General features: G+C 45.2%; 4 protein-coding genes across 8 annotated transcripts; 2 read left to right on the forward strand and 2 right to left on the reverse strand.

Moving 5' to 3' along the window:
• Nucleotides 1–2216: 2216 nt before the first annotated feature.
• On the reverse strand, nucleotides 2217–51511 carry IL1RAP (interleukin 1 receptor accessory protein). 4 transcript variants are annotated; one of them, XM_071566159.1, is made up of 11 exons: nucleotides 51302–51511; nucleotides 35078–35145; nucleotides 22507–22792; nucleotides 21579–21771; nucleotides 19698–19863; nucleotides 18689–18760; nucleotides 17420–17549; nucleotides 16331–16479; nucleotides 13901–14050; nucleotides 12796–12939; nucleotides 2217–3228 (listed from the first exon to the last, which is right to left on the reverse strand). In XM_071566159.1, the coding sequence occupies exons 2-11, from the start codon at nucleotides 35142–35144 to the stop codon at nucleotides 2504–2506; spliced, it is 2082 nt and encodes a 693-aa protein (XP_071422260.1). In that variant the 5' UTR covers nucleotide 35145; nucleotides 51302–51511; the 3' UTR covers nucleotides 2217–2503. The 4 variants fall into 4 exon arrangements, with proteins under 4 accessions (XP_071422260.1, XP_071422259.1, XP_071422258.1 ...); XM_071566158.1 differs by lacking the exon at nucleotides 51302–51511 and adding an exon at nucleotides 50994–51200; XM_071566157.1 differs by lacking the exon at nucleotides 51302–51511 and adding an exon at nucleotides 48459–48544.
• A 19790-nt stretch (nucleotides 51512–71301) lies between these two features.
• Nucleotides 71302–95112, reverse strand: CLDN16 (claudin 16). 2 transcript variants are annotated; one of them, XM_071566682.1, is made up of 6 exons: nucleotides 94843–95112; nucleotides 90088–90190; nucleotides 89696–89860; nucleotides 88407–88598; nucleotides 87917–88063; nucleotides 71302–71365 (listed from the first exon to the last, which is right to left on the reverse strand). In XM_071566682.1, exons 1-5 carry the CDS (start codon nucleotides 94954–94956, stop codon nucleotides 87924–87926), a joined length of 714 nt encoding a protein of 237 aa, XP_071422783.1. In that variant the 5' UTR covers nucleotides 94957–95112; the 3' UTR covers nucleotides 71302–71365; nucleotides 87917–87923. The 2 variants fall into 2 exon arrangements, with proteins under 2 accessions (XP_071422783.1, XP_071422782.1); XM_071566681.1 differs by lacking the exon at nucleotides 71302–71365 and adding an exon at nucleotides 83712–87838.
• On the forward strand, nucleotides 76103–82781 carry TMEM207 (transmembrane protein 207). The gene is made up of 5 exons (XM_071566683.1): nucleotides 76103–76332; nucleotides 78135–78172; nucleotides 78588–78632; nucleotides 79078–79220; nucleotides 80157–82781. Exons 1-5 carry the CDS (start codon nucleotides 76258–76260, stop codon nucleotides 80303–80305), a joined length of 450 nt encoding a protein of 149 aa, XP_071422784.1. The 5' UTR covers nucleotides 76103–76257; the 3' UTR covers nucleotides 80306–82781.
• Nucleotides 95113–109107: 13995 nt separating the features above from the next.
• Nucleotides 109108–120185, forward strand: CLDN1 (claudin 1). Its single transcript, XM_071566058.1, has 4 exons — nucleotides 109108–109427; nucleotides 117040–117204; nucleotides 117633–117717; nucleotides 118224–120185. The coding sequence occupies exons 1-4, from the start codon at nucleotides 109205–109207 to the stop codon at nucleotides 118384–118386; spliced, it is 636 nt and encodes a 211-aa protein (XP_071422159.1). The 5' UTR covers nucleotides 109108–109204; the 3' UTR covers nucleotides 118387–120185.
• The last annotated feature ends 23009 nt before the right edge of the window (nucleotides 120186–143194 follow it).

A 143194-nucleotide genomic window follows, 5' to 3' on the forward strand; every position in this document is an offset into this window, starting at 1 on the left:
GCGAGGTGAACAGGGTTATAATACTGTGCTGTTAGCTTTGGAGATGATTTCATTTTTGTATACAACTGGCAAATGCACGTGTAGTAGAAAAGAGAGCAGTGACTACAATCCATCTGCAGCAGTCAGTGTCAGATGGGACATGAATAGACTTTGACAGATTTTCAGAGAGCAGAATCCAATTCTGCAGTTTGTTCTAGTCCTAAAGCAGGACATCAAGTGAGTACTTGAGAGTATTTTTAAGCAACTTGCTTAGGATGAAAGACAAACACAATGGAAATTGAATCTAGGGGTTGGTCCCTGTGTCCCTGCTCAGACATCCCTTCCAAAAGGGTGTGCTTTTGGGCTCCAGGACCTCAGTCCTGGGGGCAAAGCCTGCACACACTGAAATCCACCATGTCTCAGTATTTGTTACAAGCGCAATGAAGATCCTGGGTCCTTTTGGTGGCTAGGAAAAGAAGTGGTAAAATTGCACTAGCTCTGTTCAAGCAACAGTCATACCAGTGTGCTTTTTTTCTTTCATGAAGAGATGACAGTTTGCCCTAAAAGGCTGCATTTGGGCATTCTCTACATCTGTGAGGAGCTCCAACTGCTGTTTCCTATATCTTTGCACTGTTGTAGTTGATCAAGACACTACCACACTCAGGTAAGGGCAAAGTCAGCAAATAAAAGCTGTTTAAATGCCAACAAATAACAAATATGTTGACTCCAGAGGCTGATTGATTACAAATTATTCATATTTTGTAGCTGCATTTCTCAGTGCTACCAGAGTCATTGATAGTACCATCCCACATCTAGTTGTAAAAAAATGGAACAATTTAACCATTTAATGGTACTTTGTTTACTTCTCATAAAGCATCCTCCAATTATCAGCTCGCTTTCCAAATATCTCATTCCTGCTTCTCTTTGATCACTGGGAGTGGCCACATATGGACAAAACTTTCCCAAGCAATTTACAATGTGTCTGCTTGAAATTAGAGAGAAATCCACACCTGGAGAGTTCTCTAGAGACTGAATTTCTAACTCCTATGAACTGGTAGGGGTTTATTGCCCTTTCTTTATTTAGACTGACTCAGCACCAGGTTTTTTGGTTTCTATTTCTCAGTCTGTTGTGGGCTGTTAGGATTCAGCTCACAGAAAATTGTACCAGGAGAGCTGTCAGCTGTGCTTGATCTCAGAAGGAAAGGATCAAAGAGGTCAGGGCAATACTGAGGAAGATGGCTGGGTGAGGGAAGGAAAGGGATGTGTGAACTATAACTGGACTTCAGCACTACTAAAATGACACATGGCCCCTTCCTTCCATTACTTGCCAACCTGATAGACAATAACTAGACAGAAGGAGACCTTTTTTGTCTCAGGGAAAATAAACAAATCCAGATATTACCTGATCTGTCATGACAGAGCATCAGCTGAAGGGAAGCAGCTGACTCCCAGGATTAACAGCTTTCCTCTATGGGGACAGAAGTAATTATACAAAATGAAATGAGGGAAATGAAGTTTTCATTGCAGAAGAAGAGTGGGAAACACTGCTGACAGCCAGCTCAACAGACTGATGAAACTGTAGACCCAGGGAGACTGTTCGAATCTCTTTTGGTTATTTAATGAAGTGTAGTTGAGTTTTGACCCCTTAGATTCAGCACCATAGGTTTTCTGTGAGCATTTGAGGTCTTGCTCCTATCTCTGAGCTCACTGACTACTCAGAGAATTTTTTTAAATCATATTTCCCTAGATTTTTAATGGTTTTCTTCCCTGCTGTGTGAAAGGCCATTCAACTGACAGAACAAATTCATCATGCGGTGAAGCCAGGAGAGGGACCAAGCCCAGGAGTCCACTGAAGGTCTGGAACAGGAGGGAACCTTAGCCAGCTTGGACAAACCGTTTCCCCAGCAAGCACCTGATGAACAAGGCTCCAGCATTTACCAGTTCCTATGGTACTTTTAACAACTGCAGGTTAAAGAAATCATTTTTATTTGGAGAGAAAGGGTTTGCCTTAAAACTTTTGACCAAATTCTTTTAAACCACAGTGAATAATTGCATTGGCAGGGGTTCCTGGTACCATCATTAGCAGTTTTATCCATTGCAAAATGCAGTCTTGCTCCCCCCTTCTCCAGACGTTACTGCCGGGAGGATGGCTTCTCCCCCCTCTCTCCCTTCCCAGTCCCCAGCTGAGGACCTGCCCTCCCATGCCCTACCCCAGCAGCAGCCCAGCTGCAAACATGACCACGGCTGGGAAAAAGCAATGCCAGAGAAACACATTTTCAGGTCCACTTTGCAATTTAAATTCAGTAAAAGGACCTGGGCAGGAAGCCCCCAGCCACTTCTCTGTGCATGGCTGCAGGTCCCTGGCTCAGGTCACCAGCAGTGATATTGCTGCAGTCCTCCATGCTAGCATGGGACTGACAGTGAATGGCACAATGCCAGCCTGTGATATGATAAAAATTTCCTTTCCGAGGCTGCAGTGAGTGTTTTTGCAGGCCCAGCACCAGTGGTACCATCAGCCTGTGGATTAGAGTACATAGAAGTCATTGTTATTTGACAGGTCGCTGTAATGGCAGAGGGCAAGAGCAGGAGCCTGTGCCGGTGGGAGCTCAGCTTGACCCCTGCCTTGAAGCCCCTGTGCTGCAGGCCTGCCCAAGCCTGGCTTGCAGGGATGAGCGTCCCACCTGGGCTCAGCCACAGCCTGATGCTTGTGCTTGAGTCTGTTGCTGCCACTGCAATAGGTCCCACAACACTGGCATGTCAGGAAGCGCTTAGCTCGGTGTTTGGCCTTTGACTCGGACACCAGGGTCATCCCTCCATGAGTGAGAGTCACTGCTGTGGGACCCCGTGGGTCAGACTGCCCTTTCAACCGGCTCCTCCTCCTCTGGATGGGATCCAGGCTGATATCTGACTGGGAGGAACAGCTCTCATTCCAGCCAGCACTGGCGCTCAGGCTACGCAGGGGCAGGGCGAGTCGCAACGCCTTCCAGAACTGGGAGCCAGAGCGCTTGGACTTCTCCCCTTTCCAGGTGACGAAGGAGACAGACTCCTTCAGCTGGAGGATGCTGGGGTGGGTGCACTGCAGTGGCCTGTACTCCACCACAATGAGTTTGGTCGCTATGGCATTCTGGCACATGATGCCCAGCTTGAACTCCAGGAGGCTGATGCTCTTCTCCGTCAGGTAATCAGGACTCAGGACCACGATCATCCTGCGGCTCCTCTGGATGAAGTCAAACACGGCTTCGGTAGTATCTAAGAGTAGAAGGACAGAGGAATTGGGGTACACAAAGAGGAGGAAGCAGGGAGAGAAAAGCTGAAGGAAGGTGTTTGGTGGCATTCCTGCACAGATCCCCCTCCCTGCAGAGGGGAACCTGGCACAAGCCCTGTGACTTTCAACTTGTCCACGCTGCTGCTGGCAGCATTTTTGCTGTGCAATGGGTTTTTGAGAAGGTTTAAGTGGTAAACAAGAAGCCAGAATATGCCATGACTCTACTCTGACTTCTGTTCTGCACAGCATCACTCCTGCCCAAGGAAGTGCAGGTGTTTGATAAAGGGCAGGTCTTGTTTGGGAACTACCTGCCCACAGCTTGAGCAGCCCTTTACATCAGGGGAACAAAGAAAAGCAATGTCATCCTGCCACAGCTCGCACTGCTGAGGCCAAGACCCATCTCCCTCCCTATCACATTCTCTCATCTAGAAATGGAATCCTCCAAATCTGGAAAGCAAAAGTGTCAGCCTTACACCTCTCCATCAGTTCTCCTGGCCATCATGGGAGGTGGAAATACTGTCCTTCAAAACACTTCTTGCAAGTTGTAAAGCTCAGCAAGATGCTTAGATGGAATGGTGCCAGGCAAGGGCAGCATCTCTCATTACAAATATTGAAAAGCAGCAAGCCTGAAGGATGTCCTTGGACTTCATCTGTGGCTTGGGATACAGTAAGAATATTGAAGGTGTCACAGCTAATGGGTGAGCATAGGAAAGGATGGGAATTATAGGGCTGGGGCACTCAGCAAATGAACCCAAGCTGATGAATAGAACTGTAAAAACTTTAAAGCCCCACACACTTACTGAGTGTTGGTGTCTGAGATGAAGGGGAACCCAATGACAGGTTGGTGTTCAAGCAGGACAGGGATCATTTGAGTAAGAGCTCTTGCACATTCAGAAAGAAAAACCTGCCTGTAGGAATGTCTTGCAAAGAGGTGTTCTGGGAAGAATAGCTACTTACTGCTTCTCTTCCCTTTCACATTGCTAAAGCCTTCATTCCTCAGTCTGGAGACTCCCTTCTCTCCCTGCCAGTGAACACTGGTCTTTTATATAAATAAAAATACTGTTCCTTCCCTGCAATGGCAATGCTTCTTATTCTTCCAGCACTTGGCTGTCTCTTATCTCACAGCAGAAAGTCCATTGTTGCATCCGGATGCACCTTATTTTAATATTGTACAGAACAATACTTTTCCAATATGTATGGCTACCTGTAAAACTCATTGTCACTAGATCACTGAGACCAAGAACTTGGGATAGAAAAATGATCACACAGTAATATCCTCAGGGAGCAAATAAGGCCCTGTTTGGTCCTTTAACATAATACTGGAATTAAAATCGAGTATTTTTTTTTCTTATACACAAAGTTTAGAGGTGATTTCCCCTCAACACACTCAGGAAAATGCTGATTCATTGAAACCAAAAGTAGATGATAAAGTCAGTTCTGTCAGAATTGTCACTCAACGCTGTGACAGGTTCTTAACACTGTATGTCAAAGGCACAAAGAATTGGCAGCAATCTCCAACTTATTGAGTCCAGACCTCATTCAAATCTTTCTACAACTGATTGAGATCTATTTGAAAACAGGCAGGCTTCAAATTTTGTGAAATAAAAATATCTTTTGCTAGTTTGAAAGGCCTGTCTTTTTGCAACTGGAATCACAGAACCATGGCCAAATGTAGGCAGGAGCAGCCCCTGGGAGGTCACCTATTCTACCCACCTGCTCAAAAATCCAGGCTCAATTAATGTGAATAACTCTGATGCTGCTGAAATGAAATGTTCTGATCGACAGTGCTGGTTTTCTTTTATCAGTTTTGAATTTGCAACACTTTTTGAGACTTTTTTTTGACAGGGAAAATGCTCAGATTCCCAAAGATAGATTTTATTTCTAAGAATGGAATGCATTTAGACTTGTCTGATCAGGATACCTAGGGATATTCAGTTTGCAGTGTTTACCCAGCTCATGAAAAATCCTGAATGGCCACTTCACAGTGTGCAGGTCTCAGTGACACCAACAGCATGGGATAGGACAGGCAGCAATAACACTCTGGGGCTTGCGGATTCAATACTCTTGGTTATCTGCTTTATAATAAAAACACTTCCATCTTTACTAAATGTTTACAGAAGACACTGTACACTTTTGTTGGTTTTCTTGTGTCTTCCATAATACAGCCCAGAGATGTAACAGGCTTTTAAGTATTATGGTCATAGATCCCATACCCGTAGACGCCAAAGCCACAGATTAACACAAGTATTCATTTTGCTAATGGCCTGGAAGTGCTAGGCCCTCTGTCAACTTACCTGCTAACACGCAAACAGACAAGAAAGTGGCTTGTATGAGAAAACATGAAACTGACTGAAACTTTTCTACCCAACTGCCTGGAAGGTGATTGGCAAAGCAGTTTAAGAGCGAGTTTGATTTTTGTGGTTTGGGCAGGTTTTCAGGATTTCTGTACAACATTCTGACTTGATCTCTAAAGCAGAGATGATGTTTCCTTCCCATCTTTCTGTCTTGTGATTGACAAGGACTCTTCAGATCAGGGACTTTCTGCGTGTTTCTGTGTCCACTGCTGTGAGACATCTGAATGCTCTGTGTCATTGTGTTTCTGCTTGCACAGCCCTGCTAGCTCAGGTGCCTCTGCCAGCATAACATGAAGCAGCTAGGAAAATGTCCCCCTCCAAAGAGGTGCCCCAAGTGATCTTGATGCTTGGACTACACACAATTATCTTTCTTTAACAGCGTATCACAGATGTAATGGGGAGGAATATGGTACTTATGAGAAATGCACAAGGACTGAAATGCAAAAGTGAAAATGTTTTATTGAAAAGCAAAATAAAATAATACTGACAATTCATAGACCAAATCACACAAAGGCAAAAACATACAGAAAATAGAAGGGAAAACTCTGAAACAGCTGTACAACATCAAACAGCATGGGGAGGGAAGATATTTTTTCCAATTTGTGCCACGATGTTTTCCCATGAAAAAAAAATGAGGAACTTTGCATGAGCTGCATATTAATAGATATAAGGTTAGAGCACAGAAACTCAAATGAATCAACTGACTCAGACAGATGCTGTGACAGAATCCCACAATGGAAACAGTATGTGGCATAGAATGAAATGGCAGGTGGACCTGGGGTGCTTGCAGTGCTTGCAGATCTGCATTACAGCTGGGACTGGGCTTTACCCAGGGCCTGACAGACCCCAGCAAAGCCAGTGGTAAAGCTCATGGGTGAGTGGAGCCTACTCCAGCACTATTCCTTCCACACTGTTCCCTCTGGACCTCTGGCCCCTTCCAGACCCACCACACCTTTCACCTTCTCGGTGCTCTGCTGATGTGTCTCAGTAATCCTATTCTGGTGTTGCAACGGCACCAAAGGCCACTGCAATGGTGCCAGAGATGTATACAAATGCCAGTGCCAGAGAAAGTTCAGGTCTATTAATTATCTGGAAAACTCTTTGAATAAAATCAGCAAAATCCATGAGGTAAATTTAACTTCCTAAAATAATCAGACTTACTAAAACATCAGCAGAAGTTCTCTTGGTAACTCAGCCAAAAGAGAGATGCGATGTGGTGAGCTCTGGCATGTCAATTCAATTTATGCATATTTTGAAGTCAATTTTTTAAAAATATAGGAATCTAACACAGCTCTGTTTTGGCCTCAAGGCATTCCCTCTGCCTACAGATCTGGCAGCTGGTTACAGAGATACTTAAAACACATACAAAAAGGAGAAGCTGGGCAAAATGACATGGTTGCAATGGGTTCACAAAGCTGAGCATGGTTTTGGGTGCTATCTCTATAAATGAAGCTTTCTGGAATGCAGGGAGCAGCTCTGTCTCTCTTCAGACAACCACAGTAGAGAAGCTTGTAACAAGGCTTTTAAGTACCTCTGAGCAGATGAGAAGTTCCATTGCCTCCAGTGAAGCTAACTGCGATATTATCTGCTTAAAACAAAGCTTACTTGGGGAGGATGAAGAGGAAGACAAGAAAGGAGTTCTATTTCTTCCACATTTGTAGAATCCTGGCTCCAGCCAGGACAGAATTAATTTCTACAGTAGACCGCATGCGGCATGGCCAGGATCTGGAGGTTGTTCTATACCACCTCACATCAATGCCAGGAAGACTCTTTCAGGGAGAAGGGGTCCCCTCTGGACTGGTGGAGGGAGCAGTCAGGTCTTGTCTATTGCCGGGGTGGGGGTTCTGGGGGGAAGGGGGGGTGTCCATGTGTTTGTTTCTTGTACCCGCTGTCATTAGTATTGTTGCTGTTTGTTCTCTTATCTCACTACTGTTTCCAGTAAATTATTCTTAGCCCATGATACCTTTTGTGCCTCCTGTTGTCTCCAGCCTGCTGCAGGAGGAAGAGGAGGGGAAGGGAGTGAGTGGCACATGGTTTCAGTGGGAGCATTAAGTTGGGAAGTACCATTCCTAAATCATGACATACAGTACCTGACCAAGGGCAGAGCTCCCTGCAGCCTTGGAATAACATAAGATACTAAGGGCAAGGAGTTTCCCTGACAGCAGGATTGAGTCCCACATCTTCAAGGCTGGGCTTTTTACTGGGATGTCCCAAACCTCCTCAGCTGGGTGAGTAGTGCATTGACTCCAAATTGTAGTGCTTTTTTTAATGCCATTATAAATGCATATGCTTCACTCACTGAATACCAACAGGGAAAACACAAGCCAAAGGGGACCCAGCAATAACCACTACCAATAAAAAAGAAGAATGCACTTGGTGTGCCTAATACTGCACTCCTCAATTAAGTGGGTAGACCCTTGCACTGGGAGCTATAGGAGCATGGAGACACCCTCTGAGTATGCAGTTTTATTTGAAAACATTGTGAACCATAGCATCACTCAATGCCAGGGTCCCACTGTGATCTGATCTGTCCTACAGCAGAAGAGACACTCCCCTCCTCCATCTGAAAACCCTGAGTGCTGGGGATTAGCTCAACACATCCTGTCCTATGTCTCCCGCTAAAGCAAGGACAGGTGTACAGTGTATTTTTGTGTTTCCATTTTGTGCAAAGGTTACAGAAGCAGATACATCCTCTGTTCTGCAGCCTTGGGTTGGTAACAAGATAGGGTGAGACTTGCTTTGTAAAGCCAAGGCTAGTTTAAACCTGAGCCCCAAATAACCAGGCAGAGAAGACAGATTCTTCACAGAATCACAGAAAGAGTGTGGGTTGGAAAGGACCTTTAAAGACCATCTAGTCCAACTCCCCTGCAATAAGCAGGGATATCTTCAACTTTATCAAGTTGCTCATAGCCCTGTTTAACCTGACCTTGATTGTTTTCAGGAACAGGGCATCCACCGCCTCTCTGGGCAACGTGTGCCACTGTTTGACCATCCTCATCTTAAAAAATGTCTTCTTCAAATATGGTCTGAATCTACCTTATTTTAGTTTAAAACCATTAGCCCTTGTCCTGTTGCAACAGGCCTACTAAAAAGTCTGTCCCTATTTTTTTCATAACCCCCTTTAAGTAGTAAAAGGCCACAATAAGGTCTCCCTGAAGCCCTCTTTTCTCCAGGATGAATAACCTCCGCTTTCTGAGACTGTTCTTATAGCTAGACAGGCCTAGTAGTTTTAGTAAGTTCAGTAAGTTTGCAGGGTCTCCTGGTGCCTTGGACATATATCCAGTGTCATCCCCAAGGCCTTGGCAGTACCCTGCATGCTGCTGTCCCCCAGCCAGTGGCAGAAACAGCAGGCAGGTTCAGTAGTACACTGGCATTCCTTGTAGCATTTGTGAAGTCACTGAGTTTAGTCTACAAAGAAACATCTCTCAGACATGGTCCATGGCCTGTACTGAGAGATTTCCCCTGGATTATAAGCATCTCTGAAGGATCTGGTGTACTTATGAGACGGGAGAGACCCAGAGACTGACCACTCATTACCAGAAGTGCTACAATACAAATATCACCTAGCAGAGTTGTACAGGTTTTTTTTAAAACTTTTGTAAAAGCCATTTCCCATTCCCAAACTATCTGAATGCAGCTGCTTCAATAGAAACGTAGGGAGCAAAGATGAGGAGCCTCAGGAGTCTACGCTCCCTCCACTGAAGCAGAAGTCTGTGACCCCACAGTGACTGAGACTACAAAATTGGGACATGTATGAAAGGCTCTACAGTGGAGCCACCCTTCCTCAGCCTCTGTACCAGGGACCAAAAAGGAGTGAAGTCACCTGGGAGAGGAAAGGAGCTCTGTCCTGGCTGCTAATGAAGGTCTCATTGGAACTGGATCTAAGAGTACTGGCCTATACAAATATCACACTATCACAAGGTGCTGGATGCACCCACACCTGGACAGTCCAAACTTACACCTTAAGCCCAGGGCTTGTGTGGTTGATAAGAAGAACATACATTTTCAGAGAGGAGGTATTTGCATCTTTCATCTCTCTACTGCCAGAGCAGTACAAAAGATGCAGGGAAAACATGACAATCATCTGAAAAGCTTGGGACATGGTCCTTCATAGAAAAAACCCTGATTTCCTTCCCACTCTCTGGTATAACTTGAGGATTTGGATCATTTGTTTTGTTTTCTGATGGTGTCAAACATTTTTCAGGGAAATGCATCAACCCATCAAGGCTCAAACTCCTGCTAATTTTTTTCACTGGCATTTCCACCTGCAGCTGCTTCCAGAACCTGCCCTTTGGGTATTGGGATTTCTCGCCTTTCCATTTAATGACATTCAAGGCCGCCTTCGCCTGCTTCAGCTCCTTCACTTTGCTCTTCTTGATGGCTTTGTACTGCACTAGAATGACTTTGATGTTGCCCGTGGAGGCCATATTCTCTAGACCAGCTTTGAGCTCCAGCAGGGCCTGTGTCCCCTGCAAAACGTAGTTGGGGCTGAGGACAACAAGCAGACGTCGGCTTTTCTGGATGAAGCTCAGGGTTTCATCTGTGACAACTGGGAGAAAGAAACATTGAAGTGGTTAGTGATGCCCAAGAACATGCTGCTGAGCTGCTAGTGTGACACCAGGTATCTCTTGAAGGGAATGGTAAAATCCCTTGGAGGCCCTCTCTAGAGACTACACTGGTGCTTCCCAACCCTGCAAGAAACTCGAGGTAAGACCTCCTATACTATTGCTGGTACCCACTGCCCCATATAGTGACATCTTCTACTCTCAGCTTCAGACTGCCTAGAGATGCATTTCCTCCTCCCTGTGCTATGTGGAGATGCCCAAGATACCTACATCTAAAAGGCACTACATGTCAGTGACACCACTCAATGCTATGAGGTTGCCAAGAGGGCTACTGATCTCATAGGCTCACATTTCACTTTCATGTAGTTAGAAGGGGAAAAGGAGACTTTCTGGAGTTAGGCAGAGAAATTGCCAGCTGAACAACAGATGACCTCAAGGGAAAAATTCAGCCTGAAGAGTTGTCAGGAAGCTTGAATACCTATGCTTATATCCTCCTCTGGCAGATGTCCAGAATGACTCTGGACATCTGGACTCCCTTCACTCCTCTTGCCTCAGTTTCCCCACATCAAACACACACAATAAGAATCTACACCCTCCCTGAGTGTCCTCTTGGATTAATTTGCTCCCATCCTAACTCCTGTTACTCATCCATCTGTTCCTGTTACCATCATCTATGAAAGCAGACTAGAACATTTTTAGAACTAAAAAGTAAACTGTTCTGATGACAGACTTTGAGCTGGAGACATGTCATAGTAACTGTGGATGTTCTTAAATTTTATCACATCTGCAGGTATACTGTCCTTTGGCACTTCCCTGTAATTAATGTGAAAATCCCTTGTAAGTGTGAATCCCAGTGCTTCTACTCTCTGCTGCAGGATCTCCCACTCTTCATTTACAAGGGAAAACTCTTGACTGGTCAGAAATTACAATGGAGAATAAAATAACGCTGACAAGCAACTTCATTTAGCTGTCACAAACATTTGATTATAGTTGCTGTCAGCTAACTTGAGGGATAATTCACCTCCCACTGTTTCTTCATCAAGGACAACATAACTCTACCCATGACACAGATGCACACTCTGGAGGCATGACACCAGCTGCCAAAAGCTATTTCCTGGCCTGCTGTGCTTTCCCAAGAAGATTAGTCAAATTCTGGCTAAGAAGTGATGGGGAAGCCCCAGCAGCATTGCAAACAGCAGTGCATTGACAGGCCACTCCAGCAGTGCCCAAGAGGGCTGGTGCTGGCCTGAGGCTGGCAGTGATTGACACAAGGGGCAGAGATGGGAGCGTTCAGGGGCAAGGGTAAAGGACAGAGAGCCCAGAAGAACTATGCTGGGAGGAAAATTACACCCTCCAAAGTGAAACGGGAAGGATAGCAAGGAGTGGCAGAGGGAACAGGAGGGACATGGACATCTGGTGAGAACAGCTCAGAGCAAACCTAATCTGATCCTGACACTGGCATCAAGCAAATTGAGCCTGCTCTGCCATGTCATCCAGGCTCCCTCTAGAAGGAACAGGATCAGGATTGCACCCGTCTCCATGTCCTCTGAGGCAAACTTACTTATTTATCCTCAGACTTGAAGGTGCTTCTAGATCCTGGCAAGGAGATAAAGATAACAGATCCCAGACTGATCCTGCTTCCTTTGTCACATAGCTGGGCTGAGACTCCAGCAGTCCCTCCTGTCCTACCCAAACAGGACCTCAGCACAGGTTCTGTCATCTATGGGGTTCTGACCCAAAGGCCACGAATTCAAAGTGGGGCAGTCTGCACTGGCGGGAGTTCGAGTTCAGACTTTGAACTTTTAGTAGGCATCAGGGATCATACAGCCCCACCTGAGCTCCCAGGACTCTGGAAATAAAGTGTTCAGTAGATTTGTGCCCCTGCTTGTTGCATTTGTGTGAAGCTGTGCTTATCTGGAGTTTCATAAACTTCCATTCTTGTTGATTCTCTGCATTCCTGCAGCAGACACTATGTCCAAAACCTTGTATGATTTAGCTTGAAAACAGTGAAAAAAGACTACATATTACTGAAGAGATGGTTCACTTCCTGCAACAAAGTACTTTAATTGTAGTAGCTTAATTGTATGCCATATTAGACACAAACTCCCTAATTAATGAGGGTAGTGGAAGGAACATTATCTTCTCACTGATTTTGGTACGGTGCTGTTCACACCTCCTTGAAGCAGACACTCCTGGTTTTTACAGGCATTCACCATACTCTCTGTGAGCTACCAGTCTGGTAGTATAACACTTCCCCTGCTTCTTTTCTTGTAGCCTTGACTTTATCCTCTTTTTTTAAGGCAGCTCAGAGGGCTTGCATGAAGGTCAATTGTCTAGTTCCCCACGTTGATCAATTAATCACTCCTGTACATCACTTCTGTAGAAAGCAACTAAAACAACCAACCACCATCACTTGCCCACCACAGCCTTTCTGGAAGCATGGAACATCTGCAACACTGTCATGTGAATCAAAAACATTAGAAGATATCAAAATATTAGAAGATATCATTAACAGAGGGGGAAAAAAACCCAAAAGTTAATCTGGATAGACCTGTTCCAAACAACTATCAATACCTCCAAGAACAATAAACAGAGGAGGTGCATGGAGCACAGACCCCTGTGAAATACTCACTTCCCCCAGGGAGGCTGTCTCTGTCGAAGATACACAGCTTGTAACCAAATTCATTCTCCAAGACTCCCCGCAGTGTCAGCAGCACAAATTCTTCCTCCTCCGCATTGCGTGCATAGGACACATACACATCGTATTCCTTCCCATCTGAGCATTGGGGGTACAGAAAGATACAAATGGCAGAAGAGACACCTGTGAAACTGCACATGCTGGGCCTTTGACTTGCTTTGTGGGAAAATCAGATACGAATGCTCACTTTGAGCCCAGGCACTGAAGGTTGAGACACTTCAATTTCCATGGTTACAAGACAGCAGCGCTACCTCTTTGACTACCCAGCCTGAACGTGCAGGTACTCAGACACTGTTGGGTTGCCGAAGTTACAAAACGAAAGCAAGATGATCAACCTGTTCTGTCCAGGCTCCTTTGGTCTTTTGACACCTTTGACATAGCTCCATCTTGTTGCTGTCTATCCACATGAGCAGTCCCACCAGACAGAGACTTGCACCCTGCCTACACCCTATGAGAGCTGCTGCAACCCTGTGGCAGGTTCACACCCCAAGCTGCAAGGGCTCGAACACCCTCCTCCTCCTCCAGAGGAAGAAATCTCACCTCAGAGTCCCTAGCAATGAACTCCCAGCAACACAGGGAAGCTGTGGAAGAACTGAGGAGAGAAGGGTGATTTCCAGATACATCCTTTTGAGTGCCTTCCCACATTCTAAAGCAGATCACTTTGGACCAGATCATGAATCCTTGCACAGAGTCACCAGAGAAACCACTGACTTACTGAAACCTGGTGACGTTTCTTGACCATCTAGATTGGGTGAAATAACTAGCCATCAGCAGGGAAGTGCCCCAGGAAGCCTGACATGTCCATGCTTCACCTCTGCAGAGAATACAGAGGACTTCTTTCTCCTTTTCCCTGCCCCAAGACTGACTCCTCTTGCTCCAAAATGACCCACACAACTGAACATAGCCATAGAAAAAGAAGGTCAAAATGTCATTATGCTCTGAAGAGAATTAAAAATAGCTTATAGGAAAATTAATTCATGAGAACGAAGGGCCTGGTCTGCAGCAGGATAAAATGAATGCAAACTCTCTATCACCTTACCTAGAATGGTTTCATCTGTTCCAAAATGAGCTCGATAGAAGAGGACCATTTCAAGCCAATACACATGATAGATGACTATCAGCACCACAACAAGCAGGATGGTTGCCCCCAGTCCACAGGCCAGCTCCACGGTGTACTTCGGTGCTACAACTAGGTCCAAAAAGAAAGAGGGGGTTGTGTTTAAAGAACAGGCTGGGCTTTCAGCTAGGCAGGAACAAGCTTGTGTCACATGCAACCAAATATCACAGAGGAACAGCCAGGAGCCAAGGCCCTTCAGAGTAAGGTGACCAAGGCAGGGCTTTCTAGCAGGACACATGATAGCTGGCCACCCTGGAGTGCCCATGCTCAGTTATTAGGTCTCGTTGAGCTTGCAGAATAAGTCATTGCACAGGCTGGACTTCTGTCCCTGAATGAGGCTCTGGGAGCAGCCAGATGGTAGAATTACTTGTTAGTGGAAAAAACCTCCATAGTACAAGCCAGCTCACGAATATGATCTGCCCAACAGAATACACACTCTTGGGGCAACACACCTTCAGTTAATTCTAAGAGAGACAGATAAAGCTCATCTGTAGCAAAATTAAGGCAATGGCTACTATTTTCCCTCCTTATCAAACAGACACAGGTCTTGTGGCTTGCCCCAGACTGACAGCAAGGATAAAACTAACCATGGCCTGACTGTTTTCTACTAGAAAGAAGAATCAGAGTTTATTACAGAAAAACTGAAATGTTTGCAAACAGGACAACCTGGGGACATCACAGGCCCCCATTCAACTCATACACTGTCACACCACTGCTGCTTTTTTTTTTGTACTAAGTACAGAAAATAACTCTTCTCACTGTATCCCTGGGCAACTCTTCTGGTGGCAGTTGACATGCACACTGGCAAACTGCACAATAAAACAACAGCAGGGAGTAGAGACACCACCAAATTCCAATATTTAATAAGTTTCTAATAAAAGTGAATTACAAAAAAGAAAATGGAAGGAATTTATCAACTTTCATTAAGTGATGAGCTGAATTACATAAGAAGGAGAGGGAATCATCCAGGAAAAGCAAGAAATGTATGTTACCTAATGTAATGAAAGAGTTGGAGCCAACATATATAGCCACTTGCTAAAAACTGGAAGATAAGTGCTGAGGGGTCAGGTTCTGGTATGCTTGATATTCCTGTGCACAGTGGGATGGGCTGCAGTGAGCTTAGTTTAAGGTTGCTCTGCCAGCAGCAGCTAGAGATGGTTCCTGGATTTTTCTGTGGAACAGGGCAGAAGAAGGGGTGGTGGGTAACCACATCTGCTCTGAGAAAACCCACTCAGCTATCCAGGAGCAGACGAGGGAGGAAGAAAGAAGATAATACAGATAAATCCACTAGAGAACTGCATTTAGGCATTGTTATATAGAGAAAGAAAATGAGTAATCTAGATCCATTTCTCCTACATGTACAAACATTGGATTTGATGATCTCGGAGGTCTTTTCCAACCCAATCGATTCTATGATTCTATGATTATCACCCCAGAAGAATTATGAATGGCGTATGAACACACTGGCAGATGGTTTTGGCCTTTCTCACCTAAGTGTTTGGTCTGCTGTTCCTTCCTAATGATCCAGAAAAGGTTTGTCTCAAATGAATAGGACTAAAAAAGAAAGCAACAAGTGCCAAGAAGAAAGAGATGTTCCAGTAACGACCTTTGTGAGCCTTTCCCTGCTCATAGGGCAGAGTAGGGGGAAGAAGGTGTCTACCATGAGCTATGCAAGGCAGGGCAGCATTCCTTATGGGAGAGAGGAGCTCTGACTTACAAAAAAATCAGGTGTTGAAGCTCTAGATGAGGTTAATAAGGAGGCAGAAAGATCTACCTTAACCAGGAAACCTCACATAGCTTTTATTACTGAAAGGCAAGGCTGGGAAACAGGCTGAACAGAGCTGAATCAGTCCATGCCATCCATGCTGAGATGGCTGCATCTAGACTGAAGCATCATCACAGCAAGGAGTAAAACCACAGAGCATCATGCTTTCACCATCTCACTCCCTGCGCCATGCCAACAAGTGCAGTCCACCTTCTGGAAGATGCCAGCTGGTAGCTGTTGTGTCATGCAAAACCCTCATCCAATTCCAACAGTCTGACCCCTCAGGTCTGCTTCACATGTGGTACATGGATGAGATGAAGACAACAGAGCTATCCATCCCTCTCTCCTCCAAGGCACTTGACCACATTAGTGCACATGTAATATTTGCCCTTTGTTCCGGGTCTTCAAGAAGTGGTGCATTATGACAGCAAAGATGCAGCAGTGCGTACACAACAGACTGTGTTTGGCAAAAAAGCCTAATGGAATTCTTTGTTCCCTTACTGTTTTGTAGGGCAAGGCTCAAGACAGGACCAACAGCCCTCAATAAGAACACCTCACGTCACACACATGCTCTGCAAGTATTTTACCTTTCATGCGCACTATGGCCTGGCTCTGGTCCTCGCCTTTGATGTTCCTGGCATAGCAAGTGTAATTCCGTTTCAAGTCCTCTGCTGTGGCTTTTGCAACTGTTAGAGTCCTTATGACAGTTTTGTCTTCAAAATCTGTAGTAATTTCACTGTAAAAGAAAAACTAGAGCATTACATATGTGGAACTGCAACAAGTTCTTAGGGACACACATTCCTTTCCTGATATAACCTCTTTATTTAAAAAGACCAAAACACATAAATTTGTATTTATAAATAAATACACATTTCAGATTTTAATACAGGTGCAGCTATTCTTTTATCTGATTTTCCTTAATATTTATTTTTCCACCGATAAGTTTCTCATTGCAGCTGTGTCATATTGCCTTTTAGAGAAAATGGAAGTTCTTGTCTACAAAACAAAATCTCAGGAACTCAAGATTCAGAGGTCACATCACATTCCCCATGCAATCCTGGATGAGTCACTTTGTCTCTTGCTGCCTGAACTGACCATCTGCAAAACAGGGATACAGTATTTCCTTTTGCTTTCCTTTTCTAGGTTGGTTTGCAGATCAGCTGGGGCAGTGACTGACTTCCACTTGGAATTCAGCATCCAGCAAACAGTTAATCCTCATTTGGGTCCTTCATGTAACTACATCTCTATTCCTCCTAACCAATGCTATGTATAATATTACATTTTTGTTTTCAGCCTCTGTTTTTTTTGAAACATTTTTATCACTTATGCTATTTTGGAACATTCATCTCTAAATATAATTGTCTGCCCCTGTTTCAAAAGTCCCACAAAGGCACTCACACCAGCATCACTAACAGGACCTGAACAAGTGATGATGTGAACTGGTTAACAGAGCTCTCTCAAATCCTTCTGTAAGATATGAGACTGTCCAGGTCTGGATGGCTCCTCCTTAGAACTCCTGGTGCTCATCACTGCATGGTGCAAAAACAGGGGTTTCTGATGAACAGGGAAGCAGGGTACTCCACACTCCCTTAGCACTCTCAAGTACCTATATCCACACCCCTCTGCAGGACCCAAGAGAGGATTAGATTCAAATAAAGCTTCACATTACGTGTTACCTTTGAGTGACTTTTATGTTGGGGTCTGTGATGTCATCCATTTTTTTCCCATCTATGGTCCACCACACCTCAGTCCGGGAGTCCTTCAAGAAGGTGAAGAAAACCTCACAGGGCAGGATAAGGTCATCTCCTGGAAAAAAAGGACGACCAAGAGGCATTGCAAAGCAGGAACAGCAACACCTTTATTTTGTGCTACCCAGGGATCCTTCCAGCATGAGATCTGTCTCTCTTCAGGAGGGAATGAGGCAACCACTTTCTGACATCTAATAACAGTCTAACATCTTGGACATGATGATTTGTGATAGATACATAAATTGAAAAAAATATACTGCCTTCTCAATTGTGTTACAAATTCCCTGACTTCACAAAGTGACCCACTCAAAGGGAGATGCTTCATGCCAACGACTTCCTTGAGAAGCTGAGCAGTGTTAATCATCCCCTCTGCACAGGGCACAGATGGCATAAAGCAAAGGATCAAGCTCCACAGAAGCATTTTGGTGTGGGAACACTTCTTCAGGAATTTGACCTCTGCTCAAGATCAGACTTGGGAGTGTGAATATCTTTCTAATCAGCCCATAAGTAATTTTTTCTTATAGAGAAATTATTGATGAAGTCTGACCTTCTGAGCCTAAAAACCTGTACTTTCAAGTGAAGACTCTGGGCTAATTATCATCATTGGCACCACGTTTATTACAGCAACATAATGGAACAAAATCCATTCAATATAGGGAATTCCTCCAAAGGCCTATGAGTTGAAACTGATGGGGTGGGCGAAGGGTTGGAGGAAGGGGTGTGATACCCCATTACCCAATGTTGCAAGGCTGAAAGGAGAGCTGTCATTAATTAGGAAGTAATCACCCCAAAAAGGAGAGATGAGTAAGAAGTGGATAGAAGGCTGAAGCCACTATGGAGGTGAATGAAGGAAGGTGGGAGCAAACCAAAGCCAGGGCCAACCCAAGGTCTTACAGGAATTTTCCTAAGAAGCACAGTGTCCCCATTTCATCTCCTCCTGCAGCTGCCGTCCTGCATCTCCACATCGGAACATGTGTCTTTATTTATGCTTGCAAAAACCCAACTTTTAAAGCTGTGCTTTCCTATTCTGGCATAAAGAACTGGCATCCCACACTGTCTACCAGGCAATTTGTGGTAGCTCATGTGCTCTCTGAGGGAAAGCACTGAGGATACAGTGGAAGGGGAGAGACTGGGTCTTCCTGACCTGCAGGAAGGGTATCAGGGCAGCAACAGCAGATAGAGAGTGTTGGAATTTACCTGCTTCCAGTTCATACACAACTTTCTCGTTTGGAGAGATGAACTGTGGTGGCAAGGCCTTGTTTGGAGATCCTGCAGGAAACAACAGAGAGCCCCTCACAGGGACCCAAACTTTATGAGAATCTGGAATCTTTGGAGTCTCGTTCATAATGCCATTGTGCATTCCCAATCTAATTTGTGATACAGTCCCACTGCAGAGTTCCATGCACAGAGAAATCAAATTTTAGTTGCCAGACTCAGGGGCAGACCCAGATTTTGAGGCTCCTCCAAAGTTTAGGTAAGCTAGTTTGGGCTTCTTACATCAGAAGAGCTCCAGACCCCTCTCTTCTCCCACAAGGCATAACCTGTACTACTTTCATTATACTGCTGCTTCTAAAAAATAAAATACAAACGTCATTTCCTGTCACAAATATTTAACGTGGCTCTTAAGACAGCTGTTGCCATAGGACTAACAATGTACCCTACAGCTCACTAGGTTTTTAAGCTCTGTCTACAATTCTCTGGCAGGTAGGCTGAGCCCTGGTGCCTGGGACATACCTGCTCAAGCAGTGGGTACGTGGAGCTCAGCCTGGCTGACTAACAGTCCCAACCTCTGCACACAAGGCTTTAAGATTCCAAGAAGATTGAGACAAGTTGGCTATAAACGCACAATCCTACAAAAAATGACATGCAAAGGGCACTGGGGACAACAATGAGCAGGACTGCCAGGGTTATGCATTCACATGCCAGCAGAGGGTACCCCTGGCCATCTCATGGGCTAAATCCCACCAATCTAAGCATGACCCCTCTCAGGGTTTGGGGCATTCGACATGGTGGTTGGTAAGACCTCTAGTGCACTATGTTCTGGGAAGTCATACAAAGCTGATGCCAGCAAGAAAAAATATACCAGGTCAGTTGAGTAAAGGAGATTGAACACAACCACAAGTGGATCCTGCGATAGACCCTTTAACTGTTTTTACCACTTTTGCTGTTATCCACATGCATTTACATATTTTAAAGTCATTCTTACCCACCACCTTCATTTTTATGGTTCTGGTGAGATTATATGTTCTTCCATGGTCCTTGAATGTCACAATACAAGTGTAATTGCCTTTATATGCACTGCGGACAATGCCGATGACAAGCTTGGGCCCTTGGGGATGTCGTTCATGGAAGCCATCCACCAAGTTGCAGTTCTGGAGTCAGGCAGAAAAATACTTGAGTTTGGAATTCAAAAGTAAAGGTATTGGTTTAAATGCTACTACAAAGATTTGATCTTTAACTATAAATATGATACTTGGGACCATGATGTTGATCAGACATAAATACCATGACTTTTGAGCATGTTGGAGTATGGACTGCTATGTTCACCTTGAAAATTAAGTGATGAAGCAGATGACCCTAATAGTTTTATCCCACCTTAAACACAGGCAATTTTGTAGAAGAGAGATCTCTAATCCAACAGTACCTTTGCAATCAAGGTGAGCACCTCAGCAGAGCGAAGAGTAAAAGTTAAAAGTGAGAGGAAGAAAATTATGATGTGTTTACAAATGGATACTAAGACTAAAGGACATGTCCCCATTGATGTCCATCTTTTGGGACTAATCAAGCTACTGTGATGGACCTCAGCTGAGGATGAGGCCCCAAAATTGGCAAGCGGCAAATGAGAATCTGCAGTACAGAAACGTCAATAATTCCTCTCTTTCTGTCAGGCGAGGCAGGAAAACTCTGCCAAATTCCAAGCTAGAGATTCTTTTTCAGAAAGGGGTTAGGCAGATAACATCTTAATTGTCATAAAGCCCAAAGCTGTGCACATTTTCTGAGAGATTATTTCTGAGTGGTACATTTCCAAATCAAATGCATCCTAATGGGGCAGTTTAAGACAGGGGTCATATACCATTTTTAATGATTTTTACTGGGCATGAGACGACTTGCTGACTGAAAATTACTTCCAAGGGACTTTTTGTTTCATTCTGCTAATTGATTGCCGAGATGTGAATTTCAATGAATGATACAAGTAAAGCATTTAAACTACTGGAGTGAAAGTGCTCCTCTTGGATACAAAAGTAAGTTTTTCCTAAAGGGGTTTAGAGTTGGGGGTTGTCTTTAGGGTCTTTTCTCAAATTATTTTTTAAATGAGCAGATATATTTGTTGACAACTTCCTTTATTATTAAATTCACTTACACAGAACCTTTTATCTAGAAATCCAAAAGCACTTTATAAGCAGTTATTAAAGAATTCACACCCATAACCCTCTGGCTGTACAACCCCTGAGAATTCTTACTCTCTATTGACTAAAGGCATCCATCTAGAGAAAAACAGTAAGGTCAAATTTAATAAAATTGAGCAGTAATTCTATAGGCGAGAGCCTGAGGATGGCTGGAGACAGTCTACTCATCAGAGCAGTATGGAGGGTGGGGTAGGGATGTCTCAATCTTCACAAAAGAGGTTTGCTAAATTGTGTCAAACAGGGCACCCATGGTCCTTGTAGAGGCCTGATTTTCTGACCTCTGAGGATTTTGGAAAGGATGCTATTTTCATTAACAAGTATGGTTTTTTTAAAGAGTGAATATGAATGATAGTTTCGTTTACAGGGATAGTGAGTCGCTCACACAGCAGGTCAAACATACTTCCCATAACTGAACTGAGGCTACTAAATCCCTGCTAGAGTATTCTCGACTTGTGCACTCTGGTGAAAAAATGCTTCAGTGTTAGCTCTTAATACCCTTCCAAGAGCAGTTTTACCCTTTAACTCAATGGAAACAAAGCTCTTAAAATTAGTAAAGCTTCATTAACAGCATCATCACCACTGGGAAGACTCTGAAATGCAGCTCTATGATTCTCATGTCAACCCCTGCTTTTTCACATACACCACTGCATTCCCCCACTGCCCACGTAAGTCCTTCTCACCAAGTACCACTTGACAGTTGGTGTTACACTGGCAGGGTAAAACCCTTCAATATCCGGACATATGATCTTCTGATTGGCGTGCTCCAAGTAGAACATCTCCTCAGTGGGTTTTATTGAATGGCTCACACAAGAGTGCTGGTCTTTCGGAACAACCTCCAAGGGAAATGCAACTTTGCTGCAGTATGTTGTATTTCTGAGGACAGATGAGAATAGGGCTGATTAGTTGAAACCTGTTTACTCCTACAGCAGTGGAATTAAATAAAAATTATATCTGCAATAACGAGCATCACAGCACTGATGACGGAGGTAACAACCTTAGCTGACTCATTTATAAATGAGAAAGAAAACATGATCAAAGGTGGCCACAAAAGCTCAGAAAATACTATAAAGATGACTAACAAGCAACATCCACTCCCCTGCGGGTACAGCAGATCATACGGTCAAAGACACAGACGAGACAATGTGAGTAAGATCAAAAAGAGCTCTTGTGTGAAGCAGATGCTATGTTCATTTTGTACCATACTTAGAGACACTTTTAATTTCCTAGAAGTCTGAATCTCATGAATCTTTGCCAAATTAGCGTGCAGTCAAAACATTACCCCTGCATCTGAAGCTATTTTTACTCTAGACATACAGATCACTTCTTAATGGTGAGTGCCTGTGGATTTTGCCATGGGCTCAGCAATAGCATTTTCATGGACACTTGCAGTAAGCAAGGAGATGTACACTCATTAATGTCTGCAAGGCTCCAAGCTTTATTGCGATGTAAATTGGTTCAGCACTTTTAATTGCAACATTCTTCTCCCATTAATGCTTATGCAAATGTTCGTCTCCCTACAGAAAGATCTGGTGCTAACAGCATAATTTCCCCACCTCCACAAACATCATTTGATTGTGCTGAAGACGGAAGCTGCACTACACAACCTACCTGAGCATGCAGGTATAATTCCCAGTGTCATTGAGAAGAGTAGGCCAGAACCAAAGGGTGTCTTTATCCTTACTGATGTGATTGTCTGGGAGGCGATAATTAATGGGCTCCTCCAGATCCCGGTCCTGTGCAATCCTGTACCAGATCAGGGTTAAGCCAGCAGAATGCGCTGTGCTATAGTTGTACTTCAAGAAGGTCTCAAAAAGTGGGCACTTGATCTTGGCAGGTTCCCCATCATAAATCTGGATCTTCTTCATGGTATCCACACCCCAGTCATCACAGCGTTCTGCAGCCAGGAAGAACAAGGTCCTTTAGCTTGCAAGTCTGCAGGAGTAAAACAGCTCTGCCCATGCTCCCCACAGCCCTTGGTCCTGTTCCCATTAAAATCAGACATAAAAACGAAGTGTTTTCAATGAAAGGAAACTGGGCTTTTATAAAGCAGAGCAAGAACACTTTATTCATTTCTGGAGAATCTGAAAACCTCTGCTTTCATTTGCACACTTCCTACATTTCTTCCAAGCTATTTATCTCTCATCAGGACAACAGAACAGGATATTCCTGCATAAAACCAGGCTTCCTGGAGCGCTGCAGGAAAATTTAATACAAAATTCTTATTTTTTGGATGATAACAATGCCAGAGATGTGTGTGCATCCATGCACAATGATATAGAAGATATAAATAGATGTGTTGAAATAAGAGAAATTAAAACAACACAAACATCAACCCTCTACTAGAACTATGGGTCACTGCACCTGCCAAAAGAAGCTGGACTGTGGGTTCCAGGAGGAAGGACTGCCTTTCCTGTAGTGGATTCATGTGACACCTGTGCAGACCATGGTAACACAAAGAGTACAAGCACTAATAAGTGACACAGAACAACTGTCCACAGTGAAGTTTAGAAAGGGAGGCTGAGGGACAGAAGAGACAGAATGGAGGATGCGGCAGCAGGTTCTCTTGGGAATTCCCAAGAGGTGCAATCCACAAGCACAGTTGAACAGGCTCAGTGCGGCTCACAGCAGACTTGGACTGACATAGAAACTGGTCAACATGAGAAAAAGCTGCACATAGTGTCTTTTTTAATTACTTCTTTAAAAACTTTATTCTTCTCTTTAGCAAATAGTTTCAGGACAAAAAGCATGGTTCAAACCCAATTTGCTTCTGAGTAGTCCTTTCCACTCCGTTCCTCCTAACCCATCAGAATATCCAGTCAGGAAGGGAGTTGGTGCAAGCAAAGCACAGTACCAGGGTGTCAACAAACCTGAGAGTAACCTGCACTGTCGGTGCCAACTGACACACACAGAGAAGCTGCTGTCACTGTATCTCCTGCCTCCCCACGCTGACGAGGCAGAGTACAGCACAGCATGCTTCCCAGTGCATCTCTTGTAGCTGCTGGGAGGCATTTGTTAGGGCAGCCTGACATCTGAGAACCCAAAATGAGTCAAACAGGAGAGGGGTGTGCTGCCTGCAGTGGTCACTGGGAGTAGTGTCTCAGCACGTCATAGGCTTACCAGAAACGACACTGCAAAGCCACTCCTGTTCGCAGATATTAGAAGAACTCAGACCAAAAGGAAAACCAGAATACAATTTGCTCTTTGAGCCACTGACTTCACAGGCCCAAAGCAGGATTTCTGGTATTCTTTCTTAAACACACAGTGGGATGTAGCTTGGCCCCAAATTCATACTTAATTTAAAAAAGCAAAGTGATAAACCTTTGCAAAGATAGGCCCACAGCACTTAAAGGCAATGATGCTAACTCCTCAATGATGGCTCAGCAATAGTTAGTCATAGGGAGGAGGAATCTGGGCCAGTAAGAATAGAAATGTTTTCTGGCGGGTTTGCACATAAATGTAAATGCAAGCTGCACTGCTCCTCCTGTGGTATGCTGAACATCCATATGACAGAGTGCTATTTCTGGAGGAAGAGAATGAATTGGGCTAACAAGAGGCAGTGAAGCTACCCAGAACATAAATATTTGCTTGTAGGAACCCCAAACCCAAGTCATTGGAGAGTGCCATTGCTTATCATCTAAAAACATCGATCTTTCACAACTGCACAGCATCTGTTGCCGTTTTAGCTAAATGGGAGAGTGTTTTAGTAAATTTTTTCATACCACCACACAATTCAGAGCATGGCAGACTGCCCTCCCCCTGTCTGAGATGAATCCGGGCAAGACTGTCCCCAGCATCTCAGGACCTACCAGAAAGGGAGTCCCTGAAGTGAAGCATTCCAGGAACTCAGGAGATGGGAGATAAAAACAAGCATGCACTCAGACTCCCTCTCTCTCGGTACCTCAGGTTTTGCTTGCTAGGGCACTGCTGAGCTGTGGAACCTCTTCCCAGGAGACAGATCTGCCTCAGCAGCAGCTGTTTCCCACCTCAGCCACGGCCACCCTTCACATTGCATCGGGACCGACCCGGGTCCCAGCTGAGCCATCCTGGCAGGACCAGCCATCATGGACAGCCTGGGATTTCCCCTCTTGGGAGGTGATGGAGTGCCACCAGCGCATGGCCCAAGACCACCAGACTCTGCAGCACTGCACTGGTGTCAGCCCACCCCCTTCACTGTCTCTCCACATGGTTTGCCATGTGGGAACCCACATCACTGCCCTGGCAGCACAGGGCTTCTCTTTGAATGAAATATCCTTCCAGGTTTTATTTTAACCTAGAGGGGAAGGGGTAGCTACATAATATTTTCTGCTATTGTGGAGGGTTTTTTTGTTTTGTTTCTTTCCATTTTATGTAAAAGTGCTATTTTTCCTTCTTGATTCAGACTCCTTGAAATTTCTACCTTGTCAACACTAGGGGGAGAGAAATAAAAGAAACAAAAGGCTCATTCTGAAAGACCAAACCCCTGGTGGAAACCTTATACCACGGTGTATAGTCACCAGTCACCACCACAATCAAAGCCAACTGGAACCAGTATGCTGCTTTAAGCTGGTGGGGTCAAGCTACTGGATTAGGTATGGTCAAGTGTCCATGGGGTGGTAATGAGAAATGAGCCTGCAGAGATTGCCACTTAACTGCATGATAAAGCATGGATTGCTGCCCATAGAGAGAGGGCTTTTTTTTTTTTTTTTTTAAATAAAGACCTTCCCTCTCAAATGAACAGGCCTGGGTCTGTAAATCAGAACACCCAGGTACTCTTCCCAGCACCTGGCTTTGCTGTCTCCTCTTGTGCTGCATAAAGGCAAACCATTCTTATTGCTTCAAATGGCAGGACTGGGGAGGGAGAAAACTATATAAAACAACACAGTACTGAAATTCTTAGAGTCAAGATCAATGAAATTTGCAATCATGAGCAGCTCTTGCATTTTGCAACAGACCATAAATCAGCACTGTAAAACTACTTACCCGTTCCACCTGAATGAGTTATTGAAAATAAATACAACTATTTATTTTTTTTCTTCCTACATTTTTCAAAAGCAATGCACAGACTTTGTCTTCTTGGCTCAGGAAGAGGTGACTGTTGTTTTAGTATAAGAGCTGTACCTGGAGATTTTGTCTCAGAGCTGGGTGATTCACCTGGCTTCAGGAATATTGTCGTAGCAAACAGCTACAGCTAAGGCTCTCCACGAGCTGAACCCCAAACACAGCATGTAACTGTGCTACACCCAGACCACAGGAGTAGCTATGCAGTGTGAGATCACAGGCTGTGCTTGCCACCTGGCTGGCAAGGACTCCTCCTGGCTGCCAGGGCAAACGAGCCAGCATGGCCCCAAGGGCTCAGGGAGCAATGCCACAATCCATCACTCACAGCAGACATGGAAGAAACACCACAGGCTGCAAAAACACCTCTTTCAGACATAAAACACCAAGGATAGAAGCTGTGGCGCTTTGCACAACTTCTCCTTGTGCCATGCTGACAATAGTACTGTTATTTCTACTTTTTGGAGTGCTCTGTGCAGAAGATAGCTGGGCTCTGCCTGACATGAGGACTGCAGAGTACCCCTCACACATACCTTTGTGAGCCTCTTCTTCTCTAGTTGTGAGGGTGCTTTTCTCCCTGTGCCAACAGCAACCTCTGCTGTGGTGACACACAACATACCCCAGCAGAGGGGTCAGACCCAGACAGCTGGCTGCACTTCATGCACATGCATAGAGAGGATGCTCACATTATTATTGCTATAATTTTTTTTGTATCCAAGAGCTCCCCGCAACATTTTGTGCCCCTTCCACTACTTTAAGCTCTACTGGATATTCAGAGTCTATTTGCTGCTAACATCAGCATGCAGCTACTTGGATGTCAGTCTAAACTGGAGATACCCTGAAAAAAAATGACCCTTCATTGGCATAAAGCAGCTCCCACTATGAAAAATAAATATATACATATACACACATTGATATATTGTGACTCCAGCAACAATATTTGAGGGAACATTGCAGAAAGAAGATGCAAGGCTCCAGTTCTAATTCTGACAAACAGCACTAACTTCTATGGTGCTGTGCCCAGTTGCAGCAACCCACACTTGTTTTCACTGCCTAAGCCTAGAAAGTGAGTTTCTTCTCTCTTGAAACCTCTTGAAACATTTCCTGCACATAACAGCTGCTGGTGTTAAGAGTAGTTCCTGATTAAATCAAGTGGGATCAGCATTCATGTTGTGACTTCAGAGATTTTCTAACAAATGGAAACTAGGGAGGAGATGGAGCTACAGGTAACTCCATGGCCCCTTCCACACTGCAGCAAATGGAGCACTACATATATACCTGAGGGACACAATAAAATTCTCTAAAAATACACCATCCCACAAATGCATCCTCTAGAAACACCGCTGCAAAACACTTTTGAAAGAAGCCACCTTATTCTCATTACCAATGAGGTGCACTGCAGATGCCTCAGTTGACTCCTCTTAATCACCAAAACTCTATCAGCTCCATACCACCTCCATCCCTTCCCTTCCATGGCGCTACAAGCAAAGGCTTCTGCTAGTTAACATTTCTATGAAGAAATAGTAAAGAGCCATCCTGAGGAAAGGCCATCTATTATGCTGGCACAAATTATCCTGTCATTTGCCAAATTGATGTGCCCTTCATAACCATCTCTAGTTTTGGGAGGGGGCCTGCCTTGCATGCAGACTGGGACTGTGCAGTGGCAGCAGGACATGAAGCCATCAGTGCTGCCAACTGAATGACTCAGTGAATGAACCCCGTTCCCCACACAACTTCAGCTGCATCAGATGGGGCTGCACTATCACAGAATGGTTTGGGTTTGAAGAGACCTGAAAATCATGCAGTTCCAAACCCTCTGCCACTGGCAGGGACACCTCCCACTCAACTAGGTTGCTCAAAGCCCCATCCTACCTGGCCTTGAACATTTCCAAGGATGGGGCATCCACAGCTTTTCTGGGCATCCTGTTCCAGTGCCTCACCACCCTTACAGCAAAGAACTTCTTCGTACTATCTAATCTAAACCTACCCTCCTTCAGCTAATGGCCACTCTCCGTTATCCTATCACTACAAGGCCCTGTGAAAAGTCCCTCTCCAGCTTTCTTGTAGCCCCTTTATGTACTGGAAGGGACTCTATGGTCTCCTCAGAGCCTTTTCTTCTCCAGGCTGAACAGCGTCAACTCTCTCAGCCTGTCTTCATAGGAGGGGTGCTCCAGCTCTCTGGTCATCTTCATGCCTTCCTCTGGATTTGCTCCAACAGGTTCATGTCCTTCTTAGGCTGGGGACCCTAGAGCTGGACACAGCACTGCAGGTGGGGTCCCCCAAAAGCAGAGTAGAGGGGCAGAACTACCTCCCTTGACCTTCTGGCCATGCTGCTTCTGATGTAACCCAGGGCCCAGTTGGCTTTTTGGGCTGCAAGCCCACACTGCCAGGCCATATCTCAACAGCTTCCAACTTTTTCCATCTGCCACTGCTGCATTATCTTAAAGCAAAGATGGTATGAGTCAGCCTCCACCCAGGGAGCACAGCAAGGCCAGTGGTTGCTTGATGCACAAATCAGCGTCAGTAAGGCAAAAGCAGCTGATCACGCAAAGCAATTAAGCAAGAATTAATCATTATTGTCTTAAAAAAAAGTTTTCTCACCACCATCTTTCAAGCTCAGCCAGTGAGAAGGAAGGAAAGAAAGCCAGATTGAATGGAGGAGCTGTGCTGTGAGCACAGGAGGTAGCAGCTGGGGCCAGCACCACGCGTGGGTGCACCTTCCATTTATGCCAGTGCCAGAAGCACCTCCGCTTCCACTGCAGTTATTGTTTCATACATCCACCCTGCACAAGACCATGCCATGCTCCCTGGCTGTGTTCTCTGCTCAGCAGCTGAGCAGGGCAGCATTCCCCATGCAGTCTGTATCCCACCTGACAATCAAATACAGTGGAGGGAGAGAAGCATGGAACAAAACAAATGAGATCTGCCCTTAACAGGAAGAAGAGGCACAGACCCAAACACACTGAAATTGGTGTGAATGACACAAAACTAGGTTACACCTAGCCAAGATGAGCTAGCTCTCACCACTTTCTCCCACTATTTCTGCAGTAGTGACAGTGGTTAGAAAATGCCTAAAATCTGGTCATAGCTCAAGTGCCTTGAGGTTGTAGCTGCCTTGGAAGCTCAGCCCAGAAGCTGCACAAACTCTGCAGAAATTTAAAATCTGACTTCCAATGGAAACACATCAAAAAGGGCTTGTCATAACCTCACTGCCTTTCTCCCACTGCTTCTCCAGCAGAGCAAGTGGAAGTGGTCCTGTCACAAACCTCCTACCATAGCCCAGCCCCATCCATGCAGTTCTGCTGTGATGGCACTGGCGACATGGTTTTGCACTTCTCCCAAGTCTCACCATATTCACCCTGTGTTGCCACTGAGCTGTGATGACCCCATGAAAGCAGCTCCTCTGGATGCTGCACAAAAGAATGGAGTCTCTCTCTCCCTACCCAAGTGCTTCTATCATTTGAATAGGCAGGACAGCTGAGAAAGGGAGAAGGAAAAGTACTTTCTGTTGCAGAATGGCTCAACGTTTTGAAAAGCACTTGTACATTGTGGCTGATTAACTTCAGATCCTGAAAGTCTAGTTTAAACAGGTGTGCCAGACTGTCTCTCTACCAAATTCATGAAAAACAAACTGACTGCATAAACTTCTGTTGACTTCAGAGGAAGAAGCCAAGGCATGACAACCAAAAAGCTGTAATTGAGCCTAGAGCTTCTGATTCTGAATTGCCTTATCTCAGCTCAGCCTGTAACATGGGGTAGTTATTTGTGTCTTTTAAAACTCCTCCACAGTAAGCTTTATGCCTTCACTCTCTATCTGTTCATAAAGCTGTTTACTGTATGTGGCACAGAGTATTTTGGTTACCTTCAGTAACTGGGCCAAAAAAAAAAATTCAGATTTCTCTAGCAAGCTTGATATATTTTCCTGGAGGTTTTCTTTAAATTTGAGATCAAAACGATAAAGGTAGGGGTATGAACTATTTCCCTGAAGGATAACAGGAGCAAATAGCTACTTTCCATCTCCCTTCATTGAGAAAATTGTTGCATGAAGCAAAGAAGAGCTGCATGGGAGGAGGAGAAATACAGGAAACAGAACACCCCATTGCAAAAACATCTGTAGGAGAGGCAGCATGAAAAGGTGGTTTACCTGATTAGCATCACCACTGAGCTGTGCTCAGGCTGGCAGGGGCTCTTCTGTGTGCCAGGGACACTGAGCTGGGACCTGACAAGGTCCAGGCTAAACTCCTGCCTTTGCCAACAGGCTTGCTTAGCTAAACCCATGCAGCCTGGTTATTGCATTTAGTCAGGTGCTCTGTTGCCTGCTTTAAAATACAGTCAACGATTCTCCACTGTTCATCCACAGGGATGTCTGCATTACAAAGGTGCTGCAGCAGTTGTCCTCAGACAAGAATGGAAACTCGAAAACCGCAGCAGGCAATAGAATGCACTGTAAGGGTCTCCAAGCCCAGCAGTCACTTGTGTGCAATAAAATGCATGAAACTGAGCATGCAACTGTACGTATGCAGCTGCAGGAGGGGGTAGGGGCTGTCCACTGATGCCCTATTTGATACACACAGAGAAGCAAAAGTGGCTGTTCAATACCACATCAGCAACACATCCAGAAAGGGCTGCCTTCCCCCACACATTTTTGCACTTCAATGCAGATAGGTCACATCATGTTGACGTCTGCAAAAAAACTCACCCCTCACAACCTATTTCCTCAGCTGACAAGAAGCAGACAGGAGGTCTTATCTCCTCTGTGGGAAGGACTCTGGCTGGTGCAGAGGGAGGCTGGCGGCTACACTTACACGTCTGCACCCAGGTCAGCTCTGCTCTGCAGGTTTTATCTTCTTCCACTTCAGGGCTATGCACCTTTCAACACCCTCAGCGTTGAATAACTTCATGCCCCCAAGTCTCTTAAACTTCTACAACCACAGTAACTCACAGATGGGTATGGACGGTTATAAAATCACGTCCTAAATTAGGACATCAAGAAGCTGAGATTGGAAGAGTAGGAAGAAGTCAGGAAATCCCAAGAGAAGATGATGGGGGAGGGATTTAGTCTCTTTAGAAAACAATAATGCAGTTTAATCTATTTTTCTTTTGACTTTACACACCAAAATAAGCTTCTCAGCTTCTGAGGCTGTCACAAATCATAAGGAAAATAAGGCCACTGGAACTCCATCAGTAGAATAAGAGCTATATAGTAATAATCCTGAGGAGCTGCATAGGGTTTTCCATCTTCAAAGTGTTTTACAGACAGTAATTTATTAATCTGCAAATTTCCCCTGGCTATCAGCAACTGCTCTGCCTCTCTGCTAAGTGTGACAGAGACATGCAGCACAGATCGGCCCTTGGGACAGACGTCTCTGACCTCTGGAGCCAGACCTCTCTTTCTTTCTTGCTGCATTCAGAACTTCCCTGCTCCAGCCACCACCTGAATCCAGAAGCACTGGTGACATCTGGCACCTTGGTGCCAGCTTCAGAGTGGACAAGACCAGTGCCCAAAAGCTTCTGATGTGGGGGTGTATAAAAGACATGCTCACAATCCAGCAAATAACAGCAAAGCCTGAAATAAAGCTCCCAGGACAGAAGCTCCTGGCTGCCTTACAGTCACTGCCTGCCATGCTGGCGTATCATTCTGGGTAGAAGCTGGGCCCAGTCTTGGACTCATCCTGCCACATAGCCTGTTTGAATAGCTCCCCAAGGGAACTATCAGAGGCATTCCTATGCAAACATGAATTCTCCCACCAAAGGACTATTCATGCACAGCAGGTAGATGCTCATACTACATACACGTCCTTCGGATAATCAGCATGAGGCTGCTTCTTCTCTCATGGCAGCAATATTCTTTTGCTTTTGCAATTCCTTAAGACAATATTCCTAACCACTATCCTCTCCTCAGCCCTCAACCTGAAAACGCTGAGACTTCATGGAAAAAAGCAAGATAGCAGACTGCTTCAAAGAGAGAGAAAAATGGAACAAAGAGCACAACTACAGCTACATCTTCTAAATAAGCTGTTATCTAACATTGGCCAGCTTTTTTCAGAAACAAACAGATAACATTGTTCTGTATTCATACTGGTTGTTATGTTCTTTGTCCGACTTTTTTTCATCTCTTTTAAGCCATTGTATATTTGTATGACTTCAGTAGTGCCAAAGATACCACTTTAAGATCAAAACTGGGTCCATTGGGTTTCACTATTCTTCTCTGGATATGAGAACATCAGGTTCATTAAGCATCCTACAACACAAATGCAGAGCCTTATTTCCTTCTTAAGGATGGCTCCACTAGGCAATGAAAGCAGAAGACCCAAAATACCATTGCAAACACTGTCCCAAAGGTCATGAGTAAGGAATTCAAACCCATGCACTGCAGATAATGTATACTCTCGAGACTAGAAAATATTTACCTTTGTGTAAAGTATGAGTGAATAGAAGACTCAGGCATCAATTCAGTTTCAGACTCCACATCTTTTACTCTACACTACTCAGATCACATTTCTTTCCTTGGACATTTTTCACTTTCCTTCCAGCAAGAGATTTTGTTTCAGCACCAGTCTCTATATGCAGCAGAAACAGCAGAGCCTAAAGAACAGATGTTTAGAGCCACAGTGCTGTAGGCAAAATCTGGAGAGGGGGGATGGGGGGGTGTGTGGAAATAAAGTTTGTGGATTTGTCTCTCCAGTAAGAAGCAGAGTAAAGCAAAACACTGAAGCTCTCTGACACATTGCCAGGCAGACTGTCAGCCGTGCTGGCTGAACTGGATGGAAAGGCCATTTGCATCATAGCTGGAGCAGTGCTGGTATTTTATAGCTGAAATTTAGCAAATGTTGGCTCCTCATCTCCTCCATAAGCTCACAGAGCTTGGGACTCAGTAGAACCCATACCCCTGTCTTGGGCAGTCCCTGGTCAGTGTTGCTGACCACACTGCTCTACCAGGAAGGATGGCAGAAGCAGGAAAAGTGGCAGCAAACCATGGCAGGATTCCTGTCCTTGCCTCCAGCCTCCCTCAGTCCAGCCTGAGTTGGGGAGAGAGCTGGTCCCAATAGTACAGCATTATATGACTTAATAGTCAAAGCACAGAAAAAGACTCGGATGAAATGACAAACCCTTACCAAGTTACACATGCTAAGTATCCCAGGAGCCAGATTCCTCATTGAGAGCTACTCATCTTCATGGGTTTGCTTGGCATTAGGCAACTACCAGGGCAGCTGTACACTGTGCACAGCCCTTCTGCATTCACCCCAGATAACCTCAGCCCTGCTCCCTGCACCTACACTTCTTGCTCCTGGAAGAAAAAGCAAACCCAGATGCTATAACATTATCAGAGCAAGTCTGGTCTCCCATACTGCTCTATATTTATGATTTTGCAAGGGTGAAGCAAGCTCCAGTCACCTTTTGGTGCGAGCCCCAGGAAATCCCACAGTGTAACAGAGGGCTGCACAGATGGCTGCCCCTCCATCCAAGTACAAACAGCCATCTAAGCCCATCATAAATAACAAAAGACATTTTGACAGCCCAAACTGGTTTATGATGTCCATGGCACAAAAAGGACACTCTGAACTGAAGAGTGTGTCTGACACCCACAGATCTCCAGAAAATTAAATGCATACCCTGCAGTGGATTTGCAGGAGAAATGTATTTTAACTGATCACATGTCTCATGAAGCACCCTTTGACACTCATGTTCTTGCAGCACTCTACAAGGGCACTGACCACCCTGTACAGAAAACCTCTGCTGAAGGAGGAATATTTAAAAAAATATTAAGTACACTGCAGAAATGCACGGAGGGTTCCGGTTCTGCCAGATAAACTGGCATGAGCCTCTGTGACCCAAATGCCAGGATGGTCATTTCACAGCTCACAGTTGACTGTATCAGCTTTTAGAGTAGCTCTAACATTTCATGGGCAATCCTAATTCAATTGCACGTACTTCCTATTTCTGAAAAAGTCTAGGATGACTGCACATGAGGTGTCGTAATGCTGCCTCAGCAGGAGGAGGATATTGCGTTGGTGGAGAGCAGAACAGCATGTCCAGAATCACATACAAAGCACGGATTTTCCCAGTGAGCAGCAAAGATCCATGTCACTGCATCCCTCCTTCCCCTGGCAGTCGTGCTATCTGGGACTTAGCAGAGGAGACCCAGGGCACATGTTCTTCTTTGCTGTTTCCCCATTGCTCACCCCTTCCACTCAGCCCTTGTCAGCCAGGGTGGGATCTACTGAAGACCAAAGCCTACTTTGGATGCCTGCAGCCCTTGGGCAGCCCAAAGAGGGAGAAAAACCTCCCAGCCTCTGCAATGAACACTGCACTGAGATGAACCTTGCTGAGGCCTTGATAATTCAGTGTTGTCCAAGAGGGAGTGACACAAAAGCTGTTCATCTGCTTAGGGTATTATAACACTTGTTTGCCAGCGCTGCTGAGGGACAAAAGTTCATGGGGGGACTTGTCAATCCCCTGCACAGCCCTTATTTCTGAACATTTCCCCCCATAAAACCACTGCCTGTTCTTCCCTCTCTCCCCCTTTCCACTCATCTCCTGTAAATCATGCTGTCTCCTTCCACCCCCAAAGAGGAAGTCCAGAGACGAGACATGCACAATCTGCCTCTTCACAAGAGCTGGGCTGAACATGTGCCAGAGGAGCTGTGAGCATGACAACATACTTCCTGTCAGGAAAGTGACTCAGAGAGATGGGTATCAGAGCTCCTCTTACTCTAGTAGTTCCCCTCTCTCCTTGCATTGCTGAGGAATGAGTCAGAATTGGAGAGCCAAATCTCAAGCCCCTCCGGATCTAACCAGGAATAGCAGAGTTCAGGTTCAATCCCAGGTCCTGCCTGCACTCAGCAACAAGTTACCACCACATGCCAAACCCTGGTTCTCCAGAGAAGAGGTTGAGGTGGTGCTTACTGCTATCTTTTAATGAACCCATTTACACAATGCTCGTAGCCTCTATACCTGAGCATTGTACAATACCCCCACATAAATAACACTGCGTTCAATACTCTGCTGAAGTATTTTACACACAGCCATTTAATCCAGAAATACTGTAAACGCTTAAAACTCGCTGCAGACAGTTTTCTTCTCTGGCCTCAGACCAGATCTTCCCACAATAAGCGTGCAGACCCACTGCATGCCGTGTCCTTACCCGAGCCTCTGCCAAGGGTGACCATGGACAGCCAGAGTGTAACCAGCAGGACACTGACCATCTTCATCCTGTGAGATAAAACACACAGAGTTTCTGGTTATTTGACACTGTTTCATCACTGCAGGCAATTTTTTAACTCTGAGTGTATGTGTTAATCCCTCCATCCACCCAGTGATCCTTTAATTCTGGTATATTTTTTTTTATTTCATTAAGATTCCTTAAGAATATTATCTGCGTGGCAGCATTGCTCTGCCTGCAGGCAGCTTTCCAAGCCTAGGAAGTGATGGCTCTGAAGCGGACAGCCCAGCTCACTGACTTAAGACACTGAAACAGTCTATATCCGGGAGCACAAGGAACAAAATAGATGCTTGCAGGCTAGAAATCCCAACCTTTGACTCCCAAAACAACGAGATCCTTTGCCAAGACCTCATTCTGCTCATTTCCAAGAACAAGTGTAGAAAGCATTTGCAGCAGTGAGCAGCAGCTGCAGCACAATTGCACTGAATATGGGTTTGACAGTTCAACAGGACAATCACATCGGTGCAGTCCAAATTGGCAAGGGCTGCTGCTGGTGACCTGCAAAGAGGCCAGTTGCCAGAGTCCCGACTGCTTCACTCTGTTCCTACAGGCAGTGGGAGGAAGACAAAGCCTTGCCAGCTCTTTCCAGTCAGACCCTCCTTGGAACAGCCACCTCGCAGGAGTAAACAAGCATCAGTTTTGTAAGCTTTTCAGAAATTATCTGAACAAAGGCTTATACTTTCTAAGCAGCTCAGATAAGCAAAAAACAATCCCAGACTTTTCCATTCCTGCTACAGAGCACAATTTCCTGTAATTTGAGATAAATGTACATTGCCAGAGTTGCACTGGCTGACCGCCCCAGTATCTGGCATTCAGCTCTCAGAGCTGCTCACTCACTGGAATTAAATTTCCCTCTGTTTCTAGTTTTTTTCAAGATGCAACTTACAAGTTGGTAGTCATGAAAACTGACATCTACTAGATGCTCGTATTAATGGGGTGAAGGTCACATTTGATATTCCTGGGTGCTCTCAGATCACGGAGGGAGAAGAGATGGTTAAAAGGCTGAACTTCATCAAAGCATCTCAGCTCCGCTGGGCAGATGCAGTAATGAGAGTGGTGATACTGTCAGGAGTGTGCTCTGGAGATAACAGGGAAACCTGCTCCATCAAGGTAGGTTAAAAGTGTGGGGAAAGCTACAGAGATCCCTTAAACATGTCCCTCATAAACCTGTCCACCTGTACACAGAAGGGCTTTAAGCATAAGCAGAGAGCACCTAAGATTGCACAGATTTCAGAGATTAACAAGAATGGGACACGTGAACTGTACTTCTGAAAACCCAGCAGCGGATATTGAATCCTTCCTTTTCAATGCTTACATCTGAAACACCTTTGTGCGATGCTTTCTCTCTGCTGGGCTCATCTCAAAGAGACAAAGGAAATCCGGAGCAAGCTTGCTGTTCCCTGCACAGTCCATGCAAAGGGCTGCAGATTGCCTCCAAAGCTATCAGGCTTTCAAATGGGCAAAAACCAGGGAAGGAAGTGAATTTTCTTCCCCGGAGTCCCATTGAGAGGGCTGGTCATCCACAACTGCCTTCCTCCAAACTGATATGCCAGGTGCTAATCAAACCCTTCTCTACTGCAACCTACAACCAGCTCCCAATGTTACTTAAGAAGACCCCATAGGGAAGAAACAACATTAAGTACTCCCACCTCCCAGAAATGTTGAAGAAAGATAAAACATCTTTCTGCCATCAGATTGGACAGAGAGAACCAACATGCTGCACTTCTAGTAGGAATTTAGGAACTTTTGGTAATTTAGATGCTTGAAGAGAGGGGGTATAAAGAGCAGCAGGGTATCATTCCTAAAATAAACATCCCTCATGGTTCCCTCTCCATTTGTCATTAGCTAAATGCACGGTGTGTCCTAACTCACCCTTATTTTCCAGTGATTCACTCCTGCATTTTGCACAAATTAGACTGAATTCAGCTTTGAAGCAAGCAGGAACAACTACGGACTTTGGATGAGTTTATCTTGTATAGAGCAAGGCCATTTATGTGGCCCGAGGCCAAAATAAACTACTACATTTCACTCAGTGATACATGAACTCTGCAGCAAGCTAGTATTTACATCCATTAGCTATGCTCACAGGAACATGCTCCTTTCAACAGTCTCAAAGAGCCACCAAGTCTCTGTTCCCATGAGCAAGGTATCCAAGATTTCCATGGTCTGCCTGCTAGCAGGAAAATCCTTGTTTCTTGCTCTACCCAGCTATAAAATCAGAAGCCTCACACAGAGTGATTTACTTCTGGCTCATTCCAGGCTTTCCAGAGATCTTATAAGTGGAGACAGATGGACACAGAGCCTGTCAGATTACAGCAATTTCTCCATTATGAAAAAGGGATGCAGTTGACCACAGCCATGGCTGCTCTCACACTGTACAAAACGCAAGGGGTTGTGGCAGGTTCGTGCACAGAGTCAAGGGCTGGTCAACTGGAGCCATCACAACCTCCTGAATGCCCTGACCAGGCCAGCACTTGCCAGCTGAGATAAAAGAAGAGGACTCTCTTCCTTAGGTAAATAAATGGAGAGCTCACACACTCAATGAAGAAGATAAAGGAGACAGTAGGACAGGAGAGCTTCTGCAGTCCAGCCCCATTCCTGCGGCATATGACTACTCAAAAAAACAAAAACACCCCACAAAACCAAAAACACCACCAAAAAAATAAAAAAAAAATTCCCCAAAACCAAAGCTACAGGATCTAATGGTTTGTACTAACACAATGTAGGGACAGGTTCCGTGTACTTGTGCTGCTAGCTCCGGAAAGTTTTGCTTTAAATAGCCCCAAATCTGTGATCTACCCCAAATAGAAAAGTCTCCCCACAGCAGTCCTGTGGTCACACAGTAGAAGAGCACTGCAACACAGAGAGAGGGGGTGAGTTTTGCAGTGCCCTTAAGAACCTGACACCACAAGATTACAAACCATCCTGGTCTTGCCAGGAATGGAAGAGTTTTCTCAACCTATTCCAGCAACCCACTTCTTTTTTTCATGACATCAGAAAGCATGTTGTCATTTTGCCTGTATATGATGCAATTCTAGTGGCGGCTGATGAACTTCTTGTGCAATTTGGCAGCTCTGAGTTGAAACACCAGCATTTCTCATTGCAGCTGAAGGAGTCAGAGGCCAGGGACTGCAAACCCCGGCAGCAGCAGAGGGATTCACCCAACTGCAACCACCCAAAGCAAATAAAAATAAAAGCAAACACTAAAGGGAGCCAGGAATAAAATCAGTGAGCAGAAGAGCTTACCAGCTCAGAAATCACACCACAGCCAGAAAGCAGGCAATCAGAGCAGACAGAAGACAGCTGGAGAGCTCTGATACATTCTCAGCACTTCAGGAACTCCTCATGAGACCAATATACTCTGAGGTGTTCTTAATAGCTTCATAAATTAACATTTCAATAATAATAATTCATAGAGTGGTTGGGGAAAATGATCCATCACAGCCACTGCTAGCATTTTTTTAAGAAATTTACTTGAAATGTTCACTTTGTTTCAAATCAGAAATTGTTCCCTTTCTGCTCTTGAGCACTTTCTTCTTCAAACTTTCACCTTTTGTCTGCTGAGAAGCAAAGAAAAGTGGGGTTGGGGGAAACACAGTCATGGAATTGTCTCCCATTCTTAACAACAAAGAGGGTGGAAAGGTTTGGTTTTTTTCATTTAATACTGGTCACAAGTGGCATTTAAGTTGGAAAAAAACAGGAATATTGTCATATACAACAGCTTTTAATAAAACATCTTTACCAAATAGACCTCAGCAAGGAATCATTCATTCCTGCCTTTAGCAGCATGGACCCCATAAATCCTACACACTTTCCAAACAATTATAAAACCCAAGACAGATGTCAAATAATTAACAAAGAGAACTGTACGCTAAGTAACTACTTCATACCTACTCTCAAAAACACAGAACCAATCCTACAGAACAATGCTGCATTTTCCAAGAAAAATGCCTTTGTCCCACCTAACCACAGGCATCTAGGGAGAGCTGATAGGGTAGGGAGAGCTGACAGGTTAGGGAGAGCTGACAGGATTTTTGCTTTTCACTGAGAAGTCACACTATAGCCCACAGAACAAAAGCACCCTTCAAAACCTTGCCACTAAGTGCTCCAGCTGAAAGGTTATTTCAAACAAAGCACTTTCAGAAAGAGGGAAAAAATAACTTCATCCAAAACAGGTTTTGCATACTGTTTTCTTTCTGTAATTCTGTCTGAAGTCAAAAGCAATTTAAAGCACAGGATTGGCCAAAAAAAATAGGATGCAGACACAAGAAGGCTAGCAAAATCCAGAGTGGGCTAGCTTAGGGAATGCTTTGCTTCTATGCCATGTGGTCTTGAGGATGAAGGTTGACTGATGGGCTGTAGAGCCAGGCTGGTGCTCACAAGAGAGACACAGCTCCTCTGCTCCCACATTACCACATGCTCACAAGCCCTGGGTCCCTGCATCATCACGCAAGAGCTTTGGAGGCTGCTTGATGAGTTTGCAGGGTTTTCTTATGGGGAAAAATAGATGTACAGTTCAAGTAAATTCAAAGAATCCAAGAGGCAGACAAAGGGCAGCCTGCAGAGGCAGTTGCAGAAAAGTAACAGCAAAAACACTAATGGGAAAAGGCCCTTTGGCCCTCCAGGAAACACTTTTGCTTTTCAGTATATGCAGAAGTAAGTCAGACAAAAGGGCGAATTACTGTAGCATAAACCATCTTGGTGCCGCTTAGCCGGGATTTGTGCAGTTCCTCTGACTCTGCCTCTCCTTCGGAGGCCATTTGAGCACTGCATGGCACTGCCTTTTGCTACGGTGTCAGTGGTTCTACTCTGCCCAAAGGGGAGCCACTCCTGCAGGAAGCTGGACAGTCCCATGGACAGTCCTCCAGAGGAACGGAATGTTACACTGAAATCTCTGGGCATGTGGGTAGAAAGACACGAAGTCCAGCCTTTACTTCGCAGGAAGAATAAACACATTCATTACAATTTTGAGTCCCAGACAGCTTCCAGGAACAGAACAGGGAGGAATCAAGAAGCAGTTTGATGATGAACACCATAAGCAGGTCGGAGCACTTTTCCTGCTCTAGTGCATGCTACGCCACACTCATCACTTCAAACACAGGCACACTGACCAGACCAAAGGGCCCCCAGTGCTGTCCTCAGAAAAACATTCACAGCTCCCCTAAGGGCAGGGAGCCCAATTTATCTTGGTAGCAGCTCCTTAGCAGCCAGGCACATTTCAGCAGAAATCAACTAGGGCTGAGGCCTGCCTGGCAATCAGGGATCTCACAGGAGTCATAGTGTGACCCAATCAGCACATCTAATGGTGACACATCCAAGGGATGTGCAGGGACCTGCAAGATCAACACGAGAGTCCCACTTCTGCCAGGGTAGCTGCACTCACCAGGCTACCATATGCCTGACAGCAGAATGGGCTGGAAGGAATTAATTTTGAAATGTTTCTATTCTAAAAGTAATTTATGTCATCAGAACCAAAGCAAACATTCAAATTCGAGCAGCCTGAAAGTTTTTCACCAGTTAGAATCACAGCAGATATTACACACCTGGTTTTGGAGGGGAGGGAAGGGAGGAAAATTAAACTAGTGGGAGTCAGATGGAAAGTTGCCCTGGTGTGAGGTGCCCCCTGTCACTAGCATAAAGCATCTCCCATCTTGCTTAGCCAGAGCTGGCCACTGGCACATAGAACCCGGAAGAACTGGCTCCCAGCACTGGGACGTTACAGTGCTTACACACAGCTTTACACTCAGGTCTACTGAGTACCCTGAAGAGAGGGGCGCAAAAAAACACCCAAGACTAAACCATACACATCAAAAAAAACCTGGAAACAGGCTTCTCAGTCACTGGCTCAGCCAGCTCGTTGCCAGGCAAGGACATGGGACAAGGCATCCAAGGTGGCTCCATTTGCCTGTCACCCACCACAGCCCCTCCCTAGCCTCCTGCCTGCACGCCCAGGCCAAGGGCTGCCATCTGATGGGTTTTTAATAATTAATGTTCACTAAATCCCCAACATGCAGAGGAACGAACTCAGCAGTGTGCCACTCGAGTCACCATGGGAGGTGGTCCCAAGCTATTTCTCCTTCAACAGCAGCACAAACTGTAGAAAAAAGGCTTCCCTTCCCAAAGCACCAAGAGCTCCCTAGGGTAGAGCAGGCAGCAGCCTCACCTCAAGCTCAGAGACTCAGGGAAAACTGCAGAGATTTTCATTCAGTGAGTCATTTCTGGGAGCGTCCTTAGTAGTGCAAGATTTGCCTCTGCCAGTGCCAATGTTTTGGGACATGGAGGCGATTACCAGGCAGGGAATTTGTGATTTGCTACTGGCATTTAGATACCTTCTCCTGACATCCTTTTGGCTCAACAGCTTTAATACTAATAATCAGAATTCAGACAAAGAAGCTATTTTTCTTCCTCTCTAAAAGAAAAAGTGCAATCTAGGCATGTGGAAAGAAGGTGGGGGGGCTTGAAAATATGTCTGAAGAAACTCAGTATCCCTTGTTTCCCTTTGCAGTTCTCCTGGGGTCCTCTCAGGACTTGGCAAAGCAGAAATGCTACAGATCTTGCACACTGCTCTGCTGGAACCCAGGGTGCCGCAGATTGTACTCTGACAGCTATTCAGCAGGCAGAGCACACTGCATTTCATACATCAAAAATAAACTAGCTCAATAATCTGTCATCTCTACAAAATTTGCACACCTGGACAGGACAAATAAACAGCTGGGACTACCACCTAGAGATCTGTGGAGTGGGCTGAGAAGGGGCAGGTAGAGCCACAGCTATAAAATCAAACAGCACAGATTACAAATGCATCTATGCTGGCCACCAAGCAGTTCAAACACTAAGCTACAAGAGCACTTCTGTGCTCAAGCAAAAGATATCCAGCCAAGATAGTCTATTTTTCAAGTCTGAATAGCCAGGGAATGAAAAGTTTCCAACAGAGCTTCAAAGAGAGCTGAGATCTTCCATGAAGCCAGACACAATGCTTCTATTTTGGACAGCAATGTAATATTTGGAGTTCTGAGAAATACCCACATATTGCATTACCACAAAATAAACTGACAAACTAATCTTCGCACAGAAAAAAAGAAATCTGCAATCAACATGGCTCAAAGACTTGAGAAGACTTAAGGAATCTAGTGTGAGATTCCTCCCTTGCTTGAAAAATTCCAATTAGCTCTCATGGAGCACCTGGAGATATCTGACAATGAGCATTTAATTTACATATGCTGCCTCCTGACCTTTATCATTTTTCAATGAAAGAAGCTCCATTACCCTCCCTAGGAGGTTGTTCTACTGCCCTGGTGAACATAGCAGCACCGCCACATTGTGCAACAGATTGAACAACAGCAACCCCAAGTCTCTAAATTCAGACCCTATAATGCAGATTCAAGCAGATCTATTGGCTGGGCTGCCTGCCTTTCACAGGACTAGTCTGTGACTCTCAAACCGCAGAGCAGCTTTCCCTGGAGAGATGTCTCCGAAGCCCAGCCTGGCCCAGCCAGTGCTCTGCCCACCATCACACGAGGGGCTGCATCCAGCCCTGCTCAGCACTAGCAGTAGGGTCTCAGTCTCAAAAAAATGCTCAAAGTTTCTTTACCCTAAGTTCAAGCCCTTGCTGCCAGACACATACCTGCTCCATCACTTCATCTCCTCCCTCCCCTTACAGCCCTCATTGCTTGCAGACCAGATTCTCACAATGGCTGCTCTATATTCAGTCAGCATCTTCCCCTTCTTGTTCCTCCAGAGAGGGAACCTGCAAGCAAAAATCCTCCAAGCACCACCATGCTCCAGAGCACATCATCACTGTCTCTCACTTCAAGAGTGCCACAAATTCCTCAGGCAGCCTGCAATGTCTCCAGCACTGAAGCAGGTTTGCCCATGCTGCTACCAGTGGGGAAGACCCAACTCTCCCTGTGGCATGAGAAGGATTTCAAGTTACTCTTGGTATCCTGAGGTGAGCAACATATTCAAGGGTAAAAGCAAGTCACATGAATTTTTCAAGTTTGGGCCACACAGCATTTCCACACCTGGTACTTATATTAATTGTGTTAATTTAATCCCATTTAGCCTTATAAGTAAAAGCAAACAGTAATAAGACATCAAGATACTTCTATCCCTGTCCTGAAGCTCAGATGGGCTGTTCTAAGTGTACTTTACACATCAATCAATGGCAAAATTAAAAGCAATATAAAAACAGAAAGTCCAGGAGCTACCGGCCTCCCCCAGGACAGCACTGCACTTACAAGCAGTTCTCCAGAGGTCCTTCCAGCCCTCCACATTCTTAACCCACTCACTTGGTCCTCCTGGTGACTATCAGAGCAGCTTGCTTTTGCATACTGCCCCTTCCTGGTCGACACTCCACAGCTGCATTCTGCAAAGGGGACTAGAAAAAGCTGAGAACATACAGAAAAAAAGGAGGAAAAGAGAGATAGAATGAGACAATCCTTCCCCTGTGATGTGTACTGCATTTGCTTCCCATGTCTCTAACATTTTATTCTGCAAATATTCAGGTGCACCATCACAGGAAACTTGCTTAGGCTCTGCCTGTGCTGACCCCATCAGCGCAGCTCAAAATTCAGACTTCAAACAACAGCACCCTTCATTTTTAAGTCCTGGAGCCTCCTTTGAGAAAGTCTGCTCTGTGACCCACAGCACCTACACAGTGGGAAGCCTGAGATGAAGCTTCAGGCAGCAGTATGTAGTGATTGTCATCAATATTAATTATTTGGGGAGAATATGATTGATCTCATGAGGGCAATGAATTCATTTCTTCAGCTGAATGACAAACAAAAGGCAATACATTCACTGCTGACATTTCCAAAGGCTACAAGGAGCAGAAACACAAGGAAATACTGCTGTGGATTAAAACCCTGCTGCAAAGGGCCAAAAATCTGAAAAGCCTCCAAAATTTTCATTTCTGAGCACTTTCAATGCCAGGAAGTGGATTGTTTCACACTCTATAATCTGCACTGATCCCAGACCTGGGCTGGTTCACTTCTTTGCATCAAGAGGAAGTCATCACTGAGCATCTTTGGAAAGCTGGGTTGAGTTTCCCTCTTGCTCTCTGACACTTCATGTCAACAGCTACAGAGTCATTGCACCTGTCAGACAAGGCAAGGAAAAAGTAGCTTACAAAGAGGAAAACATTACCTTCCTGGGCAGACACAACCCAGGGCTATTCAGCAGCACTGAAATGCAAGATGCTGCTTCCCTCTGCAACTGGAGAACAGGAAAACACAATAAGCCTGGGGAAAAGCATTTGCAGCTCTCCATGACCTCAGGTCAGGATGCCTATGTGTATGCAACCTCCCAAGAACAGAGAATTAAACAGCCTCCCTAAATTCCACATAGCAACATGGGAGAGAACAAGAAAGGCAGAGAAAGGTAAAATGCAGTGAGACTGCAGTTATTTTTTAAGGAGAATGGATATGGGGGAAACCTAGTCCATGGAGATGTTATTCCAGTGGAGTCTGAGTTTTGTCATGTCCTTCAGTCACCCTAACACATCATCCCTGTCTGGCTCAAATGCAACCAGCACAACTTACTAGAGCAACACTTTTTGGGATCTTGCAGCACATCTGTGCACTTTCAAAGACGTTGGGTGGCCTTAAGACCCTCACAGACTGCCAGCTGGGCAGCAACACATACACTCTCATCCCATTACTGAGATCCCTTCTTAAAAACAAGGGCTGGGAAGTGCCTGTGCTTGAAGGAAGAGGGGGAGGTAGCTATTTCTAAACAGAACAAATCCAATTATTTGTATTACAGTGAATTTGCATGGCTCTTACTGTCAAAATCAGTATTTTCTAATTATCTGTGCTTTGACTCAACAGATTGCTAAATATCTTATGTAGGTGGGGCCCTGGATGGTACTACAGTAGGAAGGAGGTGAGATTGTTTTACTTTTTGCAACAGCACTAACTTCAGAAAAAATAAATGAAAATTTGGACTCTTTGCCATTTACTATGATCCTGTAAGTCTCCAAGGTTGGAGATTTTAAATCAGTCTACTAGTTAAGGGTAGAAATACAAGTTTCTGGTTAATGTACATGAAACCTCTATGTAGGCATCAGTCATCAAAAGCAGTGCGTGAAAAACTGTAGTGTTTCCCAGATAATCAAGCATTAGAGAACTTATAAATCACTGTCCCCTGAACTGAGTGCATTAGTAGAGGCTTCAGAAATCTGTGCCTCTGTTTCCACAGCCACATTTTTAACAGCCTCTCCCCACCTTATACCACAGCTGTGCATCTTAATGTCTCTAAAGTGCTTAGAGCTGCTGAGATGAAAGATAACATATGAGTGCAAAGTATAGATTAATTCCCTGAGCTCAACAGTCAGTGGAGTTGATGGGGCTAAGTGTACCACATACCCATCATACAAAACTAGGGTTCTGAGTCTGTCTTAAAATGGTAACTACTTAAGGAACAGTTCCCTTGGAACAAGTAATTTTGAGGCTAGTTAGTTGGGCATATAGAGCCTCTGCAGAGGGGAAACACAGAAATGCAGTATACTACTATGAAAAATAGATGCTTTTCCAGAATGTCTTAATCATATTCCTATCGAATTGGTTAGTGGGATTTCAACTCATTTCAGTTAGAGTTGTTCACATTTTAGCAACGACCACATTAAGAACATGGCCAAATGTAATTTGAAAAGCTGTTTCTATTTCTGTTTGTTTTCTAAATTATTAAAAATCCAGTTTAAATAGTGCAAAGAAAACTTTAAATTGAGCAAGATAAGTTTTGGCATCCTTCCAAGTAAAAGGCAAACCCCAAAACATTACTGCAAATCCAACAGATGGGAGTTATTTTTCACTCTTTAAAATTTCATTGCTTTGCACTGAGATTAACTGTAATTAGCTCTTTATTTACATCTAAGACAAAAGGTAAAATGATAGAGAAAGGCAACCATAATCACAAATCACAGACAGAAAAAGGAAAAAAAAAGCAAAAATTTCCTCTGAGAAGAAAACATGTCTTTCTTGCCAAGTAGCTTAATTGTTATAAATATATAGTTAAACAGCTCCACAGCATCCTGCCAGCACTAAGGATAAACATTTAGGTCACAGTTTTGCAAGCCTTTACACACAAGTTTATCAAATACCTAAGAATCATCCTCTGAACATCTGAAAAATCTCACATCCCTATAAATGGACAACATCAGGCTTAACAGAGGCAAGATACTCCACGTTGCTTTTATTTCAGTCACGGGAGGGATTAAGCAAAACCATCATGAAAACAAATAAACACAAAACCAAAAAAAATCAAACCCAGCAGCTTTTCCACATAGAGAGGTATTAAGACTTACTTTTTTTTCCCCTCTTTTTAAGTCCTCTTCTAATTCTGACAACACCTTGCATTAGTAAAGCTGAAGAGACCTTTTAAGAATTCCTGTAAGTGCATGATTCATGTTGTGTGTCTTTGCCTTTCAGTTGCACAACAAAGCTGTCCACGTAGCTGCATGTGGAGCCCACAACCAGCCTCTTACCATGGTACTGCCAGGCTGCACCACAGAGCTCCCCCCTTGCACCCAGACAACACTCTGATCTGTGGCCATGCTGGCTGAAGATGAAGGCCAGACCCAAAGCTGCAAGGGTTACATAGCAAAGCTTGAGCAGCCATCCCTAAGCAAGCTGTTAGCAATAAAGAAAAAGAGTAGGAGGGCTTAAGGGCAGTCTCAAATGCTTCTGAACCAACTGGAAACTCTGCCACACCAGCTCAGGGATCCCAATACCCTTAACAGATAAGGGATGGGAGTACAGTTCTCCTTCCATGGACACCAAGAGCTGGGAAGAGCTCAAGGGTCCTACTCTGAATGGGATTTCCAAGATAATGGCCCTCTGGCACCTCCCTGGTGTTCCCAGGAGAAGGAACCACCTTCCACTTCACTGATTCAGCCTGGATACATGGCAATATCTTACTCTCTGCCACAAAGTGAGCATTTAAGTTAACTGTCCTTTTTTGTTAACATGTGTAAATGTAAAAAGACTCCATAAGAATCAAAGTAACTTTTTCATATAAATATGGAGTAAACACATAACAAGCAAGAGAGTTGAGGGAAAGAAGGATAACAAGAAGGTCCAAACACCAGGGACCTTGACTCCACTCACTGCAAAAGTTAAGGACTAGAATAATTCCCATTACTTTATACGAGAAAGTGAGTTTTCACACTCTCTCCTTCTCTTTCCCTATTGCTCTTAGATACTTCTATCTTTAGCCAATTATCCTTGCTGTAGTTTTCTTTAAATTGGATAATCATCCAGACTCAAGGGACACCTGTGTCAGAGGAATCCTCGGGATATATCCCCATTTAACGAAACAGAGTTGTTACATTAGTAAAGGACTGACTAAAGATACAATTCTTGACTTGTAGTGGAAATCCTGTTTTACAAGCAACTGTTTTCAGGGAACTCTGTAACAAAATACATATATTTGCACATTCATGTTCCTGTATTTTGTTTTCTGTCAAATAAGACTGAATTTATGAGTAGCATGTTCTGTGCATGTGTCTTATTGGGAACACTGAGGCTGAACACTGCAAACACACTGCCCAAGATCAAATTTCCCAAGAGCATAGGCACCATTTGAAGTAATTTCCCCAAATCAGTTTCCTTCCTACACTCTCACCATGCGTACATCTGGCTCAGTCGCGTGCAAAAGCCCTACACATACCAACACTGTGGCTGAGAAATGGAAGATTAGCCTTCCGTTTCGCAAAAGCATTGGGGTGGGGGGAGAAATCCTAAAATACCTCCCAAAAGGAGAAGCCGTTTTGCTCCAGTTTAGCAGCGACTGAATCTCAGCTTCACGTTTTGCTGAAGGCAGAGCAGAACAAAGCAGTTACAAACTGGAAAGGGGAGAAACCCACCTGCACATGGACCCCCAAGCTACATACAGGGTGCAGAACTGATATGGAGCGGCGAGTCAGCTCAAGCATGGCAAACCTGACAGCCAGCTTTGCCTTCCTTCTGCCCTTGTATCTGTCCCACTTTGCACAGCCAGAGGAGCACCAGCTCTCACGCACCAGGTACAGAGATGAGACCGGTTTGGCTGCATCAGAGGAGACAGCTCTTGGCTCTGCTTATAGGGGCAGTGTAATCCATGAGCTGTGTCAAGAGAAAGGCTGGGGAAGAAGGAGGAGAGGAGACAATATCTGAATTCCAAGCTCCACTGTAGCACATGTTTCAGTTCCCAGATAACATGGCGATGTTCACAGATTTCAGCTTATATAGGCTTTTCTATACATCTATTTTTATTCCCGAAGCATTCCCCGTTACTGTATGATGAAAAAAAAAATGAGTGCACTCACATGCTGAAATCATCTTCCTAACTGTCCACCTGGCTAATGCAACCTGTCCTCTGAAAGCCAAGCTGGTGCACCTCCTCTCCCCCAACACCAGCCACAGGGGTTACCTCCATGGCAAGTTTTGGCAAGTCAAGAGACTTACTGAAATGAGAGGACACTTGACAAGAGTCAGGGACCCAGGACAGATGGGGAATTGAAGATGAATCATGTGCCTGCAAAAATAACCAACACAGAAATTGAAACATAAGTGAGAAGGAATAAAAACACAAGTTCTGACTTCTTATTCTGAAGAAGTATAATGCTTCCTCCATAGAGTTAGCATCTGGTTCATGCAGGTCTTGAAGGAATAAAGCTGGGACGAACTCCCTCTGCCTCATTCTTCCTATATACATATTTCAGAGCTTAAAATCACATCACTGTGGCCAGCAATAAGGCATTTCCCATACCTTTGTGTATCCAGGCACCATCCAACCTACTGTCATGTCAACTCTCCCTGCCCTCTGAAGTCTCTCTTACCAATGTGTACCTGCCAGGCACTTTAGGGTAGCGCTACATGACCAAGGGTATGAGTCTGCTGGAATCCAGACCAGCACAGTATTTATTCTTACTGCACATTCACTAATGCTCAGATGCAGAATACCTGCACAGAGCCACAGAGCCTGGAAGGAGAAAGCCTACAGGTATTCAGACACAACCTTTCCTTCCTGACTCTGGAGGAATCAGAGGACCTTCTGGACTCTGGGGAGGCATGGGCAGACATTACCAAGCAACACTATTTCTACATAATATGTAGACACTTTGAACTCAAGCTACAACCAGAGACATAGAAAGCAAGTCACAGGGCTGTGTGAGCGCAGACCTGCCCTCTGCCTTGCACAGAGGCATTGCACTAGAAACATAACCTCTCACCCCACAGCCCCCCTCTTCACCTCCATGCAGCAGCTCCCACCTTCCCAGCTGAATGTTTCCTAGTTGTTTCAGTGCCCTGCATGCTTCCACCGTTCCAACTGCTCATACTCATACTCTCGATGTCCCTCATTATTCTGCATCCTTAACTGCTCTTATAGAGAAAGTATTCCCAGTGACAGCAATAGCACCATACCTCCTTCCAGGGAAGGAGAATATCTATGTATTAGAGCTTAATTCTCTCTGCTTGCCCTCTCCTGCTCACCACAAGCAAGCAATGGAGACAGTAAGCAGGACTCTTCCAGCACCAAGCCTGCCCACCAAAGAGCCCTTGGGCTGAAGTGATGCTTTCCATGCAAACAAGGGATGCCTTTCTTGCAAAGAACACAAGACAGCAAGTAAATCTTCCAGAGCTGTCAAAAGCAACCTGTTATAAATGACCCTCTAAGTTATGAGATATGGACTCTCTACAGTACAGTTAATAAATAATACCCCGCAATCCTTCTAGGTATGGAAGTGTAAGTTCTTCTTACCCAAAAGAGGCACGGTTAAAAATGGAGTGTCAGGAAAATAATACTTTTTAATCACAAAAGAGGAATTTAAAAAAAATATATATAAGGAGCTTGCTGCAATCTCTCAAATTCAGAAGTAAAAAGCCTTTCTTAGGACAACAAAACTGAATGAATGGAACAAAAGCCATAATATTATAAGAAAAAAATATCTGTAAAGCAAACCAGAATTTTATCCAAGCATGATAATCAGCTATTCACAAAGCAGAGGTTAGGATGGAAAGAGACAGTGTGGATGTGAGAGTGTATTTATAATCTAGTTTACTGTAACATACTAAGGCCTCAAGATCAAGATTCTGTTGTGCCAAGCACTATACACACCCCAAGAAACCAGACCAGGCTGAGGAATAAGCACTGCTATAGTAATGGGGGGGAAGAAACATAGGCACAGAAAAGGGACACCTGAAGCAGTGAATCCCTGATAGTCTCTTTCCCCTCTCCTCCCTGCTTCTTTTTCAGGAAATAATTCCCACAATCCAGTTTCCCTCCAGATAACCCCCCAAAAATGCTTCTAGTAAGGGGGCATCTGTCCCCAGCAGATACACAGCAAAGGACATCTTGCTGCCAGCATCTCCTCGTTTCCAGTCGGTTTTCTTGGACATGCCTCTTCCACTTTATTTCCCTGCTGCAGCTTAAGCCTGACCCCTTCCACTCTTCCATTTCAGAGATCCGTCTGACAGCAGAAGGGAGCAGGTATCAGAGGCTCCCGCATTTGCAACACGGATGAAAATTAAAGTTGTATTCGTCAGTGCATGCAGCGCGCTAGCCAAGAATATCTAGAGCTCCCTGGTCCAAAGGAGCGAATTTAAGCAAACCACTCTGTATTTCGGAGACCGGGGGCACAGCCAGCCCGGCTGCAGGAGCTTCGGAGACACAATCCGCGGTTCCGCAGCTCGTCTCACCTCCCGCACGCAGACTGGCTCCTTCCCGAGGGAGGGCGAAGGGTCCCCCGAGGGTCCGCGGGGGACCCCGGCCCCGCGGCGGCACCGAGACCGCCGCGCCCGCTGCCCCTCCGCCCCCGCGCCCGCTCCCCACATCCCCGGCCCCGCACTCTCGCTCTCACCGTGCCGACCCGTCCTTGCCCGGGCCCCCCGGGCACTGCTCCTCGGGCTCTCCCGAACGGTTCCTCTTCTTTCTATTTTGTCCCCCGTGCCAGCCAAGGAGCGGGAGCTGCTGCGGCCGCCGTCACCACCGCCCGCCCCACCCGCGCACCCCGCGCCGGGGCTGGAAACCACCTCCTCCGACACAAACTTTCCCTTTGCGTGCGGGGAAGTTCACGGCTGGGGCGGGGCGGGCCGGGTCCTCTGTCTCTGCCCACGCCTACAGGAACACGGGCGGTCCCCGCCCATCCCCACGCACCGTGTGGTTCACCTGAGAACGAGGGGAGCGCACAGTTGTAGCCCGCGCGCCGCGCTCTCCTCCCTCTTCTTTCTCCTCTCGTCGCCCCCGCTCCGCGTCCTTCGGCCCCGGTCCGCCCCTCTCGCCCCTCTGCCCCGGCCGCGCACCGGGAGGGTCCCGCCGCCCCGGCGGGTCACTCCGGGGAAGCGGGATCCGAGCCCGCGAGCGCTGTGGGAAGGCGGCCGCGCTGTCCCTCCCGCAGATGCCGGGGTCCGGCTAGAGGAGGCGGGGTGCAAGGCCGGGTGTGCGAAGCTACGGCTCCCTCTCCTGGCCGGAGCCGTCCTGCCAGCGGGAGCTGCCCGCAAGGCCGTCCGGAGCGCTTGGAGGCAGCCCCGCTGCCTGTTTGGGTGGAGCGGCGCGCACAGCGCTGCCTCTGCAGCAGCCCCTGCGCGCTCTGCGGGCTCCCTGCCCCACGGGAAACTAAAGTTTCCCCTTCTCCACTGTGGTGTGCTGGGATTCCCTCCCAGGGATTTCCTCCCTGGCCTCTTTGGGGCGAGCTGGCAACCTGGGCGTTGTGATGCCACCTCATCCCAGAGAAGTGGCACCTTTTTTTGCTGTATCCGTGCCACACATGCAGCCCGGATGAGGCTGAAGTTGTTGATGGATGAGGAGTGGGCACCTGAAACATGCTTCAGGGACAGTGTCAATGAGTCTAAGGAGTGGAATAAGAATTGGCAGAGATTTGGGCTAGCTTCTGGAGAATGTGGCCAGAGATAATCAGGGGAGCCCCTAGTGCAGGAGTGGCCTTGCCCTGGTTCATGAGGAAAGCTTGTTCTCCTCTCAAGTTGGCCTGGAGCCTCTTCCATCCTGGCAGTGAGTGATCTGCTCTTTCTTTTTTTAATCACCTCTTGGCAGGCTGACAGCACAGTGATGTGGCTGGACAAAAAGCCTTTAGTGCTAAGAAGACTCCTGTCTGCTCAAAGTGCTGCAGCACTACTTAGTACCATTGGCTACAACATTTGAACTGAGTTCAATGCTTCAGTTGTTATCCCCAGAAGGTGAATCCAGGATATCTAGAAGACCAAATTTTATCCCACCTCATGAAGCTCCTCTGCAGCAAACTTATTCTGGAGAGCAAGGTCTGGACAAGCATCTGGTGCAACCTCTCAGAGCCACTGCCATCACTCATCTCCCCATCTTTTCTGCAAGGCTGTATGAGGCCCCATTGCACTCATGGCTGCTGTGAAAGGGAGTTCTTGCCCTCATCAGCTCACACCAGCTCACCAAGGTAGGCACTCCTGAAGTTCTCCGGTCAGAAGGAAGAGTGGCTGCAGCCTGGCAATGCCACAGGCTGTAAAGGAGCTGCAATAGGGGAGGCCAGTGTTGCTCCTGCAGCTCCAGCAGGAATAACTCTTCCTCCTGCACCTCTCTCTCCTTCCCTTCCCAGGGTTCTGGCACAGCAAAATTAGGAAGAAAGTTTCTTATCTCAGCAGCTTTTGTGTCCTGGTGGTGAATGCCCTTGAAAATCTGCCTACTTGGCTTGTGCTTGGAATCAGCTCTACCCAAGCCACCTCTAACCCTATTCAATCCAAATATTAAAGTAACTTGTTAAGGCAGAGCTCTGCATAGACTAATTCACCCCACTCTTAGGGCAGATTAGTCCATATTTGGCTCCATGGTACCTGCACAGCTCCAGGACCCAAGCTGTCTTGTCTGGAGTTACTTTAGGTGTCTGTATACTTGGCTCCATTACTGAATATAGGCAAAACTGGAATAACAAGGCACATTTTATGAGCTGTATTTTCCATCATACTTACTGACAAATGCTTAAAATTGTCTGTTGAAATATGACAGTCCACTTTTCTCGCAGAAGATGAAATAACAAAAGGGTTGCATATTTTAATCATGATATTTAATGCAGCTGTGGGAGTAGTTCAGCTACTCTGGTGATTGTAACAAGAATCAAATAATAATAATGATTCCTTGTTCTACGTAATACCTTCCACCCATAGATACAGATCTAGGATAGGACATGTCATTATTCTTGTTTGGGAGGATCCAGGCACTCTTGCTATACAGGTAATGCAGGTTAACTGTCATCAACACATACACCCTGGGAAATTCATACCATTCCAAACTCCAACCCTGCCAGTGCACATTAGGATCTTTAGGCCACGGTCATTCAGTTTTCTCTGATTTTGACAAAAAGCTGGAATTCAACTTCAGATTTCTTTGAAAGGCTCATGAAATAAGATTCAAGACCAAGTTCTCGGAGACTACTTAAAAGCTACCTGATAGCAAAGCCCCAAACCACATCTGCTTATTGTGTTTTCATAGCAAAGGTTTCAAACCTTTTTTACTTATAGATTAAAAGGATCAGCAATTGTCTAATGTAGAATATGGGTAATATTGCTCACTTGGGCTCAGTGTTGTCATAAGGATATTTTTGTAGTGCTATTTTTTCTCCCATCTTCTCTCCACACTTGCGCATGCTATTTCTGTGCAGGTTAACATGCAATACAGTTCCACCCTAGAGTAAATTATACTACAGTTTGAAGAGCAATTCAGTAAATAGAAAACATCTTTTAAGCCCAAAAAGGCAGCATTGTTCCACAATTTTTGGACTGGGGGCAAAGAGTAGCATTACTAAATAAAACCACGGGGGGGACTTAAATAGCAGAGGAATGTCCTGGTGTTTAGCCAGGACACTGGAGCTTCTGGCATTACAGCTGCTGTGAAAATACTCCACAGATCTCCAGTAACAAGTGGCTGAAGGCCTTGGTTTGCTGCTTTTCTATTCCCGTTAGGCAATTTAGAGCTAGACGCACAGGAGGAGCCTGGATCACAGAGCCAAGTTCTCTGTTGCGCCAGGAGCAATGTTGTTTGTGGTCTTTTTCATGAAAGGACTATCTTCTAACTTAAAACAAGTTTGTGTTTTCTGCCTGTTACTCCTTCTGTGAGACTATCCCAGGCTGTCCATGTCTCTGATGGTCAGAAACCTTCATGTCATTTTCATCACCAGTTTATTCCCACATGTTGTGGCACCAGCACCAGCTTTCATTTCTGTAGCTGTTTTGCTCACTGCTCATTACTCAAGTACTTTTATGGAGGTGGTTCTTGTCTCCTTTAACCCCCCTGGGCTACACAGGACTGGCTTTTCAATCTTCCTTCCTAAATGACTCTCAGTTCACCGCAAACCTCTTCCCTCCATCTGCTCTGGTTTCAATTAAAGTGTATATGGACGACCAAAGGTAGTTAGAGTATTAAATGGGAGGAGATCTCACTGATGCTTCAGACAATGACATTGAAGTCCCCATTTCTCACTGAAATATCTCACCTGGTAATCCCAAGATTGCATTTATCTTTCAGCAAATAGTTTATACTGGTGACCTCGTATTTCTTCTCCATTTTTTTGCTTGAAATACTAAGTTCCCAGGCTTGTTCAGGAACTTGTTACTATACCCTTGTCAGTTCCCAATCCCTTGTTTTTGTCCCAACTCTCAGCCTGCACACAGTTTTCTGATTTGTTTTTTCTTAGGCAGCATTCTGATACTGGGAGACCAAGGTAGTTTCATAACCTCTAAAAGACATGTTCTTGCTTGTTACTTTACTCACACCCACCTAACCCATTTTTCCTCCTTCCTAGTTCAGGAAACAAGCCCTAGACTACATATAATTATAGTCTGTGTGGTTATAAATGAACGTGCCTTCTGTGTTTGACACCTACGTTTTTACTGGCATTGAGAGGAGCATGCTTGATAACCTAAGACACAGGACATAGGAGAAATGGGAGAATGACAGACATTTCTGACGTAGCAGCACATGGACCTCCCATCTGCTCCTGTCAAGGCTGCTAAGGGTACCCACACACGGGTGCAAGGGCTGAATATTTTCTCCTGAGACCATTTTTCAGCAAGAAAGCTGTGCCTGGCTGAACAGGCAGGCATGGCGTTCAGACAGGTATGAACTGCTCACTCACCAGAATGCAAGAGTAGTTACAATTGTATCTGTGTTGGGTGAACTTGGCTGGCACAGACTGTGTATTGCCAGCCATACTGACTATGTCCAAACCGGGCCTCAAATCCGAGTCCCCAGTGAGGCATGTTGTGTGAACTTCTATAAAAACTCTACTCAATGAGGAGGGATTAAAAGCACAGCTTCATTATGAGTTCATCTATATTTATTCCTGAGAATGTAGCAAATAGCCATTGTCCATGTTAATGTGCTAAATATTGTTAGTGTCTCTTCCTCTATGTTACACAGTGCTGTGACTGCTAATGCAAATGGTTCTTAAATGGAAACTTGACCTTACATGACTTGCATCTAAGTCCATTCAAATCTCTGTCACACATGTTTTGGTACAGCCTAAGGCTGAAGATATTTTCAGACCTATGAGTCTGTGTTTCACTGTACGAATAGCTAAAGCTATTTCAAATCAGCAATGGAGAGGAATATCTTCTCATCCTGCTAAAGGCTCTGACATTTGGCAGGTATCCAACCCACATGTACACACATGTTGGACATGGTTTGTGTTTAGGATGCCTGAACATCCTTCTGCACAGTGTATTCAAACATACCGAATTTGTATGAATTGCCTGACCATGGAGGTTGCAGGAACCCTAGAAGAGGGTAGGCATTTCAGCTGGGCAAGACTAGCATCGGTTTCAGTCAGTCTTTGAAGAAAGCATCTAGCCTGGCCATTAATTAACCTGAGCTTACCTGTCTTGCTCACTGATGCCAGTGAGAAGTGGCAAGCTGTCAGCAGATTAATAAAGCTAGATAGGCTGAATACAGCCTTGGTCATCGAGGCAATTCCCTACTGCTGGGTATTTCTAGATGGAGTGGTCTGTGGAGATGATTTCAGACACCTGCCTTCTCTTGCTGATGGTTTGCTGACACCATTGCAAAAAAAATGGGAAAAGGCACTGAAGTAACACATTGCCTTTCCTGGGTAAATGCAGCCAATTAAAAGATTTAAGAAAGCAAGAAAAGCCTTAATACACAATATTTTTATCCTACCTATTTGTAAAGGCTCTTCCAGTCTTGACAGAAGTTTATACAGATGTTTTGATGCTTTCATAGTTTTTCAATATTCTTTTTTTCTGAACAAAACCCAACTATTTTGGGTAACCGTCTGATGATGAACCACAATGGTTATGGAAAAAAGAGAGCATCATATCTTGTGAATGAAAAAAATTCCAGAAGCACATTCCAAAATCTTATTATAATCACTAACAGTTTACTTTTCCCCCTAAAGGTGCAAGATCATTCTGCAGAATGGCTTTTAAAATCTTTGGTTTCACTTCAGCAGTGATGAAGCAACATTAACCTTTAGATTCTCTATCTCTGCACAGGTTAAGAGTTTGTTAAGGAAAACTATTCTTCTGTGTAACTCTTAGAAAGGTTGCAAAGCAACAGAAGATTCTAGGATCAAATTCATGAAACTGCAGAAAACCTTATACAATCCCTGGAAAGGGCACCTGCAGGTTAGCAAGACCTTGATATAGGGAGATGCTATTACTTGCCAAAACTGGGAATTCCTCCATAACAGGATGGAGGAATTTTACCCAAGCGCAGGACCCTCTGCTCCTGTTAATCAGTGCTGCTGATGGAGCTGTAGCAGTTCACGGTGGTGAAGGGTCTTGGCACTGCTGATTGCTGAGGTTAGGCAAAATACCCATCTACACAAAGAGTGATTCCTGACATCCTTTTGCTGCTCATTTCCCAGGTGAGAGTATTTCCAGGCATTTGAAAATTCCTTTCTCTTAACAGCTGCTATCCATCTTTATAAAAATGAGTGTAACAGAAGAAGCAGAATGGCCAGTTTTGCTCTAACTCCATTGACCTCACTGGATTTAGATTTTTGAGTAATAAATTTGCATTTGCACAATTGCAAGTCATGTGCTGTAATTCCCCCCACTCTGACTGCTATCGATTTTCCATGTGCCAGGTCAGTGCAATGCAGCCTGTGCCGCTCAATGGACCAGCCCTGGTGCCAGAAGCAGGGGGGCACACTCCTTGGTGACACTGTGTCACAGTGATGGTGCTGCTTGGATGCGGGTGGCTTCTGCTGAAGGCTCACTCCACTCCTTCATCATTACCTCCTGACATGCTAGGGAGAAAAGTTTCTGCAGCAGGTTCCTGGCAGATGCAGGAAGGGTAAAATAGCCTAACAGATCAATCGGTTTTTAAATGGAAAACAGTATAATCATAAATGTCATCATGAGTCTGTGAAAGCAGAGGCCTCCTGGTAACTTCTGGTCCTGGGTTTCCTCATCTATCTTAAAGGGAAAATCAGAGGCCCTTAAAATTATTTTCTTCCCTGTGACAGGAAGAGGGATTGAGCCAAAATTTGCTAAGGTGCAAAAAATACTATTAACCTTCCATGATACAAGCTTGGACAAAGATTTTTTGAAGGAATGGATGAGCCACAGGAATATTTCATTAATTGTGGATGGTGTTCAGACAACAGCTATAAAGTAGAGCAGAGGAAGTATTCATTTTTTGTGAGGAATGCTGAAAGGATGCTGCCTGTTTGTGTGGGTACAACCTGCAGCTTTCACAGGAATGTGGGCACCTTGAGGAAAACACTTTGGCTATGGCAGTTAGTTACTGCTATGTAATTTGACCAAAAAAGACTAAATTAAGTCAGTGGAAATTGGATAGATATATAAGCAGCCTTAAGACACAAGCCATGCTTATGAAAACTCGATTTTTTTTTTTGAAGTAGATCACCCACCTGCCTCTTTCTTACGGAATGAGAGATCTTAAAGATCACTGAAGAGGAGGGAATCAAGAGCAACACATTTGTTAGCAAGTCATAAATTTGCAGGGAGAAAGCGAGGGGAGCAGAAAAAGAATGAACTTGAATTTCACAGGGGCGAGAGGCACCCTCAAACCCCAGCAGTTGCTCGGCTCATGGCAGAGAGCCATCAACTGAGAGATGCAAAGTCGCAGAGCAGCATCTGACAAGGAAGTTCACAAGTCGTTAACCAGCAATGTAAAGATGTACTCGACAGGCAGCAAGTGAAACGACCTCCTAGGTTTAATATTTAGTCTTCATAATATGTCAGAGAAATTTCTGAAGAGAGTAATTGGCCAAAAGGAAATGAATGATAAACCCTCTGATGGAAGTCAATACTCCTGGGAACTTTTAATTTTTTTTTTTTTCAGTTAAAATTCTTGGTATTACTATTTCTCTGTGTCTAGCATGGATAAAAGACCCTGGGTGAACCAAAGACCTCTGCCCATCCTTAGAAGGCTGAAGTTAGAGGACATTTCAAATCAAGGTTGCTCATCCTGGTAAACATAAAATCTTCATCTGATGTGAAACAAAAGGTGTCCTTTCGTGTTTGAGCCACTCAACTTTTTTTAAAACCACTTAAAATACTTCAGATTTGCATTTTTTTCTTTAAGATTTGACTTCTATTTCAAGCACATTAAAATTCTCCCCTCCACTCCTTTTTAGTCAAAACTCTTCACTGAATTCTTCTTCAGTTTATAAATAGTTTTGGTCCCTCCAAACCATCATTTTTATGACTTTCATATTTCTGAGAAAAAAAAAGGCACTGCTATTATTAGTCATCTACAGTCTTCAAGACATTACCCAAAGTATTGTCAAACAACTTCTGTTCCACTATTACTGGGAGGACACCCTATTAAATGGATGTTTTCTCTTTGACCAGTCACTTCAGACAGGTTTCTCAACTCAGTTGTGCAATGAGTTAGAAAACTATTTTGAGGTTGAAAAATACCCTCAGAGAAAATTTCCAGGTTGTTCTCACATGGTTGTGTGCTCCCAATAGCCTTTTGACCGAGTCCAAGCCACCATGTTCAGGTTCACCGAGAAAGACACTTGTCCTTAGAATGGGGAATATATGTGAGATCCCACTCTCATGGACAAGTGCATTGTGTTGGGCTGTATTTAGTCAGGAAAAATCATGTACCTGCTGCTGCAGTATATCATAATAAATTTAATGTTTAGAAACAAACATGGGTTTATGGGGAGGGAGCTGTTTATAGATGAGCTGTGACTCCCCATCACTTTCTAGATATATCTGTGTGTGATGTTTGGCTGGTGCTTCCTTTTAGCTCCACTTTCCTGCTCTTGCCACACCTGAGTTATAATTACAATCTGTATTACCTGTACTTAAGTTGACTTTAGATTATAACTTTCAGCACATCCAAGAATGAAAGTTCTCCCTTGCAATAGGTTGTAGAAGAAAAGGTAATAGAAAACAAACGTTACCTAGCAAGCCAGTTAAATAACTTGAAATCTGGACTTCCTTGTGAGGAAAAATATGGGGCTACAACTCTTCCCTTCCTCATGAACACTCTCCACTGCTGGTGAAAAGACAACTCCTTAAGCTTTTTACCCAGTGAAATCACCTAACCTATCATTTTCAGCCATACAATTTTTCTGCTCACACATGCTGTCAGTTGTTCTGTGGGGTTATTTCTCATGCAAACCAAAATAGTTCCTGATTTAAAATGTTCCTCAACCTGACTGTTCACATGATAAATGACATAATGGAGTCGCATTCATTAGCACCAGAAGCAAACTTCAAAATAGAAGCAGACAATTACTAAACAAACATTCCGTAATTATCCTTTCTTTCCTGACCAGCTGAACGATGAAGAAAGCAGCAATGTGTAGAGCTTATGATTAAAGCTGGTCATTTAGGCAAGAAAAAATATCGGACTGTAGTGTATTTCATCAATCAGAATGTGGAGGGAGCTGGTTACAGCTGATGGAACCAATATCGTAGTTGATGTTGATCGTTTTCCCAGTGTTGACTCCCACTGACTTCCCTTTTTATATTTTTAATCTGTCTCCTAAATCACTTCATGCAGCTGTGTCTGGCTTATCTTCTTCTGTCTTGCCTTGATAATTAATTCCATTGCTTTTGGTATGCCCTTGACCTTCAGCCATTTCCATCACCTTGATATAAATCTTCAGATGTATCACACTATATATTCCATTATACATATTTGAAAACCAAATGGAGGTGTTCACAAGTAGGCATGTCCACATAAGAATTGTGAGAGTCTTTTACAGACTTCTTTTAGTACTTTTTTGGAGCTCATTAGTCCATTATCTGGCAACATAATTGTCTCATTCTGAGACACACCATTATTTCAATTACAGAATGATCATAATTAGACTCTCTGCTTATTAGAACTTCATTGCTTCATCTACATATGGGAACCTGTATAAATCTTAATTAAAAGAAGAAGAATTGGTTGTTGTTTAAACATGAATTTAACCTTAAATATGATTCTACAAATTAAGGGCAATCTTAAGTACTCTTCTACGTGTAATGAGGATAACATTTACTGATTACTTGCTCAAGCAAATAGGTATTCCAGACATTCAAGGCAAAATAGTTCACAGATGTTGCATCTGCTTGTGAGTGAATTCATGCGGTTTGGACTCTGACTCTGGGCTGATAGCTCTGCTCTGTGCATCTTGGGTGCAGTCCCCAGGGGCTGTGGTTACCTCATAAAGATTGACTGTGGGGCTCTTTGCTGGGGATGCAAGGAAGGCTCAGGGGAGTTCCTGCCTGATGTGCTGGGGAGTTCCTTCCACTGGCTGGTAAAGCCACATCCTGCCTGGTGGAAGAGGGGTAAAGAGTTTGGTTTCTTTTACATTAAATATTGGGAAGAAATTCCTCCCTGTGAGGGTGGTGAGTCACTGGCACAGGTTACCCAGAAAAGTTGTGGATGCCCCATCACCAGAAGCATTCAAGGCCAGGCTGGATGAGGCTTTGAGCAACCTGCACTGTTGAAAGGTGTCCCTCCACATTACAAGGGGGTTGGAATTAGATGATCTTTACAGCCTCTTCCAACTCAAATCATTCTGTGATTCTATAACTCCAGCAAACATTTCATTTGTTGAAGAATCAGTTTCTTTCAATGTAAAGCAAAAATTGTCCCTAGGGAATATCTTGAAGGGAAGAGTCTGAAGTTTAGTAATTATTTGTTCAAAATATTCAGCATGTATTGACAAAAACTGAGGCACAACTCAACAACTGCAATGCAAGGGGATGTTTTGTCATTCCCAAAGTATTTATGACACATATTATCATTAGTATAACTCCTGATGAGCCCTAACAAGTGAGAGTTTGGCACTGTGCAGTTTTGTGGCTCTGTGGAACAGAGCCTTAGAATAACCACTGCATAAGTTCTCTCTTGAGTGTCTTCCTTACAGAGAAAAACCAAGCCTAGTGGATTGTTTAAGATTTGCCTAAAGCAGCACTATGGGCACCCAGTGTAGCAGAGCTGGTGAATCCCGCAGGCCTCCCATGTGCCTGCCTGCAGAGGAGGGGAGATGCTGCAAGACCTGAGGAAGCAGCTCTCCATTTTTATCTCCTACTATAGCCAGGTGTGCTTGTATTTCTGAAATTAGCTAAGCAAATCCTTTGTATTTCAGTTATATATCCAAATGGCATGTGGTTTTGTTATTGCTGGTAGCTGTGCTTGTTTAAAGGTAAACCAGCAGGAGACATGAACCCAATTCAAAAGAGATTACAAGTCAGAGTTACAATTCACTGAAAACATTACAATAAATACAAAAATACAGAGAAAAATTTGTTTTAACCTACAAAGAACAGCACCCTGGGGCACGAACTGAATGGTATTCCTTAGCCCCTGTGTTGAGTACCATGTGGCCCCCCTGAGTGTAAAGTAAAAGGAAAGGAAAACCTGTTGGTGAGGATGATGGTTGCAGTCTTGTCTAGAGTGACAGTTGCAGTCCTGTAGAGGTCCTGATCCTCCTCTGGATCCCATGAGTGCTACCACAAGTCCCAAACCCCAAAGATTATATGTGCTCAGGTTCAAGTGGAAATGCCTACTACCTCCCCCAGGGCAGGGTGTTTCACAGTGGGTGATTTAACTCTGTGGGTCATGGGATATTTTTTGAATCTTTGATGGTCTAGGTCATTGCAACTGCCTGTTGTGCCAATCCCTAATAGCCCATCAGCAGACATAACCCATCAGGTGGGCATGAAGGTGCCAATGCCTCCCCAGAGGGGAGTTATCACAGCTGAGTCACTGGCATGAAGACAGAAACATTCCTGTGCCTCTCAGAGTTCTTTAATGCCCAGCTTGTAGCCTGAGGGGTCAGTTGTGCCCTGGGCAGCTGCTGGCATAGAGGGTGTAGAATACACAGTTTTGGTTACACCCACACAGTGATAAACTGGATCCAGCTGCTGTAACTAGGACAGTAGCATCTGTCATCTCATCCTGAAACAACTCTTCTGGTGTGAGGTAGATAAAATTTGGTGGTACTATGGATAAAATCAGCTATGGCTAGTTTCTGTAACAAAATAAGAAACACCTCAGCCTTGCAATCAACAAAAGAAAGGTTTAGTATGCAAAGCAGTAATTCACAAGACATCTGATGTCCTCTTTCTATTAACCCTAAAAATTAGGCTAGAGAAATGTGAAAGATCAGTCCTTTTTTCTCCCATGGTGCAGTGTCTAGGGCTTTACCTAATAAAGCACTACCAGATAAAGAAATCTTTATCTTACGTTGTTTTGTAACAAGGAGTGGATTAAAGATACAATCAGAGCTACTCATCACCATGGCCTAATGACATTCAGTAAATACAAGTGCTTTGAACCACTTAGATTCCAGAAGTAGGAGGAACAATGATTAATTAAATCTTCTGTGGTCACTATCAGAAATCAAGTGAGGGGTATGCTGCAAAAGGGTAGGGAAAAGCAGGAAATATTGATTGAAAGTCACTTCAAATGTTAGGAAACATCTCATCCTCCCATCATCCAGGGAAAACATTTGCTTTTTTAATCACATTTCTTTTTTGAAAGTATCGCCAAACTCATTCTGCTGGTAGACATTATCCTAGTCTTCCTGATTTTTAAATGCTCAGCAGATTATGCAATATCATGTCAAATATTATTGCTTGAGGATTTGTGCCTTGTGGTTTAAAGAGGAACGCACAAGTGGAAGTGCTCAGGCAGAAATGAGACTGTCTGTGTCCACCATGACCAGTGGTGAGGGCAGGGAAAGGCAGGAGTGAGCAGAGCTGCTGGCTGCTGGCCCACCTGCCCAGTTGTCAGACACACGAGTTTGCCTGGGAGAACTGGGAATTTTTTGACTTTGAAGATGAATGAAAAATGTGTATTGATTGTTATAAGCACTCTTAAAATCAAATTTGGCAAGTTTACCTTTTCTCCAGTGAGTCCTCCCCACCCTTCTTTCATGCTAATGCAATACACACTCAGATTTTTTAGAAGCCTCATCCAAGGGTTGAATTGGTCAGGTCTTGAGAACAGTGTTATAAAACTAAACCTTACAAAATTGAAAATATAAAATTGAACCAGCTTTTTTATTTCCTTACTTTTTGAAAATATCTCTTTTGCTAATTGTTTAGACAAAATTATTGAATATGGCCTACATTAATTTGTTGGGTTTTTTCCCAAAAATATTTATTGTCTTGGTAAGAACAGACAACTCTATCTATGCAATCTGTCTCTGCATACAAATGATTGGTTTTAGTTGTGATTTTCTAACTCCCAAGGGAATTAATGACTAAAGAAGAGCTCTCAGTAATGTATGCATGTATGTGTATATGATTATATATAGATTTTATATTGTTTATTTATTATTTATGTCACATGAGCTTATTCAAAACATCACTCTTTCTTTGAAAATATTGATCTAGAAAAATTACTGACCTCTCTACCTTGTTGTTCTTAGTGGCAGCTCAGATCCCCTTTTGTGATCCCACAATGGGTTCAGTGCAATGCCCATGCCTGGGCTGGGAGCTGGAGGGCCCGATTCATTCTTACGGCTCCAGTTGCTGGTACATCTGAGACCTGCTGTATAGCACCAGGTAAGTTCCCTGCAGTGATGGCAGTGAGGAGAGGCACTCCGAGAGAAGTGAGATGCAGTGCGTGGCCCCCATAGAGCAAACTCTCCTCTGTGCTGCACTGCACCACACTGCCCCAAGGAAAGCCTCCATCACTTCCCAGTGAGCTGGGACCTGAGATTTCAGCATCCTGCTGGCAATGTCAGTCTTCTGAGGCAGAAAGACACAGCAGGCTCTTTTGATTAAAAATAGGTCAAGAATTAATTGAAATGAAAAAACATTTTTGGTTGTGCAGAAATTTGAACCAGCACTGAACCTTCCTCTTCTTTTTTTTTCCCCTCATTTCATGCTTATTATTTGAAAGATATGCAAAATTTCTGGATTTCTAGAGCTGGTGGTGATCTGATATTGTAATAAAGCTCTCCCCTCGCTGTCCTCTCACCCAAAATCATGCCTGAAGTTTTAGTATTATTTCACACATCACTAAGTAAACATCCCCCTTCCTATCACTGGCCTGATGGAGACTTAGTACATTATTTTGTAAAGCAGAATGATCATGATATGAAATGCAATACACAGGCAATTTCAGTATCCTTGAGGTATCTCTGCCTGGAACATGGAAAGCAGTTCAATTTCAAGAGTAATGAGATTAATTTGCAAGCCACTTCTATTGAACGTTTTGTGATTTTGCTGTTCTCTCCAACAGTTACAAGTCTTGACTTATAAACAGTGTTATTATATATAATAGAGAATATTTCTGTGTCTCAGTGTGCAGTGTGGCTGGAGAGGGCAGACTTCAGCATGATTTTTGTAATATTTTCCAATTAGATGACCAAATATTAGTGTTCAAAATTCCTGTTTAGTGGAGGTTTGCAAGCATGGCTCCTTAGCAACTGAAGTAAAGTTAAATTAAACTGACAAGTGATTATCTAAATAGATAAATAAATAAAAACTTCAGCAGACTGATTAATTTCTGATGCCCTCTTAGGAAAGATTTACAGGATGTGATGTGCATTTGCTCTCTGCCAAGTGCAGTTCTTCATCACCTGAGTACACAAGCCTTGCAAATCTCTTTCCTGATGAAGTATAGAGTAGATCGATTCACCCTTTCCAGCTGATGAGGAAAGATCTACCCCTTTGTTAAAGCTTTTCCTTTCACCCTGGCTGCAGCCCTGAAGAGCCCTGGCTGGCAAGGGAGATGGCAAAGCTGTCGCTTGGGGCAGGGGCCAGCTGTTGGGCGTCCTGGTGTCCCAGCCCTGATGTTGTGGACCAATTCTCTCCAGCACCTGTTTGTACCATGCTGTGCCACTTCTCTTCATGCACAAGATACTGAACCTATAACCAAAAGAAAAACACAACCTCCACACTCCAAATCCTGTTTGAACATTTCTCCTCTTTCCTTTATTCCTTGGTTTTTTTAAACCACTGCCTGAATCCAGCACATGGAAGATGTTGAGAACAAGTCTATTCATTTCTTCATGATGAGGAAGAGCCTGCTCCCTCTATGCAGGGGGACAGACAGCATGTCCTGCCTCCTACAAGCTGGTCCTCCATGTAGTCTTTCACACCTACAAGGGGTGGAGGCAATAGGAATAAGGTTTGGGGTGGATCTTATGCACAGTGATGTGATGCTGTGCCTATGATCCTGAGACCACTCTGGGGGTCTGCCTTTATGGACTTGGAGAAATGAATCAATGTACAGGTCAAGGGAAAGCTGCAGGCACTTTTTCTTGACTGAACTTCCCAACCGTTTCCATGTCTTTCCTCTGGACTATCCTGACATGTGCCACTGCCTCACTGAGACCTCCAGCTCCTTCACAGTGAAGTCACCAGTAAAAAGCTACTTGTTTTATACCCTCCAGTTCCCTTTTCCTTTCCACTGATTGCTGTGTATTGCAGGCAATTCTTCTGACATGTGCACTTAATCAGTTTGTGACAGGAAGATGGGTCAAACGGGTGAGCTCTAAATAAACAGTAAGAGCCCAAAACTTGAAATAGGGATTGGTCTGATGAGCACAATTCTGGTGTCCTGGCTCCCACTACAGCTAGATGAAAGTAAGAGAGTAATTATGAGTTATATTTCTTCTGCACCTCTATTACTGTGAATCTAGTTTATGCATCATAACAGAAAGGCTTTCCAAAAAATACTTTTTTTTCTGCAAATTCTCTTTGTCCATGATGATGCCCAATTTCTTTCTTAATTATGTTTTACTCTTGTCCTCAATAATTTCCAGCAGTCTTGTATTTCACGGGGCATTTATACACTCACTGTAAAGTCTTTTGATGGTCTTTAAAAGGTTGGATTAAAGGATTTGACACCCGTGAACTACCTGCCAGCTGGCTGACAGTGCCTTCTAGCTTCCCTCCCTTCTGTTATTGCTATCAAGAAAATTCTTGCCCAGAGAATATTTCTAATTTGCCTTGATGCTGGCAGTGATTCTCAAAGTATCTTCAGGCTCTTCATCATTGATAAAGACTGAAACAACAATTCCAGGCTGGCCTCCATCAAATCAACAAATCTTCTCCCATGGGATTGCACAGTCTTCAGGTATGCCCCAGTCCTTTCCCCTGAACCCACAGACATGGGAGATGAAAGCAAACACCTCCAGGTTAGTTATTCCATCTCTAGATGAACTAGTCCATCCTTAGGTTAAGTGGTCCAGAGAACATAGAGCTGAACTTTACAATATCTTCCACACCCCTCATCTTGGCAGGTTTTGCAGCAGGGCTTATTCTGCAAGTGTAACCCATAGACAATAATGGGTCACTTGCTCTTAATAGTCTCCTCTTGCCTCTCATGACAGTCCTCTCTGATCTCTTCCTGGTACGAACAATGACTTATATTTTCCAGTGGCTATGCAGAATAATACATGTCAGTGGAGTCTAGCAGCCCAAACCTTCTTTTTGGTTTGAAAACATGATCTTTCCTGCATTATTTGCCCAACAGTCTGCAAATCATCAGACTATGGGTCATTAGAGAAGTACAGGAAACCCAGCTGACCCATTGATTTAAGTGGAGTGGATCTGTTTCAGTGCAATGCTCCTACTGTTCTGTTGATTTTCAGAAAATGAAATAAAATTATTCCTATATTTCTTGTGAGCACTAAGAAAACAGGTGTTTTGTCATGGAGCATATAAGAGTTTGTGGTTTTCTCTCACTTTTAATGTCACCACCCATGAATTCTGTTTATAGTGTTTTGGATATACCATTGTGTTTCCCTCACTCCATGCTGTCCTCCAGCTCTTCAGGCAGACAGCAGCTCTGTCACTACTGAGTGTGATGCTGGAACTTACCTTTCTTCAAGGAAGATTATTTCCAAGAAAGTAATTCTAGGTTTATTGAACCAAATCTTAAACCTCAAGAGGTAACTTGGGCTGTATTTTATATAGAAGATGGTTTTCCCTTCAGATGAAAACTTAGGGCAGAGTGTCTCTTAGTTTATGTAGCTGCTTGAAAAATTCTCTATTTTGGGATTAATGGTGATACCGTAATTTAGATTCTGTAGCAACTGGAGAAAGATGGATTTACAGAGTTATCAGTCTAGCCACTTACAGGCATCTTTGCTTTAGTGCTGTGGAAATGATGAATTTGATGAAGGAAAGCCCTTCTCCACCTGCCTTGAGAATAAAGGTCTAGTGAGACAGGACCAGTACACTTTGCCTTTATTTTCAGTGCAGGCAGCTCCACCGGTGGGATGGCAGAGGGATGTTGTCTGGGTGTGCTGTCACAGCCTGTGCAGAGCAGGAGGGAGATTTGCTGCCTTGTGGTGCCTGTCCCAGGGCCTGAGCTGAATGGCAAAGACTTGTGAAACTGACCAAGGGGAACTTATAGACCACCTGGCAAGTCTGTATTTAAGAGTATTTGTTCGCACCACCTAATCTCCAAAAGGAACAGTGCAGCATGATCATATGGGTGATAGACTGGTGTCCAACCATCTCATTCCTCTGACTCCACAAACTGCTGGCCATTTTTATCTGGATTTGAATCCTCTCAAACTGACTAAAATGTAGTCATGGCTTCCTGCAAGTTTAAAAAAAAATAGCTGGCAGGTAGGAAAGAGAGAACTGTTAATACTTCCTTGAGGAGGAGACATCAAATACAACATTAGGACAATATGAATCGGGGGCTGTTAGGCTGAGACCTCAAGTGGGAAAAGACCATCTGCCTAACCAGGACCAGCTTCTCAGCTTTACCCAGTGCATCAGAAATGCCAATCTCCTGCTGCCTCACAGAAAGCCTGGCCACCCTCTCATTTTTCTCACTGTGTTGGCAGGAGATTTGTGAGTACATCACCATGTGCCATTTCAAGCTTCATTTGAATACGCGTCCCATATAATAGACTTTTATAGCTCTCTTCTGTGAATTCTAAATTAACGCAACTAATTAAAATGTTCCAAAGTTTTATGTAAATAACTAATTAGCATTTGAGAAGGAATAGTAAATTCACAGATGGTCATGCTCCCCTCAGGGCCCACTCTGCACCAGTGTTGGGACCTTGGTGTAACATTCTGCCTGACAGGAGTGGACTGCCCAGGTTTGACCCCAAGGATGACCCAGCACCATCCACCCTACCTGCAGGCAGTGGGAACTCTGCATCTGGTAGGATTAGGTCTGCTCTTTCTGTCCCTGACACCAGAGCTTGCAAGAATAGGGAGATCATGGGAGTGTGGATGAGAACATCAAGGAAGAAGAGGTATGTGCACAGAAGATGAGGTGGGTGTCTGAGCTGTGATTTTCAGTGGATACCTTTTAGAAGTGGAAGCTACTATACTTAACACACTATAGCTGAACCTCAGCCCTCCTGGGGTCCAGGTCCAGCATTTCCACCAAGACCCTGGAAGACTCTGTTCTGTCAGACAATGTGCCCAAGCATCACAAGTGGAAATGAAGCTATTTTCTTCTTCTCTCATAGTATTAGAGCTCATTGATATCTGTAGCACACTGCAGAGATTCGGGACAGGCAGTGAAAAAGTAATACCTTGTAAGAATGAGAAAGTTTAAAAAATAGGTCTGCATCTAATGCTGATTGCCATCCAGGTGGAAATGTGAAGAGTGTCCCTTCTCTGACATCCAGACTCTAATACGTATCAGAAGCCTTACATTTATACAGCCCATCTAAGTGCTATTCCAGCTCAAAAAGGACCCTTGCAAGTACAAGGAAGGAGTTGGACAGTTGGAGTTTGTTAGTCTAGAAGAAGGAGATTATCTCTAGAGCAAATTTGGGGGGGGGGGGGGGGGGAACGTTTTCCCTCTTCTTGAATAGGTCCAACACAATTACCCTCATCTTTTTTAAGGACAGTTCTGAGTGTTGGTACCTTTTGCTTCCAGAGCTGCAAAGACCTGTGGGAGATGGAGGGGTTATAAAAACTTGCTTCAGGATAAGGTAAGGCTTTCTGGTGAATTTGAGCAGGTTTCTAGGGAGGGGAGATGAGCTTGGAAGATTCATGTTGCTAGGACAATGCTGCTTGGCCAGAGGGAAATTGAGGGAGCAGAAGCAGAAGTCAGAGCAAAAACAAAGTGTGAATTAAAGAAGTGTGCGATGCCTGACTGTTTATATTGAAATTATAAACAGAAGTGTGTTCTTCAGTTATATTGTCGGGGAAGATGTAAAAGTGGGAGATTAAGTAAAATGGTAAAGCTGTTGAGGGGGAGAAGAGGCTATGCTAAGCATTCCTCTTGCGTGGTCTTATTTGCAATCCCTGTCTGCCCTGGAAGCATCCCCCATATCTCTCTCTGTTTATATGTGCAGCAAACTCCTGCAGAGCAGGGAGGAAGATGAAAGCTTTTCATCTGGTCTTCCAGACATTGTTTCTCAGCCTGGCACCAGCCTGGAGAGGAGGTGAGCTGAACTGGGTGGCTGGAGGGCAGCCTGGCTGTGCTACAGGACTCTGATGGGGAGGGGAAGCAAACCCTAGAGGAGCCTCATTGTCTCATCTCTACCCTGATCCCAGATACACTGCTACAGCAGGCTTGGTGAGGACAAGGCAGGTGGGTACTCACCATCTCACCCTAAGCATTAGCTCACCGTGTTCTCAGGCAGAGAATTTGACTTTTTACCTTTCACAAGAGGAAAGTTGGAGGGCAGCCTGCAGATGCCATATTTCTTGAATCCATAAGTGCTGGTATCAGCCCTCACTAATTCTGGGTACACAGGTCTATGGCTGCAGCCTGTTCTGAACTGACTCTGCCTGCAAGAAAAGAGAGTCTGAAATCACTGTCCTTCCCTGGATGGAGCCCAGATGTGCTGCGGGTGCTTGGCAGTGGACAGGCTGCAGCTGAGGCCTCCAACAATTCAAAATAAAAACAGAAAGGGCAATTGGAAAGAACTCAAGGTGCAGGGTAGGATGGTAAGCAGTCAGCTAGAGATGAGTCAATAGGTATTTGGATAATTTGAGGAAGCTTTAGGCTGAAATCTTAGCAGAAGTCCCCACTTAAGGACACAGGATGTGAAGCCTTTGGTGCCTGGAGTCTGAATGTTGCAGGAGGCACCAGGAGACATGTACATGTCCCTGTGCCCATGTGGTCCCTCTTGCAGAGCTAACCCCTGGACCACAGGGTTTCTTGGTGAAGTAGCACATGTACCAGCTGATATAATGACTGGCAGAGTGGTGTATTTCAGCACTCATTGCTAAATGGTTCTGTCTGGAAAACTGACTTGAAAATATGTTTCAGGATGTGCCAGATAGCCTAATGCTAATTTCTCAGCCAAAACCTCCCATGTGGTGTCCAATGTGATATCAGTAACTCAAAGGCAGGGGAAAAATGAAGCTTTCAAGCAATTTATTCGCCTTTTGTCTTTTTATATCCAGCAGCTAAGTAAATTACAGGGATTAAAATACTAAAGGATTTTATTTTTTTAACTGTAATTTTTTTAGCTCCTGGCAACAGAATAACAAAAAAAAAAAAAAAAAAGAAATTACAAAAAAGTATTAACAGCCAACTGTAATTTCTAATGATTAAAATACACATACAATTTTAACTGATTAGAGGTAAGAGGACCTGTTTGAGCACAAAGAAACAGCAGCAAGCTTCAGGGTTCAAGTAGTTGTAATCAGCTTCAATTTCACATTAGAAAACCAAAAGGGAAAAAATTCTGCTGATGATTACTTTGTATTGCTGGTATGCTTCATCTTTCTCTTTATTCAAGCTGCTTTTAATTTTATCAGCTTTATCCTTAATTCTGCTTTTCTGTTCCTCAAGTCCCAAGGGTTATCCAGCCCTTTGAACTGATTTCTGACATCTCTGTGGGAGGTCCAGTGGTATCTAGAGAGATTGTGAGATGAAAGGTCTCTTAAGCTCTTTTTTTCAGGTGGGCTGTAATACACAGAAGTTCATAGGTATTTGGGAAGTCAATGATAGGGCTGGGAATTATCTCATGTACTTATATCTAAGCCAGAAATAAAAGAAGCCCAACTACCATTTATTCCTTAGATAAAGTAGATCTTAAAATATAGTTCTGAGCTCTGAATTCTCCCATTAAACCAAATAACTGCTAGGCTTAGCCCAAAAATCCTGTTATTTTGGCACATTCCTTTTTAGGATCCAACTTTAGTTTTTTGAAAACCCTCAACTTACAGGGGAAAGAAAAAACCCTTACTTCTCTACATTCTTTCAACTTCCTCCTACCCCACCACAACACAGCTCTCGGGAAAACACTACACACTGATTTCTATATTTAATGATGAGAGCAGTACTGAAGTCATCAGCATACACAAGATGCTTGCTAGAAAGATGCACTTCCAAAAGTTGCTGTGATTCCAGAATGAGAAAGCTCCTACCTAATTCCTTTCATATGAGCTTAATATTTCAGTTGCCACTATTTATTTCAAATGTTCATTACAGGGTGGGAACAGCAGTATTTGGACAATTCACAGCAATTTCTCAAAACTCTTCAGTGGACCTTATGCTTTGGATATTTTTAAAGTTTTGACTTCCCATGAATGTATAAACACCTATGTACTGAAGACAGTTTTCTGTAGTTCTCAGTCTGGGATATGCATGCATGTATAGGAGAAATCTCTTACAAATGGCTAACCTAAAGTAGATTCCTTTCTGACAGGCAAAGGACTTCAGCCTTTCTCTGCTGGATTTTTCCTACTGATACACCAAAACAGACGAAAGGGCTCTCTGGACCATCCAAACCTATGAGGTAGCTGCAGTTGCCTCAGATCTGAGGGGTGACCTCTGAAGCCTTGCTTCTGGGGAGGATGCAGTAGAACAATGTTATCCTTGTTTGCATTCATTTAAATCAGTGCCCGAGACTTTCCTTCCTCCTGTGCAGCACGTCCCCCACACAGGCTCACAAAGGGCCGTATTCATCAGTGAGCAGCAACTCATATAATCCTTTTGAAATACAACGGGCTGTGCCAGCTCTACCAGGGCTTGTTTTAAAGTGTTCATCCTTCCTTACTCACTCTAGCCTGAGGTCATGTTAACTGACTCCTGGGCATGTGGATGGGTTTGAGGATCTAAGGACCAACTGGGATGGTTCCATGGGGGGAAAGGGCTCCCTGGGTCAGCAAGTCCTGTTAAAAGTGGTTACATCTCCTGTGGGAGCTCAAAGACTTGCATCCCAGGAGCCATTTGGTTTCATGCCCACACTCTTCCCACGGACAAGCTGCTGCTAAACCTCACTGCTCCGGATGGTGAACCTTCTTTGCATTTCCAGCCTCAATTTATTCATGGCTCCCATTTGTTTCTGTGCCAGCATCGGCCATTAGCTCAAATAGCTCTCCCCAGCACAAGATTTAGTCATCTCAGTGTGTGTGCATGGGGAGTGAGCAGCTCCTTGCAGCTTTTGTTTAGTGAGGATGACACCGAAGATGCTTTAGTTCTCCTGTTGCAGAGAGGCAATGCTCAGTCCTCAGTCCTCCCTGTTATCCTGCTTTTCTCTTGGGCTAAACTGAATTTACACACCTTGAGTCTTCCCAAGACAGGCCAGAAGGGATGATGGCAGCCTGGCTGAGCCTAGGTGCCAAGGATGCAGCTGAGACTGCCATGGTGGTGAAGTCAAGTAGGGAGGGGAGAGATCCCAGTTGCCTTGAACTGGAAGAGGAATTCCTAGTGGTGGTGATGTGAAAACACTGCAGCATAAAAAATCCAACGCATGCTTAGTTAACTCTTGTCGATATACCTTAATGTAGAGAGCAGGGCTGCCCTGCTGTTCCTTGTCTGCTTTCCACATCACATCTCTGCACATTCTCCATTCTGTTTCATGTCCTTCTCTGTGTCTGTCCCCCCTCTCCTCCTACCACTATCCTTTTTTGCTTTCTGAAAAAATCTTTTGCAGTCTCATTCTGGACTGTACTGGGAGGCTGGTCATAGCTTGGGAAGGTGATTGCTTTCCCCAAAGTCATCACCAGCAGCCACCAAATGCTCTGAAGGCAGCTAAGGAAGAGCTTTGAACAGGTTTAAACCGCTAGTTGTGCTTGCAGGCTGCCAGGGGCTCTGTGAGGGCTCCTGTTTGCCAATGAATTGCCTCCCACTCTCACCAAAATCCAGTGGGTCCCAGTGCATTTCCTCAAACTTTGACTTAGTCCAAAAGTATGTCTGAAATGAATTGTGTGATTCTCAAGCAAGCAAAGGCTATCACTTCTAATGCACATAAATACAAGTTGGAGCTCAGCTCCTGAAATTCAGACCCCTAATCCAACCTTGACCCTGTCAGACTTGACAAGGTAAATCAGCTACTCCAAAATTCCTTCTGTCTCCCAATCTTGCATCCCCTCTTATGCCTTTCATGAAGCACAGCAAGAGCCTCCCCCAGTGGAGGTGACAACTCTAAAAGTCACCCTTTGGATGATCCTAGAACTGCACATCTTTCTCCCGTTGAAAGGAGTGGTCACATTAAGCAAAGAGATAATGGACAGTCATAAATTGCTGTATGTTACAGTAGTCCCCGTTGCTGCCTGGGAGATGCATTTGTCACCTAGCAACGACATAAGGTGATGAGGAAATAACAGAATGTTAATGTAATGGCCACGAGTTAAAACCTATCAGGGAGCAGCCTACCAAGTCCACAGATGAAGTGGATATAAATGAGGAGGGAAGAATTACTAAACTTTTCATCCAGTGAGCAGTAGAGAAAGGAGGAGAGGTTATCTTTATGCATGTATGTCTATATGTGTGCATATATCTCCTCATGGGGAGATGAAAAAAGCCTAGAAAAAATTCCTCAGACTGCAGCTAGACCTTGGAGACAGAGCTACCCCAAGGTGAGTCTCTCAGTTTTGCAAAACCCCAAAGGCAGTGGTGCCGCAGCAGGCAGGGAGTGGCAGGAAAGGTCACAGCCCCCTGTGAATTTCAGTGCAGAGCTCCTCTGGGATCTTAGTGACCAGTTCTGACTGCCTTAGAGCAAGTGCTGGGGCTCTTTACGACATTCATGTATTCAAGCTGCTCAGCTGATCAGGAAGAGTTTTCCTGCTGAAGCAGCAGCTCTTTTCAATATTGGGATCACGCCTGAAGCAAAAGACTGGGCTATTCACAGACCTCCTTTAAGCCTACTCTCTCCTCTTGACATCATTACAGAGAATTCAGGGACAGGCTTCATAAATTGCCATCATCATTTGAAACCTCTGTATTGGACCAACCAGCAGAAAACATCAAAGTTTGCCTTGAGGCCAGGAAGCTGAGCAGTGGCATAATTCAATCCTTTCCCTTTTCTTCTAGAAATAGCCCCAGAACAGATGCTATGTATTATTTTTCAGTACTGGGAGCTCAATGAGGTACCTGCCCCCCAAAATACTGGGGATGATCCATTTGGTAGCTCTGAATTGGAAGTACCCTGGGTACTGGTGCTAGGGAAGTAATTGTGAGAGGAAGAAATCTGAAATTAGTTCAATGATGGATGATCTCTTTGAAGCCTGAAATTGTAAGAGTTACACAGTTCCCAGCAAGGCTGTGCACATTTTTATACTGGAGGAGCTTTTTCTTTTAAGGAAACAGCTAAGAAATTGGTTTGGCAATGTACTGTTGAACAACACTGAAAAGGATTGGTCCGAAGCAGGACAACATGTTCAGAAAATTGATATCACATCATGAGATGCTTTCTCAGAGGACATTCTTTCAGAGGCTCGCCTCTCATTAATACTGAGCTGAAAGTCAGCATTTAGGAACACCAGGGCTTGGCATGGGTTTATGCAAAACTTGAACATAAATTACAAACTGAATTGAGTATGTATATCACAGCTGGTTAGACTTCTTGACCTTTTAGCTGAAGCAAAGACACAGAGGTACATCTCAAGAGCAGCTCAGCTTTGTCAATCATTATGGAAGTAATGGCATCACAACATAATGCTTAACTCTGGAGTGACGACTAAACATATTCATGGCAACACCCTTTGTGTTAAATCTGGAAGAACTGTAGTTAATGGTGCATTTCAGCCACGGGCTGTAAACTCCAGTGACAACCTATTACTGACTGCTGAACAAACCAGGATTGTCTGTTCTGAGGGGATGAGAGCTATGGTGCAAACCCCCTCCTATCCTTGTGTAACCACATCAGCTGAATATATCTATAGGAATCTAATCAGTCCTTATGAAAAGACCAATGCATGATGAAATTGTGTCCCTTGTGAGACTCATTGGGGAGGTTCTGCTTTTTCAGCTGTGTTTTCCTAGCAAACCAAACCCTTGCAGCTGTGTAAGAGCAGTAAGGGTGCTGGTGGTGGTTGCCTCAGACTGGGAAGGGTTTACTTCATCCTTGGTGCACATCTGAGGTGGTAGACATGGGACATGATTGGAAGTAGCTGTGCTTTTTCTGTAATGCCAGTATTCCAGCTGAAGGCAGCATGTAATAAAAGTTGTAAGGACTCCAGTGACTCTTTATTTGTAGCAGATCCTGGTAAATGCAGCTATGGGTTAATATGGAACTAAGCTTCAGCAGCAGGAATTTGTGAACAGCTATGAAAATACTGAAACAACTGCAAGGTGCTGACCTTAAACTAGTGTTCCTTTAACTGGTAGTAGCTGTTTGTGTCCATGCAAACCCAAATTCGCTCCCTGGTTAGCGGTAATTTCTGAAGCTCAGGAAGCAATTGGGTAACGTATTCTCTGGCTGGAGGCACCATGTGCTCAGAGAAGTTTTAAAGGCACCAGATTACAGAGAGTAAAACACTGCTGCAAACAAAGTTCTTCCAAAGTTTCTTGCACTAGTAATGTGGAGATCTGAAGCTTTGAGTTTCACTTCATGGGTCACAGGAACTGGAGTTCTGTGTTTAACCTTCTTCCAGGTAACCAAACCCTTCACTAGGACCAAGCTGATTTTAGGGATTTTGTGGGTGGAATAGTTCAACTTTTATGGAATGTACTTTTCTTTGTGAAGGGTTTTTTTGAGGATCTGATGAATGTGGGGAAGATTTAATGCTCACAACAATTCCAATTAATGCAGAGAAAACATGACTGCCTTAATCTTTTATTCTGTCTATGGCTATTGAAGTGGAAGAGCTTGGGGCTTCAGCAGCATGGGTGGGTGTTTGGCTGCTCTGACAGATTACTGCCTCAGAGCAGATGCACTTTGCTGCAGTTTAACTACGCTAAGGTGTTCTGCTGAGGTAGTTTGAAGGGTGATAAAAGAGAGTCCAGAGGATGTCATCCAGCCATGAAGAATACTCAGGGTACATATAATCATAGCAATCAGCTACCTGCTTTTGACCTGTTATTTTAATAATCAGCTGAAGTGCAAAAAAAAAAAAAAAAAAGAATTAAAATATTCTGCACCAGGGTGCATGTGTGACATGGCAAATTAGCTCAGTTTTAAAAGGACACATCTGGAAGAGCTGAAGCTTCTGTCTTTTTCTCTATTCCTCATTTGTGTTTCAACCACTCATGAAATGTCATAGCTAGAACTTTGTATGGAAGACTTACTATGCCTAAAGATCTCTGGTGAAACTAGGGAGGGAAAGGCAGCGTGCACACAGGATCAGACCCATTCGAGAGATTTGTGGGGGGATTTCTTGCTGTTTACAGTGGCACAAGCTTTGCATAACAAAATTACTACACAGAAATCCTGTTAATTAGAAATGTAAAATGAGATCTCTCAATTATACATATTTGATACAAATTTATAATTCAGAACTGAGCTTTCCAGTTAGACTCACAGAAAGTCAGAAATCTCTACATGTTTTGGATATACACAGAGGGAAATCCAAACTAATGATTTACAAATTACATTCTAACACTTTTTTCCAATAAATAAATCTAAATTTTTCTATCTTGTTCATTCTGCTTCCCAGTGTTATTGCACTTTTATACCTGATCTGATCTTTTTTGTAGCAATGTTGAGCAACTGTTACACTTAACACCAGTCAGCCAAAAACTCTATTGAATTCTACTATTCAATTATACTGATGGACCACTCTTGTTACTTTTTTCCCAGATAATCTGAAATCGAGGCTAAGATCAACAAGGCTTGTAAAAATAAACTTGCTTGATCAGAGAGTAGAAAATACACCTGAAAAACAAGTTTCAGGTTCACATATTTGCAATACCTGAAACCTGACTCTGGGAATGATGCACCACTGTTATCTGAAAACAAGAAAATGCTGGGTACAGCATGTCTGGTCAAAACAGCTCCAATTTACAGGTGCATTCACAATTTGCTGCTGGAAAATGAACCACAGATCAAGAATTTGGTCATGGGACATTTTAAGAAGACGTTTCTGAATAGCAAAGCCCAGTTCAGTAAATGGATCTCTAATTCCAGCGGGTTCTTCCCTGCTCTTGTTTTTCCCTCTTTCACATCAAAAGGAATGCTTTCTCCTTGGCCTAACTTTCATCTGCAAACTATTGAATTTACTGAGCTCTCAGAGAGGTTATCTGCTGGTTTCAATATGAGCTGGCTCAGAGCAGAGACCCACAGAGGCAAGAGCTCAGCCCTAGGATTCCTAGGGAGAGGTCTGGTTTTCAACCCTGCAGGACCAGCACCTTTATGGCTCTTTCTCTCTGACTTCCCACTGTAAGAACAATAATTATACTGTCAGGTTGTGAAAAACAGCACATATCTGCCCTCTCTAATTTACATGTGTGTTTTCAGTTAGCAGATTCTGAGTCGAACTGTGAGCTTGGCGAGAGGTGAGTGTGGCTTCATTCTCTCACTCGCGGCTGCCCTCATCCCGGGCTCGTTCAGGGATGCTGTGTTCCTGTCTGGCACACCAGCACAGCAGACGAATGAGGACTTTAAGTAAAGGGACATTTAGAGGGATTTTTCTAAATAGGAAGTGGAGGCTGGCAACCTTTCGGGTTTTCAGCAAGAATGCTGGTGGCAGGTGCCAATGTTGAAAGACAAACCAGTTTTACTCCTCTTGGTACATCATCTGCATCTGCTCCCATCTGCATAGAGAAAATTTTAATAGGGCTCCCCTGACGGAGCAAAACTTCTCAATCTTCTACTTGCTGATGATGCTTTTCTTTGTGTTGGTACATGTGTCGGAGTGGGTACAGTTCTCTCACACTGGACTGAAAGTCCCTTTTATTTTTCCCTTTTTAGGTGCATTGGACAGAGCAATGAAAATTTGAGCAGCTGGTATGTGTGGTAAGTTTCAGAACTGCTTTAGAGGGAAAACACTGGCAAATAATATTCTTTGATGGATATATAGAGAAAGGCACTAAAAGAGATTGATAGCTAGAGATCATTGCTCCTGGGCTGTCCCTGTGTTCCGTCTTTACAAACTAATGGGAATCATTTATCCATATCCTTTTTGCTGTGTACTGACAACTGAGCTGGGAAAAAAGGATGGATGATTTCAGGGAGAAATGTTTGAATTTCCAGCCAGCACTTGTTGCTGAGCACTCAGGCCTGAGACATAGGTTTCTGAAGACTTTGATCATGTCCGGTATGCTGGTGGGGAAACTGCAACATTTAATGGCTATTTGCAAAAGATGTTAATGAATATGTTAATTTGAAGACATGCAGCCATCTGTTGGTGCTGCCCACAGATGGTAATGGTACTGTTCCTCCCCTGCTGCCTCTGCCTTAGGTTCCTGATGTTGTTTTGCCTGGCATTGCTCCTGTTCTGTGGGATCTGCTGCTGCCTGAAGTGCTGGATGAAACAGAGGAGCTGCCTCTCCCACCAGGGCACCCTGGCCGTCTTTGCCCTCAGCAGCTCAGATACATTTTGTGGTTAGTCCTGTCCCTTTCTGCTGCAAGGTTCTGCAGGCCCTGGTTGGCTTTCTGTGGACCATCCATAACACAGTAAGAGATGTCCAGGCTTGAGTGGGAGCTGGGCCGTGTTTCTGGGGAACAGTGGGGTGCCTGGTTCAGGCATCTTCAGGACATGTTTCAGGCTATGGACTGGAAGGCTGAAGCCACATCCACTTTTCCCCAGTCACACATTCAGCTGAACTTGGTGCTGTCCCAGTGTATCCATGTGTCCCAAAGGTGCATACCTGGAGCTTGGCCAGGCTGACACTGGAGTTGTGTGGGATTTTCTCCTCAGTGCTGGGCACAGTGAGACCCAACATTCAGACATAGGCACTGAGGTCAGGCAGCCCTTTCCAGCATGTGTCCTGCATTTCTCATTCAGGCAAGATTGCACTGGTCTAACTTGAGCCACCCTAGTAGGCAGCTGAACTGGCTGATACACCCTGGGATCTGTCAAATGTTTGTCCTGGTAGATGCTATTCATTGTGGTAGCCACCCTCAGCATTCCCCCAGGAGCACCCAGACTGTTGAGGACTGAGCTATAGTGACTATGTGTAGCACCCATAACTGACCAGGAGTATGGTCAGCAGCAGCATCAGAAAAATAAATATAATTCTGTCTTTAGGCTAAGCCCTTCGCAGAGAATGTATTGAATGTACTACCTGCTTTCTGGGTGGTCATGGACAGTGTCTCCACAGGGAGGACCCATCCCAAACCCACCCATATTCCTCTGTCCTGACTTCTTATATCTGGAGTTTGTGGTGAAAGGCTTTATGATGCTACACCCAAAAAATTACATCCGTGCCTTTCTTGTTTCCAAGTGGTTTGGCAGCTCCTCCCAGACTCACCCTCTCACCCCGACACCTGCTCTTCATGTCTGTCTGCTGTATGATTTTGACTTTGCTTTTTCCCCAGCAAGTGAAGCATCTCAGTGCCCGTTCTCTGGATCTTTGAGCCCCTGCATGACTGTGGAGACGTCCACTTCTTCTGACCTACAGCTCAGCCTTGGGGGAAGTGAATTGCCTCCATCCTATGAGGAGGTTATGAAGGAAAACAATCTCTAGACACCACATGTCCTTCAGTGATTCCATGTGGCTCTTCAAAGATCTTCCATCATGCTACAGGAGTGTGAGATCAAATCAGCCCTTTCCACAGGTTAGCCGAAAGACTGAAAAGCAGCACATATTTCATCTGAACCTAGAAAAGGAGACTAAATACAACAGAATAAATGCCAAAAGCATCTGTTGGATCTGTCATAGGAGCTCAGCTTGACATTTTGATGGCTCTGGATTTCAAACAGCTTCCTCAAAGACCTGTCTGTATTTGGGGTTTCTGGCTCAACCTCCAGATTTATCTCTCTCGGGCTGCTTGAGCTGGTGCAAGCCCATGTGTTTTAGGACCAAATGTTGATAAATGACTTGATAGTTGCTTCTCAGGCTTGGGCTGCCTCCTTCACTCTGTGCAGTGCCAAGAAACACCCTTTGGCAAAGTCATGTTGTTCTAATACATTGAAATGCAATCATGCCACTCTGTGATGAAGGATCGTTTGCCACATTTAAAATATTTAGCACAGCATATCAGATTTGTCTAGTGAAATAAGGCAGCAAAGTTATGGCCAGGGAAGAGAAAACAAGAAACAGGGATTATGAGTAGTAGCAGCGGCAAGAGTTGGCTACAGAGCACAGAAAAAAAAAGTGAGTTTGCTCATCTGAGCTGTTCTTAGTTTCATGGTAGCTGTCCTCAGCTACTCTTGCCTAGCATTGCAGACCAACAGGCTTTGAATTACTCAGGACACATGTGGAATTCACCCCTGAAATTAATTAGGACATGAATTAGGGGCTTAGGTATTTAATACCTAATAGAAATCTATTAGGATAAAGAATGTCATTTTCTTTGAGGTGATCACTGCAGACAGGATGGAAAAATACTTTAAGAAGCCAACCAGACTGCCTTATGCCCAAGCAGGATTACCTCTACATAAGTCATTCCTAGGAGGTATTAGTCTAACTAGTTCTCAAATTACTGAGGAAAGATGCTGAATTTCCCCTTTAGCTAGATTCCAGATGAAAGCAAAGATTTGTTTGACATGGGCAGGCTGAATTCCAGCTGCCTGACCTCTCTGCCTCTGCTCTCTCAGTGGCAAAGGCAGACGACCCCTCTTGTTGCAAAAGTTAGGTGCAACATCATGTACTGCTTGTCCATGGAGCCATGAGTTCACAGGCAAATTGGGCAGCTGGGTCCATCTTGGATTAGTACCCCAAAAGATTAATGGATGCCCACAGACTGGCATGGAGCAACTCCCTACCTGTAGAGCAAGGATAGTACCAGTTCCCATGCTCAGGAAGGAAACTGAGTAGATAAATTTACTCAGAGATATGAAGTGCTCACATAGTCTCATAATGATTCTATGTTATATATGTTTGCTAAATAAATAATTACAGCATATTTTGAGAGAAAATTCCTTGCCAGCACTACTGCAAATTTTCTCTCTAAAATCTTATTTTAGAAGCAGCTTTAATGTTTGACTCTTGTGTGAAAGGAAATTAATGTTGCTGTAGCCAAATGAAAGTTTGTGCCAGCAGGCTAAAATATTACTGGTTTTATTAATAAGGAAAATTAGCAAGTACAGACTGAGCCAGGGGAGAAGTCAAGGAACTCCTGAGTGTCCTTTTCCTGGCTGAAGTTAGTGAGAATTGCAGGTAATCAGCACCTCTCAGGATCAGACCTTTTATATATGTAACTGCTTTCACTACTCAACCCTTTCAATTTACTCCCTGAAGCATGAGATTTGATTATGTTTGTCACTTCAGCTTGCATAGCCTGTTAGTGGGCATTAAATCAGCCGTCACTTGCTTCCCACCTACACACTGCATTTGCTTCGGTGACCCCTTCATGTCAGTGAACTCCACAGGTTGTCTGCATTGTGTGCTGCATAAAACATTACCACCTCCTGCTTATTAATTGCTTGGCTCTAAATAAATTGCTGCTTTTATTTTCATTGAATGTCACCTTCTAACCAGGTGGGTAGAGAGGCTAACAAGCAAGGACTGCTCTGGTTTCAATGCCTCCATAGCTCTGCATCTTTTACAAGGACCAGTCATTCCCGAGGCCATAAATCCTTCCCCAGCCACCCAACAGAGGGCAAGCGAGAAACATTTGTGGAAACAGGTTTGTTTCCCGGCTACTAGTGTGCATTCAAGTGTTGAGGTGTTTTAATTATGCATCAAAGGAATCAAATTATTCCATTACAATTGTGACAAGTGTCTTATAGTAAAATAAGCTAATGGCTGACAGAAAATCAGCCTCCACCTGGAATCACTAACATGGGAAAACCTGTGTGTTGTGGTACCTGTGCAACATGACAGGAGTCACAGGAGCTCCCCAAAACTGCTGAAGGCTAGGGGGCATCTACAAAAAAGTGTAGGGTTGCTATGGGGTGGACATAAACTAACCTTGCTGCTGGCTTAAGGTGGAGGAGAGTACCCCAAAGAAGGGCTCAGTGGACAGTTCCCTGGTCCTTGCTTCCTGATCATTGAAATGATCAGGAAGAGAATGTGTTCCTTCCTTGTACAAATGTATTTGGGGTGCCCTCACGGACCAATCCTTCCCTATGAAAGCTGCTTCTCTCAGCTTGCCCCCTTACTCATGGGTGCTCCAGCAGAATGCACAAGGTTTCTTCAGACCTGTGTTCCCATTCTTATAAAAGCAGAGATTTTGCCTGGTAATTTATGTTTTTGTAAGCACTCATCCCTTAATGAGGGCAGTTAATGAAGTTCGGCTGATGTATCCAGAACTGTGAGGAAAGATGAGCAATTCCCTTATAATTTGTCACCTTAGGAATAGGGTCCACTTTGGAAAGCACTTGTTCTGCTGCAACTCTCCAGCTGCCACTCATCCTCTGACTTATACTTCCTGCCAACTTTGAGAAGAAATGGCAAACGACTCTAAAAAACTAGAAAACAGTAGAAGGCAGATGTATTTGTGCAGAAGCTTATTGTCGGCAAGCCTTGAGAGGGGAAAATGGGAGCAGTGCAGAGGAGCTAATTGCTTGGTGACCATCTGGAAGCAAAAGACAAAAGGAATGTGGTGAGGCACATGGCTGGACTTTCACCTCTGCACATTAAGAGTCATAAACCTCTGCACATAAAGTCATAAACTGGCTCTCAGGCTAAATAGAACAAATCCAAAAGCAGCTGAGCCATAACAGGGCATCAGTCTGGAATGCCAAGAGAGTCACACATGAAAGAATGGAAAATAATTCATATGCTCATTAATCTATTGGTTTCTTGGGGGTTTTTGTCATCTAAGGATTCTGCATCATGGTTTTAAGACTTTTGCGCAGGGAGGATAAGGACAGGGCCAGGGACAGATGCTGGCTCTCTTCTGGTCACTAGATGGCACAGTTCTGGCTGTTGCCTTCCTAGCTCAAGGGCATCTTACAGCAGAAACCCGGGACCTACTGGGAGAAAATTGTTCTCTGCTCCCTGTAACAGAATTGGACAGGGTATTTCGGTCATTAATCACTTGCCCACAATATCTAACAGGCGATCAAGAGCAAACTGTAGGAGTCCAGCCCCAGCTGAGACAGAAAACCTCACTTTCTTGCTGGAATTTTACTTTTCTCTCTTGGAAAGTTTATAAAATTACTTTAAGTAGATGTGTCTAAGCTGAGATAAAGTCTATGGCTGTCAAAGAGCCATTGCTGTAGGTGCACATTGGTGTCCGAGGTCTGTAGCTACCAGCAGGGGTCTGGACAGCCTCCAAAATCACTTCTCCTTACCCAAGGGCTCATTCTGTTTGTGCTGCTGCCTTCTGTGTGTCCTTGCAGCAGAGCAGTGATTTCCCTCACAAAAGTCAAAGCAGGTCACTTGGCAAAACACCTTTCTGGGCAATACTTGGATGTGCATTAGAGAGGCACAACACTCAAAGGCAATGACTTTTATTATATCTCACTGATGTTACTATATGTAAGAAAAGCAGAATTCTGAACATTCCTGTCTACTGGAAATAATTGTTCAGATCTACTAAATTCACAACAAAATCACATGGCAATGTTTGTGAATAGCAGGAAATCCATATCTTGGGAAACATTCATGCAGCTGAAGTAGGAGATAGCCTAGTTCACAAGGTCACAATAAGAGTGAGCCTAATTACAGCCAGAGTTATTAAAAGACCTTATGAGCCAAACTGATTGAGGCAGTGAGAGGAAGCAATGCTGGATGCAGAAAAGGACAGCCATTGCAGATGTCATTGCTTTATTATCTGTCTCACTTCTCTGTATCCAAATGGGAAATCAATGCCTATATGTGAAGCATGAAATCAACTTAGCAAAGAGCTTACCTACAACATTTCACTGTCTTCCATAACCTTCAATCAACTGGATCCCTGGCAGACTGCACCAATCTGCATGTTGCCAGTAAAGAGGACAGCAGGGCACCCCAGTTCAAGGAGACACCCTGGGGCAGGTACAGCAGGGAGGAAAGGTGCAAGTCCCAGCTCTCAGCTAAGTCCCTGACTCTCCCTGTGCCCTGGGAAATGAAGACTGAGATGTCCAAACACATAAAAATACTCCTTGGAAGTTAGTGAAAATCTGGAGAAACCTAAAAAGCTGTTGAAACTGAAGGATTAAATGTTGGGCCTCAGCTGGAAATTGCAATTGAGCAAAAAGCCTTGGTGAGCCATCAGTGGCCATCAGGAAGGGAAAACCCAGTCTACTGTCATTCCTAGTCAACTACTGTTGAATGGAATGTAGGTTGGTATTAAGGAAATACCTTAATAACTGAGCTCACCTGTATGTCTTTAGCCCTAGGGACTGGTTGTGATTTTGAAAGAAAAAATATTCCTGTGTGCTTTCTGGGAGGTTTCTTGCTAATAAATAAACAACTAAACTAAAATGGATATGCATGGTGGCATGGTAATGAGCTAATGAGGAGTGAATCCTGCAATCATGAAACCAGTGTGAGTATTAAATCAAACAGGTATTAACAATTAAATATTAACAGCTGATCAAAACATCAAATAGACCGTCAGCAGAATCTGAATAATGAAGCAGTGTAGCACTGGGCTGATGAAGGCATAGGCATTCAACCCCGAAGTGCCCACTGAGTCACTGCCTGGTGCAGCCCACACGTTGCAAGTCACAAAACAGCTCCCTCCACTTTAAATCAAGATGAAGACCTTTAGGACAAAGGCCCAGAATTCTCCTCAACTACTGAACAGGAGAAATCAATGTCCTGAGATCTCAAATTACATCTACATTTCTCCTTTGCTAAAAAAGGAATAAATCTTTGCAGCAAGAAAAAATCTTCATGCTCAGATAAAACTATTGAAAACAGCAACAAGAGGCTGGCAGGTGTCCCTGAGTATTTATGGGGAGGAATAATGTGCTGGCTGTACAAGCTGGGAAGGTTTTGATTGAGGATTTTGGTCCAACTGATGATGTCCTGCCCAGGAGCATGTCTGTGCTGGGTGAGTTGGGCTGAGGATGCTTGTGGCACTGCAGCATCTCTCCTCCCTCAGGGAGGTTGAGGGAGCATTTTCCTTTCTGGGCAGGAGGAGGGATGTGGGCAGTGGAGCAGTCACTGAGCACAGCTCTGCCTTTAGGGTTTGTTCATCCTCTATCTCCTTCCGAGTGTGTTCCTGAAGGAGAAGGGGAACAGAGGCACAGCCCAGGACCCAGACCCAAAAACGTTCCCAGAGCTTCCCTGCCCAGGCAGAGCATATCAGCAGCGTCAGCTCTCCTGTCCCCAAATCCCACTGCAAACACATTTCTGACATGACTGTGAAAAAGTTAAAAAAAATCCAAACAAGCTCTTGGATGCAGCTTCCTGCAATAACAGCCAGAAATTCCTGTCACCTTCCGATCTCTTTGTGCATTCTTGGTATAATCTCTGAGTTCATCACATCACTCATAACTCTTGTATTCCTTGTTTCCCAGGACGTTGTAAAAAAGCCTCCATCACTTCCCCTACTGTGTTTACATCTGTTCAATACAGCTCATCTGCTGGCAATAACCTGCTTTATGTTGGACTAGCATAAACATCTGCCAACCACAGCAGCATGAACTCTGTAGGCACTAACCTCCCTCGCCTGGGCAGCAGTGCTGCCTCTAGGGCTCTTGCTGAGGTGGCTACGTTATGATTTGAGCTTTGTGGAGCTGCTTGAGCCTGTGGTAGAGCCATACAGACCTGATGTTGTCCTATCTGTTCCAGGGCCTGAGTTCTTCTTCACTAGGAGCCACGTAAGGATTGGGTTATATTTTAACAATGCTGATTAGTTCTGTGCTGTAGCACAAGATGCTGCTTCCAGGATAAACCATCAGAGGACTCAGCCCTTCATTTTCCATCACAGGGGCTATCAGAGGTGTTATTTGGAACACAGCCCACTCCACTCCCAGCTACCCCATCTCTCTCTGGCCCACATAACCTAAGGTTTCACTTCATACTGTCTGGGAGAAAACCCAGTCTCCCCACCAAGCAGTCCATGAAGGAAGCCTGCCCCTGGTGGTGCCTCAGTACCTTCAGATGTGCACACCCTGCTGAAGCTCCACGGTTGTTTCTCTACTGCCTCACAGCAGACATACCTCTGTGCTGAAAGCCTTTTCTCAACCTCTAGTGCCCATGAGATTATGTTGTGGTGCCCATCGTACTGAATTTGGACAGTTCCTACCAACCCTGAAAAATACTTCTGTCTCAACTTCTCTTTCCATTAAAGGCATGGAAGAACTTGCACATCCATCTTTAGGGGACATATTAAACTACACTGGGTTTTTTCTCACCCACTGTAGTGAAGACCTGGCTGATGCTCCAGCCTCATCCAAACTATGGCAGCATGGATTGCAGTAGGAGACAGCAGTCCTGAACTGGATTTAAATATCTTTTGATAGAAAGGGACAATATATTTTACTATAACTTATCCTAGTTTCTAGCTAATATAGACATATTGTCATGGACAAGGTAAGATTTTGGATCTTCACTCACTTTGTCCAAGCAGTGTTTTTACTAAGCAGAATGCAGCTGGCAATCTCCAGATCTCAGTGAGTTTAGAGCATTTGTAATGTACGTTTTAACACTGACTGAGAAGGATTCTATTTTTCAGGGAAGAATGCATCTGGATTTGCAGTGTTTTCTCAGTGCAGAGGCTCATGGACCAAAGAGAGGGTCAGACATTTAACACAGCTCTTATCTTCTGAAGAACTCTCCAGCTGCCTGTAAGAGAGGCAGACCCCCATGCTGGGTGCACAGGGTCCAAATGTTGGCCAGTCAGTCCCTCTCTTTGCCAGTATTTTCTGCTATGTACACTCTGTTGACATGTTGCTAGACATGGAACAGATCCATCTTGCCGTCTGAGGATCTTCATGTAGAACACCGTGGTCTGATTCGGGAATGGATGATTTATCTCACTTGTACCAATAGTGTTGAGACAGATCCTGAAGAGCTTCTGTTGGTTATTCCGGTCCATGCAAGCAGCCTCAGCACTCAAGACAACAGGATTCCCTAAAGCAAGATCTTCTCAGAGGTTACTTTCTTGAAGGAAGGCTTTTTTGAAGCTCTCATAATGCAAACATCGTATCATACAGTAGATCCTTGAAACTGCATCTGTATCAAAACCAGAGGAGCTTGGGTCTCTGTGCAATCCACTATAAATAAAAGCAGAACTCTTTCTGGAGCACTTACCTCCTCCTTACACTCTCGTGTCCACAGCATACATTTTGGCAGTGGCTGTTTGTGAAGATGGCAAATGCACATTTGTTACAACAGTTGCAGCTGAAGAATAGCCTTTCCTCAAGGAGTAAGCAGGATGGAGTCTTCCAGAGCTGGTCTCTGTGAGGCACAGGGAAAGAAATAGGAACTGCTAATGTGTGCTTGGTGACTTTCGGCTGCAAAGCTTCATAATTCAGAGAAAGTTGCATTCTAATATATGACATAATAACAACACATTTTATGTTGTGCTTACACTTCAGCTCCTACCTGAAGACCTTGGTTTGCTTTCTAGAGCTTCCTAACTACAACTATTCCCATTTTACAGCCAAAAATATTGCTACTGGGGACAAGTAATGATCCCAAAGGACGTCCCTGAAGGACTTTCCCCACCCTGTGCACCTGTAGCACACCTAGAGTGATGACTCTCTCTGAACTGTGCTTCAGCCATGCCATGCTTCCTCACCTCTAAAGAGATACATGCAGCAGGTGAGCAGGGACCCGGATAAGAAACAGCCAAGTGACCCTGCCATGCCAAGCCAGCACGACCAGCCAAACTTGTACTGAATGCCCAGAAACACGTTGTGGAAGACCAGAGAGGAGCGCTCCACGTAGACATCAACAGCGTACCACACTGAGCCAGTAATGCCTGGGAGACCTGCAGGACAGGAGCGAGGTGCCACACAGAGTTCTCAGATGGACCACGAGGAGACAACAAACATAAAATCTGAACCTACACCTGCTGTCTGCTGGGCTAGACTTCAGGATAGAAAGACCTTCCTCCAATGGCAGGTTTTAGCCCCTGTTGAGCCTCAGCCTTTAGTGGATTCACCCTGGCTCCTGCTGACACCAGCCGCAGTGCCGTCAGGCAGAGGCTGCACCTCACAACTTGGCACTACACACACCACCAGTGCCAGCTGGCAGCACTCAGGTTTCTGCAGCAAAAGGCAGAAAGCTCCCTTCTCAGCTTGTTTACCAACTTCTTGTAAAGTTGCTTCCGGAGTTTAATTTTCTAATCTGTTCTGATTTTCAGAATATTGATGTTGTTTTTCACACAGACTTTGAGAATTGAGTGGAAGATGTTTAAAAGAACCTCTCAAAGTGTTTTACATGTGCTCCCAGTGGCCAGGGCGAGTTATGAATTAAATCTGCTTATGCTGAAGGAGAGGTAGCTGCTTGATATTGGCATGAAGTCAAATGAAATTATTTGGTACCCAGTCGGATATTTAATTTTGCATTTAAAATTCTCCCACTAGCTGTAACAGCAAAGCACCTCAGCCAGTCAGGTATTTATCACCTAGGAGAGACAGACATATTATTATCCTTTTATTAGACATCAGCTGCAGAGATCTGGGGCTAAGTGACTTGCCCAAGGTCACACAGTCTGTGACTGAGCCAGGAACCAAACCAGCATGCCAGAACTGTCTAGCCCTTCAGCAATTAGCTGTCTTTGATTTATCAACAAGGCCAACTGCTTCACAGTAAAACAACAGTAAATGGAGATCAGTCAACTCAAGAGTCAAGTCACCTGGTCAATACATGAAGTGAAAGCAGATAAACTCCACTATGTGCTGTTAGGGGCAGGTGGTGAACAGAGCAAGTTATATGGTACAAATAAATCAAAAAAAGATTCCTCACCTATGTTTACCATACAGAAAATCACCAGCCTCTCTTCCCAAAATAAGAGAAGGCTTTAGTACTTCCCAACTTTTTTAAAGGATTTTCTGCAGAATGAGGGGCACAGTGGGGGAATACCTGCAATGAGAAGCATAACTCCAGACACCAGGCAGATGCGCAGCTTGATGAGTGGCTCATCCGGAAGGAATTTCACACAGTCCAATCCCAGGACAAGGAAGAGAAATCCAAATCCTGCCAGGATATCTGCTGTGATCATCATGGCTCGGGTCAGCACTAGCTTTACTGCAGGACAAAAGCAGAGGAATAGAAATGTAGGGGGTAATGGGGTCAGATCCCACAGGAACATTTTTTTTCTGGGATGAGGCTTTCCCCATCTTGCCCTGGGAGTAATACCTCACTAAGGAAAGAAACATGCCTTTAATGATCTGTCACTGTGTAGAACAGATACTCTTTCAGTCTACACTCAGGTGTCCCCACCACCTGCAGAAACATCTTTGACTCTTACGTACCAGAGTGCTCAGCATAGATGGAGTCGTACTCATCACAGGTTTGGATCCCATCAAAAACATTTGTGACACATTCCCACCATAAGCCACGGCATTTTGTACTCACCTGTGGATTAAGAAGATAAAAATTAAACATTCACCAACACAACAGATGGTCACTTTAGCCCTTCAACAGAAATCCTGGTCCAGTTACATCAATGGCAAACCAGAGTGTTCAGCCTGAAAAAGAGAGAAAATAACAGGATAGAGAAAAAGACAGTATTACAATGTTTTATGTGTACCTACGAATGTGTTTACCCTAGAGGAAAAGAAACTCAGACTAGACATTAGGGAAAAAAACCCCAAACCTTGCCTATTGGTAAACATAAAAATTCTGAAGAAAATTTCTGGGAAGAGCTGGTGGGTGGCTGACCAGAGAGATCCAAGAGCAAGTTTGATCACTCCTTGCCAAGTGCTTGTCTAGTCTGATCTGGGCGGGGCTATGGACCAGATGACCTGAGAATTTGTTGCCCATGCTTCCCTTACACCATTCTCTTGATAAGAAGGAGCAGCTCAGAGAGTGGGAAAGGAGTTCAAAGTAGAGGTGTGGATGTGAGTCCCTCTGCAGACACCTGTGGAGTGCTGCCTCCAAATGACTCATCTGTAAACACTGGCTGGAAAATGAGAGGCAGCCAGTGCTGGTCCTGGCCCTGGGGCTCCAGGTGTGCTGCCAGCTATGGGACCACGCGTGCCCAAGCCACAGTCATCACTGAGACATTCAGATTGGGGTAGACATTGCAGTAGCATCATCACTAATAGTCTCCACTGTCCTGAAGCTGTAGATACCATTCCCAGCCCAGCCTTCCATAAATCACTTTAATACAGGAGGTATTTTCATTACCATTGCAAATATGGCAACAAGTACCTCTAAAACATTCCTGGAATTGCTCATACAAGGAGCAGAGCTAATGCTGGTGCAGCTTTGGACTCCAGCCTGCCCACTGCTGCCAGCACCACCTGCTGCAGTTAATGGAAGGAGAAACTTCCATCAAATGAGTTTCATGCAGGGGAAGGAGACCAGGCTTGCTTGGATGATGCAATAAATTAATTTTTCTTGCACCGTGTAAATCACAAAGCAGATAATAACATATCTCAACCACTTAATAAAGTCTAATTCAGGATGTATTGAAGTCTGTAGCCAACTGCAATATTTTCTCCCTAATACAATGTCTGAGCCAAAGAGTTCAACTCCTCTGTGATACTGCTCTGTGCATCAAAGGTAAGTAAAAATGACTCGCTACTTCAGACTGGCAAAAGACATACTATTTATATCTGAATGAAAACAAACTACACATTTCGGTTCATGAAGATGAAAAGTACTTAAAATTTCTGAGAATTTCAGGGCATGATTAATGAAAAATGTCACAAAAAACTGAGAAGCAGTGGCAAAAAAACCTGATTTCATTGATTCTGTGTTCTTCAAGAGAACAGTATCATGTTAAACAATTTGCCATATTCACATTAGATGTGTTTAAACTGTGGCACTCAATGCAGCTGCAGCTCCTCTCCTGTCTTAACTCACTACTGTTCAGGCTGTGCTTCAAATTAGGATATTTTTATTAAATTACATTTTGTTCCACTTACATTCATATAATTTGATGTTCATCCCAAACCACCATAGGCTTATTCATGCTACTTTGTATTCAGCTAATAATACTAGTTACTTCCTCACCTGCTCACGTTAGTATTGTTTTTTCAAATCTTACAAGCAGCATATTCCTCTAAATTACTTATAAAGAAACTAACAGGATTTCAAGCTTTGTCAGCCTCCAAGCAAAACAGAGATCTTAAGGCACAACAATTATGATCATGGTCTAGCTTGTGAAATAACCCCCTTCCCAGACTAACAAAACTTGATGTTTTGCATTTGTTGGGATGTTTCAGCTGTCACCTACCCCTGCTAGCACCGAGCATGGGCAAAGTAGAATCAGCCCAGCTACATGCAGCCTGAGAGCATCCAGGGGTAAATGTCTCATTGCCTAGCGCAGGAGGGATGGGAACAGATGTTGGAGTGGGAACCTGTGGCTGCCCTGAGCCACTGCTGAGCTAGTCTGGTTTCTGTTATCTGCCTTGTAACTTCCCTGACCAGCTTTTTCTCCTCTCTGGTTTTTTTTTTTTTTTTGTGTACCATTGGTCCTTCTGGTTGTAATCTGCACCCAAACCACTGCTGGGCATTTCCCTTCATGCTGACAGCACAGATCTTCAGGCACATGGAAACTCGCTACTGTAAAGGGGAGAGGGGCCAGGGCTGGATGGGGCATCATGTGGGGTTATGGATTTCTCAGTCCCATGGCTAGACCCATGAACCATGTTGGAACCACTAATTCCCCACCACCTCTCGCCCTCGATAGCAAATCTGCTCCAGCTTCCCTGGGGCCAGCCAAGGACTCCCTGAGCAGTTAAACATCACAGCGAAGCATCTCATCTCCCACTCTGATTACGAAATACATTGCCACGACCTGCTTTCCCTAACACAAGTATGCATGTAAAACATGAATGGCATAATTACTGTAATATATATAATTACATCCTATTCATAATGTATAATTAATATTAAAATAATTCTCACACAAAAAAAATTACAGAACAAGCACACACTCCTCCTTCTGGGGAAAGTGGAGAAGACAAACATGTGAACAATGTTAGTCACAATGTTTCACCACACTGTGAGAAGGTGCCAACATATGACGATTACAAGCCCAGCTCAAGAGTAAAATAGGCAGCATTTAACAGTAGTAGTAATATTTATAATCCACCTGTAACAGGGAGGGACCGTGTACACAATACAATGCTCATTGGGAAACAGATTATGGGCTTTTTCCAGTACAAACTACTGGAAAAATTTACCCAGCCTTGTCTTGATGCTTCACAGGGAGTCACCAGCTTAAACCACTTTCTGTGTGGCTGTAACCTGTTGTTTCTGAAGGGGAGGCTGCCTGTGGTTTCTGGTCGGGGCAACTGCAGCCCCTCTGGAGGTGGCTGCTCCCGGTGCTCCCTGGACTCTTCCTCCCAGGTTGTTCCTCTCCAGTGGGACCACAGTGAGAGCTTCATCCTTCCCACCTGCTGGGGACCAGGGTCAAAGACAAGGAACCAGCCAAGAACCAGCAGCTACAGCCGCTGGAGGATGGACTTCCCTTCTCCTGGAGTTTTACCCTTTTTCCAGCTGAAAACAGGAGCCATTGTGTACTCCGTGGCCTTTCTGACCATGGACAGTCTACCTGCATTCCCCTATTTTGAGAGGCAGTGAGTCATTTAGAGTCTTTAAGAGATCAGTGGTCAGGTATTAAGGCTGGGGGCATTTTGCTCCATTATTTAGTATTCACACTCAGAACAGGAATGTGAGAATAGTGGCTGCTAATAACCAAACTGGGTGTTAATGGAGCACTTCGGACGGCCCATCAGCAGGTGCCTTTGTGCCAAGAAGACAAGGTTACACAGCCTCAGGGTAGCAGACCGGTTCTTTCCTGGACTCACTTTGCTCGGTAGCTGGGTTTCCCTCTTCTGATTTTCCTCACAGTCAGATTCTCTTGGCTTTTTCGAACACACTGCTATCTTCATCTGACCACAGACAATTCACATCTACCTGAGAGGAATCGGAAGTAGCTCCCAAATGAAAAGTGATATCCTATCCAGCATCACCGGGTACACACTATTTTGCCTGTAAAGAGGTTCACTGAGCAGACATGCTGACCATCAGCAATTGCACTGCATTGGATCTGTGACCACCTCAGCATCTACAACCACCTTTCAGGGTGGGACTCAAAGTCAGATTACCAAGATTTATTGTGGAATAGAGGGGGAAAAAAAAAAAGAAGTGTTTTTCTTGGAATCAGTTTTATCCTTCTTTCCGTGGATAATTCACCACTTCAAGTGATGTGTCTAAACGCTGCATTGCAACCACTGACTACAGAGGGGCTCTTCTGGTTTCCTATGCTGAATACAAGATAGAAAGTTTCATCCTGATATATTCAACCAAACTTTTTGTCTTGGAAAGTGTTTCATCTTCACTGCATAAAGTATCCAATTTGCCATAGAGTAAATCGCCACACTGCGGAAGTGCAGCCCTTAAATGTACAGAAATAGATGGCTGTGCTGGGAAGAAAACTACAAGTTTGCCTTACTGAGTGACAGAGAAACAGTGATGATTTTGGGCCTGGAGTCTTTGGGGTACACCTTGCATGTAAGCAGCAATCATCTCCCTTGTGCGCAATTTACTTTTGCCTACACCTTTCTCTAAGATGAGAGTGCTATTGTCCACATAAGTTAAAGAAGATACTGAGACTCCATGGTCCCCTTAAATTTCTGCTAGTCCTGTAGCTCAGTGGCTATTAAGAAAAAGACAAAGAGCACAGCTGTATACAGTGGATGTTTCCACCAGGAAGTCTGACTGACAGAACTAGAAACATCTCCAAAATATTCATGCAGGCTGAAGGCACAGGATAACTGTGTTCAAGTTCATATGCATTTAAACCTAGAGCCTGTAGACTTTTCCTGAACTTATTAAGTGAAAGCAAAGTCTGGATAACAAAGTCTAGTAAAGAGAATTACACAAAATACCACTTTTCTTCCGCTCTTGCCACAGTAATTAATTTAGTTTTCATCCACTTTCATCCGGTACAACAGGGGAAAAGTACATGAGAGTGGAACAATGACACCAGGAACCAAACTCTCTAGGACATACTGGTTTTGGTGATCAGGCTCTCCTCACCCTACTCTTACCTCCAAGGAGTCATCAGCGTTAACCATCCAGCAGTCTGTCCAGGTAGATGTTATTAAAAACCCAGCAGAGAAAAAAGCAAAAAAACAGCCCACATATTGGAGGAAAAACCTCATTCCAGCAGGTCCTCAGTACATCCAGGGGAGTGAGAACAGCAGTGCCCAGCCTTGTTCTTAAAGCTGTGGTGGAGACAGACCCTTAGCATCCCAGGTCACCACCACCCTCCCAGTGACCATGAATAGCAGGACCTTCTCACTTGTGCCAACACTATCCTTTAGTGGTGGCTGCAGTAGCAGCACTCAGCTGCCACGGGGTCGGGAGGAGGGTGAGAGCGCCCACAGGAGCTGCTGCAGCCAATCCGCCCTGCATCATTACAGCTCTTGTCATGCCTGACTGAAGAGAAATGGGGTTGCGCAGAAGAGACATGCAGGCAACTGGAACCCAGGACTTGCAGGGAAAGCAGGTGTCATGACAGGTTTTGTCAAAATAGGGAATAGAAAAAAGAATCAAATTCTTCAAAGCAGAAATTTTGAGCACTGCTTGGGGACACACAGGACTCTCACATGCACACACATGTTTATTCCTGCTTTTTGGTTCATGCCATAGCAGGAAGCAATTATAAAGGGTCTTGGTGTAGATCCCAGGTTGTTTGGTTACCCTGTTGGTCTCTGATGTAGTGATGATCTAGGTCAGTGCAGAAATGTTACTAGAAGTGAAGAGAAAAGGTAGCAGTCCTGGGCCTTCAGAGCCAACACCAACCACCCTCCCAGCTCAGACACTGAGCTCTGTGTTCTGCATTTGAGTCAAATCTCAATACTTCTGATACCGTGAGCTTCACTTTGTTCATAGCATCAGAACAGGTCCCATGTGCAAACCTTTACATTTTCAAGCCAGTGTCAGTCTGGAAGATATTGCCTGGTTGAATTTTTCCTGCTTGCTTAGTGTGATTGCAACCTTCCTGTTTTCCTGTGAGACTCCCCTGGTGAGCAGAGGTCATACAGGCTACCAGGGGCAGAAGGTCAGGCCCTCTGAAAGGAGCTTCTCAATGTCTCCTCTCACTTAGTGCTAAGAAACCCATCAGGACTCCAGAGCATTCTGGTATCCTTTCAGTAAACCCAAGGGGGAGTGGGACTAGAAATTTCTCCTACCCCAAGGTAAAAATGCACAGAAACTGTCGCATCCACAATGATCTTTATTTTTTAATATAAAGAGAAGCAGTAAAATACTGCATTGAGCGGGCAAATCTTCAACACAAGGCAGAGGAACAGATTCCTGCTCTGCCTTCAGCTCTGCTTACAGTCGGTTACCCAAGCTGACGGTGTCTGTCATCTCAGCTTTCACCTCCAGATGGAGCCAAGCGGTACCTTTATAGAACAGTTCAAAGCCTCCTCTAGGATTTCCCTCTGAATACTGTAGCAATGAGAACTTTTTTATTCGTACAATATATAATTCCCATAATAACCTCCTGAGGCGGTTTTACTGTCAGAGATCACAATTTTTAGCCTTGATTCCAGGCTCACTCCATTCCTCAGAGGTCACACCATGAAACAGGTCCACAGCACACGCTTTGGGAGGCTTAAGTGGAGAATAAAAGTTCCAGGTCATAAATCCAGGGCATGCAGGAGACTTGGCTGTTTTAGCTTTCTGCCTTCTGCTTCCTAATTCCATTTCTAGAAGTTGACAAGTGAGGAACTTTTCTTCTTCTTTCCTTGCCAGGTGCATGTCTTGATGTAATTGTGTGTATATGACGCTTTCTGCTGAGATTTCTGGTATCCAAATGTCTGTATGAATCAAAAAACCTTCATGATTTTCACTTCATGGCTTTCTGTGACAAGGGCAGATTGGTGTTTTTAACAGTTCTGACCCACAGGGACATGGCAGTGGCCACACAGGTCCTGTAAAGGATAATGACTTTCATTAGCTACATATATGTAGATTGAATTTATATGAGACAGGTACTGACGATATACATCATCCTCCTATACTTGTCTTGCACTGTATTCATTAACTTCTGTCTGCACCCATTTTTGAAAGGTATCCTATTCAGTTGTTATCAGTGGGAACTCAGAAAAGTGGTGTAGTAAGCTCAGAAAAGGCCTGAGAATCTGAGAGAGCCTTCCCACAAGCAGAAGTCATTACAGGTGGCAAGACCAGAGTTTGACAGTAACAGAGCCTGGATTAGCCAGGAAATGTATTACAGCCATATGAATGTCTCTGCCTCCTCTTTCTGTCCTGTACCCAAATACAAGCCTCTTCCAGAAAGGGTAAGGCCCGCTGGAAAGAAAGGTGCCATTTTTTCTTTTTTGGTGCATGCTAGAAGTGTCTCAATACAAGCCTGACAGAGGTGGAAAGTGAAAATCAGTAATAGCCAGAGAGGTGTTTCTAAGCTTTTGTGATGGACACATCATATTCTGTTCTTCCAGCTTCGCCCATTAAATGTCCATCCACATCACACCCAGGAACAAACTCCACTAAGGGATGAAAGGAGCATGTGAGGTACCAGTGCTGCATGTGCTTCGCTTCATCTCTCCATAGTTGTTACAGTAGTCTGGGCAAGGTCTTGTTTATTTTCTATATGCCCAGCAATTTGTGTTGCTGTCCCAGCTCCATCCACCACCCTATGTTTACCTTCCCTGCAAGGCAGGGCAGGAGATTGACCCTTCCTAGAGCAGGATGCCTGTGCTTTCCTGGCCATGAGTCACTGGGGACAGGAAGTGGCTCCAGCCATTTGCATCTAACACAGGGCTCAAGAGCATCCTGGCCTCAGCAGCAGATCAGGTCAGAATCCCCCAGTTTTCTCTGGTGTAAGACTGTTTCTGACTATGCAACACAATGAAGATGGTTTGTGAGTTTTCACCTGACAGAAGGGCCAGTCCAATATCTGGTCCTTCTTTAGTTCCAAACAGTCCTATGGAATCTGCTGGAGTTACTGGAAAGAATACAATATTGTTTATTCAGCAGAAACTGGCAAGGTGCATGTTTAATACTCTTTATTTATAATAAATCAGCATCTTGAAGTCAAGTTTCTCATCATAGTCGGTTTTCCTAACTTGCATGACATATGTCCCTTCAGCTTTGGAAAACAGCTTTCCCAAAATAACCTCCCAAGATGTCTTTGTATAGCCTAAAACCGGGCTGCCATGACTCTGTGCAGCTTTCTCATGGATTTGTAGGCTGTACTACATATGCTACCTGTGAGTTGACACTGACAAAAGCATTAGGGTATCCTAATACTTAATTGTCAGAGCTTGGCCTTGTCAGCCTCTTACTCTGCATGGTATTGATACAGCAAACCTTTGCTAATGTAACAGCCTTATCACCTTGACTACACACAGCTCCAAGCTCAGCAATGAATGCACTATGGGTCGATTGCTTTTATTACTCATTAACACAAGGTGGTCTGTGTTCTCAGTTAAAGCCAAGCCATTATGTTAGAGAGAGTGATAGAAACTACAGCCAGTTCTGGGAGTACCATAGCTGGTTGTGATCTGTTTACTTACATGCCATTCTTGCAGCAACACCCCAATGAGGCTGCAGCCCCATGATCACAGAAGGGTTGTGTTCTCCCTTTACTTCCATAGTGTCTAATATGTAGTGTAGCAGAAGGCCTGGAGCAAGAAGGAAGTGGTGATGCTTTAATTCATGACATACAGACCTTACTTTCAAGCAAGCAAGTGGCCAGCAAGGTGACTCATGTTCAGGGCCAGGGGCTTGTCCAGTGGGCAGAGCTCAGACGTCAGAGGGTATAGAGAGCTATCCCTAAGAGCTCTTCTCCTCCATGGGCTTGTCTGCCCAACCCTTCCCACACTCCTCCCTCCTGGTTGTACCCTCTCCATTCTCCTGCTTCACATACCACCATCCATGGCCTTTAAATGTCTTCATCTCCAGAGCAGTGCTCCCTGGACATGTGATGTGGATACACATGAATTACAGAGCAGTGTGTGTCGCCTGGAATGTACCCCTTGTGCCATGCTCATATGGTCACAAAACCCTGTGATTTAGCTTGGTGTTAGCCCCATAGCCCCATGGAAAACAGTAAGACTTCTGAGCAACCTGTGAGTTTTCAAGCAGGCAACATGTAGGATTAAAAGAAAATAAAAAGGAAAAGGCATTTTCTAGTAGATATGAGCCTAAAAGATTGGTAAAGAAAAACTCTATGCATCTGTGTCTGTTTATACTACACACACAGGTATTATGCTTGTAAGCCCTCCTTTAAAACAGCCTTTCTAACCACTCTGACAGTATAAAAGCTAAAATAAACATTTCAAGACACTCTTTTCAGACTCTCAAAGTACTATGCGCCTTCTTTCAGTACAATAAATTTAGTTTTATGGCTGCCTATGAAATCCCACACCTGAGAAACACATAATCTCAACGATGTATTACTAACCCCATTTTAGGGCTGGGGCAAACGAGACCCTGACTAAGTGCTTTTAGATCGAGAACGAGGAGTCACAGTCCCACTCCTCTTTAACACTGGGGCAGGACTCTGCCTGGGAGTGGCAAGATCCTTATCAGCGAAAACATGTGTGACCACTCGGGTTTCCTGAAAGCCGCCAGAGAATACGCAGTGCCGTCACTGCATACCAGGTCCACGGGGCGTGTATTGGCAGAGGAGCTGGGTAGTGGCTCGGACACACCTTTTCTCGGCATGTCACTAGTTCCAGTGCACAGCCCTCGTCCCCAAGCAGCCCGGGGGTTGTTGATGTCCTACCATGTCCCAGCGACGTCATCCTCATCCAAGCGTGCATTTCCCAGTATAGGCCTGAACTTTCCCGTGCCCTGATGCAAACGTGATAAAAAGCAAGTGAAGCACAAGGTCTGCACCACTATTAGCAGTCGTCCAGGAAGGGAAGGAAGAGCAGCGTGAATACTTAGCTCTTTCCAGAGTACCAGAGAAAAGCACAAGAAACAAGATCCCGTGGTGGGAGGGGTTTGTACTGTGTCTGTGCTCCGGCTGCTCCTCAGAACCTCGGCTCACCTCAGCTGAGAAGGGGCGTAACTGCAAGGCTCTTCTGGTCAAAATCAGCCCCTCTTGGGGCTGACTTCCCAGGAAACATCCATTTCAGACCTCTGTGCCCCTCGCTGCTACTCACCAACCTGCTTATTAGAGTGATGAAAGACCGTCTAAGAGACTCATCGAGAAGGGGATAAAAGTAACTACTGGGTTAGAAAGGCACAGTCTGGTAACAGGATGTTTGATCTGCTACAAAAAGCCAAGGAGGACAATAGCTAAGACTCCGGAGAAACAGTTGCTGCTGTGATTCACAGACCACGAGCACAGGACAGTTTTGAGACCTGGTTAGATGAGTTTGGGTCAGGTTTGGTTACATGATCTGCAAGGAGTTTCCCTGCAGAGCTCTCTTACAATTAGTGCCTGCCCACCTGACTCTTCCCAGTTGCTCCCCACACACTCACTGTCCCCTTCTGTTTAATACTCAGCATCCGAACTGCACATTGAACACTTCCCAGAGCTGACACAAAGTGACCCCCAAGGGCTGCTCTGCCAAGGCACCACACCCTCTGTATACAGACGGGCTCTGGCAAAGGAGAGAAGCCTAACTGCAAACAAAGGCTGCCTAAGGCCAGTCCCTCACTCCAGTCCTCTCCTTGTGCAGGTAGGCTACAGAGCAGGGATGTTACTGCCCCTGTTGCTGAGCAAATTAGCATGAGCAGAGCCCTTCATGGTTCACCCTCATACACCCTGTCACACTCTGCCTTCATCATGCAGGCAGGCTGTGCTGTAGGCTGGAGGACAACACTATAGAGGAGAAGGAGGAAGGAAGGGAAAGGACAGCCTAATCCTTGATGGAATTTCTAAGGAATGGGGAGACATGGCCAGAGCTGCAGTTACAGCCTTGGAATAGGAGAGAACAGCACATGACTCTAGTGCTCATCTCACCCAAGGCAGTTATATGGGAAGCATCTTCAGAGGCCTCCTCTCCTCTTCTCTCTCCTGTCCTGTCCTTTCCCCCACATTGAAGCTTCTCTGTGCAGTAGGAGAGGAAAACACAGCATATCCTTTCCCTTTCTCCTATTCTGTCCCTATTCTGCCCTGGTGACCCTAGTTCATGTAGGGCCCAGTTTCTGTTCTTTATGAGGATGTGCTGTTCCTTTTAGTCCTCTGCCTTCTTTTGGCTTAGGTTTCGTTCTCATCTTGTCAACAGCACAGGGTGTGGGCTCACCAGAGAGCTCCCAAAACACCCATCAGCAAAGCCTCTGAGTATACTTGGGCTTAAGTAAGAGTTTTCATGAGAAGAGAGACACAGCTGTGAGATAAACACCCCCAACCTCTGACCTCCAGCCAGATAACTGGCGTTTTAAACTCCCTCTAGGCATTTAAATGACCTTGGCTTGCCAATGTGTTCTCCTAGTCCTAACGATAAAGGGTGTGTTAGAAAGTCCCAGGGAGAAGCTCCTTCCCTCCTCTTCCTACACAAATGCATGCACAAGCTCTGCTTTCAGTGCAGGTGGGTCTTTCACTTAGCAAAGGCTTTTCAAGAGTTTCATTCCCATGTAAGCACTAGAATAACTGGACACATTTAAATACTTCTCTAAGTGTTTAATCCTGCTCCCCATTGGAAGATCCAGCCAAGTATGTCACAGCAGCAGCTACTGAATGCTTCAGAAATACACAGCTCTGATTTTGGTGTCTTAAAGAGGACTGAAGCATATTAAATGTCAATACTTTCAAATCCCACCCTTCTGCTCCTCTCAGTTTTCACAGATAACTCCTTGTTGGAAGATGGTTGTACAGTATCAGCATGACTGTGAGGATGGTGAGCAGTTGCTCACTGGTTCTGGTATGTCATAAGATTTCCCACAGCACACTAACCTGTGTATCTTGAGTTGTTCCAACATCTAAGGACATCACAAAGAGGTTAGGTCTTATTGATCTCCAGAGGAATTCCTAGAAACGTGCGAAAAGGACCAAGTTCAGCAACCCAAAAAAGGACCTGAAGCCTCATGTCCTAACCTTTACATTGGCCCTAACGGTCTGATCTAGAAATCTTACAAGAGTTTATGATAGAGCCTTTCTAGGAAGGACATTGGATCACTTTATCTTCCCAGCACCAATTACCTGACGTGTCTTAAGGGCTTAGGAAATGGATAGAGGTTGTGGTCCGTGCACAAAAAGGTGAGACATAGCCATATCCTGTGATGAGAGTCTTTGAGTAGTGTCTAAAATGCTGAATTCAGCTTGGGCTTTTCCTTGGCATGAAGATTGCCCAAAAACCAGACTCACAAGTACTTGATCTTGATGGCTCACTTGTTGGTGGTTGAGCAATGGTAACTCTGACTTCACAGAGGTAACTCTGTCTTCAGTATTGTCTGAACAGCAGTTCCTGTGAAGGACTTCAGATCTAGTCATTAGGAATCTCCTCTTCTTCCTCCTCCAATCTCTTTGTAATATCATTCCAATGCTCCCTTCTTCCTTTGTGTGATTTCAAGAACAACCTGAAGTTATACCAAAGAGAAAAATTTTTCAGTGGTGATTCTGCAGGTGATCAGATTCTTGCCAGTCATGGGAATTTCATTCCATAACTAGGACATCAAGCTCATAAATGAGCACAGACACCAGCCATCACCAGGTTCCTGGTGGACACTGTGAGATTTGGGTAGAAATGTGACTCTTGGATAACTGGTCCAGGAGGATCAGGACAAAGACATTGGAGGCATCAGGGATATGGTGAGAGCAAATAGAATAGGTGCATGCCAAGGCTTAGGTATACATAGACCCCATTTCCTGGAGGATCTGAGAGATGTTTTTGTAACTGCACTTAGAAAACACTTCCATGGATGCTACCAGAGATGAATTTTATCTTGTCAGGACCTTGGTGCACATCTCTCATGACTTATGCACTTCAGTATGACACTCACACACACATGGATCTGCCTCTCAGTCAGGCCTGGATCTCACTTATTCATATGGCTCCCTCTTTTCTGCCCTGGGACTCTGACAGCAGGAGCTGCTGTGCTCCACCTGATCCTAGTGGCATATGGTGGGGAAACTGGACACACTTTGTGGTTGACCCTTCCAACAGGGCATACTCTCCACCTACCACTTCACTGCTGAACCTCTTCCCTAGATGCCTCACCACACCTGTCCCATCATCTGATACCATGATTAGTTTCATACATTTTGAAAATGACATTTGCTGGTGATATGATGTAGCACTACCTTCTATCTACAGCATATAGTAACTGTCTGCTTTTCCCACCATTACCTCTCTAGTACTATGAAACTCATTGTTTCCAGTTCTTTGAATGTGTCTGACTTTTGTTTTCTATCTGGCCTCTGGTACAGAATGTCCAGTGAAAGAACAATACTAAAATAGAAAAATTCAAAACAAAATAAATCCTACCATACAGGTCAAATCTCATGGCCTTTAAGGGATGGGTTTCATGCCATGGAATCTTGGTCAGAGCTTCCAGTATTGCTTTGGGAAACAAAGTGCAGGAAGCCAAGTGCAGGACAGCTCACTGCCTTGCACAGGCAAGCCCAGCGTTCTGCGAGCTGTGGGTAATGACACACACAGTGCAGCTTTACACACGCCAAAACCATTTATTTACAGTCAAGAAAGATTTCAGTGTTTTGGGGCATTCTGAGGCACAGTCTTGGGCCTTGCAGTTATTTGTGGTTTGCTGATTGAGGAGAGGAGAAAAAACAAAGGGAACAGGTGAAAAACGAGAAGCCAGGGAGGAGACTTGATCCCTTTCAGAGCCCTCACAAGAGGGTTGTTTGGAAAGAGTTCAGCCAGCCTCCCACAACTTCAGTGTGTTACATATAAGCACATTTTAACTACAGCCAGATGAAATCCATCATGTGAAGAGCAGAATGAAATTACTCCCAAAACTGTAACTTTATCACAGCCATTGGGGAAATGTGAATGTTTGAATGACTGCAAGAAGAGGGTTGATTATTAGCTTGGTTTATCTCCAGCAGATTAGAAATTCCAGGTCATGTCTGCTGACCAAACACAGAGAGGTTTATGTTGTTTCTGTCCCACAACATTTGAGAAGGAATAATTCATACAGCCCATTTTAAATCATACTTTCAGAATATATTCCCTGTGTGTAGTCAGTTTCAACTAAGTCCTGTTGGTCCCTCTAACTGATGCTGCCTCTATAAACCACAAATTTCAATACTAAAGAGAAAATCTGAGCTTTCCTCCTAGAAATGGAGATTTCAATTCAGCTGTGCAGGTAAAAGCTCTGGTTTTGGTGTTTTCCACTGTCTTGTGGCCTTTTAGGCAATAAAAGACATTTGAAGGAAGTCTCCAAAAACTTTTTTTTAAAACTTTGTACTGAACATCAGCCCTAAAGTAGTGACCAGCAGATGAAGGGTTAAGCTTTCTTTGTATTGCTGTGCTCTTCAGCCCTGCAAGCTGTGATCTTTGGCTGCTTCAGCTGCTACCATGGTCAAACACAATGTCTGCCCCTCACTGCAGACTGATCCTGACTAATCCCAGGGAAGATTTGCAGTGGTCTTAGATTTTCCTAACATCTGGGCAAAGGCACCTGGAAGCTGCCTGCGAAACTGCTTGGAGCTAAGATTCAGCAGGGGTGTTTCTCCTGAATGGAGTACATGGTGGGGAGAGAAGAAAAAGCAGCCTACAGATAAACAACAAAGTCTTTTCTAGTTTTTTTCTAGACAATGTAAACTAGAGCTAAATGCATGTGGTTCCACCTGTCTGCCCTTTTCCTTCAGAACCTTGGAGACATCAAATGAAACAGTAAGTCATGGGGGTTCAAAAGAAACAAGATGTTGTACTTTCTTGTAAAGCTCAGAGTAAACATTCAAAAATCCTTGCTTCAGGATGCTGCAGGTGCCAGAATTTTTTTAAAAAAACTAACAGCTAAATTTATGGAGGAAAAATCTAGTGAGCAAATTAAAGTTTTAAGTGCTGGTACTGGCTCAGGGTATATTCAGATATCGATCAAGGTGGGCTGTAACACATTTTGGGGAAGGGTCACTATGTATTTGCATTATTCCCTGGCTCTACAACTGGCTGCAACCAGAAACGATGGGCTGCAATGATGTAGTCTAGGTATTCCCATTTGCTGGTTTAGTTGTGGAGCTTGTGCGTTTACTCTGAAACCAGGGTAATGCAGCTGTTCCTGCTCTGTGCATCTGCCCACACTTATAATAACTTAGAATTAGATTTTCCCCTCTAATACAAGTGTTTAGCTCAAGGATGAATTCCGGGCAGCCTGAGGGCCAAGTTTAAGGAGACACGAGGACAGAGAATCACTTGTGAGCCCATGTTCCCCAAGCACGGGTATTTCATAGTGAAACCTTCTCCTAGAAATGTCTGAGAGAAGAAGAAACCAGGCTGCTCACCTGCAAGTCCTGGCAAGTGTTAAAGCTTGTTTTTGCCAGAAAAAGAAACAGGTATCATTTACTACCCACAGAATTCAGATCTCTGCTGAGTACAGTGGTGAAGCTGCTCTCTGACTAATAACACCCAAAGGAGCAACATGACCAAGGTGTTAAACATTTGGCTGGTGCAGCCAGTGCTATTGGACATGAGGGCAATCTCTATGAACAATTAGAGGAGTCTGTCTAGCTGCAGACAGAAACATCCCAGCTTGATTTCAGCAACTGTCTATGCACATGCCTCTTTTCACTTGACCATACTTTTTAAAGGGAAAAAAATGAATATTCACATGTTTACTTAAGAACAGGTCAATCACTAAGGACTGTCAGGAGTGGAGTACCTTTAGCTTAGAGAATACAGAGGAGATTGCAACATCCTGGATAAACCCAGGTCTTTCAGCTGAAATTAATGATCTGAAGGAATGGCATTTACAGAAGTCAGGTAGAAAAACTAGGTGAAAATAGAGTGAAAACTCTCTGGGACTTCCAATTTAAAACACACAAACAAAACTGAAAAAAACCTCATCTTAAGCAGAGCATGAGAGAGATTATTCAGTAAAACAAGGGTTTATTAGGGCCACTGAAACAGTGCAGAAAATCATCCAAAGAAAAGAAATGATATTTCATGTCTCAAAGAAAAAAAGGAAGTTCAGAAGAGGAAACTAGATGCTCTTAGGGATACTGTAAAATTCACTGCAAATTCCAGAGCACTGAGAACATTGATGAGTGATGAAGGGGAAAACTGGAGTTTCAGTGTTTATCTCAAATTCCTTGTGATGATTTCACAGAGATGGCAGCTGTGTTTTGAAATCTTTCATGAAATGTAAGTAATAAGTATCAACTTCAAATTGTCCTTAGAAAGCAAAATATAAATTGGGTATTCATAAGGTGCTCATTCTGTGCATGAGGGGACTGTGTGAATTCTGTGTATGGCTTGTCAAGGATGTTTAATGGTCAAAGTGACATGAGCAACTTGTCTTCAAACTCTCATTTCCACAAAGTAAGATGCAGGCGCAGAATTTGTGCCTAGAAGGTGTGCACAAAGGCGCATCTGTGCTGCAGTCTATGAGGACTATGGGAGGTCCAATAGCACGTGGATTTATGTCATTATTGCCTTTCATTGGCTTTGTTTGACCCAAGGCAACATTATCACCCAGTAACACTGGCCCAGTGCAGCGCCCATCAGGTACAGAGGAGCAATGGGAAGGCTGTACAGCCCCTCAGGAACACAACACCCACCTCAGGCAGGTGTAGAGCATAATCCCACAATACCCCTCACATGAATGTCTGCAGTGTAAGTCCTATGGCCTTGTGGAAGGAGAAGAAACTGAGGACACATAGTGTCCTACTGTATAGTCAAGCAGTCAGACTCACACTTGGGACAGATTTGGCACAAACTGGCCCAAAGGTGCCACCAGGATTCCAGTCATTCCAAAAGCAAGCATCATGGTCAGCGTGCTGCATTATGCAGCACAAGTCTGCTGCATGCATGTCCTCAAGACCACTCTTGATGTCCCTCCCGGTGCAAGTGCAACTAGATCATTGCCACCCAGGACTCCTCCCTGTAGTTTCCTAGAAGGTTCAGTAGAAAATCAAAGTCTTTCCCATACAGAACGGTTCTGTTCCCCCTCTTGGCTGCTCAGAGCCGGTAGCCAAAGAATAGCCGCTAGCCAAAGACACTTTTAGAACCTGCTAAAAGTGTCTTTGGAAGTTTTAACCCTGCCCAGAGCTGATCTTGCACTGCAGGAGTCAATGAGGAGCTGCCCAGTCTGTCGGGTTGGGGGGGTGTCGGTGCTCTGAAGCGCCCGGGAACACCGCACATTCCTTTGCAGATGGACACTATTAGACTGATATGATTACACACAGACACCAATGATCAAATCCAGACACTCATAGCTCTGCTTTCCTGAGGTTCCTGTGGGTTTCTGCCCTGCCTCTTCATCAGGCAAGGAATTGTTCCTTACAGGAACCAGCTCCAACAGCCAGCACTGTGCTGGTTTCTCTGCTACCTGTATCAGAGTTCTTCATGAATAAGCAGAGAAATACATCTACTTTGTTACCTTTGCCTTGCCAAAAAAATCTTTGCTGCTTTCTTCTTCCTCACTCCCAGAACTATAAAACTGTCGTTCACAGAGACACAGGAAAACACCATTTCATCCGCAGAATCACAGCTCCCTATTCCTTCAAAAATGAAAAAGGTCATGACTGGAAAAATTTGCTACCAGGTAACTGTTACAGATTTCCTTACACCCGCGCTGCGGACCGGCAGCCGCAAGTGTTTTCCGAGCGAACCAACTTTGCTTTGTCTCTGCCCCATGGGGCGGGATTGCAGTTTCTCCCCCTTATCCCCTCCCACCCCCCCCATCCCCCCCCTCCCCGTCATTGCACAGGATGGGTCAGGTAATCACGAGTCTGTTTTGTTTGTCTGTTTGCAAATCTCAGGAAGCAGCTCCAGCAAAAACCCCTAAGTCATCAGAATGCAGCAAACCACAGTGTCAAAACAATGCAACCCCATCTCTACCTCCAGCAGGACTTTATCAGGAATTATCACCTGTTTATCTCAGAGTTTGTGAGTACAGCAGGTCTAGGCTGAACGCCCCCTCCATCCAGCCTGTGGTGAGGGCAGGCAGCACCACCTCTGAAGCCGTGCCCTCTGAAGGAGACAGTATTTCCTCACTTGGCCTGTTCTGAGTCCGGATCTGTCAATATTCAAATATTCATGCAGGAGAAAGGGAAACTATAGTAACTGGACAAACACACGCCCAAGAGAGAGGACACTGCTTCCTGGTCTGTAATCCACTAGTTTCAATAAACCTTAGTAAATCACTGAAGCATTCAAAAGTCGAAATTTCTCCCAGTTATGAGAGGTCCAGTAATGCAAAAGTGTACAGCACATCGTTCTTCTTAAATTGATAGGTTCAAAAGTTTGAATTTGTACATGGATGATGAGTGTTTGCACAGCTGCCTCTCTGAAAGCCCATTAAAGTCACAGTACTCATAATTCCCATGATTGTTCTTCTGCCTCCTCTGCAGCCAGTCGTTTGCACGTGTGCTGCATGTCCGGGGAGCCAGGCAGAGAGCCTGCCAGGTGGGAAGTGCCCTCCTGCCTTGCCTGGCAGCACTGGGGTGGGCTGGGGAAAGTGGTCACGCAGACATCGGCTGGACAGGTGGAACTGGCACAGTCCAGTCTCCACTTTCACATCCAGTGTATAGGCTCAGGGAAGGAAGGTGTCCGCCGGAGAGGGAACTTTACAGCGTCAACACATAAAGGACACCAGCGGGCTGCCCATTTTCAAGGAATATGAGTGGGGGAGGTTCACGCCCTCTGGACGCCCAGCTCTAAGAGCGGGGAGACCCACGAGCAAAACCAGGGCACTCTTCGGAGATGCTGAAACCTCCAACGGTGCTAAAATATCCGTTGGGTCAGCAGGGACTGCTCCCACAAACGCTTCTCGAGTGAGGGGGTGAAGAGGAACAGTGGATCAGGGCGAAACACTTAAGGGGGAGGGAGTGGTCGTTCCCTGGGGCAGGGGGAATGTCACTGAGACCCTGAGAGGAAGGAGGCGGGGGAAGGTGCGGGAGGTGTAGAGGGGGGTGTGCGGGGAATGTGGGGGAAGGTTCGGGGGGTGTGCGGGGGACGCGGGGGATATTCGGGGGAGGGTGCGGAGCGGGAAAGTGTGGAGATGTGACCAGGGTGCGCGGGGGATGTGCGGGAAGGTGCGGGGATGTGACGGGGGTGAGTGGAGGATGTGCGGGAAGGTGCGGAGATGTGACGGGGGATGTGCGGAAAAGTGCGGGGGGTGAGCGGGGCCGCGGAACCCCGCGGGGCGGGGCCGGGGCGCGGCCGGCAGGGGGCGCGCTGTGCGCGGGTTTAAGAGGCGCGCAGGGCGACGCGCGGGCGGCAGAGCGGTGCGCGCGGCAGAGCGGAGTGGGCGCGCGCTCGCCATCCCGTCAGAGCCCCCGAGCCCCGGCCCCGCGCAGACATGGCCAGCGGAGGGCTGCAGCTCCTGGGCTTCGTGCTAGCCTTCCTGGGCTGGATTGGCATTATCATCAGTACAGCCATGCCCCAGTGGAAGATGGCATCCTACGCGGGGGACAACATCGTCACGGCCCAGGCGCTCTACGAGGGGCTGTGGATGTCGTGCGCCATGCAGAGCACGGGGCAGATCCAGTGCAAGGTGTACGACTCGCTGCTCAAGCTGGAGAGTAAGTTGGGGCGAAGGGGGCTGGGGGTGCCCGTCCCGTCGGGGCCGTTCCCTCCGCCTCGGTGCCTCTTCGATCGAGGCTGAGGGTCGCGGTCCCGTGGGGTTGTTACCCCACCTCCGTGTCGGTCGCGTCGAAGCTCAGTTTGAGTACTTGGACTGAGGTTGTCAGTCCCATTGCACGTCCAGTGGCCTGTCTCGGTCGTCATCGTGCATCATCTTTCTCACCCTTCCCAAGTCCTTTTTGCGATAGGGGTGCTGTGGCTGTCGGGCCTCACGGTCTCCATCCCGCTGGAGTTACGCAGTCTGCCCTTTCGGGGTTGAAGGTGCAGGGGTCGGGGCCACCCATCTCTTTGATGACTCTTCATCCTGTCGGGGGTCGGATACGTGTCTCTTGGGGTCCCGCCGTGGCTCTCATCGCCGGAGCTGAGGGTGACTCCACAGTGATTGTCCTTCGGGGCGCCCTCGGCGGTGCATCCTCTCCGGGCGGGGAGCGGAGGCGCGCGGCAGGCGATACTCGGGCGGGGAGCCGGGGGTGCCCCGCATCCCACTGCCCGCACGCCGGCTGTCCGGCCGCCCAGAGAGAGGTCCCAGGAAGGGAAGGGCCTTATTCTCCACGTGTGTTCGGGGAAGCGCCGTGTTTGCAATTGCAAGCAAGAGCTTTTGGTTGCGGAGGTTCAGCAAGCGACTGGACACGGCTGAGAGGGAGCAGAGCTCAGTAGCGGGGCTGGAGTGCGCTTTTAGAGCACGGGTCCTGTTTGGCTTCGACTGTTTTAGTCTTTTGTTCTCTGGGAAAGTCGCTGCTTCTCCCGTGGAACTTTTAGACAGAGGGCTGCCAGGTGAGCTGGCCTTCTGCCCAGGTAGCACTGCCTGTAGTTTTCAGGCAGATCAGTATGTCAGGGTAATCTTTGGGTCTCTTATCTTGTCCGGGGACGGTGAAGCCACCTTATGCAGGCAGGAGCTGCAGCCTGGCTGGCTGCGGTGTGGCTGGATTGTCACTCGGGGTGTTCACGTCGAGCTGGAGCTCCAACTGAGAGTTGTTTCTAGAGCGCTGGGGCAGAAAAGTTATGCTGACACCCAAAGGGGTTGAAAAAAGTATTCCTTTCTCAATATCCCTCGCCACATCCCTAGTCCTGGAACACCTTCATCCCTCCCTAATTAATAAAAAAATAATTACCACCTTGGTCACCTTCTCTTTCCCAAAACATTGAGCAGGCAGTTTCAGGTAAACCGAGGCTCATGGGGAGTGGACCTGAGTCCGATTGCCAGCAACCCTTCCTGTGCGTCACGCAGTGGGGCCGGACACCCCGAGCCCCACCTTCACGGCCAGCCCATACCAGTCCCTCTTGCTCCCTTGCCCCGAAAGCCCGTGGGCCCTGCAGCTGGCAAAGGTGCGGATTGCTCCCATCGGGAGTGCTGCGTACCTACTTGGCACTCGCAGGGTGCGGGATGTGCTAATCGGGGCAGGGCTGAGAACACAGTCCGGGGTGCTTTGAGTGGTAATTATGTGTAAGCTCAGCTTTAAGCCTCTTATCTCGCACTGAGGGTGGGGGGCGAAGGTGCCGGCGGGACTGAGGAATCTCCATTCAGCCCCTGGATGGGTTGCGAAAGGTAACCTTGCCTCGGGGGCTGTGCGCAGCCCATTGTGCTGTAAATGAAACCTGCCTGCGGAATCAACTGTGGAGCCCGCTTTGAACAGACTCCCAGAAACCTGCCCCAGGCCTTCCAGACCGTGGCTGAGAGCCGAAACCAGCTGCTCCCCTCACCTTTGTCCAGCGAACAATACGGGCTCTTCTCTTCTGGGGCTACAGGAGAGAAGGTGCTGGGGACCGAGGCTGAGCTCGTAGTGTGTGTCTGCAGAGCCCCTGGCCCTGCAGAACGGCATGCTTGAAAATTCCCAGCAGGGGGATCGCAGGGGATGTTATCCTCACTGGGAAAATCAGTGAGGGCTTTCAAAAGGGCCCCTCGTTTTTTTGGTCACTCAGCTTGCTTAGGTTTTGCCTTTCCCGCTTGAAAGCAGATCATACCTTGGGACATACAGAGTATCTGTCTTTTTCCTTCCTGGTGTGCCTTCGTGGTCTTACAGCCGCATAGGCGTGGGCAGGGACCAGCAGTACTGGTTTGGGTGGAGATGCAAAAAAACCCCAAACTAAAACCATCTATCTATACCCAATTCAACAGCCGCACCCCAGGACAGGTGCAGTGGAGAGCTCTCTTATTGCATTCGTCTATTTCCTGGTGGAGATGTTACAGCTGTGTGAACAGAACTTCTGTTTGGCCATGCTTTCCTGCCAGAGTTTCACATGGCCCGAATGCTCTGAGCCACATATCATATTTTTATGAGCTGATGGGAGGGGCTCAGATCTGTAATTACTTTGTCCCTGTAGAAAGGACTGAGCCTTCTCATACCTGCGGTAAACTCATAGTTGTGAGAATGCTGGAAGGCTTTGCCAGCGAACTTTTGGGTATCTGGTAGCTGTTGCCATTCCTCTGGATGTGTCGGTGTTTGGCTGCTTGGCCTGGTCCTGCATGGCAGAGGTGGGGTTGGCACAAGCTGATGAGCACCATTAATCAAGTGAGGGGCCTCCAGCTTCCCGTGTGGGCACACTGCTGGAGTGCACCCGTGCTGGCACTTCTCCCACAGCTGTGTTCAGCTGAGGGCTTATGTCACTGCTCCTATTCAGGCAACAGAAAAGCTGCGTTTTGCTGGCTTACGTGAAAAGCAGTGCGTGGCCACACGCAGACAGAGAGGCAACAAATGCCACCCTTGCAACAAGGCTTTGTTGCACAGCCTCAGCATTGTTCTTGTGGCCCTCCAGCATGGTCCATGGAGCTTAACTCAGCTTTGTACTCCTCGAGGTCTCAGGGGGATGGTCTCAGACAGGAGGATATATGCTCCTGGTACCTGTTTCTGAAAGTTTTCAGCTTTGCCTAACCACGTTTTCCTGTTCAGAGCAGAAATTGTTCTGAGTCCTGTCTAGGCTGCTTAGCTGAAGGTACTCATCATCACCCTGTTTGGTTTTGCTGGGAGAGGTTCTGTGCTTGAGACAAGCTGAGACTCATCTATCACTTCATCACCAAATCTAGTACATCCACAATGAGCCTTTGTGCCCTAGCCCAGAAAATAAACAAGTGTTTGAATGCCCTCTGGGTCAAGCAGCATCGCTGAAATGTGAAATCTTCCCTCCTACACCTTTACCACCCTGGCTCAGCCTGTTCCAGGAGCTGGAGAACAGAATGGGTGGGGGGAAGGAAAGGTTCATGCTCAGGTTACTGCTGCTCAGTTGTGATAGTGAGGGAGTTGGGAGGGTGGCCCAGGGAGGGATAAAGCATGAGGGACATGTGTCCAACTCTCCATCTTCAGATCTAGGGTAAGCAGGTAGAACCTGCTGGTATCTGTGCTTTCATGTGGGTTTAAGGGTTAATTTGCTACCGTGTTTCTCAATCCCTGTTCCTTCCTCGTGAAAAATCATGATGGAATGATAAAACAGTCTCACTTGTGCTGTCTTTGTGAAGGTTGAGGGTTACTTGGAATGCTAGTGAGGCTGTTTCTGTGCCCTGGTGCCTCTGCAAGAGGGAATGAGAGTCTGTTGCAATACACTGGTTTTGTTTCTCTACAAGCAGATTCTAAGCAGCTTTAGTAGCGTGTTACTATGTATTACTAAATCTTTTGGTAAGGGAGTTTTCAGTCTTCGTGGGATAACAGGCAGCCCAAGTCTTCTTTGACCAGGAATCTGAAAACAGTACCATGTGCTGCTTGTCTTAATACCAGCTTTTCTCTATTAGTGAGTGTAGGAGGGCATTGAACCTTACTTGCTTTCAGGTAAACAAAGGACAAGGCCACTGCAACCTACTGAATTTCCCATTTTTTGCTCAGATTAGAGGGAACTGCACAGCATTTGTTTCACCTGTATTCTGTTGTCAGTTGGTTGCATGGAGGCCCATGGGGAGGGAAGAAAAAGTCCTTATTTTAGATACAAGCAAGACAGTCAATAAGCATCCCTATCAGAAAATAACCTGCACACAGCCATTACAGCAATTTTACCATATGAACAGGCATTACAACAATCCCATGGCACTTTCCCAACACCTTTTTTTAAAACATAAATGACATAAACAGATTAAATAAGGAAATGTGATGATAAAAAAACCCTCAAACTTCTGCAGGTGAAGTACTTTTGAAGTATTTATATATATATATACAGCTAAGCAGTTATCAGCAATTACTTATGTGTCAGTTAATGATAGCTGTGGAAAGGCAGAAGTCTTATGTAGGCTTCAGATAAACTGCATCAGGTAGCTTGTGTCCAAACCCACTAAGTCAGAACTGTTTGTTGACATGTTTTTAAAACAAGTAGGGTTTATTACGTGAAACACGTGTGAGCTGCAGCAGCATGTTTGTGAACTTAAGTGCTATTCTATGCCTTGCGGAATACACATTTGTTATTAACTGTAAACAGTAGTTTTAAGGCTCTGTTCTTCAGTCCTTGCTGCTTTCTTGCTGTAGGCTTTTCAAGCTGTGTCTCTCACTACTAAGCAGCAACAAAAAGGCTTGGCTTCCATGTCAACACTGGTTTATATTGACAAAATACTGTTGCCATCTAATAGCTGTTGTTGGGTGCCAGGCTAGTTTGTCTCACCTTGTACAGAACTGTTTTTCCCCCAAGGGCTCCTGAGGCTGTCTAAACTTTCCCGTTCCTTTTGGCAAGACAAGGAGTGTGGGGGGAAATGCTCTTTTCTCTCTAATATGGAGGAAGTCATAAAGTTAAAATGCTGCAGAGTACTTCTACTCGCTGTTGGTAGCCAGTCCTGTTTAGCAGGTCAAGACAATAGTATACTTGTATAATTTTGGATTTTTAAAACACCTGGAAAGGCCCATGTGAACAACAGAACTATTATTAAACTAGCTTTCCCAGCCTCTGGATGTACAGCTTCCATTGACAACATGGCTGTTAATGTGTACTTAATAACTAGTAGCTTGTATGATGATTAACTGTGGTCAGTGCACTGCACACATTGCAAAAGTGGTAGGAGGACGAAAATGCCGCCTCCCAGCCTGGGCTCCTGAGCACAGGGCAGGAGGGTGGTTGGCTTATACAGCCATGTCACATTACAACTTCTTGGGATAAAGGAACAGTATGTTCTGCAAATGCTTCAACCTGTTTTTCTGTCCTACTGCAAGTTTCCTTAATGCTTCTGTCCTCCTATGACATGGAGCCCTTGCATGAGGGAGGGGTGAGGGCACCAGAAGATGTTCCCTCAGGGTCTGCTGAGAGCGGGCAGCCATGGAAAATGCTTACAACGCTGTGCTTTGTTCAACTTCTTCTGCAGAGTTGTGGTGTAGCATGCATCCAGTTAATACTTACACATCTTGAGATTTTAGCAGGTTTCATAGCTAGGTCTTCAGACGTCACAGAAACTTTTCCCAGCATTTTCCTGTGTTTGTTCTTTAGCATCATGTTTGAAGGTGAGAGGTCTCTTCCCACCCTTATAAGTAGTTTGGTAGTTTTTAGAGATAGCATTGCCTATTTCCAGCTTCAAAACCCTCTCATAAAGTAATTTCTTCTGCAGCAAGACTGAGCCCAATTTACTGTCTTGATAAAACAGGTTTGGTACCTTTGCAGAAAATACCCTTGCCCATGCCAAGTACAAACTAGTATTCAGCCATTGGCCTCCTCAGAGCAGCAGCTGTAGGGAACAATTTAGCCTTAAATGCATGGCAGCTGAATTGGTTGCTTGAGTGGTAACTTGTCAGCTGATGTCTTTCTGATCATAGGCATTACATTTGTAAGATAGAAATTACTTTTGGACTGTAATCTGACATTGGAGATAAATCAATTAAAAACTAGTTTGGATACTGCTGTGGTGATTTATGCTAAAGTGACAAATGACTTTCTTAATGGGTTTCTGCAATCAGTGCAGCAGATGGGTTTTGATTAACACCTGGGCGGTGTGGAGGTGTCACCTTCTCTGAAGGAAGCAAGAGATAACATTAGCCAAGCTGATTGAGGAGCCTTTTTCCCAAGAAAGCCAAGACTCATCTTATGAAAGTGTCACTCCCTATTGCTCTGAATATTGCCTTTTTATTGTGTTGGTTTTGATTTGTTTCATCATCTGTTTACAGAACAATAAGGTCTTGTGTGAACAGGTGGATCCAGAACTGTTTTAAAGCAGAACTAGAGTTTGAGCCTGGTGTTGGTGTGGGTCATAAGAATTTTCCTGCACAAGCGGTGCTGCGAGGCAAAATGTAGTAAAAAAACTGCAGAGGATGGGTGTGAGGCTTTGCCCCCCTCCTGACCAGTGTCAGCTCTGAACTCCTGTCTGTTTCAGGTTGAGCCAAGGAGCCCATTGTTGTATCAGGGACTCAGATGAGTTCCCCATACCAGCATTGGTTGAACATGTAAGTGCTCTGTTACAGGCTTAAATCTTGCAGTTGTCCAAGCCTGAAGTGCTTTGCAGATCTCTAGCTGGAGGCAGTGAGGGTGTTTTGAGGGGTGAGCTCCAGACTTGAGGACAGATTCTGTGGTGATACTTTACTAGTACCTGTGCAACTGTCAAATAACCTTCTGTGTCAGGGGACTCTTGTGCCTTGGTTACAGCATGCTCCTGGGAGCTTATTCCTGCTATTAACCAGCCCTGTTTGTTCCCAGGTCTTTACAGGCCTGTACATTAAAATCCATGGTGTTCAAACAAACCTGATTTGCCAGACAATAAAGCTCAGGCTCTTATTTAACTGCTAGTTGGGAGTTTTGTCACCTGACATTTTTTTGGTAATGACTTTATTTTTTTTCTTTCTTCTTTGGTATCAAGAAAATCTGAGTTCAGTAACTCGCATTCATAGGATTAGCGTGTCTATGACTTGAGATGAGTCCATATAAAACCAAATCTTGGCTAAAGTCCGTCTGCTGAGAACTCAGGCAAATTCATCACTTGCCTGTATGGGAGGTATCACCCCATGCTCCAACTCTTGAAAAGCACAAGAGGCTCTTAAAGTGTGAGTCAACTAAGTAAATATTTTAGGTAGAAAACAACTTCTTTTTCAGTTGGCTGGGAAAATCCTGTTTCTGTTGCAATTGTATTTTTGTACTCTCTGGGATTCAAACTGAGAATTTAGCACAAAAGAAATCTAAATCAGTACTGAGTTACTTGTGTAAAAGGCAGGTTTTGGAAGTGTTGAGCAGTAAAAGGGCCTTTCTGTCTGCTGTGAGACTATTCATATGTATGGCACTATTCATATTAAAACGTGTGCTTAAGTCCTTTGTCAAGGTAAAGCCTAAATCTGAATACTTCTTTTGATAAACAGATATGTCCTTCCAATTGGGATTCAAATGATCAAGGAAGAAAAGATGTCTGAGGGCAATTCTCAGGTCATTTCCTGCAAAAAGGCTGCATGCTCTTGTTTGCCATGCATTTTAGAAGAGGCTGAGAGTCCTCTGATCCTGATGCAGGACAGTCTTTGAGACCAAAGTTAAAAAGGAATGTCTTGCTTGGATGTATGTGTCTTGTGTAACAGGGAAACAGGAGTATTTTGATGCATGGTTACTGAGCCAGTAATTTGAATTTCTATTTGTATTTTGAGTTTTCTTTGTGGTAACTCAAATTTTCTTGTCTTCCAGGCAGTCTGCAGGCCACGAGGGCTTTGATGGTGGCTGCAATACTCCTGGGGCTCGTGGGTGTGTTTGTTGCTGTGACTGGCATGAAATGCATGAAGTGCATGGAAGATGACCAGGTCAAGAAGATGCGGATGGCTGTCTTTGGTGGGGTGATCTTCATCATTTCAGGTTGGTAACATACAGACGTGCTTAGTGTTAAATGTGCTATTTCCTAGATGGCATTTCGATCTGGGAACTCCTTAGCAAACTCTGGCATGGTAGCTGGCTGTCTGAGGCATCAAGTGGGGTCTCTTGACCCAAGCATTACTGTCTCTCTATGGACTTCATTCCTTCAATAACTGTTAGCAGAGCTGCCTTTGACCCTGCTTTAGTGAAATGCTGTCAGCAGTCTTGGTTTTGGTGCAATGTAACTGTGGGCGACATCAAATCCTTTAACTTCTCTCCTAACCTGCACTAACTGGAACAGCTCAGAACTTCCCAGGGTACCAACAGCTCAGCATTACTCTAGATGCTGATTCTGCTGCATGCATATTTTTGCTGTGATTTTGTTGATTATTTTTTCTTAAGCTATAACATTGTGTTCCCTTTATGTGCAGGTCTGGCAGCACTGGTGGCCACTTCATGGTATGGCAATAGAGTGGCTCGGGCCTTTTATGACCCTTTCACCCCCGTCAACACCAGGTACTGACCCCTTGGGTATAAGACACTAGTTCAGTGTGACAAATGTTCACAGGGCTTAGTTTTGAGTAGCAATAGCTCAAAATAAAGAAGAGAATTTTCTGAACTAGTTGGATTGGCATCAAACTGTGCAGAAAGTGTTGGGACCAGTTCACATTATCCATGTGGCTCTTAAACCTTTGCTTGCTGTTAAGGCAGCATTGGTGGCAGAAACCTAGTTGATAACAACTTCTGTGATTTTCTTCCACTACTGGTTTCACATAGTTTGACATGCAGTGCACACCCTGCACACCTGGAGCTGTGCAGTGTGACCCAAAATACTGGACTTAAACCCCGTGTCAAAGCTGTGGGTTTGAGGGTCAACAAAGCCTCAGACTGCTCCAAACTAATGCCTTGCAGGAAACCATGTCATCCCAGTTTCTGCTTCCCTCTGCTTTGTGTGAGAGGTATTACTCATAGTAATACCTCTGAATTAGTGTTAATCACTTTCTCCCTTTTTTCTCCCCCAGATTTGAGTTTGGGTCAGCTCTCTTCATTGGCTGGGCAGCTTCATCTCTGGCCATACTGGGGGGATCCTTCCTCTGCTGCTCCTGTCCACGGAGGGAAACTTCATATCCACCCACCCGAGGCTATCCAAAAAATGCCTCCTCCACAGGGAAGGATTACGTATAATGAAACAAAGAAGAGGAGCCACCAGCACTGGTAGTGAAAGCATTTTGGAGAGGACACTATAATGCCACTGTCCTGAGCAGAGTCCAGGCTCTAGGTTCTGCCTTCCTCTTCTCCCAAAAATGTGTATATTTTTATAATCCTCTTTGCTACTGGACATAACTTCTCTTTTCTCTCCCAGCCCATGGAGGAAGGCTAGCCTAGGTTCATAGGTATTGCCGCTGGAAAAATGAAACCTCCAAGCTTGGGTTAAGTTTAGTATTTGGGAGTAAAAGGGAAAATGATACTGTTTTTATAGATGGATGTTGGTGCTTTTTTAGTTGTTTTTTTAAAGGAAAAATAGATGGTAACAATTCAGTCCCATATCCCATTAAGTTAGAGCCCAGTGTGGTGTGTGTAGAAATTAAAAAGAAAATATATTATATACAAAATAATGAAACCAATAGCTTAAGGGGAAACATAATTTTGGGGAAAAAACTACATGTAGGAATGTTTGAAGAGATGTAAAATACTCTTGTACTGTCTTATTGGCATCATCTTCAGCAAAGCACCCTCCTCTCTGCAAAGGGTCAGATACAATTAAATTGCAGTGACTTTTACAGAAATCTGTATTGTCTGTGCCCATGCTGTTGACTAATGGAGGATGCAGTGGAAGGTAGCGACTACAGAAGTTATCTGACTCCCAAAGCAGCTGCAGGTTTCCCTGGTGCCAGGGAAGAGCTCAAGAAAAATGGTTGCCTTCTGTTTTCACTGTGTGTCTCTGGTGGAGCTGTGGCTGTTCCTTAGACTCCAAGTGCTGGCAGTGATTTTCTCTATGTTCCCACCCTGGTAGCTGAGCTTGAAGCTTTATCCCCTTGTATGTGTTACAGATCACCTTTTAACACTCTTCTCTTTTCCCTGAGTCTCTCTCATTTGGGCTTAGTTTACCAATCTCTGCCTTTAAGCAGCTAGTTGTGTTAAACCAAACTTACTGCACTGCCACTCCCTGATGTTTCCCCAAGCATACCTCACATGCTGCCATTCCATCCTGTCTATTTCTTGTAAAAACTCCAAGTGATATGAAGGCAAATTCTAAAACTGATCCAAAGGTTATGGCATTTTCTTGTAATCCAAGCTAACCAAAGAGGAAGAAACAAACATTTTAAAGATTAAGCCATCTCTGCATATTGAGTCATATCCCCTTCCCCTCCCCCCCCCCCCAAAAAAAAAAATACAGTTCATTAAATGTTCTCACCTCTTCCCCTGAAACACCCAGTCACTTGGTGTTTACTAACCCTGGGAGTTAAGTCTTGTAATTCCTAGAAGGATGGTAACACCTCTCCGAAAGCTCAGCCTTTTTGTATAGAAGGAAAATGATTGCTTCTGACCAGGCTTTATAAATGTGTGTGTTCAGGGGCATCAGATCTCTTGATTTCCTTATACAGACAGGGAGAGCCTCTGGCTGAGCTATGTACCACTGTGGCGTTGGTGGTTTGTACAAGCCTTGTACCTCTGTTTCACCTGACTCTTGCATCATAAAGTTACTAAAAGAAACCAGCGAGAGCATTGGCTTCAGGCTTGAGTTGATGTTGGAGCTGGGTCATGGCGGCTTCCACTTCTCCCTGGGGAATTGCCTGTGTGCAGCAGCTGCCTCGTGAGACCTCTTGTCCTAGGAGGTGGCAACTCAGGTCACATTAAAGAGCTAATGAAGTCTGTGCTTTTGTATTTGCATTAACCCTGAGCCAGGGAGCAGAAGCTTCTATTGGGAACTTGTATAAAGTGTTTAAACAATTTCAATAAATGGACTTTTTTAAGGAAAACCAGACTATTATTTAATTTCTTGTTTTTGAGCAGAGTTTGGGTAATGTGCATAGAAGGGAAGACTAGGGCTTGGGCTTTTGGGAGGCTGCCTGCCGGGATAGAGCTTGTTTAGCTGTGTGTATCTACAACAGACATAGGTGGGGACATCATCTGCAGTGAGTCAGGCAGTTGTGGCCTCTGGCAGAAACTCACCCAATAATCTGCTATGATTGCAGCCCAGGAACCAGAAGATCTGCTCCTTGGTGAGGCAGGCTGCACCCTGGGTGGAGCAGGAAGGGAGGGGGAAAGCAGATGGCTCCTTCACAGGGGGAGTGGGAGCTGCAGGAATGGGGAAGGCATGGTGTGTGGAGCCAAGGTGCTCCTGGGAGACATGCTTTGATTCAAGGGAGTTTTGCTTTCTGTGGGTTTATCTGGGTTAGGGTATGTGCAGACTGTGGCTACCTGCATGAGATGCTGTCTTCAGAGCAGTGAGAGTCCATCGGTCTCTTCAGCTCTTAGGTGCACCTTCCTTGACATTTCTGGGATAACAGGACCATGAAGAGATGGGCTGTGGGAGGATCCATCTCACTCTCAAGCCCCTTAGGGAGTGTATTGTGCTTCTAGTTGTGACAGCATGACCAGTCAGGTGTACCTTTTTTGCAGGCCAGGTAGAGCATGGTTCCTGTTGGGGATGGTTTCTTCTAACCTACACTGGTATTGCCCCAGGTTAGCAAGGCTCTATCTCTATCCCCCTGCTTCTACCTGCCCTAGAATCCTTTTTCCATTCACCAGGGCTCTTGTGTTCATTCTTGTTATACTTTTTAAGTACTTTTGATGAGACACAAACTTTATTTAAATCATTTTTTTAAGCTAAGTCAAGGAGCTGCCTCCTCTAGTCCCTCACTCTCCAAGGGCTGTTTGCTTTTGTAATTACAAACAAAAGGAATAGAGCTAATTAGGCCGTGTAAAGCTGGCAGAGCAAAACAACCAGGCATGTGGCTGGCTGAGTGAGCTTGCAGTGCCTGGAGCGAGCTGGTTGCCTGGCATAGTTTGGGGTCTATGGTCATTCTTATTCCAGCCTGTCAATTAGTCAAGGATTTCCATTGAGATTAATTTTTTCCCATGTTTTCTTTTTCGCTCCCTCTCCAAGGACTTTTGTAAGTTCTGCTCTGAGGTTTCCTGAGCAGAAGGAGAGAAGAAAGCAATCCCACCTATAAAAATGGTCAGTGGGGCTCCTCAGCAGCTGGCAAAAATTGGCCACTGCATGAGATGCAAATCTTGTGTGAGACTGGCACAGAGGAAAGAGCCAGAGGCTACCTTGTTTGTTTGTTTGCTATACTTCTAATTTGACAAAATTCACAGCCAAACTTCCATTTGCCCTGCCTCTTATGTGATGATGCAATGCTAGTTTGTGTTTTCTGCAGCACTTTGGCCATTTCTGCGATAGATTGCACAGAAAAGACGTTACATGGGTTGAAAGTTGAGGGAGAGTTTCTCACTAGATTTCAGTCTTTGCATGTGACTGACATTCCTGCAATGAGCTGGTGGCATTTGTGCAGACAATGGGAACTTTGACTGCTTCTGGTATCTTCTTCCATAGCATATTTTTTATTCACATAGTGCCAAAGCTCTGTATACTATGCAGGGAACTTCACTGTAAGTGGAAATTACATGCCTATTTATATTGCTTAAATATTTCAAAGGGGTAAGAGAGCTCAAGATGTTTTTGGAATAGCATCAGCCTGTTGGATTTCTTGGCTTCTCCAATTCAATTTTAAGAAATCATCCATGCCTTTATGAGATTCAGTTTCTGATTTGTACATAAGCTTCTTTGGCTTTATTTTCCGTACTGCTCTGAACACATAAAGAGTATTAAAACACTAGAAACTTACGATTAAGATCCTAGGAATAATGAAGAGATGTAGTAACAACTGGTGACAAATATTTGTGAAATACTAATACAACCTTAGAATCTTTCATATATGAGACAGAAGCAGAAATAATGGCATTATTGAGGGAAAGAAGTTAATGGAGGACTTCTGCCTAAGAGCAAATCCCAGATATGGCAGAAACTTTATGAAGTTCTCAGAAGCAGTAGGTTTACAAATCTAGATGAGTAACCAGACTGAAAGAGCTCAAGCCTTTGTCCTGAGCATGAAGACAGAGAATAGCACTGGGGCAACCAGTGAAGTGACAGTGATGTAAAATTACCTCAGTGTTTTCACAAAGGACAACTAAAAGATGCCAATCATAGCAGCATCTTCCCTGGTCCTACACTTGAGTATCCCTGGAAAGTTATTCTACAGTCAGCTTTCTGCACAGTGTCAGGGCTGTAGTCAGATCATAGAATAGTTTGGGTTGCAAGGGATGTTTAAAGGTCACCTAGTCCATCCCCCCCCCTGCAATGACCAGGGACATTTTCAATAACTCTTGCAGTGGCTAGAGTCCTGCCAACTTGTGTGTATGCCATCAGGATTATTTCCCCAGTGTTTGCCCCCCACCTTAACACCTACCAACTGGATAGGACATGGTGTCACACAGAACATAGATGTGCAGATGAGCCACAGACTCAACACTTATTTCAGCCAGATCTTTGCATCTGACTGGGCAACTGATGTGAACTTTCCAAAGTGGCCCTTTGATTGCAACACAAAACAGTATTGCAAGGGTTTCCTCCCCATCCCCCTTCATTACACTCTTCATTCCTCCACTCCCACTGGTTCTTCAATTTGCCTGCTTCTAGAAGTCCAGCCTAGGACAAGGAGCTTGCTCTTCAATAGCATGTTGCTTTTGACCCTTTCTGCAGTTCCTTAAGTCTGGCATCTGCATTACTGTGAAGAAAGGGAAAAACACTCCTTTGTTGAGCCTCATGTGCTTGATTGGAAAACTTCCCAACTCCTACAGCTTTTCCAGAAAAGCCCTGCCTGGATTCCTAGCATACTGCATCTGGGACTTGGTGTTTCTAGGGTCTACATTTCCTACAAAGACCTGCTGCCAGACAACAGCAGCTCCTGGCTGTGGAGCCTGGGGATGCTTCTGCTTTGCTGCTGCAGGGGATGTAAGCAGCTGTCAGCTGGTGGGTGCTGCCCAGACTGAGGGCCAAGCACTGGGCAAGTCATCTGGATAACACATTTGCAGGGTTTGTCTTGAGGCACAGAAACGTCCCTTCACTCCTATCTAGTTCATCAGCCAGACCCAGGAACGGCTTTCATGTCAGAAATGTGAGTTTTGATTTAAAGTTTCTCATTTTTTTGCCTTGCTCCACTTCCATCGTGCCCCTTCTTCACTATAGTTGTTCAGGTCCTCCCTCTTGCATCAGGAAGGACTTTTTGGAAAAATGTTTCCATCACCAACCAGGTCCATCTGACCATACCAGGCTGTTCCTGACTGGTACAGCCAGGCTGGGTGAGATGAGCTGGTGGCACATTCTTGGACCTTGCACAAGACTTCATTTTTATTAATGATATTTTTGTACTTCACCTACCACAAAGACCTGCAAAAGCTCTTGTCTAGGAAGGTGAAGGGTATGACTGACATAAATCCCCCCTGTATTTTCACACCAAGGCAGAGAACAAACCTTTGATCACAGATAAGAAACTTCACCTGCATTGTCAGCAAGGCTCTCCTGGACTGACAGGTATAAAGACAGCTGTTGCCAATGTGCTATAGTTGCAGGTGGATTTAAATATTTAAAAAAAAAAAAGGAAAAAAAATGAGAAAGACTCTTCTGCAGGAGGCAGGGAGGGAAGAACAACATGGAACAACATGAACTAGCTAATGCCAAGATAGTGCCTACATTCCTGGCTCCCAAGAAAGACCCAGCTGTGTGAAGTCTGTTCAGTACTAGTACCAGTGTTCTCCCCTGCCAGAGTTTCACTTCCCCCACTGCAGGCAAGGGCTTTGATTTTTAATTTGGGAACTGCACAGCAAGGTTCAGCAGGTGGGAGGCATGGGATGCTCATACTCCCAGCCCAGAACTCCTGTCTGCCCTCAAAGCCAGCTGCCCCAGCAGGACAGCAGCAGGGGAGACTGAAAACAAGCTCAGCCAAGGGGAAAAAGCAAGAAATAGCATTCTTATTACAAGGTAAACAGTATTAACTCCGTCTTGGGGGAGTAGAAACACCACAGCAGTGATCGGCTTTTCTGCCCACAAGCTGTGGAAGGGCGGTGGAACGCACTCCACCCTCCCCTTGTGTAATACTGCCCACAGCAGCAGCTGTAAATAATCATTTACCTGTGTCTGCTCCTCTTTTGCTGCTTTTTTTTACAGCCTTTCTTCTTGAATGCAGGTCCCAAAGTGACTGCCCTGAGGTGTGCATGGCAGAGCCTCAGCCTTGGAGCTGACAGAGCTCTGTCGCACGCAAGTGGAGCTGGAAGCCCTGGGTTACTCGGAGCAAAGCTGCCAGCTGCAGGAAGGGGGATGGGAGAGTGTGGGCTGCATTTGTTGTTTTTCCAGGGAAAAGAGCTCAATGCTTCATTTTAATTATTGTTTTTCCCAGACCTACAATAACATTTCTCCACACTCTCTTCCCTAGAAAAGGTCTGGTAAAAACATATTGGATAAAATGCATTTGTCAGAGAGCCAGGTCTTCTTGTTTACCTGACTTCAGGATTTCAACACAGGTGCTCAGAAACTGGAGACAGAAAAGGAAAGTCAGTCCCTTCCTATGTGCTTATTTTTTTCTCAGTGAGTAAAAATGCCCCTCAACTGACCCAGACCTACAGGTAGTCACTTTTGTGGACATTTACTAGTCACTGTCCTCTGGAAATTATGTGTAGGATGGATGCTCTGGGGAGCATGAGCAGAAATGTGATCATGCCCAAGCCACCCTGTGCAGAGAGCAGGGGAGACCAAGGAGTAATGAAACCCTGGGCCACCGCCTTCCTTAAGGGAGGGATGTGGCCTTGGCCCAGCAAGTAGAGTCTGCAAGACAGGGAGTCTAATTTACAGTGCCCTGCAATTTGCTGATGCTGTAATATGTTTAGCTTGGGGAAAAGGCTCTGTTGATGTTAAGGTGTTCACTCACATTGGAGCTGCGGTATGTTCCATCGACATGAAAACAACACCACACAGGGTTGTGGCTGGACCATCCTTGAGAAAATAACAGGCACTAGCTCAGCTGGGGCTGACCTGTTGGGGCTTTCATGAGGGGGAGCAACCCCCTGAACACTCCAGAGCCAGGTAAGATGTGACAGCCCGGCATCTGCTACAGTGATGCTCACTCTTCATTAAGAACTACTGCCCAAGTTAATTAAAGTGTTAGCACTGGACCTTACACTGTTTCTCTAAAGCTTTTGAATTGGCCCCAAATCAGTGATTACAGTGTCAGAAGACACAGCTCCATCCCCCATCTAGAACCTTTTCTCTAACTGGTGCTTTTTTGAATCCAGGCAGCAATGGTGAAGATACTGTTGTTAGCACAAACAATGATAGCAGAAATACCACAAATGATCTCAAGACACAGCCGGGGTTGCCAGGGTGATACTGGACAGACAGATTTGCACTGAGAGCAAATAATTACTGCTCTGTGATCTGGTCCTGCTTTGGGATACAACCCTGTCATGGCTCAAACATGCCTCTCTGCCTAGTAGATTTGTTATTAATAATTGCTTACACCTATGCAGCACAGAAACTCATGATATTGCTCCAGGCTGCCTGCTGCATGTTTCAGGGTAATTCTGCAGGACTAAGCCCTGCAGATAGAGAAAACACTTGTCTGAAATTCAAGCTAGCTCCAGAGAAAGTATTTCTCTTTACAAGACTTACATGTCTCTTCACACTTCAATTCTTCATCATTCCCATAGCAGCAGGGTGAGTTAGGACAGTGTGTTCACTGCTTACATATGGGCAGCAGGCAAAATATAGCCATGAACCTTAAGTGCCTGAAACCAAGGGAAGTGCCTACAGATCCATGAGGCTCTGGGCTTGAGTATCCTGTCATCTCTTCTGGTGCTTCTCCTCCTCCACAAATTTGCCACATGCTCAGGAAGTTCTCTGTGTGTTGATATGGGACTGACCAGATGTGATGAGTTACTCTGGCTGGAGGCAGATGGACCACTTTGTCCTGAAGCTGCCTTGGAAAGGAAGAGGTCTCCCTTGCTCCACCCTTGCCAGCCATATGTTCTTAATCCCTTCTTTTTGCCATATCTGGAACACATTATGCTGAGCAAATAGTTCTCTGCTGGGTTTGTCAGTGGGTGGTCAGGCCAGCAGAAGGCAAGGAGCAGGGCCTTCACCTTCAGCTCAGAGACAGGGGGGAAAGCACTGCAGTGGGGTAGGACATGCTTTTGGCACTGGCAAGTCCCTGGGCAAGGCAGGGCAGCAAAGCTCCCAGGCTTTCTGCAGAAATCCTCAGAATGTGGACCATAAAATAAGTAAGAGTCTGCCTGGTGTTTTATGTTTCAGAGAAATGATGAAAACTCCCTTGTACACACCTAATTCTTCTGAAGGCATGAGTTAGTCCTGATGCAGAGAGGCTCTTATCACTGCAAGACAATGCTTTAATAGGAATTTCCTTACCATTTGTTCCCAGTCACAGGTCAGCTTTGAAAGGTGATGACATCATGACCAAAGTTAGAAGTAGATGAAAACTGCTCTTACAGAATTCCACTTTACATGAACCTTTTTCCAAAGAAGACATAGCAGGTGTTTCAGATCAAGTTAAAAACATTAATTACAGCCATAGCAGTAGTTCAAAATGTGACAGGCCTTTTAGAACATGTTACTATAGATCACAATGTCAATATTGCAAAAGAGTGGTTTGTTTCCATCATAATCAAGTTGTCTAGCACTGAATAATGGACTACTGGAGGCTGCCTCTTGGCATACACAGAGCTCAGCAGTATGTGTCAACACTGAGAACACTTGAAGCATTGCATTGCTTTGTCTACTTGAACCCAAAAATACAAGGGCTTTGGAGGGGATTCAAACTGATTTGTAAAGTACCTGCTCTAAGCCAGCTTACTCCCTCCTAATACGGGCAAACTTGCTTATCTGTTCCTGGTGTTCAGAAGTTAGCCCTCCCTTTCCTCCTATTATTCACCTGGGTAATGAAATCCATGCTGTGTGAAAGGGGCAGTGACACACTGTGCATATGAACTGGCAGAGGTTTCCATTGGTGTGCTGTTAACCCGTTATTTCAGCATTATCTAAATGGTGTAAGCCCTCAGCCACTCTGATCAGTGGCTTCAGTTCAGCTGTGCCAAGTGCATACAAACAGCTCGGAGCTTGGAAAATTACATAATGTATTATGGGCAGGACAGAACCAAATATATACACTTAAATCAACTTGTTTGTGCATGACTGGAGTGCAGCAACGGCTCTGGTGAAGCTGGCAATGTGCTCAGTGTCCCTGAGCCGGCCTGGGAATTGCAACACGTGGACTCCCTTTTGGGGCACAACTTTGCTGTTCCTACTAATTTGAAAGAAGAAATTCCTATGGAAATACCAGACAAATAAAGCACAGAGGGTCCCGGGACTGACCACAGTCTTGTCCGTTTTGTTCAGTTAAGCACTTCTTACAGAATAGCTGCAGATGACACATGAAATGCAGGGCATTCTTTGTTCCCTTCCTGCCAGAGCAGAAATGTGCAAGTAAAGCAGTAGATTTGCTAATCTCTTCCATGATGAGATTTAGATAAAGGCTTGTTTGGGACTACCCTGTGGCATGGGTAATTTTGATTTAAATCTCCTGGATCAATGGGAGCTAAGAACAGTGATTACAACATCCATGACTTCCCACAGGAGATTCTTTCAAGACTTTTGAGTTTTTATCTTTTTGCAGAACTGAAAGAAGTCCAGGAAAAAAAATGCTGATAAAAGCTAAATACACACTCTTCCTTCTTTCCACGGTATTAAGTTGCAAACGATTCACAATGTAGCTAATCAAGACTGGAAAGTTTCCTCTTAGAGTCATAGCTTTTCCTCTTAAGAGCAATTGAGGTGATTTCCTATGAAAGACTGTCTCTGTTCAGTGCCAATAGAGGTGTTTTTCTTCTCAGGATAGGTGGCTGCACATATTTGTGGAGACTTGCGATGGCAGGTGTCCCCACCAACAAGAGTGGCACGTGTGTCTGTTCCTAACACCTCAGCACTATCTGTCTTCCTCCCCAAGATCTTTGGAACCCCCTTGGCAGTGAAATCTCTTCCATGTCAGAGATTTCTTTTTCCCAGCTGGATGTTCTCATGTGGCTTTAATTTTGTTTGTGGAGGCAGCTGCATGCACAGACCACAGGCAAGGGATGGGTGCAAAGTCAGCTTCCCACAATTTCTCTCTGGTTGACCAGGGTAGGTAGGGAAGGGAGGCAATGGGCTCCATCCATCCCAAAACCTGTGGAATGGCTGGGGAATGATCACTAGAATGATGACATCCTCTTCCAGAGAAGACCAGAAGAACATGGTGGGTGCAACCTGGGACACATTCCCATACCCATCTCTGTCTACTTACTCTCATTCAGCTTGAACATCCCATTAAACTTGAAAGCAGTAGTATCTGTTCTTGATCACTTGTGAAAACCAGTTAGTGAGATTCTGTTACAGATGTTCAGTCAGATTTTAAGTGCATTGGTGAAGTCAGGCTCTCAGGATAACTCTGTCTTTTGGAAGTGTTGCGCGCACGCACGTGTGTGTAATATAAGACAGCCCAGCACAGGGAGCCTTCCAGCAGGGCAAAGTTTAACTACTTAGTAGCATGGAGAATGGGGTATGTTCTGACTAGGACCTGCAGGAGTAAAAGTGTGTTTATGCACCAGGTGACATACACACACTGGACTAACTTTGCAAAGGCAAATGCCAGAACATTAGAGGTGACCACAGCATCTACTTAAAAATGGCTTTTAGGGGCATCATAAGAGAATGAAAGCTTGAGACTGCTGCCATTTGTGGGGCAATTTCTGTTATTTTTATGTGGGATTCCCACTGGGAAAAAAGTTCTGTCTGTTTGTTATAACAACACAGGAAGGGAAGAGGTTTTCCTTTTATCCTGCTAGTACAGCTACTTTTGCCATCATATCCCTTTTTTTCATCTGGTTGAGGTCCATATTCAAACTAACAAACAGTTTGTCCATAGCTACCATTCAGTAAACAGTAACAAGCTACAGCCAGCTTTTATCTAGATTGAATTATGCAGGCAGCAGGTCAAAGATCTAACATGTTCACCTTTGCTTACCCTAGAGCAGAAAGGGGTATGCTGGACTCCATTAGGAAAGGGTCTCCCTTGGTTCTGACCACCGAAACTCATGACTGAAACTGACCAAATAGAAAGCTCTTGAATTATAACTAAAATGTCCTAAATGTGGTTGACAAGCTTCTGATGAAACCAGTGGTGAATCCCTGCTTCATATGAGTGCTCTCATCAGTTAAAATGCAGAAATTATCCCAATCTCTCCATACTGGTACTTGAAAATGCCATCAGGTTTTCAGATCTGGAAGTGCCCTGAGGCAATTGACTCTGGACTTCGATCAGCCACCGAAACTTCAACTAAATCCTTTCTCCTTTTGGATAAACAAACTACCCTTTGCCTCCCTAATCCCTATCCAACGGAACAGTCACTCCTGAAAATGAAAGCAAGCCAAGTTTACTGATCTAAACTGCTCATTTCCTAACATAATATTCAATTCTATGAGTCATCGAAAGAGGCTCTCCCCTTTTCCGTAAAGGTCAGCAGGAGCTCTAGCAGGGGGCTGTTGCTTGGTCACAGTGCCAGGCTGAGGGTGCAGGTGGAGAAAGGTTTTCTGCATCTGCCTCTGCCACAGATACAAAGTTGGACGGTAAAGTCAGAGGAGGTCAGGTGAGCAAGATCAGTAGCGTTGCCGGAACCTTCTTTTTTAACGACTCTTTTCGGATGCAAATAACTCAGTTTAATACAGGTAGGTGTTGCCCCAGGTCTAAACATAATTTGGGTGACAAATGAGGCACGGCTGGGAGGCAGGGAGAAGTCACCTAACTTTAGAAACAGTTCAATCTCTCTCTTAGAGCTGCAACAACGAACTTTTCTTTGTGTTTTTGTCCTCAAACAAACTTCCTTTGTTCTGGTGCAGTTTCTCCTCCCTTGGAATTTGCTGTCCCAACTGCCTCACTTAAGTCATGCTCAGACTTGCTCCAACGCCAGCAATGTCTCAGAAGTCTGATGAAACCTGAGTGCTCCTTGTATGCCTGTGTCCAGCCACCCAAAGAGAGGCCAGGAGCCTTTTCCTGCAACAATATTGTCACAACAGCACTGCATGAGAAAGAAGGAATGGAGGAATCGCTTCTGCTGGAGTCCAGCCTTTGGGTACAGAGACTGAGTGACTCAGATGTCCGGATTGGTAGTTGACTCACCAGGAGTCTTGTCCGAGTCCTGTCTTTCCTGATTAGTGTTTTCACACCCAGGTACACCTCAACCAGAGCCACCCAGAAAAGCCACCAGCCCAAGGTTAGGGCACTCCCCTGGGAGGACATTTGCAGTCTCCATACCGATCAGGGCAGGAACATAAATTAAATCTTTCATCTCTCACGTGGATAATCCAATGGCCAGCACCTGTACAGGCTGCCTTTTATTCAAGTTGGCCCTATTTTCGGCTTTTGAGTTGAGGGAAAAGATAGCAAAATGTGCATCAGTTCCCTTTTAGGGTGATCAGCCTGAGCTACTCCTTTGCAGTCTCTTAGCTCTTGGACACCTTGGCACAGCTTGGTTAAAGCTTGGGATCCTGCTGGGTACAAGGACACCTTGAACAAGGAAATATAGGTTAGGAGCCCAGCCCTTTCCCACCAGCTGAGACCAGTGGATCAGCAGTCTCCGTGGCTGACTCAGCTCAACTCTCCCATTCGACTTTACCGAGGAGCACCTTTGAAATCATGGTGTGACTTCAGAGTCAGGTGAATCAGACACTCAATGAAGAGTCACTCGAGGATTAATGGATTTGAGTGCGAGCTTAACTGTGGCCATAGGCTGAAGCGCAACATCAAAAAGCAGTCTAAAGCAGTGAGATGCTTGCTGCAGAACCCCCCTCCATTTCATTGCTGCTCATGAGCTGTGCAGCCATTTCTTTACATAGAATCGGAACAGTCTGAAATCTTCTGTGTCATTCTTAACCCTTAGCAGGTTCCTCTACACACAATTGCAACAAGTAGGATCAAGCCTAAAGTCAAAAAGCAGTCCCGTGTTCAGTGAGGGAACTCTCACTGTTAGTGTCAGAGCCATGTTGCTGAAAGGGCCCTTGTGAAGTTAGGAGCTGGCATTATTGGAGAGGGCAAAGTTTTACCTGCATCTGCTTGTGTGATACCCACTTTGAAATGACAAGTGGGGGAGCAGGAAGGGACCTGTCTCTGTCCCTTGATCGAGTCTGTATCTACACCCTCACGTTAGCTTCTCACTGTATCCTGGTTTGCATTTGCTCCTGTGCTTAGTGGGAGCAAAACTCAAGTTTCAGGAAGCATCTCATTAAATTTTCCATATTTTGAAATGGAGTGACTCACTCTCACCAACCCGCTGTTTTGTCCTTGCTCTGTACACTGAACCAAGCACAGGACTCACCTCTGCCCCACGACTGGCCCCAGGAATCCAGGGCCCCCGGGGGTCCAGTCAGCAGCCAGTGCTCATCACCTTCCCCCTCAAAAAATGCCCCTTTGTGGCTTTTAGACACAAACATGAATGTACATGAAAGGGCAGTGGGTGGGGGCTTGTGCTGAATAATAAGCAGCAGCCAAACAAGTCGAGCAGGTCTGTGGAAGCAATTCAAGGCAGGCATGCCAAAAAAGATCGGTAAGGTGAGATGTAATTATAATCCCTCTAAAGCTGGGACACGAGGAGCCAAAGGATCCACGACACAAATATCAGCCATCAGCCCTGTTGCACCAAGGGGAATTAGGCCCCCCATAACATGTTTACAATTCCCCGTTTTCCCCAGCTGAGCCAGCCCTGATGATGTAAGTGTGAGCACACTGTACCTTGGCCAGGCCAAAATCTTTTGGAGTGTAAGAGGAGATGGTGAAGAGTGACAGAGTCAATTTTCCTTTTTTCCTTTTCTGTGTCCTAGCCTAAAAATATTTAACTGAAGAACGATTTATTCAGAATTTCCCCCGTTTTCCATTGTGTGTCATGTGTTTTTCTGGTGGATCATGATGGAGGGACTGCAGAGCAATAGCTCACATCCAGCAACAGTCAAATGAGGATTCAGAGCCCAAGCAAATGGTCCCCAAACCTCTACTACCCTATTAGATAATAAAGAAACCAAAAAGTACCTTAGTTATCACAAGAAAATAGCCTATGGAAGCATCTTGTTCATTCAGGTATCCCTCACTTGTTCTCTTTCTTTAGCTGTATGAAGTTTCCAGTCTCAGTTGCCCCGTGGCAAAACATGAAAGGATGAAAGGGTGGCCACTGGAAGCCAAGTGTCCAACCAAAAGCTAAAAGAAATCCCTTACAGCCAAAGACAAAGCTTAACCTAATGAGCATCATCAACAGAAAAAAACAGCGAAAGCAGGAGAGTTTCAAATTGTTCTGTCACTGCAGATAAGATCTGATTTTCTACACCTAAGAATGGAAATAAAATCAAAGCCGGGGTTGGGGGGGAGGGGAGGGCAGAAATGGGGAGAGGGGTAGAGAAAGAAGCTGGGGAAGTGTTGAAAGCTCTCAGACTTTGTTCTTTCATCGAAAAAAAAAAAAAGAGGGGCTCGTTTGCCCCTTTGTAAGTTGTATTTAAGAGCTAGACCCTTCTTCATTTCGAGCCAAGGGAATTTTTGCTTTTGAGTTTGAAAAAAGCAGAATCAGGGTCATGATTTTTAAAAAGCTTAAATCCCAGGCGTGTTTTAGAAACAGATTCAAAAGCACATGCTCACTGCAATTATCTACGCCTGCGGTGTTTTCGGACATGTGGACTTCAGGAAAACAATAGCCAGCCCTGTTATCAGCACAAAGGAGGATCAGTTTGGAATTACCGTACCTGTAACGTAGGCAGCCCTCAGCTCCGAGGGTTTCCATTCCCAGTGTTGTTCAGCTGTGAATTTACTTGCAACATTCCTGAAATAGGGAAAAAAAAAAGGCATTCCTCACTGAATTGTGGAGCTGGCACCCAGTAAATAAGAATTCTTAGCACAGGTCTTGCCTAAAATCAGTTGGATATTCTGCCAGTGGAAAGTGATGGCTTTTGAAGCAAGAAAAAAAGTCAGAGAGGGAGGGTGTCTGGGATGCTCCAGCTCGAAGGCAGGCACTGCAGAAGGGTAAAGAGGTGATGGATATGTGACCCTGGCTGCAATGTTCCCCTGTACAGGAACCATGACTTTCCATTTTCCATTCATTTAAAACAGATAATCATGATGGACCACTGCAGCTCCAGATGATGGTTTAATCAAAGGTTTGGTGATGATGGCAAACATTCTGATGCTGCCCTGTGTGATCACTCAGAGACACACACATCTTGGGTACCTGGGTTGGGCTGGTGAAGAACTATCTCTTGGAAGCTCTCAGCTTGTTATTTAGGTTAACTGCATATAACTCTTTTATGTATTTGAGTTTAACACTCTCAGTTGAATTGTTGAATCTCAGAAAGTTGGGTGAGAGTCAGAAAAGCATGGACAGTCAAGCCTTAAGAAGTAGGGCTGGAAGAAAAAATGTCATGGTGGAAGTTTGGTGAGTTTCAGCAGGTTCTGGCTTCCCTGAGCAGGAGCTCCAAAGGAAGTGATCCTTCTGTGGTGTTTGCATTGCAAACTGTGCCGCCCAAATAGCAACCCTGCCTAACCAAAGTACCAGAAAACTCATAAAAACACCCTAGAGATCTTGGGTCTCTGTGGCAGGGGCTGCAAATTCTCAGTGGCCTAGGCATCACTGGTGTGCCACTGTAGAGTAATGGGTCACTCTGTGTGTGCCTGCTGTGGCAGAGCGGAGCCCACGGCAGCCGGTGGCCAGGGGGACAGGACACACACTGGTATCTGTAGCAGCCATCTCGGCTCCTTTCTTAATCGATGGGGAGAAACTGGGAGGAAATCATGATTCATCCCACCTGCTTAACTATCCGCCCCAGCTCCGCATGGGTCGTAGCCCTTCTGTCTGGAAAGTGCTCTGCCAGACGCTGCCTGTCACCCACAGCCCGCACCCCACACTGACATATGTGTCCTTTTCTGATGGCCCCTGAAACTCAGACCCCGGGCAGGACGCTGCCATCTCCCCGCCGGCATCTTGAACTGTGAGCGCTGGAACGGGCAGAAGCTGCGATGCAGGGCAGCACCCCCAGACAAGCACCCTGCCTCCTGCATGGGTGATCTCTTGGCACCTTGAAACAGGAACAAGTTTGTGTCACACTTATCTGCATGATCTCTGCTGCGCATTTCGTTTCTTTATGAGCCAGAGGAGGAGCCGAAACCTGCACCAGGTATGATTCATGTTCCATTACCATGGGTAAGCCCCGTGGTGACGATTAGCAATCACTTATATAAAACACGGGGCTTTCAGGGTATTGAGCACCTGTGAACTATGTTAAATTGTAGGCAGAGGGCTTGGGAAGGTTCCGGACTTTTCTGGTCTTTGGCAGGGTCACCCATGGGCTCCCCCTGCCCCAGGCTATCCAAAACTGTGATCCTGCGTGGCAGGGAGCCAAGGTAACAGCCCTGCCAGAGGGTTTTCCCCCGCGTGGGGAGCGGATACTCAAACCTCTCTGGCAGGTTTATGTTGAGAAACAAGCCAGCAAGAAAGGACTTGGGCTAGGGAGGGGGGGAAGAGGGGGTTGATCCTGGAAGCAAGGAGGCAGGACAAGCTGCACTAAAGGGAGGACTTGGAGAGGGGGAAGTGCTTGGAGGCTTGGCTGGGGAGGAGAGGCTGGTGAAGGTGTAGGGTGAGAAGGTGACAGTGGAATGTGGGGACTGAGAGCAGACTTGCTGGTGTGATGGGTTGGAACTGGGAGAAAAGCCAGTGGAGGAAGGGTAATGCGACAGATTGTTTTCCAGCTTTCTGTTGCAAATGAACAGAGGTGGGACAGGCTTTGAGAGTAGATATGGAGATTTAGCTAATCTCTATCAAGTTATCCATTCTTTAAAGTCTTGCTGAGCAAATAGTTCATCCATGGGATCTACTGGTGCTAGTCCTGATGCCTCGTCCTTCTATGCCAGGTGGAAATGAACTGCTTACCGCAAACTCCAGGCTGATGGCTGTGGGATGAGCGTCCGGTGCCAGGCTCATCCCCCGGGACTCCTGGCAGGAATCACACTGAGCATTGTTGAACCTGGATAAAAGAGTCTGGGAGAACTGGTCCTTCAGGGAGTCCGGCAAAGCCCAACAGGCCGGTTTGTGCCCAGCTCTGTTATGCACTGGTTCAAGTCAGCTCCATTCTCAGCCAGAAAAACCCTCTGATAAGTAGTAAGTCAGCCAGCTGCATATTTGCCTTCCAAGGCTGGAAGAACTGACATGCTTTGCAGAGCCATGTCAAGCTCCAGTGAGAGGGGGAGTGCCTGGGAATGCTGCAGCAGGGAAGTGGGAGGATTTACAGCTATTTGCGGTGGGGGTCGGGTGGGTCACCTGAGCTGAGAGGGCCTCCCAGGTCTTTTTTCTCCCTTGCCAAGAAAGGCTTTCCTTGTTTGACCTCACAGATAGTTGGATCCTGTAGCCCCTTCCCGTGGAGCAGGGTTACCTTGGAGCAGCTGAGTCTGGGAAATAAACCCATGTGCAGGGCTCCCCTCTCGTGGGGAGCAGAGTCCTGCTGCTGTGATGAGATAGTCTAGGAGGGCTGCAGGGAGCACGGCAGAGAAATGAGCCAGGCTGCAGACATATTCTGTATTGCTAAGCATTTCTCTTTTGCCAGCTAACCATTTCTTTGTACACTGCCATCCTTCCTGGCTGCCCTCACACCAAACAACAGCAAAACCTAGCCATTTTGGGGGTAAAATGTGGTTGATGCGTGACCCAGGAGAGGTGTATAGGGACAATTACTTAGAGAGACTGTTTTACCAGCCAGCAGAGCATCCTGCAAGGGCTGGAGCACACTGATGTTACCTCCACCCCCCATGGACTGACACACATATAGCTAGAGCTGAACACACCCACTGCTGCTCTACTCACACCTCCATAGTGTCTGTTCACTTGCTGAATTTTTTTCTTCTCTTTTATCAAGAGTGCAGGAACCTGCTGCTCCTGGATGGCTCCGAGATGAGTTTCCTCTTCCAGCTGTCCCACCTCCAAACTGGAGCCGAGAGTGCAGCCAACCGAGCTGCCAGAGAACTACACTGCACCAGGGAAGCACTTGGCAGCAGAGGGTCATGAGGCTGGAAGGGGAGATGTGTGGGGAACCCCACATCTTGCCTCGGCAAGATACATCTGTGGGGAACTGGGGAACATTGTTCTGGCCACGGCTCCAGGGGAGATTGTGTGGGAGGGCTCATAGTAACAGTTTTCCACAAAAGTGGATGATGTCACAGAGCATTTTGAGTGGCAATTGGTGGCATTTAGGCTTTTCCCTTGAGACAACAAGTTCTGGCAGGAAAAGACAGAAATCTGAAGAAGGTCTAGCAGGATCCCCCATAGCCAGGTATTGGGGCAGAGTTAGACTTTCTGGGTCAATGAATATTGAATATATATGCTAATTGAAAAGCCTGGCAAGGTGAAGGCTGCCTCTACAGATCCATTGCGATGGCAGCCCCATGCCCTGTCTTAAACTGTGCTGAACACGATTTTCAGCATGTTTTCTAAGTAAAGGCCCTCACATTTGAGTTTAGTGCCTGTTGGTTTGGGTGCTTCTGCTGTTGGCAGGGCATTTTTGTCCCCTTCTCTGAGACTTCTCACCCTAATTGGGAAACTGCTTGCAGAGCATCATAAATTCATCCAAACACAACTGTTTCCCAACGTGGTGAGCCCCGACGTTCCTGAGCCAAAGTCTGTGGCCAGGTGAGGGTCGACGTGCCCTGCTCCAGCCCTGCCTGGCCGCCTGCCTCACCCACCTCTCACTGGGCTGTGCAGGCAGGGGATGCTGGCTGCTGCTCTGCGGGACCTGCTCTTGTAGCTCCATCTGCAGGTGCTCACCCAAGATGTGCCTGCACTGAGCCACTCCCCAGAGCGTGAATTTCCAACCAGACTACATTGCTCATACTAGGCTTGCACAGCTCGTTGCTGTCTGGCCCTTTCCATCGTGTTCCTGCTCTTGGTTGCGACACCAGAGTGCTGCCCCTCCCAGCTGCCCCACTGTCTGCACCACCGTGTAGTGTGTTCTCATGCTTTGCCCTCCAAACACTCTGAACCTGTCTGTAAGATCCTTCTTATCCTCCTCCAGATCTTTCCTTGAGACAGGATGTCACTGGGACAATGAGGAGAAATTCATCGTCTAGCTATGAGGACTGGAAGGGTGTGTGGTGTATATTTATCTACCATCCCTGCTGGGGCATGGGCTCCTGATGTGATGTGACCTGTGCAACTGTCCCTGGGCAAGGCAGGGAGGTATATTTGGCCTCAGTGCAAAGTCCAGCATCAGTTAAACCAGAGTCTATAACAACATTTCATCACCCTAATGTCCCTCTTCACTTGGTGCTCCTCAGGACTTGTAGGGAACTGTGGCAGCCTCTCCCACCTTTCCACAGAGCTGTGGCCAAAACCTCTGCACACTGTCAGTCTCTCCCCTGGAGAGCCCACACCATCCACAGATCAGAGCAGCTCTTTGTGCTGCTTTGGTGGCTCCAGCAGTTGTGATGGAGACTCTTACATAACTTTGAAACCCCAGTCATAGGGTTACTACACTAACCCAGATGGTGAATGCTCAGATTAGCACTCTACAAGGAGAGGATATGAGGACTGAGAACATCTTAAACACTGTCATCTGCAGCTCAAACTGATATCCCAGGAGCAATCATGACTGAGAAGGAGCCTTCTGGTCTTGCACTACTAATAACAGCAATCCTACAAAACCGAGTGTGGGGGTTACACATGCAATTCATGTCCTGCTTGCTGTTCTGTGTGAAAGACACCTGCTCTGTGATGTCTGTGTGTGGAGCTTGGTAAACTCTCCGCCAGTGGAAATACTGAGATACCAGAGCAGATTCTGGAATAACTGCCCAGGAAGAAAGAGGCTCCTCAGCCCAGGACTGACTCACTGTCAAGTAAGATTTCATGGTGGCTGCTGTTGTACAAGATTGTAAGATAAACAGGAACATTGGTCTGCAAGGCTTATAACTTGAAAATTTTCCTTGATACATGAAAACAAAGCTGAAAACAAAATGAGTCAGACATGGTAAGTCCATCAGACTTCCAGCTCTGTTTGAGGCCAAGTGTTCAGCCTGGGCTGCTCCTGCGATGTGTGTTGATCCCTTTAACCTAAGAAATCATGAACATGGTCCCTCCTGTCAGCCAGAGGAGTACTTTGTCTCTTATGTCTACATGCATAGCCCTTGCTCATCCATCCATCTGGTAAAGATGGTAGCAGGGGCAGTTAGACTGACCACTTACCCAGAGTCAGGAAACTGCTGGCTCTGGAGTTTGGGCTTGGAGAAATTCCACTATCTGTGATATATAAAAACGGGGGGGGGGGGGGGGGAGGGGGGGGGGGGTAATGATGCCTCAGTAAAAGTTGTTTAGAGAGGTGTTAACTACTTAATCCCTGCAAAGTGCTGTAGGTATAGAAAGTGTGGTGTTAATATTACTTCCTTTCATACAGGCAAACAATGTTTACTTCACTCAAAACTTAAAGCAGACTGCTCTCTCAACCTTTTGTGTATGTGGCCTTGTCAGGATTGATGTGGCCAGTCTGTGTGAAATAAACTGCTGTCATCCAATTCATTTTTTTTAGCAAGCAAGCATGGTTCTTTCATCAGCTCAAATGTCTGATGCAAAGACCAACGCGTGGGATTTCAGGTCCCTGGACCAAGCCCGGTGCCTTTGTTGGCGCAGCCACTGCTGGATTGGCTTCACCTGCAGGTTTGCAAGATCTTCATACTGAGTAAGCTGGCAAGAAGCACGTAAAAGCATCAATCCACTTACACATTCACACAGGGTAAATCCAAACAGCTTAGTCTGGAGCACAGCGCGCCTTGACCATTGCGGTACTAGGAGAGGACAATTGACAAGATGCACACGATGGGGAAATGGCGGCTGCTGAGAGTTTGAGAAAAGTGGCAAAGTGAACAGCATCTCTGTCCCTGAGAAACCCCGGGGACAGGGAGCTGCTCAGCGGCCCCGGGTCAGCCCCGCGGAGAATCCAGGTGGGAGCCGATGGAGGGGCCGGGAGTGGCCGACAGGTGGCGCTGCGCTCCAGGCACCGCTTTCCCGGGACGCGGGCGGCGGGGATGAATCGTGCGGGACGAGCGCGGGCTCTGTCCGGTTACGGAATCTCGGCCCCAAATCCTGCCATGCAGAGCCCCGTGCCCTCAGCTACAAGGAGCTCGGAGTCCCCAAAGTCCGCCGTGTCACACACAGCGCCGGGGGTGCAGCTCACAGCCGGTCTTTGTGCTGTTGGATTCGCAGCGTTTGTTACCCAAACTCTGGCCGGGGCACCGTGCGGAGGAAGGAGGGAGGAATTCGCCCAGGCTGATTCTGACCTTCCTACCATTGCCACTTTCTTCCCTGCTTGAAGGCAGGGGTGGCTGCTCACCCACTTCGCAGGGAATGAAGGGCCAGGGGGCGGATCAGAAGGAAGGCATTGTGCCCTGCTAATCCCCTCAAGCCCACGCATGTCACTAAAAGCCTGACTTTGTTCCCAGAACGTGTTTTCTGCCTTTTCAGTACAGTCAGGCGAGGTGACGTTGTCCCTAAAATGTTGACTATCCCTTTCAAGAGGCTGCCAGCTATAACTTCAGACATCAAAACAGTATGGGTGAACAGTATGGGTGAATCCCTCTGTGCCTCACCTGAGCTATTGCTCCTCTTTTCTGTGGGTTTTGTTTGCCTCGCTCTCTTAAGCAAGAATTATGCAAACATAATCCTTATACCGCTACAAAATTAATCTTCGTTTTTATATTTCCCTGTTAATGTGAGATGCTTTCCAGGTGTCATCTTACTCCTCCAAGAAGGGGTGAATTCAGTGCTGAGGAACTGCTGTGTTTCTGTGGGAGTAGATGAGGTAGCAGAGGCATGCAAGGGGCAGCAGCACATCTCCTGGACAGGTTACCACCACTCTGGAGGGACAGGGCAGCGCTGAGTGGGAAAAGTGCATGGGAAGTGAAAGGGAGAGGCCCCCTACCATGGGCCAATGTTTTTAATCTTATATTTTAGAGCCATAAATTCTCCCAGAAAGACAACCTGTGCAAGCATCCTGTCACTTAGGAGAAGGGAGGTCTCTCTTGAGATCATCTCCTGCCTGTTTTCTGTCCCGTCAAGTTTGCATGCACCTAGCATGACCCTCACACCCTCCTCTTAGCCAGCTCTGTCCCTCTTCTTCTCTTGCATCAGTTATCAGCAATCCTCTCTGCATTCCAGCCCCAAAGGAAGATCTGGGAGGAGGGAAGCAGAATGAAGAGACAAGGAGCTGGTGTAGGAGATAGAGAAAAGACCAGGTAGACCTTAACTTCTTTTCAGTGGTTCATTCTCCTGACATGCCCCCCACAATCACTACATCCCAAATTTCTTTTACGATATAGAATCCTTGCTTGTTTGCTATCCTTCACATCCCTCAGTAACTCCCAAAATATTCCCTATACACTCCTGTACTCTCTCTGTAACACTCCTATACTCTCCTTCTTGCCCTACCACCTATTCCAAGGAGAGAAGGGGAGCCGCCCTCACTGTTACAGTTTCCAGGGTACTGAATCCTCCTTCTCCCCCTGTACCCTCCATAACCAAGTGGGTGAGGACAAGAGGGGTGGGAAGCATCCAAACTCCCAGGGCAACCATAGAAACCATAAAATTGAATGATACCTTCCCCTGCAGCCCAAGCCAAGGGCTACCCCTTGCACATGCAGCATGCTGAAGAACCTGGCCCTTGTCTTCAGCACACTTGTGAAGCCAAATTGTGATTTATTTATGGCAGTTTTCCAGTCAACTGGAGTAGACCAGGATTTAGACTGAGACACACATTCTCACTAATGTTTCACATAGCTGTACTTATTCTTGTAACATGATGGTCTTGTTAGTAGTTGGAAGGCTTCAGAAATGTGCAGAACAGATGCAGGTTATTTGTGATTTCCAGTCCTGGGAATATTTTGTGCCCACTGAAGTTAGTGGGAAAGCTACCACCCTTTCCAGGGGGTGCTGGAATGCCTCTGAGTTATTTGGCCGAATAAATTTGACTGTCTTCATGAGGAAAGGAGGGTTTAGGTTTTCCACCAGATAAAACAATCAGCAGCAGTGAACTCTGGAAATGGCTGTGTTATCACTTAGGTATCTTTCATAAAAACAAACCAAAACCAACAACAAAGTCCTGAATACAGGAAAAAGGGAAATTATTATTCCTTAAAATATCTGGATATCTGAGCACTTGGAGTTACCTTAATGCTCAGACTGGTTTGAAAATCAGTGTGTTTCTTAACTCCAGTTTGTTATGGGAAATTGTAACCTGGTATTTCTGTTCTGAGCAAAGAGCTTATCTGGCAAATGAGCCAAAATACCCAAAAGGGTTGTTTATCCAATTTCTGTAACACAACAATATCCAAGTCCCACACTACAGACTCACGCAGCTGTGTATGCAGCAGAGCTAATCTGGGGAGAACCTTTGAGATGTAGATTTCCAGGAGTTCCATACTGCCCATGGGGTACTTCTTTCCCACATCATGGATGTTCCCATGAACCCAGATCACACACTAGACTGAAAAAGGCTGTGACTCCTCCTCAACTACCCAGAGAAGGCTGTAAGGTCAGAGTCAAAGACTGAGATTCAAACCTTTGCTGGGCCTTTTCTTTTTCTGTTCTGTTATGCCATGTTTCCCCCTTCTCTTATAAAGAGGTTACTTTTTTCCCTCTGCAAATTAGTTCACAAGAGGGAAGAAAAGCAAGAGTCAAACCTCCTGCATGGTGTGAGAACAATTCACAACCTTCTGTTACACTGATAGGTAACAAGGGTGTCACCTGTGTCATGGGGAAACGTTTGCAGGACAGCTGGGGAATCTTGAACTAGATACAGAAATATCGCACTGTGGAAATTTTCATTCATTCACGAAACAGCAGAGGTTGTTTAAATAAGTTGTGAAAGCAACAGTCCTCTGAGCTTGTTGTTCAGGGACCTGTACATTTTCCCAAGGTGGGAATAGGTGATGGAAAACCCCCTTTCCACTATCAAATCCTCTTAACTGACCCCAGCCAGGAGAGTGTTTTCCCTATAGTGTATTTTCCCTTTATATTGTGTTATTTCATCACTTTAAAATCCCTTGCTTGTATTTCTTCAGTTCATAGCTACAGAAAGCTTCAGCTGTAGCTATCCTGCAGCCAAACTGATGTACTTCATGTAGGAGGCAGCATCCTGCAAGTGACCTTACAGTGACTTCACTCAGTGTCTCACAGTACCCTACAGATACTGATGCTGTAAAAATGGTTCTGTGAGAGGTATAAATACAAACACTGTGAGATCACATCTTCTGAACTGTAAGTGAATGCAGACTCTTGGAAGAAAATCAACTCAAAGGCCTCCTGGAAAAAACTGTCAAGCACAAACACACTTCATAAATTTTTCCATAACCCCAAATGTATCATGCAACAAACAGACTTCCTTTAGAGAGCAGGGCCATGAACCCCATGCTGCCTGGACATTACTTAGGTTATTTGTAATCCATCCAGGATAGGGAAGGGTTATCTCAAGTCCTTTGTGCTCATGGTGTCAGTGTTCTTAGGATCTCCATGGGAACTATTGTGCAAGACCATCAGGAAGCAGCCATGCTCTGATGCCTTCAGTCTAGCGCCATGCAGCAGCTCCTCTTGCCAAGGAAAAGTACCCAAATTGGCTGCTTGAGGGCAGTGCCAGCAGTCAAACCACCTCAGGAGATCAACAGACAGCCTGCCCAACCCTGCACTGACAGTGGGCAATGAAGATGTATACTGTGCAGGAAACTCTGCTGAACTTGTATCTTGCTGGACTCAAGTGCCACCAACGTATCTGAGATTCATACACATACTTGCCTACCAGTTTAATTTTTGCTGTCTTTCCTCTGTAATTCTAGGC

Source organism: Pithys albifrons, chromosome 11 (genome assembly GCF_047495875.1).
Source record: "Pithys albifrons albifrons isolate INPA30051 chromosome 11, PitAlb_v1, whole genome shotgun sequence".
NCBI classification, from domain to species: domain Eukaryota; kingdom Metazoa; phylum Chordata; class Aves; order Passeriformes; family Thamnophilidae; genus Pithys; species Pithys albifrons.

Coding starts and splice junctions, on each gene's coding strand:
- IL1RAP (XM_071566157.1), bottom strand. Junction 18,761..19,697: donor CATAAAAATGAAGGTGGTGG/GTAAGAATGACT, acceptor TGTTTCCTGCAG/GATCTCCAAACAAGGCCTTG. Junction 16,480..17,419: donor AACATAAAAGTCACTCAAAG/GTAACACGTAAT, acceptor TTTCTTTTACAG/TGAAATTACTACAGATTTTG.
- TMEM207 (XM_071566683.1), top strand. CDS start 76,258: ATGTGGAGATCTGAAGCTTTGAGTTTCACTTCATGGGTCACAGGAACT. Junction 76,333..78,134: donor TGTGTTTAACCTTCTTCCAG/GTAACCAAACCC, acceptor GTGTGTTTTCAG/TTAGCAGATTCTGAGTCGAA. Junction 78,173..78,587: donor AACTGTGAGCTTGGCGAGAG/GTGAGTGTGGCT, acceptor TTCCCTTTTTAG/GTGCATTGGACAGAGCAATG.
- CLDN16 (XM_071566682.1), bottom strand. CDS start 94,956: ATGAGGTTTTTCCTCCAATATGTGGGCTGTTTTTTTGCTTTTTTCTCT. Junction 90,191..94,842: donor ACGCTGATGACTCCTTGGAG/GTAAGAGTAGGG, acceptor CTTAATCCACAG/GTGAGTACAAAATGCCGTGG. Junction 88,064..88,406: donor CTGCATGTATCTCTTTAGAG/GTGAGGAAGCAT, acceptor TGTGCCTCACAG/AGACCAGCTCTGGAAGACTC.
- CLDN1 (XM_071566058.1), top strand. CDS start 109,205: ATGGCCAGCGGAGGGCTGCAGCTCCTGGGCTTCGTGCTAGCCTTCCTG. Junction 109,428..117,039: donor CTCGCTGCTCAAGCTGGAGA/GTAAGTTGGGGC, acceptor CTTGTCTTCCAG/GCAGTCTGCAGGCCACGAGG. Junction 117,718..118,223: donor TTCACCCCCGTCAACACCAG/GTACTGACCCCT, acceptor TTTCTCCCCCAG/ATTTGAGTTTGGGTCAGCTC.